This window comes from Chiloscyllium punctatum, chromosome 22 (genome assembly GCF_047496795.1).
Source record: "Chiloscyllium punctatum isolate Juve2018m chromosome 22, sChiPun1.3, whole genome shotgun sequence".
Classification (NCBI taxonomy): domain Eukaryota; kingdom Metazoa; phylum Chordata; class Chondrichthyes; order Orectolobiformes; family Hemiscylliidae; genus Chiloscyllium; species Chiloscyllium punctatum.
In genome coordinates, this window is record NC_092760.1 from 16,767,929 (window position 1) to 16,912,107 (window position 144,179).

At 41.3% G+C, this 144,179-nt stretch overlaps 1 protein-coding gene across 1 annotated transcript; it reads left to right on the top strand.

The window, feature by feature from the left end:
• Positions 1 to 20,923: 20,923 nt before the first annotated feature.
• Positions 20,924 to 117,845, top strand: LOC140493869 (low choriolytic enzyme-like). The gene is made up of 7 exons (XM_072592862.1): positions 20,924 to 20,995; positions 46,194 to 46,349; positions 63,599 to 63,719; positions 72,498 to 72,676; positions 84,358 to 84,439; positions 115,635 to 115,759; positions 117,814 to 117,845. The coding sequence occupies exons 1-7, from the start codon at positions 20,944 to 20,946 to the stop codon at positions 117,843 to 117,845; spliced, it is 747 nt and encodes a 248-aa protein (XP_072448963.1). The 5' UTR covers positions 20,924 to 20,943.
• Positions 117,846 to 144,179: the final 26,334 nt, after the last annotated feature.

Genomic DNA, 144,179 nt, shown 5'->3' on the forward strand with positions numbered 1-144,179 from the left:
TAATTATAAATCCTTCCTTGTTGGAAGTCTGCTTAGTCTGCACTTGGGATGTTCTCCTCATTTGACTTGATCCACAGCAGAAATTTGTAGAGTCGCAATGAATTAGCACCACAGTTGTACTTACAACGCTAATGCCAAGTAGGTAGTTAACACGGTGCCAGAATTAAATACGTAGATCTATCTGGTCAAGTGGGTTGCCTTGTGCCGTCAATGTGGAATCGTGCTTCTTACTTGGAGGAGACCCTGCAGGAAGGCATAATTGGATCATCAGGCTTTGCGTTGTCACTGTGAGCCATGCGTCACAGAGAAATGTAGTGCCTTATGACTAATTGGGGGATCTTATGGCTCTCTAGCAGCTCTACAGAACTGGTAGTGCTGGCTTATTAGCAATGGATGTATGCCCAGGTGTCACTTGAAATTAGCAAGAGATGTCCAACTCCATCCGTCTACAGACGGTTGGGCAACTTCCAGTCTGGTTCATGGGAACTGGCCAAGTCCTATGACTTTATATATCTAATTGACTTGTGCCTGTCATGGTTTGGTCACATTTCCTGCCATGACTGATAGGTCTACCTACCTTCTGTCAAAACTTATGGTCCCAGAGCAAAATTCCCCTCAAAGATTTACTGTACTGAACCCTGAGTTGAGATTATCATATGAAGCAAGATTGAATAGGTTAGGCCTCTAAACTCTGCAATTTAAAAGAATGAAATGGTCTAATTAAAATATAAAATTTTAATGTGCTTGGCAGGGTAGATGGTAGGAATTGTTTTTATGTGTGAGATTCACTTGCTCACTTAATGGGACTCTTTTTGCACTAATGACGAGGCATGGTTTATAATTGCTGATATATGATATCATGATAACATGATATATTACAGGATCGTAGGGATAAGGTTGGGGGGATGGGTTCAGGTGGGACATTCTTTAGAGGCAAGATTAGAGTGGTGCTAGAAAAGCACAGTAGGTCAGGCAGCATCTAAGAAGCAGGAAAATCGACATTTTGGGCATTCTTTAGAGGGTCAGTGCAGAATCACTGGGTTGAATGGCCTGCTTAGGCACTTTTCGGGGCTTTGTGAATCAATATACATGTAATTCTGTCTTTCCTGCTAAATTCCTGAGTAACCTTACCGTTCCCAAGTGACTGCATTCTCACTTTGGTTTAAAATCCACTTTCGGAGCGATAGATTGAAAAGAAGTTTATACTGCTGGCTGAACTGAAGTTGAAGCTGTACTTTTTGTCCCCAAGGTTACTGCTTCTTATGCTGACATTAGGACAGGAGAGTCAGCCCCTGTGATCAAAATGGCACCCTTTAAATGCAGCTGCCCAGATTATCCCCATGTATTGTGGCACACTATCACTTAATAACAGCAGTTTGATATAGCAATGTAATAACATAATCAGTTACTCCATGTAACTTGAGTTTCTGACCCAGGATAGATGTTATGAAACACAATATTAGAGCCCTAGGAGCCAGGCTGTTTCAAAACCAATCTGTTGTTTCACACGACACCTTGCATCATTGTCCTATCAACACCTATACAATATAGTCAATCAAGGTGAATAGCTTGAATCTCTGTCTGGCTTATTATCTCAGTTTCACTGTCTTATTAGCACCTATTCAATATAATCAATCAATGGCTTGCATATCTGTTTAGCTTGATCCAATTCAGTTGGTTAGTTTTCCCAGCATACTTTTCAGTTGACCAGTGTTGCTTTTAGTGTCCCTAAAGTGATGTTATTTTATTTGAAAGGAACATTCTACAACCCACAAGGTGCTCAGAAAATGTTTCCCCTAATGGGTAGTCTAAGGCATAATTCATAGCCTCCAAATAAAATAGAATCCCTACAGTACAGATAGAGGACATAGGGAAAGGCAAAATAGGCTGCGGCTATTTTCTATGGAGCCTTATAGAGAGTGACTTTTCAATCATTTGGTTAGTCCTGTTAGTTTATCCTATTTTGGTAATTTCTTTCCGAATTAGGTAAGGGGTAGATAGGATAGAATATATCATTTTGTCTTATATGACAGTGGGTTAGCCTTTCGGTTCTTACAGTTTAAATTTCAGATGAAGTAAAATGTCTTTGCTGACCTCCAAATAACCAACTTACTTGATACTTTTTTTTTCGGGGTTAGGACAAGTGCTTGGAGAAAATTTCAACTCTGTTGTAACTGATGAAGACGTTAAGATGGCAAAAGTCTAAAACTTGATCCCAACCAGCCGTGATGAACCTACTTCCCATTTAACTGAGACATGTTTTTTGTGTGACTGAGTAACCTGCTTGGAGAAACCTGCTTGATTTGAAATTAACATCTACATGAGTTATATTATGATGGAAGCATTTAGTAGATGGGGAGAGGTGAATAACAGTGATGTGGATCTGAAAGGCTGTCTGTGCCACCTCCCTTTTCCTGCTCAATTACAACTCTGACTCACTAGTCGGAGACCAAGTGTCTTGACCATCCAGACCCAGCAAGGTGTTTATATGTGTGTAGTTGTGTTTGACACATGTTTACTATGGTTATACACAATTGGAATGAATCAGTTGCTCCACTGAAAAGGTCTCCTCAAGGAACATTGGACCGGTGTTCTTAATCTGGTAGAGGAAAGAAGAAAGAGCCAATCCCTAATTGTCCCTGAACTGAATGAATGGTTTGCTGAGCCATTTGAAGGCAGTTAAGAGCTGAAAATGTGTTACTGGAAAAGTGCAGCAGGTCAGGCAGCGTCCAAGGAACAGGGGAATCGACGTTTCGGGCATGAGCCCTTCTTCAGGAATCAGAAACGTCGATTCTCCTGCTCCGTGGATGCTGCCTGACCTGCTGCGCTTTTCCAGCAACACATTTTCAGCTCTGATCTCCAGCATCTGCAGTCCTCACTTTCTCCTAGAAGGCAGTTAAGAGTCAATTGTGGGTCTGGGGTCACATGTAAGATCATAGATTTCCTCACTTACAAGGCATTAATAAATCAGGTATATTCACAATCACTACCTCTGAGACTAATAAATCTGGAATTGAAAACTAATCAAATTTAAATTCCACTAGCTGCAATGGTGATATTTGAAAGTACATTCCCAGAGCATTTTCCTGGGCCCCTGAAGCACTCTTGAAGTGACATTGGTACAAAGTTTTTCTTACCAGCACCAGCACCATCCCGCCCCAAAACACACACACATACACACACATACCTGCCTGCTGCCACACACCACCACATGGAGTTCATGTGATTCATTCGTATTTAAGTAATTAATGAAATAAACATTATGCAATGTATTGTCTGCAATATAACATTTAAAAAGCTCAATCTTTCTGTGTATTCAGGTATGCTAGAGTTTATCTAGCACTTAGAGTGGAAGATGGACTTCGCTATTACATTCCTGTTAATGTTATCCCTTATATGCAGCCATTTAATATTGGTAAGAGACCAGCAAAATTAAAAATTGTTACCTATCTGTATTTACTTACCCTTGTAACACGTTTTCTTTTCCCACAGGTAGATAATATGAATTCAACTGCACAAGGTTTGTTTCATGCAGAAATTTTCACTGGTGTATATTATTAAGTTCAAAAACAAATCCAGCACAATGTAGGAATGGATTGACAATTTGGTATTATTATGAACATGACACTTCAGAAAGTATGTCAAAACCTTTAAGACTATGCAGAACGATAATTGGGAATGAGAGATAAAGGACTTGAGTTATGTGCAAGAACTCGCACTGGATTGTTATTTCAGTAGAGACCATTAAGAAGAGATTTGATAGAAGTATCCAAAATCATGTGAGTTTATATAGAATATCTAAGGAGAAACTATTTCCTGTGACAGATGGTCTGGTAGTAAGAGAGAGTTGATTCTTTTGGCAATTGCTTTAAAGCTATGTTGTGTGGAAACGTTTTGTTACAATGTGAGACATAACCTGAATGCATTGCCTGCAAATGTAGTGAAAACATTTTCGTTATGAACATTGGAATACTTTACCAATGATAGAGTACGGTCATGATGCTGAATAGTGTTGTGTGTTGTGTCACAAATAATTCTTTTTAAAACTTTAATATGTGTTTATTAATTGATTGTTTGAAAAATACACAGACCTCCTGACAAATATAGTTGCTATAATCATGCCATAAAGACAGGATTCTGGGTAATCCAAGATGGAGGATAGGAAAAATTTCTGGGTGTAACAGTAGCACCTTTTTTGAGGTATTTTAGGTGTGGGAGGTGATTTCCTCGAATTCCAGGAGCAGCAATTGCTGTTTCATATGCTGTTGCATTGTTTTGGAACTTTGGAAAGCAGTTTTAAAAAGGGAGAGGTACAGACAAAGGAAGCACATGGTGAGGTCATTGCAGGAGAGAGAGCGAAAGAAACTGACACCACAGTGAACCTGTACAGTTACTGTCTTTACTGTTTGAATTCATGTATCGCTGGACATCGGAGTGCGTCTTGGAAAAAAAACAAATAGTGAAATTCACAACTAATCTTGGAGGAACTGTTTGGGTAAAATCACAGCACAGAAATAGATAAGTGAATAGTTTTAAGTGTGACCGACAGAGAGTCTGCAGTAGTGAGTAGAGTGGCTTCTTTCTTGATTATATGTTTTTTGAAATATGTCCCTTGATTAAACTTAAATATAAGCCTAAACTTCTGATTTAACCTGGAGCAGTGTTTTGTAGAGGAATTACAGTGTTATTTTCTGGGTCTGTAGATTGTGAAAGAGAAAAAATGGCTTTTAATGGAGTGATATGCACGTCTTGTCGGATGTGGGAGTTTAAGGAGAGTTTATGGGTTACTGCAGATTATACCTGCAATAAATGCTGTTGGTTGCAAATCCTATCAGATTGAATGGATCGGTTGGAGAGACAGTTAGAGGCAATGAGGAATTTGAACAGCAATGGTATGTTGTGGATGGCAGTTATAGGGGGAAAAGTCGCAGATACAGTCACATAGATGGGTTAACTCCAGGAAAGGTAAGACAGGTAGACAGTTAGTGCAAGAGTCTTCTGCGACCATCTTCATTTCAAACAGGTATGCTGTTTTGGAAAATGTAGGGGGTGATTGATTCACAGTGGAATGTAGCACAAACAGCCAAGTTTCTGGTATTGAGAGTGGCTTTAATGCAATGAGAGATACGCCGGGTTCCAAGAGATCAATTGTGTTATGGACTCTCTCTAGTCCAAGGTACAGACAGATGTTTCTGTGGCTAGCAGTGAGAAATAAGAATGGTGTGTTGCTTCCCTGGTTCCAGGATCAAGGATGTCTCTGAGAGGGTGCAGTATGTTCTCAAGGGAGAGAGGGGCCAGCAAGAGGTCATTGTCCACATTGGAACCAATGACATAGGAAGGGAAAAGGTTGAGATTCTGAAGGGAGATTACAGCGAGCCAGGCAGGAATTTAAAAAAGATATCCTCGAGAATAGTAATATCTGGATTACTCCCAGTGCTGCGAGCTAGTGAGAGCAGGAATAGAAGGATAGAGCAGATGAATGCATGGCTGAGGAACTGGTGTATGGGAGAAGGATTCACATTTTTGGATCATTGGAATCTCTTTTGGGGTAGAAGTGACCTGTACAAGAAGGACGGATTGCACCTAAATTGGAAGGAGATTAATATACTGGCAGAGAGATTTGCTAGAGCTGCTCGGGAGGATTTAAACTAGTAAGGTGGGGTGGTGAGACCCAGGGAGATAGTGCAGAAAGAGATCAATCTGAGACTGGTACAGTTGAGAACAGAAGCGAGTCAAACAGTCAGGGCAGGCAGGGAGACGGTAGTACAAATAAATTACACTGCATTTATTTCAATGCAAGGGGCCTAACAGGGAAGGCAGATGAACTCAGGGCATGGTTAGGAGCATGGGACTGGGAAATCATAGCAATTACAGAAATATGGCTCAGGGATGGACAGGACTGGTAGCTTAATGTTCCAGGATACAAATGCTACAGGAATGATCGAAAGAGAGGCAAGAGAGGATGGGGCGTGGCGTTTTTGATAAGGGATAGCATTACAGCTGTACTGAGGGAGGATATTCCCGGAAATACATCCAGGGAGGTTATTTGGGTGGAGCTGAGAAATAAGAAAGGGATGATAACCTTATTGGGATTGTATTATAGACCACCTAATAGTCAGAGGGAAATTGAGAAGCAAATTTGTAAGGAGATCTCAGCTATCTGTGAGAATAATAGGGTGGTTATGGTAGGGGATCTTAAACTTTCCAAACATCGACTGGGACTGCCATAGTGTTAAGGGTTTAGATGGAGAGAAATTTATTAAGTGTGTACAAGAAAATTTTCTGATTCAGTACGTGGATGTACCTACTAGAGAAGGTGCAAAACTTGACCTATTTTGGGAAATAAGGCAGGGCAGGTGACTGAGGTGTCAGTGGGGGAGCACCTTGGGGCCAGCGACCATAATTCTATTAGATTTAAAATAGCGATGGAAAAGGATAGACCAGATCTAAAAGTTGAAGTTCTAAATTGGAGAAAGACAATTTTGATGGTATTAGGCAAGAATTTTCAAAAGCTGATTGGGGACAAATGTTCTCCGGTAACGGGATGGCTGGAAAATCGGAAGCTATCAGCAATGAGATAACGAAAATCCAAAGAAAGTATATTCCTATTAGGGTGAAAGGAAAGGCTGGTAGGTATAAAGAATGCTGGATGACAATAGAAATTGAGGGTTTGGTTAAGAAAACGAAGGAAGCACTTGCAAGGTATAGACAGGATAGATTGAGTGAATCCTTAGAGTATAAATGCAGTAGGACTATGCTTAAGAGGAAAATCAGGAGGGCAAAAAGGGGACATGAGATAGCTTTGGCAAATAGAATTAAGGAGGATCCAAAGGGTTTTTACAAATACATTAAGGGCAAAAGAGTAACTAGGGAGAAAATAGGGCCCCTCAAGGATCAGCAAGGCAGCCTTTGTGTGGAGCCGCAGAAAGTGGGGGAGATACTAAACGTGTATTTTGCATCGGTATTTACTGTGAAAAAAGATATGGAAGATATAGACTGTAGGGAAATAGATGATGACACCTTGCAAAATGTCCATACTACAGAGGAGGAAGTATTGGATGTCTTGAAACACATAAAGTTGGATAAATCCCCAGGAACTGATCAGGTGTCCCCTAGAACTCTATGGGAAGCTAGAGAAGTGATTGCTGGGCCTCTTGATGAGATATTTGTATCAAAGATAGCCACAGGTGAGGTGCCGGAAGACTGGAGATTGTCAAATGTGGTGCCACTGTTTAAGAAGGGTGGTAAGGACAAGCCGGGGAATTATATAGCAGTGAGCCTGACATTGGTTGTTGGCAAGTTGTTCCAGGGAGTCCTGAGGGTCAGGATGTACATGTATTTGGAAAGGCAAGGACTGATTTGGGATAGTCAACTTGGCTTTGAAATCATGTCTCACAAACTTGATTGAGTTTTTTGAAGAAGTAACAAAGGGGATTGATGAGGGCAGAGCAGTAGATGTGATCTATATGGATTTCAGTAAGGCATTCGACAAGGTTCCCCATGGAAGACTGATTAGTAAGGTTCGATCTCACGGAATACAGGGAGAACTAGCCATTTGGATACAGAACTGGCTCAAAGGTAAAGACAGAGGATGGTGGTGGAGGGTTGTTTTTCAGAGTGGAGGCCTGTGACCAGTGGAGTGCCACAAGGTGCTGCATCCACTAATTTACATAAATGATTTGGATGTGAGCATAAGAGGTATAGTTAGTAAGTTTGCAGATGACACCAAAATTGGTGGTGTAGTGGACAGTGAAGAAGGTTACCTCCGATTACAACAGGATCTTGATCAAATGGGCCAATGGAGTTTAATTCAGATAAATGCGAGGTGTTGCATTTTGTGAAAGCAAATCTTAGCAGGACTTATACATTTAATGGTAAGGTCGTAGGGAATGTTGCTGAACAAAGAGATCTTGGAGTGCAGGTTCATTCCTTCTTGAAAGTAGAGTCGCAGGTAGATAGGATAGTAAAGAAGGCGTTTGGCATACGTTCCTTTATTGGTCAGAGTATTGAGTACAGGAGTTGGGAGGTCATATTGCGGCTGTACAGGACATTAGTTAGACCATTGTTGGAATATTGTGTGCAATTCTGGTCGCCTTCCTATCGGAAAGATGTTGTGAAACTTGAAAGGGTTCAGAAAAGATTTACAAGGATGTTGTCAGGATTGGAGGATTTGAGCTACAGGGAGAGGCTGAACAGGCTGGGGCTGTTTTCCCTGGAGCATCGGAGGCTGAGGGATGACCTTCTAGAGGTTTACAAAATTATGAGGGGCATGGATAGGATAAATAGACAAAGCCTTTTCTCTGGGGTCGGGGAATCCAGAACTAGAGGGCATAGATTTAGGGTGAGAGGCGAAAGATATAAAAGAGGCCTAAAGGGCAACTTTTTCACAAAGAGGGTGGTACGTGTATGGAACGAGCTGCCAGAGGGAGTGGTGGAGGCTGGTACAATTGCAACATTTAAAAGGCATTTGGATGGGTTTGGAGGGATATGGGCCAGGTGCTGGCAGGTGAGACTAGATTGGGTTGGGATATCTGGTTGGCATGGACAGGTTGTACCAAAGGGTCTGTTTCCATGCTGGACATCTCTATGACTCTAACCTTCCAGAAGATTCTTCAGAAATCAAAGTTAGGTTAGGATTCAGTATTTTGTGTACCTCCTGATAGGTCTGGAATGCTAGCTTTTATGTTATAAGTTGCCACACAGATTTGGGGCTGAATCTTTGACTGACAGGGATCTGGAGATCCTAGTGGATGGGTGGTGCAGACAAGGATTGTTCTCTTCCCAGAGGACCGCCAGAGGAGGCCATGTCAGCAAAGTCTATTCGCCTGATCTGAGGTTGCTTTCTGCATTAGTGCTGTCTCCAGGGTGCAGAGGAACAGCCAGCAGTGTTGCAACAGGACCGAAGACCTTCTCTCCTCTGACAGTGTGAATGTCAGGCTCTTCTTTCTGCCAGCTCACATGCATTGTATCAATACCAGCACACTATATATCCCATAAGGCACATCCTGTACCACTATCACTATTGCCCAACCATCTTCCCTCACTTGCACTTCTACTCAGCATTCCACACTACTAACCCTGCATGCTCTCTGTGCTAGCTCCTCAGTCATTAGCTGCATTTCACCATCCTTCCCCGATATGCACAGCACCAACAGTGCCACCACGCACTGTAATTTCACTCAGCTCCTTATTCTTCTTGCAGGAGAAAAAACCCATGACTGGGCACAGAAAGGCTGGTCAGTTGGAGCTGTGTCACATACCAGACAAATCACCTTCGAGGAGAGAATTTGGTGATTGTAGAAGTCCGGGACTGCTTCTGTGTGATGATGAAACATTAATGTTTTGCCAAATGTGAAAATAACACTCTAAACGCCACTCTTCCATTAATCCTATTATCATTCTCAATCCTTGAACATTACTTCAAACCAGTGGCCATGATATGTTTTCAGTTTCTTCTATCTTGCAGGTTCCACAAGCCTACCCTTGAGCTCAACATTGTCACACCTAGCTCTGCCAGAAGCCCCATTATTGACCTCTGAGGATGAGAATACAAAGGTCACAAAGGAACCATCATCAAAGCTATTTCCTGCATGCCCAGTAGACCAGATATTGGTATCTTATTGGGAACTGTTGTCATAAAGAGTGAGGGGTGCACAATCTGGCGAGCACCTTGATAAAAACTCACCAAAGCTGGCCATGAAAGAACATAAGAACTAAGAGCAGGAGAAGACTATCCAGCCACTTGAGCCTGCTTTGCCATTCAATAAAATCATGGCTGATTTTTTTCATGGACTCAGATTCACCTACCTGCACTCTCACTGTTTTCCTTAATTTCTTTATTTTTCAAAAAAAACTACCTTAGCTTTAAAAAAGTTCACTGAAGTAGCGTCAACTACTTTCCTGGGCAAGGAATTCCATGGATTAACAACCCTCTGGGTGAAGAAGTTCCTTCTCAATTCAGTTGTAAATTCAGTTGTAAATCTGCTCCCTCTAATCTTGTAGCTATGCCCGCTTGTCTTAGCTTCACCTGCCAGTGGAAGCATCCTCTCTACTTCTGTCTTATCCAATCCCTTCATAACTTTATATGTTTCTATAAGATTCCATTTGCCAGACCTTTGCCCACTCACTCAATGTATCTATGTTCCTCTGCAAAGTTTCACTTTCCTCTGCATACTTAGCTCTGACACTCAGTGTCATCTGCAAACTTTAACACAGTACACATGATCCCCAACTCCAAATCATCTATATAAATTGTAAATAATTGTGGTCCTAATGCCGATCCTTGAGGCACATCACTAGTCACTGATTGCTAGCCAGAATAGCACTCATTTATTCCCATTCTTTGCTTCCTGTTAGTCAACCAATTCTCTATCCATGCTAATACTTTACCCCTAATGCCATGCATCTTTACTTTCTGCAGCAGCCTCTTGTGTGGCACCTTGTCGAAGGCCTTTTGGAAATCTAGGTACACCACATCCACTGGGTCCCCGTGTCCATCTTGCTCTTAATGTCTTCGTAGAGTTCCAACAGATTTGTCAAGCATGACCTGCCCTTCATGAACCTATGCTGTGTCTGTCCAATGGGACAATTTCTATTGAGACGCCTTGCTATTTCTTCCTTGATAATAGACTCAAGCATCTTTCCCACTACAGAGGTTAAACTAACTGGTCTATAATTCCCAATCTTTTGTCTACCTCTCTTTTTAAACAGTGGCGTAACATTTGTTGTTTTCCAATCTGCTGGGACTGCCCAGGAGTCCAGCGAATTTTGGAAAATTACTGCCAGTGCACCTGCTGTTTCTCCCACCATTTCTTCTTGTACTCTGGGATGCATTCCATCAGGCCAGGAGACTTATCTATCCTTAGCTCCATTAGCTTGTCCAACACTTCCAGAACAATGATTATTTCTAAATCCTCACCTACATTGAACATTATAGCACACTACAGACCCTTTGGCCCTCTATGTTGCACCGACCTGTGGAACCAATCTGAAGCCCATCCATCCCACACTATTCCATTTTAATCTATACATTTATCCAATGACCATTTAAATGCACTTAAAGTCGACGAGGCTACTACTGTTGCAGGGAGGGTGTTGCACACCCCTACAACTCTCTGAGTAAGGAAACTACCTCTGACATGTGTCCTATATCCATCACGATTCAATTTGAAGTTATGACCCCTTGTGCTAGCCATTAGCATTTGAGGAAAAAGGCTCTCACTGCCTACCCTATCTAACCTTCTGCTTATCTTGAATGTCTCAGTTAAGTCACCTCCCAACCTTCTTCTCTCTAATGAAAACAGCCTCAAGTCCCTCAACCTTTCCTCATTAAGACCTTCCCTCCATGCCAGGCAACATCCTGGTAAATCTCCTCTGAATCCTTTCCAAAGCTTCCGCATCCTTCTTATAGTGCTGTGATCAGAATTGTACGCAATACTCCAAGTGCAGTCGCACCAGAGTTTTGTACAACTGCAACATGACCACATGGCTCAGAAACTCAATCCCTCTACCAATAAACAGGAACACACCGTATGCCTTCTTAACAACCCAATCAACCTGGGTGGGAGCTTTCAGGGATCTATGCACATGGACACTGAGATCTCTCTGCTCACCTACACTACCAAGAATTTTACCATTAGCCCAGTACTCATTATTAATGTCGCTCCTTCCAAAGTGAATCACCTGACACTTTCCTGCATTAAACTCCAGTTGCCACCAGCCCAGCTCTGCAGCTTATCTATGTCCCATTGTAACCTGCAGCATCCTTCAGCACTATCCGCAGCTCTTACCAATCTTAGTATCATCCGTAAATTTACTAACCCATCCTTTCACAACTTCACCTAGGCCATTTTAAAAAAAAGGCAAACAGCAGTGGCCCCAAAAAAGATTCTTGTGGTACACCACTAGTAACTGAACTCCAGGATGAACATTTCCCATCAACCACCACCCTCTGTCTTCTTTCAGCTAGCCAATTTCTGATTCAAACCACTAAATCACCCTCAATCCCATGCCTTCGTATTTTGTGCAAAAGCCTACCATGGGAACCTTATCAAATACCTTTTTGAAATCCATATACACCACATCAACCTTTACCCTCATCCACCTGTTTGGTCACCTTCTCAAAGAACTCAATAAGGTTTGTGAGGGTCGTCCTACCGTTCACAAAACCGTGTTGACTATTCCTAATCAACTTTATTCCCTTATAGATGATTATAAATCCTATCTCTTATAACTTTTTCCAATACTTTACCCACAACCAAAATAAGCCTCACTTTTTTATAATTACCCGGGTTGTCTCTACTCCCATTCTTGAACAAGGGGACAACATTTGTTATCCTCCAGTCTTCTGGCACTATTCCTGTAGACAATGACAACATAAAGATGAAAGCCAAAGGCTCTGCATCTCCTCCCTGGTTTCCCAGAGAATCCTAGGATAAACCCCTTCTAGCCTAGGGGACTTACCTACTTTCACACTTACCTGAATTGCTAACACCTCCTTGTGAACCTCAATCCCATCTGGTCCAGTAGCCTGTATCTCGTATTCTCCTTGACAATATTGTCTTTTTCTAGTGTGAATACTGACAAAAAATATTCATTTAGCACTTCCCCTATCTCCTCCTCTGACTCCATGCACATCTTCCCACTGCTATCCTTGACTCTAGGCATTCTTTATTCCTGCTATTAAAAGCCTTGGGGTTTTCCTTGATCCTGCCTGCCAACGACTTCTCATGTCCTCTCCTGGCTTTTCTTAGCTCTCTCTTTAGGTCTTTCCTGGCTAACCTGTAACTCTCAAGTGCCCTAACTGAGCCTCCAAATCTCATACTAACATAAGCCTCTTTCCTTGGACACCTATGCAGATTATCCCTTTTATTACAGTGCTTCCTTTTCACTGGAATATACTTCTGCTGAGCACTTTGAAAAATTTATTTGAAAGTCCTCCACTGCTCGTCAACTGTCCCACCATAAAATCTCTGTTTCCAGTCTATGTTTAGAGACATAGAAAATAATCAGAGGGTTAGATAGGGTGGACAGGGAGAGCCTTTTTCCAAGTATGGGGACGGCAAATACGAGGGGACACAACTTTAAAGTGAGGGGAGATGGGTATAAGACAGATGTCAGAGGTAGTTTCTTTACTCAGTAGTAAGGGTATGGAATGCTTTGCCTGCAACGGCAGTAGGTTCGCCAAGTTTAAGTGCATTTAAGTCATCATTGGACAGGCATATGGACGTACATGGAATAGTGTAGGTGGGATGGACTTCAGATTAGTATGACAGGGCGGCGCAACATCAAGGGCCGAGGGGCCTGTACTGCGCTGTAATGTTCTATGTTCTATGTACTTTAGCTAGGTTCTATTGCAGTCCCCCTTGTTCAAGCACAGGACCCTAGTATTGGATTTTATCTTCACGCTCTCCATCTGTATTCTAAAGTCAACCATACTGTGATCACTCCTTTCAAGCGGATCCCTAACTATGAGGTCATTAATTATTCCTGTCTCATTACACAGGACCAGCTCGAGGATAGCTTGCTCCCTCGTTGGGTCCATTACATATTGTTCAAGAAAACTATCAAAAATACATTCAACAAACTCCTCCTCAAGGCTAACCTGACCGAGTTGGTTCAACCAGTCTACATTTGGATTAAAATCCCCCAAAATAATAGCCATACCATTTTTACAGGCATTAGTTTTATTTTGTTTACTGCCCGCCCCAATGTGATGTTATTATTTGGTGGCCTATAGATTACGCTTATCAGTGACTTTTTTTCTTAGAATTTCTAATTTCCACCCAAATGGATTCAACCTCATTTTCCATAGAACCAATATCATCTCTCAGCACCACCCTAATGTAATTCTTGAATATCAGAGCTGCATCGCCTACCTCACTTTCTTGCCTGTCTTTCCAAAGAGTCTGGTATCCCTGGATATTTAACTCCCAGTCGTGACCATCCTGTAACCATGCCACCATAATGGCTACCAAATCATATTCATTCACAATGAATTGTGCCGTTAACTCATCAACCTTGTTATGAATGCTATGAGCGTTCAGGTAAAGTACCTTTTTGCTAGCTTTCTTACCTTCATGATTTCCAATATCTCTAATAATATCTCCTGAGTTATCCTTTCTTTTTCATTCTTTCATTGTCTGTCTTGAACTTATACCCTCCTGCACATCTGCTAACCTGCTGCTTACCTTTTTATTTATCATCATACTTCTGTTGTTTTCCCTTTCCTTTCCCCCCGACTCATAAATTTAAAGTCCTATTGACCAGCCCAAGTGCTGGTAATTTGGAGTGCTGTTGGACACCAGCCACCTGCTCAGGACTAGGCAGCAGATGACCCTATGGCAGCAATCAGAGACTTCATCCAATTGCATAGGAGGAATAACAGTGGTAGACATGCATATGGAAGGCCAGAGCCCTACTTGCACAGAGCTACATCAGTGGCGTGAATCACCTATTTGTCTCAGGACCAAAGGAGACAGTGCATCTTGAACCAAGTCCACGTGTCACCTTCCCACAAGGAGAATAGGACAGTACCAAGAGGTATACAGCCACAGGTGGAACACACATACCTCTCAACTGTTGTCACTCAGAACACTGTAGACTGTGGCCAGACCCTCCACTTCCATCCTGTCTATCCCTGTTTGAAGCTTGGGAGTTCAGGTTGAGGAGAGTCAGCTCTCTCCTGGCAAGAATACCCTCAGCATGTCATGCCTGTGCAGAGAAAAGTTCTCTGGGGTTGCTCTACCAAAGCTTCAAGTTCAAAAGCCTCCGCCCTAGCTGTAGAACTAAGGAGTGCACTTTGACGCAGTGGGAGTTTGAAAATGACTAAAAAAACTGTATAGAAGGCACTTTGATACCATGGATGAAGAAGGGTGTCTTGTTTTCGTAGATGGTTGATAGTAAGCCAGGGAAAGAGAAAAGCTGACCATAGGCCACAGCACAGAAAACCCCATCTCGTTGTCATCATTACCAGCTTTTCTCCTTCCCTGGCTTATATCGACTACTCCTTTGCCTGCCTAAATTTCCTTATCTTTCTGAGCTCTATCTGCTCACTCCTTTTGTCCCCCACTCCCTGTCATCAGTATAGATACCAACCATTCCGGCTGCTGTGAGTTCTGAAGAAGGGTCACTGGACTGAAAACATCAGCTCTGGTTCCTCTCCATAAAAGTTACCACTCCTGCTGAGTTTCTGTTTCAGATTTCCAACATCTGCAGTTCTTCATTTTATTATAGCTCCTTTCAGTCACTGCTCTAAAGAAAGCAATTCCACTCTATTCAGAATAAAAACCGCTAGAGAAACACAACATCTCTTGGAAGAAGGCAGAGTTGTTTCAAACCTGGTAACTCTTCAGCAAAACCAGCCAGACCTGCTGAGTTTCTCCAGCAAATTCTATCTGTAGTTCTTTGTTTTATTTATCCTAATCTACCCCCTCTAAAATCAATAGCTAATCTAACCCACCATCAAGAGTTGGATAGAGCTCTTAAGGATAGTGGAATCAAGGGTTATGGGGATAAGGCAGGAACAGGATACTGATTGAGGATGATCAGCCATGATCATAATAAATGATGGTGCTGGCTCAAAGGGCAGAATGGCCTACTCCTGCACCTATTGTCACCTCAAAAATAAGCCTCATCAGGGATTCCAACATTAGATTATTGATACAGATATGTGGTATCAGCCTTAAGAGTTAAACAGTTCATAGATTATTCCAAAAAGTAATCAGGGAAATTTACATAATAAAAGGTGTTCACCCTTTAGTAGCAATTAAAGTTTCTCCAGCCATCATGAATCGAGGAATGTTCCTTAACCTACACAATATTAAGCTATGTGTTTAATGCAAAGTCCAAGCTAGACACTAAATGAACCTGATTTTGCATCATTTAACCCAATGTATGTAATCTTTGATGTATATTGCAGAATGATTGAATGCTTATTCACCCCATTAAGTAGAACACAATAGAATGCATTTTTTCTCCTTCACTTTTTTGATCACGCAGCATTGCCCTTTGATGAGAAGGGCATTGCTTCTCACTAGCCATTCGGGTGTTTCCTTTCTTCCTGGTGGTGGAAATTGAATAAAGATTTGTATACCTTGTGTCTTTCACTGTGTCTCACACCTGCATGCACACAACATGGATGCCGGGGAAAATATAAGCACTACCGCAGAGAGAAATATAGAATGCATTTGTCCCCATCACTTTTTTGATCACGCAGCATTACCCTTTGATGAGAAGGGCACTGCTATTCACTGACCACTCCGGTGTTTCCTGTCTTCCTGGTGGTGGAATATGAATAAAAACTTAAGAAATTGTTTGTTCTTCACTGTGTCCTACACCTGCAAACACAGGACATTGGTGCTGGGGGGAAAAAATAAACGCTACTGCAGTTAGGCAGTAGTGTGAGGGAAGAGGGGAAAAAAAAACAGCAGAAACATCCTGTTCACTGAGAGAAAAAAAAACACATTTTTAGGTTTGGTCAGTCTGCAGGGAGGCCAAAAACCATTCGCAGGATAGCTCGCCAAGGATAGTCTGATCAGTATGCAGTATGGACCAGCGTCAGGGGGTGTGCAGCATCCCCAGGGACCAGAGGGAGTTGAGTTACGTAATCAGTGAGTTCATTGTTGAATGCAGTTTTTAGCTATGTTGTGTTTTGGAGACTGTTTTCTTTTCTGCCAGGGTGCAGGCAATGTGTAAAGTGTTTGCATTTGTATATTGTGGACCTTTGCCTGCTGTAAACATTTATCTTAAGGACTGAAATGGACTTATGGATTTCTGTTATTTTGGTAACTTAAAAGGACAGTGACATGTGAAAAACTCTCTCTATATGTTTTATGTAGTGTTTTTTGTTTTGAGAGATTTTGGGCACATTATGGTTGTGTCCCTGTTTCACTTGTCCCTGTTACTGTTGTATTGTGTTTTGTATAACTATTGAATTTTTTAAAAAGTGCATTTTTGCAGCCCCTGTTTCGTAAATGGATTCTGTCTTGGAATGGAATCTGTCCCTCGTGGTTTGCACTGTACTCTTGAGTGTATTGTGTTTGCATTGTATCATCGTGTAGGTTGTGATTGAATTCTGTTTCCATATGTGCATTGCGTTTTGTGTATCTCTGGGGAGAGTTAATTGCACTTGGGGTGCTGATGCGTGGACTAAACTGGTATCAGTTTGTTGTTTGGCCCTTTGTTTCTAATAAATACTTTATCTTTTTTTAATTTGTAACTCTCTTTGTATGGCTGCAAGTGGGCCTGTGTGCAAAGTATCAATCAAAAATCCATGTGTTTTATGAAGTGATGACCAAGTCTACATTAGAAGAGCCTGAATGTGACAGAAAGGTCAGAATCTGCCTGTATATTTCCTGAAACCATGGTTAGCTCACACACGCAAACATGTGAATGAACAAACATGAATTTGGAGCAGGAATAGATGGTTCAACCTCTTGAGCCAGCTTTGGCATTGAATAACTTCATGGCTGATGTTGTGATTCCAGCTGATGGTCATACTGGACAATGCAGATCCCAAAAATGAAATATGACTTGACCATTCAAATATTGAACTTTTGCAATTGGTTAATCATAATTATTGAAACATATTCATCAAAGACTGCAGATGTTCTTTAATGATGGACCATGTTTATTATAAAGAAAATAAATGTGTGTGTGTATATATATATATATATATGTATAATATATAATAAGACAATTAGATATATACAGGTATATGATGCTGATCTGATGGAGGCCTAAGATCCACTTTTCTACCCCTGACACCCTGGCTCCTTTGTTAAGAATCAAACAACCTCCACCTTAAATATAATAGTAACTGTACTTCTAGCCCTTCACCTCTCTGAAATATCTATGCTCCATCAGTTTTGTCTAGTTTATTCTCTTGCCTTCAGTTATTCCACACTTACGACTAAGTGTTTATTTGCCTAGACCCTAAACTACAATTCCCTCCATAAATCTGTCTATTTCTTATCCCCTGCAATATGTTTTTTTTTAATTTAACACCTTAGACCAAGCTTTTGGTCACCTAATATATATTTTATGTTGCTCTGCTAACATTCCTGAGAGATTATTTAGGACATTTTACCAATGAAAATCACTAACACTACTGAAGTAGGTAGGAATGTAGAATATTTGCTTGGAAATAAAGACGCATGGGTAAAGATGAGTTGAATTGGGATAGACAGATAATTTATCTGGGTGGAAGTAGTTAGTGTCTGTTGTGAACCATCTGGCCTATTCAGAAGCTCATCTCCAAGTCAGAGAAATGGTGACATTACATGACTTAGCAATATCAAAGCTCAGGATAATGAAAATTGTTAATATTATTAAATCCTGGATATTGTGAGGAACGCAGATGCTGGAGAGTCACTAAAATGATTGGAAAATGGATAGCAGGTCAAGCAGCATCAGAAGAGCAGGAGACTCGCTGTTTCGGGCAGGACCCTTCATCAGGACTGGGGAGGGGAAGGGGTGTAAGAAATAAATAGAGGGGAGTGGGGCTGGGGAAAGGTAGGTGGGATGGTAATAGGTGGATACAGATAGGAGGTGAATGACTTTGGTTACTGGGAAGAGTTGTACAGATATTTACAAGCTTCAATCTTGTCACAAATAGTTCACAGAGACCTCACCAACAGCCCTACGTATACACCATGTGAGCAGCAGCTGATCAAGAAGACAAGTCAGAATAACCGTGTCAAGGGTAATTACAGAGAGAAAACAAGTATCGGCCTAACCAGTGATGCCCACAACCTATGAAAGTTTCTTTTTAAAAGCAGTTGAATTATGCGAAATATACTATGTAGTTATCATCAATTAGCCCACTGAAACATAATTTAAAAATTGTCAAAATGTGCATGATCAGAGAGTTCATAATGCTATTGTCAAGAAAATGCATTGGTGGGATTCGAGAAAATTTAATAATTTTGTGACAACTGGAGAGATGTTGAGATTAACGTTGGGAATGAAGGATAGAATTAAATTGAATCTAAGCAGTGTGTTAGCAAATACAAAATTGACTTTTGGAATATGGATCTTTATGTTGTTTTAATATTCTAATTTGCAGAATTGAAATAAATTTGTGTCAAGCATATTGGAAAGAAGTGGCAACAGATAGAATCTGAACATCTGCTTAGAGAGTGTGACAAAATCAACCATATTCAACAGTTAAGATAGATTTTTGAACAGTAAAGTAATTAAAGGTTGCGGTAAGGAAAGTGGGTAAGTGGAGCTGAGTCCATGAAAAGATTAGCCATGATCTTATTGAATGGAGGAACAAGCTCGAGAGGGCAGATGGCCAACTCCTGCTCCTACTTCCTTTACTGTTCAAAACTCTTTCCCTTAAAAACATTCAATGAGGTAGCCTCAATTGCTTCACTAGGCATGGAATTCCACAGATTCACAAGCCTTTGGGTGAAGAAGTTCTTCCTCAATTCAGTCCTAAATCGGCTCCCTCTTATTTTGAGGCTATGCCCCCTAGTTCTAGTTTCACCCCCCAGAAGAAATGACCTCCCTGCTTCTATCTTATCTATTCCCTTCATAATTTTATGTTTCTGTAAGTTCCCTTCTCCATTCTTTAAATTCCAATGAGTATTGTGCAAGTCTGCTCAATCTCTCCTCATAAGTCAACCCTTTCAACTCTGCAATCAACTAGTGAACCTCCTCTGAACCCCTCCCAGTGCCAGTACATCCTTTCTCAAGTAAGGAGACTAAAACTTTACCTAATTCTCCAGGTGTGAACTCACCAATAACCTATACAGCTGCAGCATAACATGCCTGTTTTTAAACTCTACCTGCTGCACTTGCAAACAAACCATTTGTGATTCATGCAGGTCCCTCTTACAGCAGTATGCTGCAATTTTTCACCATTTAAATAATCATCCATTTTGCTGTTCCTACCAAACTGATATTACATTTACCAACATTGGAGAGTAGGTCGTACGAGGATAGGTTGAGAGTTCTCGGCCTTTTCTCGTTGGAACGGCGAAGGATGAGGGGTGACCTGATAGAGGTTTATAAGATGATCAGAGGAATAGATAGAGTAGACAGTCAGAAACTTTTTCCCCGGGTACATCAGAGTGTTACAAGGGGACATAAATTTAAGGTGAAGGGTGGAAGGTATAGGGGAGATGTCAGGGGTGGGTTCTTTACCCAGAGAGTGGTGGGGGCATGGAATGCGCTGCCCGTGGGAGTGGTAGAGTCAGAATCATTGGCGACCTTTAAGCGGCATTTGGATAGGTACATGGATGGGTGCTTAATCTAGGTTAGAAGTTCGGCACAACATCGTGGGCCGAAGGGCCTGTTCTGTGCTGTATTGTTCTATGTTCTATGTTCTAACATTGTACTCCATCCGTCAAACCTTTGCCCACTCACTTAACCCATCTACATCTCTCTGCAGACTTTGTTCTACCACTCATCTTAATGCCATTTGACATTAACTTTGACATGCTTCACTTGGTCCCCAACTCTAAATCATCTATTTAAGTTGCGAACAATTGTAGTCCCAACACTGATCCCTGAGGCACACCAATAGCCACTGATCACCAATTAGAAAAACATTTATCCCCACCATCAATCAATTCCCTATCCATTCTAATACTTTATCTGTACCCCCATGCACCGTGACAAAAAAACTAATTCAGTTTATCTTATGCAGCAGCCTTTTGTGCGGCACCTTTTTGAATGCCTTCTCGAAATCTAGATACGTCACTTCCACTGGTTTCCCATTGTCCACCACAATCATATCGTCCTCAAAGAATTCCAGTAAATTAGTTAAACATGATCTACCTTTCATGAAACCATGCTGCATCTGCCTGTTGGAGTATTTGAGGCTACCCATTGAATGTTTCTATGGTGAAGATAGATTGAAATTACCCTGTAATTAAAGAACTAAATTATATTTTTGATTCATTTTCAGATGGCTTGTGGAAAGAACAATGGGATATGAGTGAACCAGATGTGTTTAGTATAATTTCGGAAGCCAACAAAAAACTGTGTAAGAAAAGCTTTCCATTACATGTTTCAGCAATTTGTAATGTAGATATCTAAATTATGCTATTTCAATGATCCAATAATTTGAATTGTATTGTATTACTAGTTTAACTTTAGTATTAACATCAAGGCAATGTAGAGGTACAAGAGTAACTCAGTGAATGAACTGAAATTGGAGGAAAGGAGTTGTTCTCACTTCAGCGAAGAAGATCAAGAGGAAATCTGTAGTATTAAAATTTATGAAGAGACTTAAATAAAGTGGTTACTAGAAGGTTACTACCACAGGTTTATGAGCCAGCAATAATTGTATATATTTAACATTATCATTAAGGCGGAAGCCATGGCTAGTGGTATTACTATTGTTAATGCAGAGATCCAGGCAATGTTCTGAGAACCTAGGTTCAAATCTTGCCATGGCAGATGGTGAAATTTGAATTCTGTAATAAAAAGAATCTAATGATGACCATGAATCCATTGTTGATTGTCAGGAAATACCCACCAGGTTCACTAATGTCTTTTAGGGAAGGAAATTGCCATCCTTACCTGGCCTGGCCTACATGTGACTCCAGACCCACAGCAATGTGGTTGACTCTTAATTGCCTTCTGGGCAATAAGTGCTGGCCTAGCCAGCGATGCCCCCACCCTGTGAATGAATTTTTAAAAATTATTGTCAAAAAAATGAAAGGAGAGATGAGAGGAAAGAGAATTCCTGATTTTGATTGCTCACCTTGGGAAATGCCCATTCCAGAAGTCCGGATTTTCAGGGACACGTGCCAGCCACACTTGAATAAGCCAACTGCAAAGGAAATTTGGGCAAGGTCATAGTGGCTGCTTGCGATGGGTTGTTTATAAGGCTCACCTCATGCTGAAAGACTTTGTGATACTTCCAGCTAAAAATAACAGGCTCTTAATCAGACTTGGGCTTTGGTTTGTCAATTGTTGTCCACACACTTATCCTTGGCTGAGAATCCTGACAACTATGAGATTGTTGAAACTGCTATAATCCTCCAACTTGATTAATTAGTCTAGCTATCGGATCACTATCATTTCACTATCAATGCATGCAGTTATATTACTTAAAGTACCTTTCAGTTTCAAGGTACTGAAACTTTAAATGATTGATACTTTTATTGCTTTGAAATATGAAGTAATCTTTTAAAATCATGAAAAGTTACGAATGAATTCCTTTAAAAGCTTTCTTCTAAATAAACAACTACCACTACTGGGTGCAGTACAGTGTACAGTGGTTGAAACAGCATGGTATGTCATACCACGACTTGGGGGCATAAATTATTGGATATAGGAACATAATGTAGCATGGCAGCATATAGAGCCACTAAGGAATGAGAGTAGGAACACAGGGGCATGAGGGACTATGGGGAAGTTTTGGAGGTATACCTTGGCAGGAGAAGCATTCACATCATCTTTTGAATTTGTGTCAGAAGTTTACCTCAAGCAAACCATTTTTTTTAATGACTCTGAAGGGCTATTAACCACAACCAAACAAGAACTTGATCCAACTCCATGAAAATTGCTGAGGAATGCTTAACCAATGATGGCTACAGACAGGTTGGGAGCATTGAGTGTGAGTGCATAACTCAAACAGCCTGTTCCTGCACAAGACCCTTGTAAAAATTGAATAGCATGGGAAAGGATCTGGGAAACCCAAACCAGTTAGCAAGTCTTAGGTATTATTTTTAAAGGACTTGACTCAATTCTGACTTGGTGAAAATCAGGTAATACCATATACAATAAAGTATACAAATAGTCAATTAAATTGCAGAGACATGATAAATATTGAGAATGGGTCTAAATGATCAGCTTATCCGAGACACTATCAGCTTATCTTAGTATGAGACACTAGACAAAGTTTGCATCACATACAAATAGGATGGTTAAAAAGGCTTTTGGCACACTTGCCTTCATTGCTTGGTCCTTTGAGTACAGGAGTTGGGACATTATGTTGAGGTTGTACAGGACATTGGTGAGGTCTCTTATGGAATACTGTGTCCAGTTCTGGTCACCCAGGAAGGATATTATCAAGCTAGAGAGGGTTTAGAAGAGATTTACCAGGATGTTTCTGGGTATGAAAAGTTTGAGTAATGAAGAATGGCTGGGTTTTTTTTTCACTGGAATGTAGGAGATTGAGAGATGACCTGATAAAGCTCACAAAATAATCGGAGGTGTAGATAAAGTTGATGGTAGTTGTCTTTTCCCTAAAATAGGGAATTTCAAGATGAGGGAATATATTTTTAAGGTGAGAGGAGAGAGATTTAAAAAGACATAACTGGCGGTTTTTTTCTACAGAGGGTGGTTCGAGAGTGGAATGAACATCCTGAGGAAGTGGTGGAGTTGGGTACAATTAGAATATTTAAAAGACATTTGGATGGATACATGAATTGGAAAGGTTTGGAGGGATATGGGCCAGGAGCAGGCATGTGGGACAAGTTTAGTTTGAGATTATGTTCAGCATGGACTGGTTGGACCAAAGGGTCTGTTTCCGTGCTGTATGACTCTGTGACTCTAAATGGCTACTTTAAATGTTGTAATATTCAAGATATTGCATTCTATTATTCACAAGTTAAACAAAGATTGTTCAAAGTAAAAATACACAAATTAGTTTTAATCTACCAGAACTCTCTTGAAAGTTTTAGAAGATTATACATTGTATTCATGTGATCAGAGGTCCTGGTTCACCATCACCTGCTTTGATAATTGTTTTTATATAAGATGTAAAAGCCACAGTTGGTCATTTGACCCCCTTGAACTTGATCTGCCATTCAATATAATCATGGCTGATCTGATTATGGCCTTAACTCTCATTTCCTGCATGCTATCCATAATTTTTAACTTCGTCATAGATGCTGTGGTTGGAAGCAACAGTGTTCCAGGTCTTGATTAGCTACTGGTAAAAGACAGGCAATTCCTGAAAGAAGGATCAATGAACTGGGGCTGCATGGTGTTGTTGAGGCCAAATACCTGGCAGAAGAAATTTATTGCCAGTGCACACTAACTATCTTGGAGGCTCTACATAAAGGTATGTCTGCAGGGTTTGAGGATGGAAAGTTGTCACTTCACTCCAAAACTTTACTACTTTCCCTGAATGGAAGATCCAGCACTGTAGCAGAAACCCCATGCACCTGTTTGTCACAGAAGAAGTTAATTGACTTCTATAATTTGGGAAAGGACCAAAGTACACTACGATAGCCATTAATAGATTTATGACTAACAGGTAACTCCTGTAAAACACCACTCAGAGCAAATCCTGTCCTCCGTCTGAGTTGCAACTTTGGCCTCCAGCTCTTGCTAATTTGCTGGCCAGGATTCTTCAGTTTAGCTAAAATAGATTAACAAGTAGAGGAGGATGACTGCAAGATGACTGCACTTCCTCTAGTAGGGAGTCATCCAACAGAATAGACATCATTGCAAGTATTCTGACATCATTGTCAGTCAGTAACTTCTCTCCAGTTGATTAGATTTCTTTAAGGGCAGCCAATTCATCCTGGGTATCAATCTAGTGCATCTTGTATGGGCTACTTCCAATGCAAATAAACCCTTGCCTGAATAAGGAGACCAGGCCACATGCAATCCTTTAAGCATGGTTCCACTAAGTTCCAATATTGTAATGAAACTTCCATTATTCCATACTGAAAAATTCCATTGATCTCACAATGAAGGCTGACACTATATTTGTCTCCCTAATTATGGTATATATGGGAGACTCAGAACTGCCGCACATGTATGCTGTCTTTTTGTAATTCTTGTAGGAAAGTATACAGATCCTTCTCTACTGGAACATTTTATGTTTTTTTTCTGATTGCGGGAGAAGCAACAGCAAACACACCTAAAGCACAAGATTGAAGTATTTGCTGCTGTCTTCAGTTGTACTGAATAGCTGATTCATCTCCTCATATGCTTCACATCATAGATGCCAGTCTTCAGCTAATTTGAACTACTCCACATGACAGTAAGGAAGGCTGAAGCCACTGGATTCTGCAAAGGCTAGTTGCCCTGACCATAGCTTGGTAGCAGCACTGAAGACTCAACTTCCAGAACAAGCTCTCCCTGTACAGTTATAAAATTGGCATTTACCAGAAAAGTAGAAAATTGTCCAGATATGTTCAGATTCAAGCTGGTCAGTTATCATCCCACCTAATGTAGAACACAGCAGAATGATAGTAAGAGTAATTAATAGTGCTATAAAGCTACATTTAACCAGCAATAATCTGTTCATTGACACTTAATTTGGGACAACTCAACCTGTTTGCAGCCTTGGTTCAATCTTGCATTAAATAACTGAACTCTAGAAGTGCATCTAGTCAGTCTGTATGGATCTGCAAAGGAATGAATGTTGCAATGTTAACTTGTCTCATAGGAAATCCCACAAGAAAATTGCTGCCAATTGAGTTTGGGGACCACATGTGTTTGCTCTGAAGTTGAAGTAATAGGGAGTTTAGTTTTCAATTTGTCTTGAGTGTCTCAGAAAGATATACTAGCTGAAGAAGGGAAGAATAGAAACAGGAGTAGGTTGTTCATTCCATCAAGCCTGCTCCACCATTGAATTACATTATGGCAGGGGGTGGAGGCAAAGGGAGGGGACCTTCATTTGCAGGTTGAAGAGAAATATTACGAAGGGAGTTATCTAAGGACGTGCCAGGCTCTTGTTCCAATGAGGGGTCAATACAGGATCTGGTGCAGTGTGCTACAGGCTATATGACAGCTGAAGCAGAAGTAGGAGGTAGGATCGGGGGTGGGGGAGGGGCGGGGGGGGGCACGTTAAATCTCCCTCATCATTTGTATCACTTGAATCAGGAAAAATTGGCATGCCAGATGAACTTGGTGGATCCCCCTTTGATGTGTTTTTATTTTCCTGTTTTGTCTGCAGTTCACATTTAACTTTATTTTGCAGCTGCTTTGTCTAAGGTGTGAATTTTCAAATCCCATCGTGCACACTCAAATTTCAAAGTTTTCCAATCTTTCAGTTTACCATTTGAGTACTCTACAATATTTCTTTTTTGAGCATTATCCCTCCAACTCATCAATCGTGAGTTCTCATGGCACCTAATGGATTCCTGAGCCCAGTGTGAGATAATAGTTTTCCATTTAGGGCTAGTGCTTTTCAACCAAATGTGTTTTTTGACATATTTGCAACTTTCTAAGTCCAGTAGCAAGATTTCTTTACCACATTTATTATGCAATGCTATCAACAGCCGACACAGGTTCCGCTCATACTCTGGAAATTTAGAACACGTTAAGGATGAATTATTCTCCGTTTTATCTAAGGCCTCCCCCATACTATAACACACAGTACTTTGTTATTCCTGATACTAAAAACAATCAGAGATACGGGCCCAATTTGAAAAATAAAAATCTCTCTGATTTCTTAAAAACCCCAAATTAAAACTTAAACAACAAATCCCAGTGTGGATTTCCGGATCCCTGATTCACTCCATTCAATCACAGTACACTGAAAAAATTTAGATTCAGAAACCATCTGCTAGTGTCATCTGCAAAGAATGAGGGGTCTCAGCGGTCAGCCAAGGGAGAGAGATGAACCAAGGTTAAAAAAAAGTTCACCTTGTGGTGCCCTCTGTCTCTTAGCTCTTGGCTGCAGCTGAATCGCTTCTTCCGTGCCAGACAGAATTCACCCAGATTATTTGGTTTTTGCTCATACCGCCAAATATTGAAGCAGAATTTAATTAGCAGGGATCTGTGAGAGCAAAAGAAATCAGCAATATTCAAAAACATCAATTGAAATGACAATAATCAGCCTTTATTGTAAATACTGTAGCAGTTTGGCAGAAACTTGGCAAGAGGGGGGATCCAGATCATTCACTATTTCCTTCTAAGTATTGCGCCCTTACAAAAGAAAAGGAATACTTTAAAATATGCTGAGCAATTACAGATTATCATGAAATGTGTATCACCTGTAACACTGAACCTTGGTCTTAAAAAAATTAATCACTTGTGTCATTCCATAACTTTGTTTCTGTTATACGGACCTTTCGTTTAGGCTAAGATCTGCAGTTCAAAATATACAAGGAGCCGTTGCAGGGTTAAAAATGCAGCTTGTGTTATGTTTACTATTTCCAATTGTTTTTCACAGTCTTTTAATTTATTGAATTATAACTCGAGAATTGACCATATTTTTCCCATCATGCAATGTTAAATGTTCCCCACAATACCACATTTCGATGTAGCTGACAAAGAGACAGGAGTAGCTAGGGCCCATCTGAGTGACCAAGGCCACCCTCTCGATTTGGAGGAAATGGGAAGAGTTAAAGGAAAGGTTATAGGGGTGAGGATTAGTTCAGCAAGGCAGAGGAGGTTATTGGTTGAGGAGGACAGGATAGGTCTGTTGGAGAGGAAGAAGCTGAGGGCCTGAAGACCGTCCTTGTGGGGTATGAACATGTATAAGGACTGGACGTCCATAGTGAAGATAAAGTGCTGAAGAGGTGGAGGGTATAGTTAGTGTTGTGGATATAGGTGGGAAGTGTCTGAACTATGGGGGAGAGGATGGTGTTGAGAGAAGAAGAAATTAGTTTGGTGGGGCAGGAGAATGCGGACATGATGGATCGGCCGAAGTATTAGGCTTGTGGATCTTGGGGAGCAGGTAGACCAGGCAGTGCAGGGCTGGGGGACAATAAGGTTGGAGGGTAGATCATTGGAGGCAATGAGGTCACGGACAGTGCGAGTAATCTTGGCCTGTTGGGTCAGGGTGGTGTCGTGATCAAGGGGAAGATGGGACATGGTGTCGGAGAGCTGGCATTCGGCCTCTGTGATATAGAGGTCCTTCCTCCAGACTATCATCTTTGTCAGCAGGTTTAATGGTGAAATGGGGGTTTGTGCAGAGAGAATGGAGAGCTGCACATTCATAGGGGGTGATGTTGGATTGGGTAAGAGGGGTGGAGAAATTAAGGCGGCTGATGTCACATCGACAATCAGCAATGAAGAGGTCTGGGGCAGGTATTAGGCCGGTGTGGGTGATCAAGTGGAAGAGGAAGGTTGGAAGTGGAAGAAGGGATCCTTAGAAGGCGGTTGGGGATTTTTGTTCATGAAGAAAGCACAGAGGCGGAGATGGCGGAAGAAGAGCTCCATGTTGTGACAGGTATGGAATTTGTTGAGGCAGGGAGTGGAGGGGCACGAATGTGATCACTTTACTGGGGAACGGACTGTTCGCCCTCAGAGTTTGAGGTCCGGGGGAATAGTGAATATGTGGCAAGGCTCAGGGGTGAGGTTTTGGGAAGGTGCCAAGGAGGCTAAAGGAGGGAGGGGTGGGTAAGGTGATAGCATGTGGTGGGTGAGGTTTGGATGTGGTGTGATGAGGGTGAGTAGGTGTAGGGAAGGTTGCAGGGGAAATGAGGTGGAGAGGGAGAGGTGGAGGGATAGGGTGCATTGTGGGGTGGCTGGGTGAGGAGGGAAAGCTGGTGTGCTGGCCGACTTCACCTGCCTCACTTCCAACCTAGTTTACTGTATCTGGTCCTCCCAATATGATCTACATCGGTGGGACCAAATGTAAACTCAGGACGCAATTTGCCGAACATCTCAGCTAGGCCTGCAGGGGCTGATCTGACCTCCTAGTCACCGCCCTTTTTAATTCCCCTTCCCACTCCCTTTCCAACATGACCATCCTTGGACTCCTCCCTTGCTCCAGTGAACCAGGCCACAAATTAGAGGAACAACCTCATCTTCTGCCTGGGCAGCCAACAACCCAGAGAGCTTAATATTGAATTCTCCAATTTCAAAAAAACCTCTCTTCCCATTCCCCAACTCCTTCTCCAGCCCTTCCCCCTCCCTTCCATTCCTCTGATCAACCCTTCCCACCTGCTACCAACTGGATTCTTTCCTCCCATCAACCAACCAGATCGTACCCTCTACCTGTGTTCACCTATGCTTACCTCATTATCCTGCCCATCTCCCCCACCCAAAACCACCCCCCACCCCTTTATCTGCAGCTCCTCTTACATTCACCCCTAACTCCTGATGCTGCTTGGCTTGCTGTGTTCTTCTAGCTTCCTATTGTCTACTTTGGATTCCATCATCTGCAGTTTTTTTGTCTCTCACAAAGTCAGGGCACATCATGTAGGGAGTAACATAATAGACTGGATAAAGAATTGGTTAGCTTACGAATAAAGTCATCATAGTCCATGGCAGTGGACTGCTCATTAGAGAGATGATTTTGAGAGAGAGAGAGACAACTAGTAGTCATTTTAACCTGATGATCACCATGCTTCCAGCGAGATGTGAGGTTGAGAAGCAGGATCTTCATGGTAACCTCAACCAGTACAGAAATTGTTCGCATCGCAAACCAGCCTTTAAGCCAACTGCTTTGAAAGCAGTTCCGAGAAGGTTCACTTGACTCATTCCTGGGGTGCTGGACTATGTTACGAAGTAAGTCTATATCAGTTGAAGCTTGCAAAAATGGAAAGTGATTTTCTTGTTTCATCTTGTGGGAGTGACCAGAACTAGGGTACAATTTAACATTAAGAGATCTCCCTGTTCAGATCAATATGAGGATTCTTTTTCCTTAAGAGCATTGTTAGAATGTGGAATTTTCTTTCCCTGAAGGCAGCGGAGGCTGGTTTTTAAAATTTATTCAAATTTGTATTAGATGAATTTTTGATATACTGGGGTCATAATGGGTTATGGGGCACAGACAGGAAAGTGAAGCTGAGACTACAGAATGGACGCACTAGAAGATCTGAACACTTGCTCTGGTTGTTCCTTGTGGAGGATGCCGCACAGTAGATCTCCTGGCACTTGTACATCCTCTGCAGGTTAACTGGATCTGTAAACATGAAGAGCACGTCATCAGCATACTCCAAAAGAACCACCTCCAGCCCTGGCCCTCTTAGAGTGAAACCTGACAGCTGCTGCACAAGAAATGCAGGAATGGCTCCATGCAGACTGAATGAAGCTAGCTGCATGGGGGTAGCACTGATGCACTCTTCTCCCAAAGCATAATGATGCCATCAGGGACCCGTTAACCTTCATTGGACACTATGTGGTGGCATACAGAATTTGGATCTGGGCAACAAAATATGCAACTCGTGATCCACTCTATCGAATGCCTTTTCCTGATCAAGAGAGAGAAAGACACTCAACAGGCCAACCGTCTGGCAGTAATGGATAATGTTCTGGACTAAGTGAATGTTGTTATGGCTGCTCCAGTCCGGGATGGTATAGGATTGGTCTGGGTGGATTCTGTGATTCAGCAAGGTGTTGAGGTCAGTTGAAAATGCCCTGGCAAAGATTTTGCAGTCCGTGCTGAGAAGAGAGACTGGACGCTAATTCTTTAACAAATGGAGATCCCCCTTCAGAGGCAACAGAATGATGACTGCCCTATGCCAAGAAATAGATGTCTGTCTGATGGAAATATATTCCTCTAGGACCTGTGCATAGCTGTCCTCCTAGAATGCCCTGAAGAATTCCACTATCAGTTAATCCAGCTACAGGGACTTGCCCCTGGATGGCTGGCTGAGGGCACTGGTCAGCTCCTACAAGCTCAGAGGGGCAGGTCCTCCCACTGATCTTTGCAAGCTTCCTCACTGAATGGATCTTGAAAGAAAAGAACTGTACAATAGTCCCTCACTTGGGTTCTGATATCATCCGGATCCAGGACGAACGATCTATTGTCGGCTAGCACAAGGAGTCCAAGCTTTTTTTCCGGTGAGTAGAAGAAGAGGGAGCTGCAGACAAGATCCTGAGGAACTGGATCCATGATCTCATGTATGCATCCCGGTACCCAACAAGATGCAGGTATTGGAGGTGGCTTTCTACTCTTCTACATCTCCTGCAGGGTTGGGTCCAAATCAGGCTGACTCCAGGTTAAGCACCTCCTCTTCCATCCCTTCAATCCTGGATTTCCACCTTTTTGTCAACCACCACACGTACAGCTGTCAGAAAATACAGATGTGAGTCTTGCCCACATAACCACCATCATCTCAAGGAGGGGAAGCATCCCTGCTTCCTTCTCCAGCTAGTTCAGAAATGACAAAATAAATCCTGGAAGTGCTTGTCTTCTAGCAGCAGATTGTTAAACTGCTTGTACGCTGACCTCGCACTGGCGCTGAACAGAACAAGCCCCATGCACACCAGGAGGCTAGGCTCAATGTCAACGGCAGGAAGGCCCAGTGCAGATTTCATATCACCTCGCTCCTCAGTAAACAGAATTACATGGTGAGCTTCCTGAAAAAACCCATACCATTTCAGGAGACAAAGCTACGTTGCTTCTGCAATGGCAGGGACAGAACTTCATGAGCCTCCTGACCTCCAATTCTGGTGGACTAGCTATCTTTTTGGCTCCTTTTATTCAACCTAAGATCTTAAGAGTCAAGGAGCATGTGCCAGGCCGTGTACCCCAATTCACAGTTCATTTCAGAAGCATGATACTTCATGAACATAAACTTGCCTTAGGACCTGAGCAGACATGCTTCTTCAAGGATGTGTCTACTCTTCTTAGCTCCATCAGTGTGGGTGAACTCACCCTTCTCAAAGGAATTCTCAATTGCACTCTCAAGAAGCCGGACCTTGGTGATACCTAGAAGAGCTCAGGATTGGCCTTCAGAATGCAGGAGATGAATGCCCTAGAAAAGTAGAGTCGATCAATTCTGGACACTCCGATCCCAGGTCTCCCAAAGATAAAAGCAATGGATTTGGAATGGAGGTTTGCCAGATGTCTACCAAGTCAAAGGTCTTAGCCAAGTCCCTCAACTTCCCCACCAATGCTGAGCTTTCTGTGAAGCACCGTGCCTCTGAAACAAATCTTGAGTGAGTTGGAGTAGACAGCCTTGACACATGCTTTTTTTCGGTCAAGATCTCAGGCTGTAAAAAAAGAGGCCAACAAGATAGCCACCTGTGCTAGAATCAGAGGCGAGGTTTTTACCAGTGTATCACCTGTTCACTTGCATTTTTATCATTGACACGCCCTGGGCTGGACTCTAAAATTAGTGCTTTCTCAATGGGTTGGGGTTGCGATCTTCCAGAAGGGGACTCTCACCAGTCTGGAGACCAAAGATCTCAGGGCTAATCGGCAAATCCACTTGTGAGGCTAGCCCCCAAACACTTAGTTTTCTTCCAGACTTCTTCCCCTTTGGATGCTCTTCTCTCAACCCACTGGATCCTGGTCTGAGGTAGCGCTCTCCTTTGTGGTGAAGGGGCAACAGTGCCAGCTGTGGCTGCACGGATGCTGCTTGAAGCCTTAGAGGCAGGGCAGTTCCTCCAGAGTTGCTCCATCTTCTTACAGGCATGACACCGCACACCGTCCGCTGACCAGAACATCTGGTAAACATCTCCCCTCATCTTCCACTGAAAATTCACCATCTTGGGCCTCCTCCTGTGCTAGGCAGATGAAAACTTGGCACTGGAAGAAATAAATGTGTCTCAGGCGGGCATCCTTGAGATCAAGCAGCAGCATCACCATTGCCTGGCGGATGTGGGGATAGGGAAAAGAGCTCAGAGGGTACAAAGGGTAGGACATTCAGTAAAATTACCTCCTTGAGCAACTACTTCCAAAGGGTTGACAGGCAGAAACATCCCACCAATGGTGAGCCCCTTCTCCAGGGCGAGGTGTATCGCGAGGTGGTATTCTGTCTTCAGGAAGAACACCACCTTCCCATACAGTTTTGATGTAGCCACAATGATGGAGGTGCTGACAACCCCCATCAAGGCCGCTGCGCATGCTTCAATGGTCATCTCAGGATGAATGCAATATTTCACCCTGAGCTTTTTAGTCAAATGAGTAAAGGAGACAGTGATGTTCATGAGGGTACAGGGGACACAAAAGATGCAGCCAGACCTGCATAGCAATGACCTGTGTCCCATCCCAGGTGTTACTTTTGTAGGTCCAGCAGTCACTATCGCGTTTCTCACCAGGACCACCAAAATCACTTACACAGATAACAGAAAGAAATGGTAAACAAAAAAACAAATCTTATTAGGCTGTGCCAGCCAGCTCAGTCCCTTAGGCTGCTCCAGTACGACCATCTACTCAACCCACAGATCCAAACAATAGTTCTCTAAAAGCCCAAAGGCAGCAGTACCTGGCAGCAAAATGTGATTGTATAGGCCATAGCTATGGAGTTGTAACAAGGAGAGGGTCAAGGCCTTGAACTGTCACAGGGCCCAGGCTCCATACCATGGTCATTCACAGGCAACAACTCAGGCCTTAAACCATTATTGTGCAGGCCTGAATTCCTCCAACTAAGAAAGGGTCCAGGCTCCAGAAACAAGCCTCTTTGGCAGAAAACAAAACAGAAAAGTCCAGGCTCCAGCAACCAGCTCTCCTAGGCAATGGCTGGAGAGAAATACAGGCCATCAAATTTCTCACAGCAGCATCAGCAAGTCCCAAGCTCGAGTCCTTCCAGACAGGCATGCAGACTGCAGTAGCTGAGGTCCCAGGCTCTAGACCTCAAGCAGCAGCAGCAGTTCTCCCCAGATGCATCTGAGGTTATTACAGCAATAATGCAAGCCACCAGGCTTCCAAAGGTTGCAGCAGCAACACAGAATTCCAGGCTCAACGCCCACCAGAGGCTTTAGGCCTCAAACAGCTCCAACTGCTCTCAGTTGCCACTTCAGCCTCCATTTCCAATTACAGCAACAGCAGAGTTCCAATACATCACCACCCTCTAAGTCGAAAGCCAATTTTGTATCCAACTGGTTAGATCCCCCTGGATTCCATGTGATCTAAATAGTGTACCATGCAGAACCTTGTAGAAAGCCTTCCTGAAGTCCATATGGACAATGTCTAACACCCTGACTTCGTCAGTCTGCTTTGTCACTTCCACGGGAAATTCAATCAAGTTGTTGTGGTTCTGTTCACCGAGCTGGGAGTTTGTGTTGCAGACGTTTTGTCCCCTGTCTAGGTGACATCCTCAGTGCTTGGGAGCCTCCTGTGAAGCGCTTCTGTGATCTTTCCTCCGGCATTTGTAGTGGTTTGAATCTGCCGCTTCTGGTTGTCAGTTCCAGCTATCCATTGCAGTGGCCAGACAGGGGACGAAACGTCTGCAATACAAATTCCCAGCTCAGCGAACAGAACCACAACAACGAGCACCTGAGTTACAAATCTTTTCACAAATTCAATCAAGTTACTCATATACGATTTCCCACGCACAAAGCATATTGACTATCTCTAACCAGTCCTTGCTTTTCCAAATGCATGTAAATCCTGTTCCTCAAAATTCCCTCCAACAAATTGCCCACATCAATGTTAGGCTTACCAGTCTACAGTTCCCTGACTTTTCCTTATCAGCTTTCTCAAATAATGGCACATCAATGGCCTTGCTGATTTTTAAGAAGCCCTGATCTCTCCTTAGTTACTCTTTAGCCTTTCATTCATTTGTAGAATCTCTTTGGATTCTTCTTAACCATACTTGTTAAAGCTATCTCGTGTCCCCTTTTTGAACTCCTACTGCCCTTATACTCCTCTGGGGATTCATTTGATCCCAGCCTGTCTATACCTAACATAAGCCTCCTATTTCAAAGAACAAAACAAATTTCAGCACAGGAACTGGTCCTTCAGCTTTCCAAGCCTGCACTGATCCAGATCATTTATCTAAACCTGTTGTCTATTTTCTAAGGGTCTATCCCTTTGCTCCCTGCCCATTCATATATCTGTCTAGGTACATCTTAAATGACACTATTGTGCCTGCCACTACCACCTCTGCTGGCAATGTGTTCCAGGCACCCATTCTCTGCATAAAGAACTTTCTATGCTTATCTCCCCTAAACTTGTCCCTCTCACTTTGAACTTATGACCCCTAGTAATTGCGTCCCCTTTTCTGGGAAAAAGCTTCTTGCTATCCATCCTTTCTGTACCTCAGTTAGGTCACCCCTCTTGACCAGAATCTCAATTTCTCTCATTATCCAGCATTCCATGACCTACCAGCCTTGCCCTTTGCAATAACTGGAACATATTACCTCTGAACTCTTGTTATCTCATTTTAGAAAGCCTCACACTTTCCAACTGTCCCTTTACCTGCAAATGCCCTCTCCCAATCAATTTTTGAAAGTTCTTGCCTACTACTGTCAAAATTGGCCTTACTCTAATTTAGTACATCAACATTTAAAATCAGTTCTACCCTTTTCCATAACTATTTTACAATCAATAGAATTATGATCACTGGCCCCAAAGTGCTTACCCACTAACATCTTTCAGTCAATTGCACTGTCTTATTTCCCAAGGGAAGTCAAGTTTTGCTCCTTCTCTAGTAGAGAATATCCACATATTGAATAAGAAAATTTTCTTGTCCACATTTAAGAAATTCCTGTCTATCCAAGCCCTAACACGATGGTTGTCCCAGTCTTTGTTTGGTGAGTGGAAGCAGCACCACGCAAATCTAAAAAGAGGTGTCAACTGAGTGAAGCTACAACAAAGGACAACTTGATTGCCAAGCAACGCATGCGGTATGTGATAGAACCAGGTGATCCTACACCAAAGAATCAGTTCTAATCTCTGCAGTCCCAGTACATCTAGTTGTGAATGATGATGGACATTTAAATAACTATTTGTACAAAGAGGAGATTTCACAAGTTATCCCATTCTCAATAATGTGGGAGCACAGAATATCAATAGAAAAGCAAAGGCTGATGCATTTGTATCTAGCTTCAAGGAGAAGTGTTAAGTGGATCATCCATATTTTTAATTCTTTAAAGTTTGCATTACATTTAGATAAAGTGATTAACGAGGCATTTAGCATGCTTGTCTTCATTGCTCACACTTTTGAGTGTAGGAGTTGGGATGTTCTGTTGAGGTTGTACAGAATTAGAATTTAGAATTGGCTTTATTGTCACATGCACTCAATTGAGTACAGTGAAAAGATTTCAATGTCCCCGCTTATGGCACCATCTTAGTGTAGGACACATATGTGTAGATACTTAGGTAATTTTTATAGAATTGAAAGAGTAATAAATAGAAGTCCAGCATAGAAATAAAATGTTTTTAAAAAGTACTTGAATTACAGTCCTTTTCATTAACTTGCTGCTAGCACCTAGCCTCCAACTGCACTGGGACAAATCTCCAGACCACGCTGGGGGCTTCAAACTTCTGGCCGAGCTTGCAGTCCACAATTGCCTCGCCTACCCAGCGGCAGCCTCTAGTCTGGGATTCACTTCCCCATGTTGGCCTCTGTTCTGGACTCACCTCCCCACTGCAGCCTCCAGAATGGGACTCACCTTCCCGCAATGGTGTCCAGTCTGGGACTTGCTCCCAGGACTCACCTCTCACTCCAACCTGGTCTGAGACTTACCTCCCACATCAGCCTAGTCTTGGACTTGCCTCTAAGATTTGCCAGAGATGGCTTCCAGTCTGGGAGTTGCCTCCTCCATTCCCTCTAGGAAAATTTAAGAAGTTAAAAGTGTGGGAGAAAATATTTTAAAAACTGCAGAAAAGAGAAAAAAAAGAATGGGTGGAGCAGAGGAGCTCTGGCTGGAGTGTCCTACTTTACTGCCATCTTGCTACCAGGACATTGGTGAGGCCTCTTCTGGAGTACTATGAGCCGTTCTGATTTCTCTGTTATAGGAAGAACATTATTAAGCTGGTGAGGGTTCAGAAGAGATTTACCAGGATGTTGCTGGAAGTGGAGGGTTTAAGTTATAAGGAGAGGCTGAATAGGCTGGGACACTTTTCACTGGAGAATAGGAGGTTGAGGGGTGACCTTAGAAAGGTTTATAAAATCATGAGGGGTATAGATAAAGTCAATGACAGGGTGGGAATTTCAAGGCTACAGGGCATATTTTTAAGGTGAGAGGAGAAATTTTTAGAAAAGGCATGAGGGCAGTTTATTTTTTACCCAGTGTGTTTCATGTGTGGAATGAACTTCCAGAGGAAGTAGTGGATGAAGGTATAGTTACAAAGTTTAAAACATATTTTGATAATTACATAAATAAGAAATGTTTGGAGGGATATGGACCATGTGCAGGCTGGTGGAACTAGTTTAGTTTGGGATTATTGGTGGCTTGAACTGGTTGGAGTGAAGAGTCATATTGTCATGCAGTATGACTCAAAATTTGTATCCTTCTGAGGTCCCCAGTATCACCAATGCCAGTATTCAGCCAATCTAATTCATTCTATGTGATATCAAGAAATAGCTGAAGGCATTGGATACTGCAAAGTGTATATGTTCTCTCAGCATTCCGGTAATAATATCAAAGCTAGCTGTCTAGAACTAGCTGCGCCCCCACACAAGTTGTTCCAGTTCACATACAACATTGGCTTTTACCTGGCAATGTCCTGTCCACAAAATGCAGAACCACGTGGAAATCTTTCCTGTGGAATAAGTTTTATGTTAAACTGTTAATTTCAGATTCCACTGCAAACCCACCTCCCTTGAAGATCAATAATCAGGCCTGTTGACTTTCTCAGGACCATAAAGTTTATTGCCAGGATTCCTGAGTATTATGCAGTGATACCAGACAGTGGAGATAACAGACAGCGCTGGTGATTGTAGGATTGATTTGGCTGCTTGCTTCAATCATCTCAGTTTATATCTGATGTAAACGGATTCTAAATGTTGTTTGTGAAAATAAATCTCAAGTTGTGTAAGGTAATTTTTATGAAATTAGCCATGGATGGAGTTGACAGACTGCTAGGAAATGATTTAGCTGGAGTGAAAGTTATAGCTTTGTCTGTAATCCCTGCAGGTCTGAGGAATGGTACAGAGATGAAACATTTATGAGAATAAGTTCCAGGTATATTCCATCACGTCTAGTGACAAAAGCAATGGATAAACAAGGACCAACATCAGAGGTAGAAGTAATACCAGATATAAGGAGATGTCAGAGTATCCCAAACCAAAAAACCTCTATTGAATTCCATGACTTAAAAAACTGACCACATGCGTCTGTTTCCCATTTTTCTTCATTATCTCCTGCCTTTCCATCCACAGCCATATCTGGTTTATGTCCTGTTTGCCTTGTTCTCAATAAAAAGGTTCCCAAATGTCCTTTAGGGAAGGAAACTGCCATCCTTACCTGGTCTGGCCGATATGTGATTCAAGACCCACAGTAATATGGTTGACTCTTAACTGCCCTCTGAGCAATTAGGGATGAGCAATAAATACTGCCCTCGTGAGCGATGAAAAAAATTTTAAAAATCCATTCACATCCTTATTTACTCCAATTTATATGTCTTTTTCTCTTTCATTATCATTGTTTTCACCACCCTTTGTTTTTTCCACTGGGTCTCTATACAATATTCCCCATTGTTCCTCCTCCGTCGCTGGTAAAAGTATAAAAATAAATTTCCAAACTCTTTGACTTCTCAAGAAGCCATACTGACCTCAACACATTAACTACAACAAATACATTTCTCTACAGATGTTGCCAGAGCTGCTGAGTTTCTCCAGCATTCTCTGTGCGGCATATACCTGCTGGAGTTTCTCAGATTTGTGTACTATCCACAGTGATTTTATTTACAAACTTTTTTAATAGATATTTTTTATTAGAAATTTCGCATTTTTACAAATTTACAAAAATAAATAAGACTCTCAAGTACAAACATTGATATACAATTAAATCTTAAATAAATAATAACCAAAATTTAACAAAAGAAAAATACTGAGAAAAAAACAAAACTCAACTAACTACTAATCTAACCTACAACGAACCAGACTGTATAATTAAGTCTCTTACATTATTCAAATAAGAGAAAGAAAAAAAAACCAACGGATAACACAGAAATTGGGTAGTGAGATACATGCTCGGAATGTGTTAACATCAAATGTAACAAAACCCGTATTCGTGAGGAATTCCTCTCCCAAGGGGCCCCGGACCAGCCAGGTTCGTAATCTCAATGAAATAAAAGCCCTTGTTAGGATAGCCTAAATATCTGTATTTATATAATTCAAGAAGGGCTGCCATATTTTATGAAATAATTCGGTCTTTCGGTGCACCATATTTGTAAGGAAGTCAAAGGGAATACATTCCATAATTAATCTGTGCCAATTTGAAAGTCCGGGGCGGGGGGGCCCTCAGCCACCCAGTTTACCAAAATATATTTCCTTGCACAGAAAGAGAGAATAGAAAATAATCTCTTCCTGTGCATATCCAGGGAGGGTAAGTTCGAAAAGCCCAAAAGGAGAGATACAGGGTCCACTTTAATTTCCGTTCCTAAACTTTCTGTCAGGGTACTTGCTTCTTTAGTCCAATATCTACGGATCTTATGACAGGCCCATAGGCAATGTACAAGAGTGCCCACCTCTATTTTACATTTGGGACACATTGGAGATGCTCCTGCGTTAAATTTTGCCAATCGATCCAGTGCTATATGAGCCCTATGAAGTATCTTCAGCTGGATAGCCTGAGTTCTGTTGCAGATGGTGATTCTTCTGGCGTTTTCCCAAATCTCATTCCACGTTTCTATAGAGATTTCTAGTCCTAAATCCTGATCCCATGTTTTAAGCAGATTGTCCATAGCTCCCAATACTTCATCTTGTAGTAAATGATAAATAGTACTGATGGAAAATACCCCTATTGGTCGTAGCACTCTACATTCTCTTTCTGATTTACAAAGACTATCTAATAATGTAGTCTTCTGTATATAATCTCGAATTTGGAAGTATCAATAGAGGTCTCCATTAGGTAATCCGAATTTCTGATGCAGCTGTTCAAAAGACATCAGGACCCCTTCTTTAAATAGGTCCCCTAGACATAAGATACCCCTGGATCTCCAGAGTTTAAAAGTGACATCTGTAAAGCCTGGTTGAAATCCCCATGCTCCCACTATCGGCGCATAGGGGGATGTTTTATGGCTTTAATTGTGTTTAGTATTGTTCAGCTATGTAACTTAATAGGGAACTTAACTGATATTTCCTAAAATCTGGGAAGTCCAATCCTCCCCTTGCCTGTGGAAGCTGTAGCTTCTTCAGCTTAATAAGGGGCTGTCTATGATTCCAGATAAAGGATCCCAACCAGCCATATAATTTATGTAGTGCCAGCCTCGGCAGCATCACTGGAAGCATTCTCATAGGGTATAGGAGACAGGGCAGGACATTCATTTTAATGAGTGCTGTTCTTCCCAGCCAGGAAATTGGAAGGTCTCCCCATTGCTGGAGGTCCTGCCTTATCCTTTCCAGTAAATGCACAAAGTTAGCCTTGTATAACTGACCAAATACTGAGGTAATAAAAATGCCTAAATATAAGAAACCTTCCAGGGACTACTGAAAGGGAAAGTGGGATCCGTCCACTAAGTGGGGTATCATAGCAAGGCCACCCATTGGCATAGCCTCCGATTTTGAGAAATTTATTGTATAGCCTGAGAATGCGCTAAATGTATTAATAACTTGGATTAAGCGAGGTACAGACCTCAGAGGATTACTGAGGAATAGAAGAACATCATCTGCATAAAGTGTAATTTTATGTTTACCTGTACCAATCCTCGGGGCCGTTATACTAGGATCAGTCTGTATAGCTTCTGCTCGTGGTTCAATTATTAGCGTAAATAACAATGGCGAGAGAGGACATCCCTGATGGCAGCCCCTACCCACACTGAAGCTATCCGAACCTAATCCATTGGTAACCACAACTGGTTTGGGATCATTATACAGTGTTGAGACCCATTTTGTAAACACCTTTCCAACGCCAAACCTTTCCAATGTGTAAAACAAATATGACCATTCAACCCTATCAAATGCCTTTTCCGCGTCTAATGAGACTACTACTCCTGGTATCTTTCCCTGATGGCAGGCTTGAATCATATTCAAAACCCTTCTAATATTATTGGATGATCTACGGTCTTTAATAAACCCAGTCTGATCCTCTTTTATGATATATGACAGTACCCTTTCTAGTCTCAATGCTAACGTTTTAGAAAGGATTTTAAAATCTACATTTAGCAAGGATATTGGTCTGTATGATGCACAATCTTCTGGATCCTTTCCTTTTTTAAGGATAAGAGAGATAATTGCCTCTTTCAACGAAGGCAGGATGCAGCCTTGACTTTATGCGTAGTTATACATGCCCATAAGTGGACCAGCCAATATTCCTGTGAATTCTTTATAGAATTCAGCTTGAAAACCATCTGGGCCAGGTGCCTTACCGCTCTGAAGTTGCCTGATTGCGTCAAGTATTTCTTGGACTGTTAGGGGAGCATTTAAGACCGATACCTGTTCCGGAGTTAGGTCCAGAAAGGTCAAATTTTGAAAAAATGATTGCATCCTCCTAGTCCTGTCTTCACAATCCTGCGATTTATATAAATCAGAATAAAATTTTCTAAAGATTGCATTAATCCTTTTATGATCATGAGTCAGAATACCCGTACTTTGCTTGATAGACGTGATAGTTTGAGGGGCCTTTTTTTTTCTTTGCAAGAAATGCTAAGTATCTACCCGGTTTGTCGCCAAATTCATATAACCTTTCTTTTGCAAATAATATTTCCCTCTTGGCTGTTTGGGTAAGCGTGGTGTTTAGAGCTGTCCTTAGGGCCGTAATCCTTTGAAATTTGATAATAGAAGGTCTATCAGCATATGCTGTTTCAGCTGCTTTTTAGTGAGCTTCGAGCAGACACTGTTGTTCTCCCTTTAATTTTTTCTAGGTCGCTGAGTAGGAGATGATCAAACCTCACGCGTAAGCTTTAATGGTCTTCCACATCATTGATGGGTTGCTAGCCGTACCGAAATTAATTTCTAAAAAAGTTTTAAAGTCTTGAGAGAAGTACTTTACAAATTTACTATCTTTCATCAGGAAGGGATCCATACGCCAATGCCGAGGGGATGTCCCGTTGTTCCTTACCTTGATTTCCATATATACAGCAGCCTGATCGGAAATTGCTATACTACCTATTTTACAGGATGATATGAAATTTAATAAAATCGAGGGGGCAAAAAACATATCAATTCTGGTATGACATTTATGTGGATTGGAGTAAAAAGAAAAATCTCTGCCCTGTGGATGGAAACATCTCCATGCATCTACTAATCCTAATTCTTTGTTCAGATCCACCAATTGTCTAGATCTGAGAGATACTCCTGCAGTGCCCTTGGGAATCCTATCTATTTCCGGATCCATAATACAATTGAAGTCTCCCCCTATAACTGTATGACGGGCACCGAGAGCCATCAATTTTGAGAAGGCTTCCATTATAAGTTTAAAGGCGTGTGCCGGGAGGCAGTACAAATTTAAAATCTCATATTCCTCTCCATTTATAAGGGCTTTAATCAGAATATATCATCCAGATTCGTTTTTTATCTGATTTAGGATTTTGAAAGGGAAATTCTTCCAAACAAGAATAACAACTCCCCTGCTTTTTGAGCTAAAAGAAAAAAAAGGGCCTGATCAAATCCACCCTGTCGTAATTTCAAGTGTTCTTTACCAACAGGTGTGTCTCCTGTAGGAGAGCTATATCAACTCTTTCTTTCTTGAGGTTTGATAATATTTTCTTCCTTTTGACTGGCAAATTACTCCCCTTGACATTCAAGGTGCACCACTTAACCGACTAATCAACCATAATCATCCAGGCAAATCAGAGACCCCTCGGGAGGGGAAACCCTATCCAGAACATCCCGAGCATAGAGCATATAAAATTCACAAAAATAAAGACTCTCTAATACACTCACAACAGTATAATAAAAAACTATTTCTAAATAATTTTAAAAAACGTATTTAAATGGAGATTTACCCCCTTGTTCCCAGGGGGTGTCACTTCCTTTCCAAAGGTCCATTGTGTCCTCTCCCAACCAGTGCCCCTCCCTTGACCCAGGAGCTCCTCAATAGGATGAGGAGAATTCAAATATACGACAGAGCTAGAGTTAACAGTGAGCACCCTACCCCCACCCACACCAACACCTGGATATATTTGGTAATGTTAATGCCATGTATAAACATATATAACTATAAAATTACAACCTCAACAAGTGATAATTAAATATAATAATACAAAATAACAAGGGAAAACAACCCCGCTCTTTGAGACAGAGGTAAAATAGAATAAGGTAACCACCTCCCCCCACCAACATTAACTAGACCCCCCGGCTTATATATATAGAATAATAATAAAAAAATAAAAACCAAGGCGGGGGGGGGGGAGAAAATCGTTAAGTAGAGAACAAATAAATAAATCCGTCTCCCCACTCCCCCAAGATAATATTAAAACAGTAAGGTAAAAAAAAGGAAAAGGGGGGTGTAAACCAGAGTGGGGGGAAGGCAAACCAACATCCATTATCTCTTACAATTTATCTAAGAGAGTCCAAAAATTCCTTAGCCTTTTCCGGCGATCCGAAGTTATACACGGATCCTTCATGGTTAAAGCGTAGCGTCGCTGGGTAGTGTAAGGAGTACGGAATATTTAAGTCCCTTAAACACTTCTTCGCCTCACCGAATGCCTTCCTCTTTCAGACCAGAGCTGGGGAAAAGTCCTGGAATAACATGATCTTGGATCCTTTATAAATCATGGCTTGGGAATCTTTTCCAAGATTTCTAGAGGCTTCTAGGAGTATCTGCCTCTCCTTATAGCTCTGCAGCGGAATAGGACCGGGCGGGGGCGCTGGTTTGAGCCGGGCCCGCGTATTGCAACCCGGTAGGCCCATTCTACCCTTACCTGGCCTGATCCAGCCTCCAGATTTAACAGCTGTGGAAGCCACCGTTCGAGGAACGCTGTAAGCAGGCCTTCCTCTTCCCATTTGGGAAGGCCCAGCAAACGAATATTTTTTCACGTCAGTGTGGTTCTCTAGGTCCAGACTCGCTGTTCGAGAGTCCAGACCCGATCCATGGCCAATTGTGCTGTAGTTTCGGAGGTTGCGGCCTTAAGCTCCGCCCCTCTGACTCGGCGCTCAATTTCCTTAATGTCTCAGTCGTGCTTTTGCAGCACGGCCAAGAGTGAGTCCCATCGCCTTTGGGACTCTTCAATAAAAGCATCGATCTTTGCATCCAGTTTGGAGATGATTTCCACGAGGCTTGCCACTGTAGATAAGTCCCCCGGGCGGCTGCGGACGCCTCTGCTGTGGCTGGAGAGGGTGGGGGAGGGGTTCCTGCTTGCTGAGAGCTGCAGGCTCCCTTCCCTTTAGTCATTTTTACTGAAGATTAGATTGTTTAAATTTAATACTAAGCAACTAATTAAATTAAACAGCTATTTTAAACGATTTGGTGAGTGTGGTGGGGGTGGGTGACCCACTTTGCCCAAGTCTTGGGAGGAGCACTGTAGACTCAGAATTGCTGGGCCACTGCCATCTTGGATCCCCCAACAAACTTTCTTAAAGTAAGAAGTGGAGATGATTGCTGATGAGTGCATGGAGATCAGTAGTATTCAAAACTGCTCAATTACCGTAGCAATCCATGCCCAAACACAAAATGTTTTGGATAACAATCACGATTGAACTGGTAAGTGGAAGGTCACGCTCAAGTATCATCAACAATAGGGATTCTAACCATTTTCCTCATCTTCAGTAGCAATACCATGTCTGAATACCTCACTACTAACATCTTAAAAGTTACCATCAACCAGAAATTTAACTGGATTAGCCATATAAATGCTGTGGCTGCAAAAGAAAGTCAGAGGTCAGGAATTCTCTTGCTTTCAGAATATTTGATTTTACATTGCAAGGCCAAAATCTGCATCAACTTTACAATGCATTTACTTATTAGTAAAATTTGCAGTTATTGGGTTATATCTTTGGCAACGCAGTTGATACAAACTAACAGTATGTATGATTTCCTCAACAGTGCTGTGGAGTGAAAAATAGCTAATAACTAAGGATTATTGGTATTATAAATAACAAAAAACAGAAATTACTGGAAAAACTTAACAGTTCTGTCACCATCTATGGAGAGAAATCGGAGTTAATATTTTGGATTCGGTGACCCTTCTTCAGAATAGACAGTAGCAAGGAAAAGTTGCTTTTTAATGCAGAAGTTAGGTTAGAAGAGGGGGTAAGGAGTAAATGAAGGGTGGAGATAGAGCTCAAAGAGAGAGGATAACAGTTGGATAAAGGAGTGGATAGTGGTCAGCCTAGAAGAATGAATACCTGCTACTGGGAACTATTCGTGTCTCACAATGAGTTGTGTGTAATAGCAGAGCATGTGATAACAAGGCTTAATATATGGAGATGGGGGGAAACATGGGGCAATTGTTCAAGCCCTGAATTTGTTGAACTTGATATTGAGTCCAGAAGGCTGTAGAGTTCCCAAGCAGACAATGAGGTTTTGTTATTCCAGCTTGTGCTGAGCTTCACTGAAACACTGCAGCAAGTTTGACACAAAGATGTTGGCCAGGGAACAGGTTGTGTGTGGAAGTGGCAGGCAACAGGAATCTCACGGTCATTTTTGTGGACAGAATGTAGGAGATTCCCCAATGTAGAGGTGGGAGCAGTGAATGCAGTAGGATAGATTGAGTGAAATGCAGGTAAAGCACTGCTTCACCTCGAAGCTATGTTTGGTCCCTTGAATACTGAGGAGGGAGGAAGTAAACAGCAGGTGTTACAGCTTCTGCAGTTGCAGGGGAAGGTGTTATGGAGAGCTGATGGTAGTGAAGGAGGAGTGGACAAGTACAGCCCGGAGGGAATGGTCTTTGTGGAATGCTGACAGGGGAGGGGGGAGGAGAATGCGTGTCTGGTGATGGCATCTTGATGGAGGTGGCAGCTAATGAGTGTCTGACTGTCGATATTGATGAGATGATAGATGAGGACAAGGGCAGGTACCTTATCGCTGGTGTGGAAGGGGCGAGAGGGGATGACGGTTGATCTGTGGGAGATGGGTTGGTTCCTGTCAACTATAGTGGGAATTATATTTGAATAAATTCTATATGCGTTCAAACTGAAGAAAGGGAGCCGTTGACCTGGATTTCAGATAGTTAATATGTAATTTTTCATTTGCATTTTAACTGTGATGAATCCTATTTTAGCATAACAACTTGATTTTGAAAATGAAAATAAAATGCGGGTTGTATGGCACTGAATTGGTCTTATGCAGAGCCAGCACAAAAATGGGCTGAATGACATCTTTCTGTCCTGTAACCATTTTATGATTCAATGATTTTAAACTGGAAACAAACTAGCTCTATCATGTAACCTCTTTTGATTTCAAAGAAATGTCAAGCACATTTTTGCCTTATTTAGATGGACATGCTTAGAAAGTCATATGCCTGCGAATTAGATGGTGAAATTGAAAACATAGCTGATTACCGCTTTTTGCTATGGTTAAGAAAAATTGAATGTTTAATATCAACTTATTAGAAGTAGATATTTTCAACTTGAGATTTTGTATATCTTGTTTTGCAGTAAAACGTACAGGAAATAAAATAATTCAATATGGTGACATTCTCGTAGATAGCACCAGAAATGCTGTTACGTGTTCAAATGATCCAAAAAGCTGCTTATGGCCTTCTTCACAAGATGGGAATGTCTATGTACCATATGTGATTGATAAGATATATAGTAAGTTGCTTTCATTAATAGCAAATCTTGATGTGTTCATAGGTTTTTGTGTATCTTAATTAACAAGCTGAATAAAGTGCTCATTGACAATACAGGAACATTAATAAGTGATTAAACCATGCAGACAAGAAAAATTGCAGATTCAACCTCCAATCTATATGATTTAGATAATTTCAGCTGGAACAGTGGCAGAGGGTTTACACATTCCCTCTGTAGCCCTGATTCAAGTCAGTTAAAAAAATAACAGCAACACTTTTCCTGAACTTCTGATAACTTTTGCTTAAAGTATAGATGTTAAATGAGAGGTTATCAATTTTGGCTGTGATGTCCTTTTCACCAGAGACAAATAGCCTACAGTTCACAATTGACAGAAGGTCACTAATGGTGACCATTGACTGTGGATCTATTTCTGGGGATGGGGTAGGGGATATTGCATTTTTTCTTTGACTTAGGGAGTTTGGTGAGCAAATTTCAGAAAGGTAAGACTTGCCACAACAATAAATATGAATTGAAAAAAAAATTATTCCAAGAGAATAATTGATTATTTTAATGAGCAGCAATTAAAATGAACATTAAAAGAATCAAGCAGCAGTGTTAAGTAATATACCTTTTTCTTGCCTTTTCTGTTATGAAGCAGAGTTTGAGGAAACAGGTGAGGACAATCAATCTTCATCCACCCACACACCTGCCTCCCACAACTCATTCACTCACATTCACCCAAGTGCTCATTCTTTCATACAGGTGTACTCATTTACTCACATAACCAAGCACTTGGAAGGGACCTTGCAGTGGTCTGCTATCCTTGTTCTTCTAAAAGGTAGAGGTTATGTGTTTGAAGATTGTGTCAGAGGAGTGTCAGTGAGCCACTACAGTGCATCTTGTCAATAGTACACAATGTTACCACAATGCGTTAGCGGTGATAGGAATGAATACTGAGGTGGAGGATGATCAGTTAAGTGGCACCTGGGTGATCATAGAATCCCTACAGGGTGGAAACAGGCCATTCAGCCCAACAAGTCCACACTGACCATCCGAAAAATAACCCACCCAGACCCAGTCCCCCTACCTTATATTTACCCCTGACTAATGCACCTAACCTATACATCCCTGAACACTATGGACAATTTAGTATGGCCAATTCACCTAGCCTGCACATTTTTGGACAGTGGGAAGAAACCGGAGCACCCAAAGGAAATCCACGCAAACATGGGGAGCATGTGCATACTCTACACAGTCACCCAAGGCTGGAATTGAACCTGAGTCCCTGAAATTGTGAGGCAGCAGGGCTAACCACCGAGCCACCATGCCGCCCAATATAGGTGATTGTTGACCTTCTTGAATGTTGTTGGAGCTGCATTCATCCAGGCAACTGGGGACTATTCTAGGGGTTAGAGAGACAGATGGTGATTTACATCCACAGTATTCCTAAACTCTGAGCTCCTCTGGTAGCCACAGTATTTATATAGCCAATCTTCAATTTCTAGTCAGTAGTAACCTCGACTGTTGATTGTGGTAACCCCATTGAATGTCAGGAGGTGATGGTTAGATTTTTTTATAGTGGAGATAGTCATTGCCTGGCACTTGTGTGATGTAAATGTTACATGCTACATATCAGCCCAAGTCTGGATGGTTTTCAAGTTTTGCTCATTGTGCAGAAAACAGCTTCAGTACCTAAGTGTTGCAAATGATGCTGAATATGATCATGGCTAATCTTGGGACTTTAATTCTACCTTCTTGCCATTTCCACATATCCACTGAGAACACGAAAAACTGTACATCCCATGTATAAATATCATCAATGATGGGGACTCAACAAGCAGCTGGGATAAAAATTTTCAGAAGTCCCTAGTCTTTAGAATGAATAACTTTCTCCTCATCATGGCCCTAAGTGATTTCCCTCCTCATGTTGAAATTGTGGTCACATGTTTGAGGTTCCCCAGACAATTTAAATGCTGTCTCAATATCTGTCCTGCCCTTTCAGAACCCTTAATTCTTCTAAATTCTAGAATATACAGCTACAATTAACTCAGCCTTTCATCACAGGCCAACCCATTCATCTGTTTCTTCACTGTAATGGCTCCAATGTAAATCCTTCTGCATGCAGTTAAAAATCACACAGCACCAGGTTATAGTCCAACAGGTTTAATTGGACGCACTAGCTTTCGGAGTGCTGCTCCTTCAACAGGTGGTTGTGCAGTACACGATAGTAAGACACAGAATTTTTTTGCTATAAATTCTATGTCTTACAATCGTGTACTCCACAAGCACTGATGAAGGAGCAGCTCTCTGAAAGCTAGTGCTTCCAGTTAAACTTGTTGGACCGTAACCTGTTGTTGTGTGAGTTTTAGCTTTGTACACCCCAGTCCAACACTGGCATCTCCAAATCACTTCTGCACGCAGTATTCCAGGCTTGGTCTTACCAAAGTTTAATTGTAAGATTTCTCCAATCACTGCACAAAAAGGCAAGCCTTGTCTTCTAATTTGTCTTCTAATATCTTTCTGATCTTACTTGCTAACTTCCTGATCTCCTTATACAAGCACACGAGACTTTCTTGAAATGTCATGTATTATGATTAAAAACATCTTTTCTATTACAGCCAGAGAGAATAACATGACTTTTCCACAGATTATATTCCATTTACCATCTTGCTTCCCAAATGGCTGTGGAGTATGCAGCATCTGGGCTGAGCCTGGAGCGAGTCCTTTCTGTCCACTTCACCTTTTCATTCCACTTCTCGTTGTTCTCTTTTTGTAATTCTATAGTTTTATTGTTAACTTGAAAACCATCCAGACTTGGGCTGATATGTAGCATGTAACATTTACATCTCACAAGTGCCAGGCAATAACTATCTCCACTATAAGAAAACCTAATCATCACTCCCTGACATTCAATGGGGTTACCACCATCAATAGTCGGAGAGGTTACTACTGACCAGAAATTGATGATTGGCTGTATAAATACTGTGGCTACTGGAGGAGCTCAGAGGTTAGGAATACTATGGAAAGAGCAGTGATGATGATATAGGAGAATTGAAGCAGCTGAAGGTCTGAAGCAGAATGTGGGCAGTGAGTCAGGGCATAGGGGAATGGCCAGCAGGCTGGAGCGGAGCAGGACAGCTAGCGTTCAGTGTGCCAGGGCAGAGATGGATGGCCAGCAGTTGGCAGGCTATGGAAGAGTAGTTGGTGGGCCTGAAGTGGAATGGAGCAGTTAGCAAGCTGGGGCCCAGAGCGGGATGGCTGGCAGCTGTTGCACTCAGCCAGTCACAAATGATAGTGAGTAGCTTCCAATTCTGGTTAGGGTTGGCCCAGTGTGTGGAAAGCCCCCAGCATGGAGCAACTGCACGTCATTGAAGGAATGTAATGTCGATATTTTTAACTTTATTTTCCTAATTTGTACTATGTAGAACTGTAACATAGAACTTGAATAAGCATGACAGTAGAGTCGCAAGTCAATAGGATAGTGAAGGAGGCATTTGGTATGCTTTCCTTTATTGGTCACAGCATTGAATACAGGAATTGAGAGGTCATGTTGCGAGTGTACGGAACATTGGTTAGGCCACTTTTGGAAAGTTGTGTGTAATTCTGGTCTCCTTCCTATCAGAAGGATATTGTGAAATTTGAGAGAGTTCAGAGGAGATTTACAAGGAAGTTGCCAGGGTTGGAGGATTTGAGCTATAGGGAGAGGTTGAATAGGCTGGGGCTGTTTTCCCTGGAGTGTCAGAGGCTGAGGGGTGACCTTACAGAGCTTTATAAAATCATGAGGGGCATGAATAGGATAAATAGACAAAGTCTCTTCCCTGGGGTGGGGGTGTCCAGAACTAGAGGGCATAAGTTTAGGTGAGAAGGGAAAGATATAAAAGAGACCTAACAACATTTTCACGCAGAGGGTCGTAAGTGTATGGAATACGCTGCCAGAGGAAGTGGTGGAGGCTAGTACAATTGCAGTAGTTAAAAGGCATCTGGATGGGTATGTGAATAGGAAGAGTTTGGAGGGATATAGGCCGGGTGCTGGCGGGTAGGACTAGATTGGGTTGGGATATCTGGTTGGCATGGACAAGTTGGACTGAAGAGTCTGTTTCCGTGCTGTATATCTGTATGACTCTATGACAATAAACCTTCATTCTATTTCTAATTCTGCCTACTCACTTAAAACTTTCTAGGTCTTTTGACAGCATCTTTCTGTACTCATAATTTACATTTCCATCCCACTTTAGTTTGTTAGAAAACTTCGATGCAATTGCCTCCGTCTCTTTGTCCTAATCATTAATATAGATCGTAAAGAACTGATCCTTGTGCCACTGCACTGGTCACAGCCTGCCAACTTGAAAAATGGCTAATTTATGCCTTATCTTTTCTTACTCATTGAGTTATGGAATCAGACAACATAGAAACAGGCCCATCAGCATACCATATCTATGCCGATCAACAAACACCAAACTACATTAATCCCATTTATCTGCACTTGTTCTGTAGCATTTTAAGTACTCATCCAGATGGGACCTACCAATCATTTCTGTTCACTTACCAATCCTGCATCTGTGATAATATATTATCCCAACTCCACAAGCCTTTCTCTTGCCTTCTCTTCTGCATGATAACCTTATCCACAGTCTTTTGGAAATCCAATTTTACCACAACTGTTGATTCCACTTTATGTACCCTACTTGTCACAGCCCAAAGAGCTCAAGTAGATTACTCAAACATAATTTCCCTTTCATAAAACTGTGTTGCCTTTGATCATTTCTTTTTGAGAAGATGTAACATTTGCTAAATTCTAATCTGATGAGACTATTTCAAAATCTAGTGAATTTGACAGCCTTTATCTTTAAAGCTGTCTCTTTTAAAATTCTAGGATGCAGGCCATTAAGTCTTAGGATTTGCTGGGTTTTAGTCCCTCAGGTTGCTTCAGTCATTTCTTGCCTGCAGATATCAATTGCCTTAATTTCTTCATATTTTAACAGATATATTACCTTCCATTGCTGGTATTTAACTTTTATCTTCACTATGAAAACAGTCAAACACATGAGAATGTGGCAAGTTACGTAAAATGCAGGCAGAAGTAGGCCATTCAGCCCACCGAGCACCATTCATTTGTTTTTGCAAGGTCTGGTTCCTCCAACCCGGATATTGATGACGTGTACCAACTGTAGCCTGTCTTTTGTGACCGGAATGTCTTGGCTAAAACACATCTTCAAGTGATACTGGCATTGAGGGTGTGCCATCTTTGTGTCCATCTCCTCCTCATAGGTTTCTTTGATGCTAGATGGAGGGGGAAACCCACAGGTTTTTACGGCCTTGTCAGATGTTCTGAGGGGTTGGGTATGTTTTACTCCTGTACTATTTGTGCTTCACTTACACTTACTTAGTATGTCACAGGACCTGACCTCATTTACCCATGCAGGGCCATTCCTGTGGTGTCGACACCAAACTTCATTTCCTGAAGTAAACTTTCTCTCTTGCTTAGAAGAGTCTTGTGTCCGACATTCCTGATGCTGTTTCACACCTTCCCACCACTACCAGGTCTGGGAAAATCAGACTTAACTTGGTGTGGAGTGTTCCAGCAACTTGCTGGAACCATCCCTTTAGTTGCGTGAGGGATGGTCCTAGAATCAAACAAGAACTGGAACAGGTTTGGTATCTAGTAAAGCTGAAGACTATTTGTTCAAGCCTGCCTTCAAAATTTAGACTGCTCTTTCCCTGGCTGCTGAATGGTATGAAGCTGTCCTTATGTGCCTAGTGCCATTTGACTTTGGGAAATTCTCAAATTCCCTGCTGGTAAATGATGACCCATTGTCTGTGACCAACACCTCTGGGTTTCCCTGCCACTTTTCGTTTGTCATCCCATGTTTGTTGAATGAACACATGCATGTCCAACCATTTTGAATGGGCTAAAAACTTAGAGCCCGTGAAAGAACCGGCACAGTTGATGTGTAACCAAGTCTAGGGTTTTCCCGGCCATTCCCAAGAATGTGAAGGAGCAGTCAACAGTAATTTTTGTCCTTGTTGGCACCATGGGCACTGTCTCACCAACATGGCTATGTCAGCATCCAGTCCTAGCCACCAGATATAACTTCTCACCAACATCTTCAGTTTGGAAACTCCTGGTGGAGTTCAGCTAGTATCTGACAGTACCCTTTGCTTGGAACAATCACTCTTGTTCCCCAGAGTAATATACCTCCTATATGGTGATCTGGTCTCGCAAGGTCCAGAAAGTTTCATTTCTGATTGTGAAGACCCTTTTGTTCCCCACCCCCATCACCACCAGCTGTTTTAGTTTTGCCAGGTTAGGATCATTTTGTGTCCACAGTCTGAGATTGTCCACAGTGGCCAGAAGGGTTTCCAGAAACTTTAAAACCAGAATGGACATTTCCAGTGGCAGCAGTAGCAGTGATGTATTCACCAGTGGAAAGTGGTTCAGTGCATCCGCATTTGCAACTTGGCATCGCAGAGAGTGTTCGAACTTGTATTTTTAAACACTCAGAATAAAAGCTCATCACTGAACTGGAACTGAAGCATGGGTGGCACGGCTCTGTCTTAAGCAGGGGTTTGTGGTCTGTTATTATCATAAATTTCTGTCCATAAAGGTATTGATGGAACACCAAAAATGACTGCCAAATCTTCCTTCTCTTTCTGGGCATGTCTTCATTTGGCATCAGTTAAAGTCCAGCAAGCTTACGCTATCAGGCATTCCGCTACCCTGGGCCACTGGGGAGCCAACACTACCCCGATATTATATGGAGAGGCATCTCAAGTCATTTCACTTGGGATGGTAGAGTGCTAACACCTTAGGTGATGATAGCTGCTTCTTCACTTCACTGAAGGCTAATTCTTGGCTACAAGAACATTTCCAAGGCTGACTCTTTGTCAATAGGAAATGTACAGGTGCCAGGATGGAGGCCAAATTACACATGAATTGTCTGTAATAACTTACCAACCCAAGGAACGACCCGAGGCACCTTTGATCACCTTCACTTTTCTTCCAACAGATGCAACACAGTCTTGTTGAATCTGTAGCCCAGGTAGGTCACTTAGAACACATATTTTTCCCTTCTAAGGCATACTCCAGCCTTGGAGAAATGTTTAAGCACTTAGTCCAAATTCTCTATATGCTCTTTATTGGCCTTCCCAGTTGTTACCACGTAATTCAGATAAACGGCGACCAGAGATTGGCCTAATAAAATGTCCATCGCTCACTGGAAAATGGCTCAAGTTGATGATAACCCAAGAGGCAGTTTTGTATATTGATACAAGCCGTTATGGGTATTAATTACAGCATAACTTGGGAATTCTCATGTAATTGAAATTCCAGGTATGCATGACTCATGTCTGGCTTCATGAAGGACAGCGCCCCCAACAGTTTTGTGTGTATGTCCTCTATGTATGGGATTGGGTATTTATCCAGCTGCAAAAAGGGTTTCACTGTTTGAAATCCCTACAAAGGTGAACTGACCCACCAGGCTTCACAATCAGTATGACTGGTGCTGCGGATTCCGCAAAATGATTCTTTTGCTTTCCAGCCTCCTCATTTTTGCCTCTGCATTTGCATGTAAGGCAAATGGCACTGGGCTCGCTTTGCAGAATTATGGAATTTTTTTTGGTCAACATTTAAGGTGACCTTAGCTCCTTTGGTAGTCCATAGACACCTCTGAAAAACCTCTGGGTATATAATTAGGGTTTCACTCAGGTAGCCATTTGCTAATTGGAAAATGTTGACCCAATCAAGTTGAATCTTTCTGAATCAATTTTGTCCCATCATGCTTGGACCCAAGTCTTTTACTGCAATCAATGTTAACTGAACCAGTTGCTTCTCACAAGAGCCCAGAAATGAAGTTGTATCCTTAATTTGTTATGGTTCCCTGGTATAGGTTCTCAGCTTGGTCAAGGTCTTATGCAATCTTCATGGTTGGAGTCCAGAGCAAATTTTGGTAAAGATTGGTTCTATAATCATTGATACAGCTGTGCCAGTATCAGCCTCCATTGAAACTGGGTGACCACTTAAGATTAGATTAGATTCCCTACAGTGTGAAAACAGGCCCTTCAGCCCAACCATTCCACGCTGACCCTCCAAAGAGTAACTCACCCAGACCCATTTCCCTCTGACTAATGCACCTAGCACTAAGGGCAATTTAGCATAGCCAATTCACCTAACCTGCACATCTTTGGATTGTGGAAGGAAACCAGAGCACCCGGAGGAAACCCACACAGATATGGGGAGAATGTGCAAACTCCACACAGACAATTGCCTGAGGCTGGAATCAAAGCTGGGACCCTGGTGCTGTGAGGCAGCAGTGCTAACCCACTGAGCCACAATGCCACCCAATACAGATGATGTTGACCTTCTTGAATGTTATTGGAGCTGCATTCATCTGGGGAACTGGGGACGATTCCAGGGATTACAGAGAGAGATGGTGATTTACCAGTCACAGTATTCCTAACCTCTGAGCTCCTCTAGTAGCCGCAGTATTTATATAGGAGAAAGTGAGGACTGCAGATGCTGGAGTACCAGAGTTGAAAAATGTGGTGCTAGAAAAACAAAGCAGGCCAGGCAGCATTCGAGGAGCAGGAGAATTGACGTTTCGGGCATAAGCCCTTCTTCAGGAATGAAGCTGGTGTGCCAAGCAGGCTGAGATAAAAGGTAGAGGGGAGGGAATTTGGGGGAGGGGCGCTGGGATTACGATAGGTGGAAGGAGGTGAGGGTGAGGGTGATAGGCCAGAGAGGGGGTGGGGGCAGAGAGGTTAGGAAGAAGATTGCAACCAACCCAACCGCCCCGTGGCTGAACACTTTAGCTCCCCCTCCCACTCCATTAATGACATGCAGGTCCTTGGCCTCCTCCATCACCAGACCCTGGCCACATGACGCCTGGAGGAAGAGCGCCTCATCTTCCGCCTAGGAACCCTCCAACCACACGGGATGAATGTATATTTCTCCAGCTTCCTCATTTCCCTTCCCCCCCACCTTATCTCCGTCCCAACCCCCGGATTCAGCACCGCCCTCTTGACCTGCAATCTGCTTCCCGACCTCTCTGCCCCCACCCCCTCTCCGGCCCTCATCCTCACCTCCTTCCACCTATCGTATTCCCAGCGCCCCTCCCCCAAATTCCCTCCCCCCCTACCTTTTATCTAAGCCCGCTTGGCACACCAGCCTCATTCCTGAAGAAGGGCTTAAGCCCAAAACGTTGATCCTCCTGCTCCTTGGATGCTGCCTGGCCTGCTGTGTTTTTCCAGCACCACATTTTTCAATAGTATTTATATAGCCAATCTTTAATTTCTGCTCAGTGGTAAACTCCCCGACTGTTGATGGTGGTAACCCCATTGAATGTCAGGAGGTGATGGTTAGATTTTTTATAGTGGAGATAGTAATTGCCTGGCACTTGTGTGATGTAAACAACTGCCAAACCTTAAATGGGCCATCATTCACAGCAAACCACCCAGCCTTCAGGATAATATCGATCACTACACTGCATAACCATGCCACAGTAACCTCTGTAAGACATGCCAGATTGTAGACTTGGATACTAGCATCACATGTGGGAACACCACTCTCATGTACACAGCAAATACTCATGTAACTCGGCCAACGTTGCCTGCCTTATACAGTGCAGGAAAGGATACCCTGAGGCATGGTATATTGGTAGAGACCATGCAGATGCTGTGGCAATGGATGAATGGACATTGTACAAAAATACCAGAGAGAAATGATCCCTCCCAGTTGGGGAACACTTCAGTAGTCAAGGACATTCAGCTCTAACCTTTAGATAAGTATTCTCCAAGGCAGCCTTCAAGATACACAACAACACAGAGTCATCAAGCAGAAACTGATAGCCAAGTTCCGTACCCATGAAGACAGCTTCAACCGTACCTTGGATTTATGTCACCTACCTTGAACCCCACCGTATGATCTGTACCTCTAAAATCTTCCTTATAGTTTTGACACCATCATCTAGATAATTTGTTATGATCTCTCGTCCTTAATTAGTTTGTATAGTTTTGGATTACTTATTACTTTGGTTAGACCTCGGATGCAACTCTTATACCTATCATGTTATTCCAGCCATTTGTTTTGTCTCCAGCATCATCTTATTTTAATTTTTCTGTAATTATCTCTCTGCCTCAATTGATCGGATCATAAACCATCCGGTGACTTGCTATTCAGCTGTTGACATTTTACTCACACCATCTGACATTCTTGATCTCCTGTGGAGATTCATTCAGCCTGTCAACCCTCGACTCACAATATTTTTGTGATCTTTTGATCTCTCTGCCTATAAATTTTGTACCTGAGTGCCTCTCTTCGTTTCACCTGATGAAGGAGTAACGCCCCAAAAGCTTGTGATTTCAAATAAACCTGTTGAATGATAACCCGCGTCATGTGATTTCTTGTCCAACTCAGTCCAACTCCTGCACTTCCACATCATGACATTGTTCCAATCACAACATAATCCATTTATATTACTTGTAAATTAATGGAGGTCCCAGCACCAACCCTAGTGCCACTATATGCTGCCCCAAACAATTTGAACTTTCATTGCAACAACGTTTGATGTTGCATCTTGTCTGGTGTTATCTTGAAATTTGGGAACAATACATCTACCAATTCTCCTTTATTTACAATGTATCTAACTTGTCAAAGTGTCCACAAGGTTGGTCAAACATGATATCCCTTTCACAAATCCATGTTGACAATGTATGATTACCTCAAGCATATCAAAGTACTCTGCTATAACTTCTTTAGACCATAAGACATAGGAGCAGAAATTAGGCCATTCACCTGCTCTGCCATTTGATCATGGTGATATATTTTTAAACCCTATTTTCCTGCTTTCTCCCCATAACCTTCAATCCCCTTGGCAATCAATAACTTATCTATCTTTGTTTGAAACATACTCAGTGACCTGGCTTCCACAGCCTTCTATGGTAATGAATTCCACAGCTTCTCCTTATCTACATTCTAAAGGGTCTTCCCGTTATTCCAAGGCTGTGCCTTTGGGTGCTTGTTTCTTCTGCCAATGGAAATATCTTACCAATGTCCACTCTGTCCAGACTGTTCAGTATTCTGTAAGTTTCAATCAGATTTGTCCCCCTCATCCTTCTCAACTTCATTGAATGTAATTCCAGAGTCATCAAATGTTCCTCATATGGTAAACCTTTCATTTCTGGGATCATTCTTGTTAACCTCCTGTAAATCCGCTCCAAAGTTAATACATCCTTCCAATTTTGGGGCCCAAAATTGCTGATAATACTCTAAATGTGATCTGACCAGAGCCTTATAAAGTCTCAGAAGTAGGTCCCTGCTTTTATTTTCTAGTTTTCTCAAGACAAATGACAACATTTATTTGCCTTCCTAACTACCGACTCAACCTGCAAGAGTACCTTAAGAGAATCCTAGACTAGGACTCCCAAGTCCTTTTGCACTTCAGATTTCTGAATTTTCTCCCTATTTAGAAAATAGTCCAGTCCACTTCCTATCAAAGTGCATGATCTCACACTTTCCACATTGTATTTCATCTGCCACTCCTTTGCCCACACTCCTAACCTGTCTAAATCTTTCTGAAGCCTCCCCATCTCCTCAATACAACCTGTGCCTACTGAGCTTTGTATCATCTGCAAACTTAGCCAGAATGCCTTCAGTTCTTTCAGCTAGATCATTAATGTATATAGTGAGAAGTTGTGGTCCCAACATTGACTCTTGTGGAAAACCACTAGTTATCAGCTTCCATCCTAAGAGGGACTCTTTTATTCCCTACTCTCTGCCTTCTGCCAGACAGCCAATCTTCCATCCATGCTAGTACCTTGTGTCGAACACCATCAGCCATTATCTTACCAATCTCTTATGCGGCACCTTATCAAAGGCCTTCTGGAACTCCAGATAGATAATATCCATTGGCTTTCCTTGGTCTAACCTGCTTGTTACTTCCTCAAAGAATTCTAGCAGATTTGTCAGGCATGACCTCCCCTTGATGAAACCATGCTAACTTTGCTGTATTTTACCATGCACTTACAAATATTCAGAAATCTCATCCTTCACAATGGACTCTAAAATCTTACCAATGACTGAGGTCAGGCTAATCAACCTATGATTTCCCATCTTTTGCCTTACTCCCTTCTTGACTCTTACCCTCCCTGACCCTAGTGATACCTGAAAGATCACTACTAACGCCTCCACTATCTCTTCAGCTATTTCCTTCAGAGTTCTAGGATGTAGCCCATCTGGTTCAGGTCATTTATCCACTTTCAGACCTTTCAATTTTTCTAGCACCTTCTCCTTGGTGATTGCCCCTGTACTCATCTCTGCGCCCCAACTCTTGAATTTTTGGGGTATTACTTGTGTCTTCCATAGTGAAGACTGACACAAAGTACTTATCCAGTTCTTCAGCCATTTACGATAGCTACTAACATTTTCTACTATGTCAGATATGAAAGTAACTTGCCTGTATTTTTCTGCTTTTCATCTTGCTCCAATTTTGAAAAGAGTCCCATTTCCTAACTCTTGTCAATCTGCAGTTCCAACAATTTACTCACTGCCACTTCTCTGATGATAGATCCTCAGTTCTTCTCTCACTTCCATTTCCTGATTTATCACAGCATCCATTAGACCAGAGACTCTTGTAGTTGCAACATCTAGCAAAGCCCATCTCCAGGAGTGCTGTATTTTGAAAGCCATGCAGCTTGGCTATGAAAGTTATGAGGAGAGATGGCAGAGAAGGGGAGGCTGGCACCAGGCTTCTCACAGAGCTAGAGGTTTTTGTGGATGGTTTGGTGAACAGGAGAGGCCTCCTTTTCCCGGAGGACTGACAGAGGAAGCCACACTTCCATACCATGCCAGCAGAGTCGGAGATAACCACCAAGATAAGTGTCATCTCAAGGGTGAAGAGTACCGGACAGCCATATAAAGAAGTCAATTATCTTATCTACCTTGCCAGGATAAATGCAATACTCTGCAGTCTGACATCCTCTCTGTTGCATGAACTTTTGTAACCCCCATACTTTCACACTATTAACCCCACATGCACTCAATGCTACCTCCTCACTCTCTCAGAACACTTCACCATCTTTCTCCCGACATGCATCAGCTCTAATAGTCATGCCACTTACTTGTGCTATATTCATCAGGCTCTAATCAGGCCCCTTATATCATTACAGGGTATGTGTCCCATAACAGGATGGGTAATATCCAGCTGGTGATGGGATACTGGATATCTCTGCCCTCAAGCACTCTGATCGGAGAAGACAGGCTGTGCTCCGGCAGGGGTACAGAGATATCCATGTCCTGACAGCCAAGTAAATAACACTTATCATGTAAATACAATGATCATGTTAAACAAACATCAAGCCCTACTATTAACCAGTGATTGCAATGCCTTCTGCCTCTTATGCCTTATAGGTGTATCCATCTTCCTGAGGAATGGCTTTTCACCTGCAGAGAAGAGTACCTCGATTTCCCCAGAAATTATTGTGAATGCAATGATTAGAGGGACCATCATCCACACTGCTTGCAGGACTGCAGAGCAGCATGGATGAAAACATATCTATAGGCCCTATAGGGGGATGCAGTGCATTACAGACACTGGAAGCTGTGCAGGTGAATGAAGGAAAATACTGCTCAGAGAGGAACAACAGCAACAGTCAGGCGTACAGGAAACACTAACCTTCATAGTAGAGATGCTGGTGATTCAGCCAGTCCAGCGACAGCCTGCTTGACATAGCTGCAATGTTACAACAGTGTATCTAGTTCTGTGACCATCTTTCTGCCTCCACAGACAGATTGGTGGCAGCCATGTGAAGAGATAGGCCCAGCACGTTCCGGTTCTGCAGGACAATCCACCATTGGTCCTCAGAATAAAAGGCAGGGATAATGTAGGCTTGGGAGGCTTGACCATAGCCGAAGTGCCTCCTTCTCATAAAGAGAGAGCACAGTGCCACAAGTCGGCCAGCCCAAGGAAGAGCAACACAGAGACCTCTCTGAAGTCAACAGTGAAGACTGCAGAGATAAGTCAGACTCTGCTTGCTCCTCTCCCAGTCCCAGGTGCCACACCACCCTGACCAGATGACTGACTGTGGACAAAACCCTGGACTGATATAGGAGACTTCCCTTGAACATTTTGGGACCCGTAACTGACAGGTGGCCCTGTGGATTTTGCCACAGACTACTCCCCTAGGACATGTTGCATGGTTTGCTGCAAATGCCCAAATGTTTGGCGTAAGCACTGAGGTCTCATGTTACAGGTTCTAGTCAGATGTGCCTGATGCAAGGCAACACGCATGCAACCTTGACTGGGGACATCTGAACAACACAGTCATCTGCCTGATAATGTGGCTACACCAACTTGCAAAGCAAGTCACAGCAGGGAAAGGCATGCATACTGCGGGCATGCTGGTGGGCATCAGGTGAATATATGCTGAGAGACCAAAGGAGCAGCCTTGATAGGCAACATTGTCCATGGCATGTAATGGATTCTTTTCCCCGTGCAGGACCTGTACCTGATGCAATAGTACACAGCTTGTTACCAGTATGCCTTGTTGGATCAGTCAGCTTGGAGGATACAGTGCCTGTGCACTGGTAATGACTCCTTGAAAGTGCAGTGTCAATATCCATGGTAGGAGGGTGTGAATGAAGCTGGTGCTGGTGGATCATGCCCTGTTTTGCAGTTTGTCCACAGGCAAAATGAAGGTCTTTTGGAGCAAATGATAAGTTGAAGCTGCCATGAACCCTTTCTGGTTTCCATGTTGAATTTTCCTAATGGCTAAATTGTATGGTTAAGTTTGGTAAAATTGCAACCCATAGTAAGTTGAGCTGTCAACAAGTAATGATGAGTGTCATTTGGGAACTCATTGCTGTTTAACGAGAATCTTCCCATGCCACTTGAGAAAAAACAAGAAGATGTGGTGAGATGATTGGTCTCACTGAACATTTTGACAGATACTACCACTGATCTCACAATAGCCTATGCTATTCAAGCCTATATTTTGGGATATCTTTGTCTCAGACACTAATGTTTCCCTCCTTACATTTTTGATTTTTAAATATTATGTCCAGTCTTCTGATCTGCCATCTATTGTTGTTAAATTAAATGCATTTACTTTACTTTTGTTACTATAGAGTCAAAGAGTTATACAGCATGGAAAGAAAATTTGGTCCAACATGACCAAATATCCTAAACTGATCAAGTCCCATTTGCCAGCATTTGGCTCATATCCCTCTCAACCCTTCCTAATCATGTATCTACCCAGATGAATTTTAAATGTTGTAATTGTACCTGCCTCTACCATCTCCTCTGGCAGTTCTGTATACACACCACCTTTTGTATAAAAAGACAACACCTCAGATCTCTTTTGAATCTTTCCCCTCTCACCTTAAGCCTATGCCCTCTAGTTTTGGACTCCCCTACTCTGGGAAAAAAGACCTTGGCTATTCACCCTATCATCCCCCTCATGATTTTATAAATCTCTATAAGGTCATCCCATAGCCTCCAATGCTCCAGGGAGAACTCCCAGCCTATTCAGCCCCCTATATCTCAAATGCACAAATTCTAGCAATATTCTTTTAAATCTTTTCTGAACCCTTTCACATTTAACAACATCTTATATCAGGGAGACCAGAATTGAATGCAGCATTCTAAAAGTGCCCTCACCAATGTCCTATACAGCTTCCTTGTAAATTTTCTTACTTGTTGTCATGTATCTATTCTGCATATTCTGAAATATCCTCTTAAATGTCTGCCACTATATCTCCATTTACCAATCCTTTAACCTTAATCTACTTCAACCTACTCTGCTTTTATGCCCTCATAATTACCCACATTTAAATTTTAAAAAATAATAGTCCTGGATCCACTCCAAATTCCCCTCAAACTGAATGTAAAATCCAATCATGTTATTGTTGCTGCTCCTAAGAGTTGCCTTCAGAATTAGATCATTGATTAATCTTCTGAAGAAGAGTTGTTACCAATCTCAAAACATTAACTCTCTAACTTGCTCCTCAAATGTTGCCATTTCTACTGACTTTCTCCAGAGTTTCTTTGTTTTTATTGCAGATTTCCAATATCATCAGAATTTTGTCTTTATTACGTTAATTGACCTTATCTCATTGCACAATGCCTGGTCTAGCATACCTACTCTCTGGTCATCTCCAGAACGTATTTTTCTAAGAAACTATTTCATTCTATGAGCTCCTTATCTAGGCTATCTCTGTACATCTGGCCTTTCCAATCATATGTAAATTGAAATCTCCCAATATTATCATCATACCTTTCTGAAAAGCTCTCATTATTTTTTTCTTTTATAGCTCACATTACCATGGTTACTGTTAGGGAGTCTGTATACCACCCCACAGTGACTTATTGACTTTATCATTTCTACACAAACTGTTTACGGGTCTGGCTTTTTTGAAATTAGATCATCCCTCTCTCTTGTGCTAATAGCATCACTTCATAACAGAATCACACCTCCACCTGTTCCTACTTTACTGTCATTCCCAAGTGTCTGTCCACTTTAATATTCAAATCTCAATCCAGGTCATCCTGCAGTCATGTGTCTGTAATGGCTACTAGACCATACTTACTCATTTCTATTTGCACTTCGAGTTCACCTGAGTTGAGGCAAATTGTACATACTTGGAGTTTTCAACTGATGACTACCAATTTTTCCTTCTGGGATCTCTCCCCCTCGATTTTCTGATTGCTGCCTCATCCCACTCCTGACTGCTGATACCCCTACTCTTGGTCTTTCCACCCTTCTCACCTTCCTGATCACATACCTGCTTTGTTTGATTGGATAACTCTACTGTGGTTACACCATCTCCAGAATGTATCTCATTCTTCTTTGATCACACACCATTTCTCGTATTCAAATTTTAAAAAATCCTTTTTCAACAGCTTTTCCTGGTCACACATCCAACCTTACAGAAGCTGGGTTTCCCAACTGCTGTCAGTGACTCACTCGTTATATTTAAAGTAGATATGTTCAGTAGAATACTGGGAGAACTCACCTGTTCTTTACTTGAACAGTATTGTGGATGTTTCTAGGGCTTGCATTTAAAGTGTCATTGGAAGCCTCTGAAAGTACAGCACTCCATTAATAATTCCATAAAGGCTTCAAAAGCTCTGTATTTCCTCATAGATTATTCAGTTATAGTTCGTTCAGCTTACTTCTGATAATTATTTTTCATATTGTAATATGTCAATTTAATCACATTACTATCATGCTGCCAAGTTTAACGTACTCTATTTCTTTATTTTTGTCTTTTATTGTAGCTGAAGATCAGACAAAACTAATATGGAAATCTCTGAATGAGATTAGTTCCCTTACTTGTGTGAAGTTTTATTATAGGCGACAAAATGAACCTGGTTATATTTCTGTTCAGTCAGAAAGTGGGTGAGTTGAAAGATGCAGGAATGTTTTTTTTTCAGATTACTTACAGTGTGGAAACAGGCCCTTCGGCCCAACAAGTCCACACCGCCCCGCCGAAGCGCAACCCACCCATATCCCTACATCTACCCCTTACCTAACACTACGGGCAATTTAGCATGGCCAATTCACCTGACCTGCACATCTTTGGAGTGTGGGAGGAAACCGGAGCACCTGGTGAATGTTGTGAAGTTGTTTATGTATTCACTGAAATAACACATATGAATGATAGTTTAAGATTTTATAAATGTTACGATTTCTTGTAATCTAACCACAAAACATGCTTAGGCTACATCAGGTGAAAATAAAACTGTGTAAAGCCAATTTTTTTGTGTATATCCAATGAATCAGTGTCTCTTTAAAAAGGTGTATCAAATACCAAATTATTTTGTTATATTGGAAGAATGAATCATTGATCAACACAAATATTTACAAATACAAAGTAATGAGACTATGGAAGGGAAAGAAATAGTGGAAGTCTAAACTAAATTATATAGGCTGCAAGGCACAGTATGTTAAGGCAATTTGAGAATATTAATACAATACTCACTAAGACTAGGAACTCATTATGTGAATGCATTAAGAAATTCATTAAGGTTTTGAGATGTCTAACCAGAGAGGTACAGCAGAATCTAAGGATATGATCAAGGAAGTAAATTCAACATCTGCTAGTAATATAAAACAGTGAGAGCAAACTGCAAACCTATTTTATATTTCATGCCACTATTCTTAAATGGATAGTCAAACATAGTCAACAATTCAACAAAACCATAAATTATCAATGAGAAAACATCAATTGAGAGAGAAACTCTTATTATCTGCCAATGAGACCACATTTTAAATGCTGCGTATAATTTTGATTGCCATTCTTACCTTATCACCGATAATGATAATATCATAGAGTTTCACTTTAAGCTTGAATGTAATGAAGCTAGGGTCTTAATTCTGAACAAGGGAAACTTAGAAGATATGAAGGGCAAATTGAGGGCTATGGTAAAAGTTTTGACAGTACACAGACAATTACTAGTATTTAAAGAATTCCTATATAATCTCCTTTGTGGCACAGACATCTAATGAGAAGGGTGAATTAATGTGACTAACAAAAGAAGTTACAGAGTACATTAGATCAAAAGAATTTTTTTTATGAGGCTGACAGGAAAAAAAATGAAGATGGTGGATTGGGAGCAGTTTAGATCCAAACAAAGGATGAACAAAAAATTTGATAAGTAAAAGCAAAAGATAAATTGAGTGCAAACTGATAACAAACATAAAGGAAGATATCAAATCATCTTTAGGTTTGTAGAAAGACAAGGAGATATGTAGGACCATTACAGATGGGATAGAATAATTTACAGTGAAGAACAAAAAAAATTGGTGGAGAAACTAAACAATATATGTCTGACTTCACAGAAGAAGATACATAAAAACTTTCAGAAATACTGGACAATGAAAGTTGTTGTGAAACTGAGTGCACCTGAAGGCTGTGGAGGCCATGTCATAAAGTCATACAGCACAGAAACAGACCCTTCAGTCTATCCAGTCCATGCCAAACATTATTCCAAACTAAACCAGTCCCACCTGCTTGCTCCCGGCCCATATCCCTGCAAATCTTTCCATTTCATGTACCTATCTAAATGTCTTTTAAACATTGTAATTATAATTGTACCACCACTTCCTCAAGAAGTTCATTCCACACACAAACCACCCTCTGTGTGAAACATTTGCCTCTCATATCTTTCTAAAACCTCTTTCTTTTCACTTTAAAATGGGTCACCTGGTCTCATTGAGTATATTTATGATAGAGGTAGATAGGTTATTGATTAGTAAGGGGCTTGAAGATTAAGGAGAGAATGTAGGAGAATGAGATCGAACAACGTAGCCATTATCGAATGGTGGAGCAGATTCGAAGGACGAAATATCCTAATTCTGCTCCTATATCTTACAGTATTATCAAAGGTCTAGTACTTGAAAAGTGAATTACATTAAAGGTTGATAAATCCCCTACATGAGTTACATTCTAGAGAATTGAAAGAGGTAACTGTAAAGATAATGAATGCATTGCTGGTTCTCTTGCAAAATTCTAGACTCTGGAGAGGTTCCTGCAGACTGTAAGTAGTAAATGTCACTCCATTATTAAAACATAGGGAGGAGGAAATGGTGAACTACTGACATGTTAGATTGACATCAGTAACAGAAAAGAATATTAGAATCTATGATAAAGAATTTGGTGATTGGACACTTAGAAAATAATAGGAAAGTTAAACAGAGCCAACTTGGATTAATAAATGGGAAATAATATTTCACAAAACTTTTGAAGCATTTTAAGGATGTTGTTGGCACATTATTATTATTTGGAAATTTGTATTCTAAAGTTGGAAAAACACTGTATAGCTTTAAATTTGATTTGCATTTTTATATTGTGTGTTAAGAAGAGGCATCATTTAATTTCATTTGTAAGTTGTATGGGTGATGCCAGAAAATCTAACGTTGTTCATATGCGCCTAATGAGACTTTTAAAGCACCCTTAAGATGAATACTTCAGTGCTAGAAACAAAGGGTAGAAGAGACAACTTAAATTGGCCTGTTGCCTAGCAACAAGGTTTTCTGTGATATAAGGAGTTAGAGACATAAGTTATTTAAGAGAAAGACAGAATTACTTAGGCAGTTATGGAACGTGCAGTTTCTTTTCAGAAAGAAGCAGTACGATACAGTCTATAGAATGGTCAAGGCCAAAGAAAGACAAGTCTTGCATTGCTTGACGTCATCAATAGAATAACTTCAAAAACAATTCCCCCCCAAGAAGGAAATTGAGTTATAGTTTAAGGAGCCCATGTTAAGAGACAATGAGATGTGTTAGACTAACTAAAAGGACAGCATTGAGTGAATGCAGATATTTGCTGGCAAGAAAATAAGTACAGACATGTTGACCGAGCAAAGATAAGTGGAAATAGGCTGATCTTCCAGTGAAGTTTGAGTATCAACATGGTTGTTGTTGAGGGTAAAAGGGTTGAATCTATATTTCCAATATTTCTAATAAGACTGTTTCAATTAGATCTTATATTTTTTCATGTAATAACTTTTTATGTTCTTTTGTCAGAAGTATTTTGTCAACCTTTTGTAAATATGTCCGGTGACTGAACATTAGAGTAAGTGCACTGCCAAAATAAAACTTATGAGTTAGATTTCACTCTGGAATCTGACTTGTGCAGTATTGCCATTTGATGAGCAATATTCTTTCCAAGTTGCATGGCTGTATAACTGCTCGGAGATTCTGTTCATGTCAATCAACATGTCAACGCTTTTCCCAGCATTAACTTATGATTTTTGAAGTCAGTGCCAAAGATCCACATGATCAAAAAAAAAATTCAAGGGTACATTGCTGTTGGAATCATAACAAATTGTGTGATCTTTGCGGGATCAAAATCCATTGAATTTGGGAATGCTCTGTTAATTTATAAAATATGAGCTAGTGGAGGTACTGATCATTAAAGCAGGAGAAATGTTATGAAGCTTTGTATAAGGGTTGTACTGGTCAAAATGGCTTTACGGTTGGGCGGCACGGTGGCACAGTGGTTAGCACTGCTGCCTCACAGCACCAGAGACCCGGGTTCAATTCCCGCCTCAGGCGACTGACTGTGTGGTGTTTGCACGTTCTCCCCGTGTCTGCGTGGGTTTGCTCCGGTTTCCTCCCACAGTCCAAAGATGTGCAGGTCAGGTGAATTGGCCATGCTAAATTGCCCGTAGTGTTAGGTAAGGGGTAGATGTAGGGGTATGGGTGGGTTGTGCTTCGGCGGGGCGGTGTGGACTTGTTGGGCCGAAGGGCCTGTTTCCACACTGTAAGTAATCTAATCTACTGCTACTAAAACTTTTCTGGGAATGGATGGTATAATAATGAATTATTTGAATTCCTTGGCAATGGCTTAACTGAGAAAGTTAACAGATAAATTAAAAGTATAGATGAAGCAGAACATTTTAATGGTTGGTATGGACAAGAAAAAGTAGATGATTTTGCTGAGGACAAAGCTAACAAAATTCAACAAAACATGGGCAAAATGGAGGACAATGTTCATGCTATGAAATAATTAGATTCAATATTGAGTCCGAAAGGTGGAAAATAAAGTGTTGTTGCTCTAGCCTGAATTGAACTTCTCTGGAACACTGCAGCAGGCCTTGGATGGAAATGTTAGCATGGGAGCAAGATGATTACTGAAATATCAAGAAACTGGAAGGCTAGTCATTCTTGTGGATAGTGGGTGGTGGGGGGAGTGTTCTGCAAAGTGGATGTGGTCTTACCAATGTAAAGAAGACCACAATGTGAGTAGAGAATACAGTAGACTAGATTGACATAAATACAAATGAATTGCTTGTTACCTGAAGGTTCTGTTTGGGACTTTGAGCAGTGAGAAGAGAGAAGGTGAAAGGACAAGTGTTACACCTTCTGTGGTTCTGGGGGAGAGGGTTGTGGTGGTTGTGGAGGGAAGGGGGAAATGTTAGGACTGATGGAGAAACAAACAATGCTGTCACAAAGGGAATGATCACAATGGAATGTTGAGACTGGAGGGGAGGGGAAGCTGCGTATAGTGGTGGTATCCTTCTGGACGTGGCAGAAATGGCGGAGGCGAGTTCACAAGTCTCTTGTAAATATTGACTAACTATCACAGTAAATAAACTGCCAAAATAAAACTTCTGGTTTATCAAGCTCAGTTTCACTTAGGATTTTGATTTCTCTAGTATTATAACTAATTGGAATCATGACAAGTCAGGAAAATGACTGAACCGACCCATCTCCAGCACTTCGGCCCTCACGCCTTCTTTTCCCTCCAACAACAGCAATTAAGTTCCACATGTCCTTATCTATTATCCCGTCAGCATCTACATCCAGAGGATCGTTAGCTGCCATTTCCACCAGATACATGTTCTCCTCCCCTTCCTTGTCAGCGTTCTACAGAGTCTGTTCCCTCTGAACACTCTGGTCACTCCACTCCCGACAACAGCCTCCACCCCCACCCCCCCCCCACCCCGCCCCAAAAGACACCTTCCCCTAAAACTGCAGAAAGTGTAATACATGTCTGTTTACTTCCTCCCTCCTCAGTATCCAAGGGCCCAAACACACCTTCCAGGTGAAGCAGCGCTTTACCTATGTTTCACTCAATCTAGCCTACTTCATTCACTGCTCACAATATGGTCTCCTCTACATTGGGGACACAAAGCATAAACTGGGTGACCACTGCACAGAACACCTTTGTTCTATTCACAAAAAGACCCTGAGCCTTCAGTTGCCTGCTACTTCAAAACACCACTTTGTTCCCTCGCCATCATCTCGGTCTCACACTTGCTGCAGTGCTTCAGTAATGCTCAGCGCAAGCTGGAAGTACAGCACCTCATTTTTCACTTGGACACTCTGCAGCCTTCTGGTCTCAATATCGAGTTCAGCAACTTGTGGGCTTAAAGTTTTCCCATGTCCGTACCCCAACCCCTACAAGCCAGGCTTTGTTGTTACATAGTCTGCTATTACACACAACTCATTGTTAGCCACTAACAGTCCCCATTAATAGCTATTCATCCTCCTAACTTGATCGTTATTCAGTCCCATGTCTCTCCAACTGCACTTCTTTCTGTCTCTATCTCCACCAATCGGTTACATCTTATCTTTTCCCCCACCCTATCTTCTGCATAAAAAATATTTTCCTAGTTTCCTTTTCATCAGTTCTGGGGAGGGTCACTGGATCCGAAATGTTAACTCTGATTTCTCTTCATCAATGTTGCCAGACCTGCTGAGCTTTCTGTTTTTATTTCTGATTTCCGCCATCCACAGTTTTTTGGTTTTTTTATCTCTTGCGTATTATTGTGGCTCAGAAATATAATGCTGATTCTTTCCTCGAATCATAGAATCTCTACAATGTAGAAGCAGGCCATTCAACCCATCATTCCACATCGAACTTCTGAAGGGCATCCCACCCAGATCCACCCTCTTGTAACCCTGCATTTCCCATGGTCAATCCACCAAACTATTAGATCATTGAACTTTGGGAGAAAACTGGAGCACCAGGAGGAAATCCACACAGCCATGGGGAGAATGTGCAAACTCTCAGGGTGGAATCAAACCCAGATCCTGGCATTGTGAGACAGCAGTGCTAACCACCAAGCCATTGCGCTGCCCAATTATTGTCATTCTTTGAAAATCCTGAAGAACGAGAATCTCAGCTCAAAATATAAAAAGAAGAGTCATTTTGGGTGTAAAAGGAGGGGCTGAAAACTTTAGTGGGAGTTGTTTTTGGATAATTAATGCTAATTGCTGTGTAGAGCCATGTATTATTTAAGGAAATATAATTATGGGGGGCTTTAACCTTTTGTAGAAAAGGTAAACCAAATTCAAAGTAGTAATGAACGATGAGTTCATTGATTAAATACAAGATAGTTTTCTCAATCAGTGTAAATGCTTCACAGGTATTCATTCATAAGATAGCAGCATCATTTTTGATGTTGCAACTTTGGACTTCAAAAAATGTTTTCACATCCTAAAAGTAAGAAGAAAGTTCTTACTTTTTTGCCCACTTCTTAAATGCCCTTGAAGCGGTGGTGATAAATTGGCTTCTGGAATTGCATCCTCTGGGTTGTCGGTACTGTCAGTGCTGATAGGGAAGGCTTCACAGGAATTTGACTCAATGACAATGAAGAATGAAAATATTGTTCTGATTGAGAATGGTACAGACCATGCAGGAGATTGTGTTCTTATACTTCTAATACTTCTCGTGGTTTTCCAATAATGTATGTTAAACAACCTATACTTTCTGCACATGCTGCACTTGCACATTTGTATTCTACTGGGATATTTCCCATTCTGTACACTACCTATTTGCTGCTGAAACAGCTGAGGGTAAAGTGGAATGTTGGGATCCACGTACAAGAAACAGAGCAGGAGTTCTTGATTGTGCCCTGAGCAGTGTGACAACTGATACTAAAGTTGAAGGTTTGCCTTCTATTTCTGCTTTGAAGTTTAAAGGAGCATTGCATATGGTTTTGGGCACTACAACAGGCAAGTTTTGTTATATGATTTTATATATGATCAGAGAAATTTGGAAAATTATAACCAATCCATCTACTATCTCTAGTTACTTTGATTAACATCCTAGGATGCAGCTATCAGCCTATAGTTCCATTTGTACTTTTTAAAAATCATTCATATGATGTGGGCTAGGCTGCAATTTATTCCCGAACTGGACAATAAATGCTGACCTAGCCAACAATCCCCACATGGAGAAAGTGAGGACTGCAGATGCTGGAGGTCAGAGTTGAGAGTGTGGTGCTGGACAAGCACAGCAGGTCAGGCAGCATCCAAAGGGCAGGAGGATTGACATTTTGGGCATAAGCCCTTCATCATCCTGCACCACACTCTCGACAACAATCCCCACATCCCATGAATAAATTAAAAGCATTGTGGACAGATATGGCAGACTTGAGTTTGTATTCTAAAATACTCTGCACCAGATGTAACTTGAGGCTTGAGCCAGTTCATGCAGAAAAGCTTTGCAAGTTTTCAGAGAATGTGTCTCAGGGGACATTAGCTATTCATAGGGCTGCACCATTTCTCTATGTTGGATAATGTGCAAAATAATTCAAACTTTGATTTGCTGCATTGTAGAGAAATATAGAGAAACACAAGGTGCTGTGAATATTTAGAATGTTCTGCCACTGAGTACATATAAGAGTTTGGGTATTTGGGCATTAAAAGAATTAAGGGATTTATCGTACATGTACCTGGCTTTTAACAAACTTGCCCTGTAAGGAATACATGTGCTCTGTGTGTTCCTTTTTGTGACTTTCCCCAAAGTTAGTCTGCTATGGGTATGCAAACAGCATATACATAGATGAATGCTATGAAAAGTAGAATGGTTGAGGTATGACTGGGATGGAAGGGGGTCAGAGTAAAGCAGGCATTCAGAGCTGGAGAAATGGGAGCAGTCTTCCAAGGAGAAAGATGAGGATGTGAAAGAAGAAGCTGTCCTTGTGGATAGGAAAACTCAGTTGCATTGGTCCCTTAGCCTGATTGACATGCAGTTCCAGTAAACAAAGTAAACGGACTGTCATGGTCATGATGCCAACATTTAATTCATATTATGAGCATGAACTTCTATATTTGTCTATATTTGTTTCCTTTGTATTTCTTTTGCTGGCTGGCAATAAAAGCTCATGTTTGGAATGAGTCATATTCAGATTCTGGACAATGACATTGTTGGTGATTGGGCAGTGGGGAAAGAGTTTGGAGGACCCAGTATTGGTCTTCAGACAGATGTGGAAAAGAGCCATTAAGTTGTGTGGAGTTTAACTAGCATCTAGGGCGAGCGATGAGGGTTCTATATGGTGGAATCATGGCTTTGCAGCTTTTACGCAATGCTCTGTCATTGATAGCCAACGTTTGTCTGAGTGCACAACATACTTCCTAGGATAGCACGATGGCAAGGGATGCCCAGTCCTTTGTCAGATATCAATTAAGTTGTGAATTATTTTGAGAAATGCACATGGTTACATTTGTCAGGAATTGAATGTGACAGATGTCCCATTAATGGACAATGTAGGTAATGAGCCAAGTTTTTCCCATTCTGGCTAACAGTGTAAAATCCTGCAAAAAAATCTTGACACAGCTCATAACTTAGCCAAAAATAAAATTCATTCCATTGTATATATTGTTAATGTTTTGATGGTGTAGAAGAATCCATTTTTATTTTTAACTCCTTACTTTCTTAGATGCTATTCATATGTTGGATACAAACCCACCAAAAGAAAATTATCACTGAAAGTTCCAGGTTGTGTGCAGTTTGGTTTGGTCGCACATGAATTTCTACATGCCATTGGTTTTCAGCATGAGCACTCCAGGAGTGACCGTGATAAACATATCAAGATCATGTGGGAAAATGTTCCAAAGAGTAAGAACATTGAAAATATCCATTTTGGTTACTGATTCATAATTGCTGAAATATGCATTAATTTATTTTATTTATGTTGAGTTAAATTTCCATTGAATCACTTCCAGCTGTTGAAAAGTGGGAATTATAGAGTCATAGAGATGTACAAGTAGAGATGCATAAGGCCTTCATTCCTGGTGAAGGGCTTATGCCCAAAACATTCTCCTGCTCCTCGGATGCTGCCTGACCTGCTGTGCTTTTCCAGCACCAGACTCTTGACATGAGATGTACAGCATGGAAACAGACCCTTCTGCCCAACTCATCCATGCCAATCAGATATCCCAAACTAATCCAGTTCCATTTGCCAGCACTTGGCCCATATCCCTCAAAATTCTTCATATTCATATACCCATCCAGATGCCTTTTAAATATTGTAATTGTACCAGGCTCCACCACTTCCTCTGGCAGCTCATTCCATACATACGCCACCCTCTGTGTGGAAAGGTTGTCCCTTAGATCCCTTTTAAATGGGACAGCACAGTGGCTCATTGCTGGCTCACAGCGCCAGGGACCCGGGTTCGATTCCAGCCTCAGGTGGCTGCCTATGTAGACATTCTCCTTGTCTCTGTGTGGGTTTCCTCTGAGTGCTCCGGTTTCTTCCCACAGTCCAAAGATGTGCAGATTAGGTGAATTAGCCATGCTAAATTGCCCATAGTGTTCAAGGATGTATCGGCTAGATGCATTTGTTAGGAGAAATGTAGAGTAATAGGGTAGGGGAATGGGTCTGGGTGGGATAGACTTCGGAGGGTCGATGTGGACTTGTTGGGCTAAATGATCTATTTCCACACTGTAGGGATTCTATGATTCTATGAAATCTTTTCCCTCTCACCCTAACCCTATGCCCTATAGTATCACTTCATACTAAGGAAAAGACCTTGTCTATTTACCCTATTCGTGCCCCTCGTGATTTTATATACCTCTATAAGGTCACCCCTCAGCTTCCAACGCTCCAGCGAAAACAGCCCCTCTCTATTTAGCCTCTCCCTAAAGTACAAAATTTCCAACCTTTACAAAGCATCCGTGTAAATCTTTTCTGAACCCTTTCAAGTATCACAACGTCCTTCTGATGGAAGGAGACAGAATGGCACACAGTATTCCAAAAGTGGCCTAACCAATGTCCTGTACAGCTGCAACAAGACCTCCCAACTCCCATACTTGATGGTCTGACTAATAAAGTATCCCAAATGTCTTCTTCACTATCAGAGTAAAAAGGGGTCTTGATCAGATAGTCCAGTACACCTCCAATTTTGGTGTCATCTGCAAACTTCCAAACTATACTTCCTATGTACACATCCAAATAATTTATATAAATGATGAAAAGCACTGATCTTTATGGAACACCACTGGTCACAAGCCTCCAGTCTGAAAAGCAACCCTTCACTACCACCCTCTGTCTTCTACCTTCGAGCCAGTTCTGTATCCAAATGGTTAGTTTTCCCTGTATTCTGTGTGATCTAACCGTGCTAACCGATCTATCATGAGGAACCTTGTTGAACGCCTTACTGAAGTCCATATAGATCAGGTCCACTGCTCTGCCCTCATCAATCCTCTTTATTACTTGTTCAAAAAACTCAATCAAGTTTGTAAGACATGATTTCCCATACACAAAGCCATGTTGACTGTCTTTTATCAGTCCTTGCCTTTCCAAATACATGTAAATCCTATCCCTCAGAATTCCCTCCAACAACTTGCCCACCACAGATGTCAAGCTCACCAGTCTATAGTTCTCTGGCTTTTCCTTACCACCATTCTTAAATAATGGCACAACGACAGCCAGCCTCCAGGTTTCGAGCACCTCACCTGTGACTATCGATGATACAAATGTCTCAACAAGAGGCCCAGCAATCACTTCCCTAAGCTCCCACACAGTTCTAGAAAACACCTGATCAGGTCCTGGGGATTTATTCACCTTTATGCATTTCAAGACATTCAGCACCTCCTCCTCTGTAATATAGGCATTTTTCAAGATGTCACTATCTAGTTCCCCATATTCTATATTTTCCATGTCCTTCTCCATAGTAAACCTTGATGCAAAATATTCATTTAGTATCTCCCCCATCTCCTGCAGTTCCACACAAAGGCTGTCTTTCTGATCTTTGAGGGGCACTAACTCTCTCCCTAATTACCCTTTTGTTTTAATATGTATTTATAAAATCCTTTTGGATTCTCCTGAACCCTATTTGCCAAAATTATTTCACGTCCCTTTTTGCTGTCCTGATTTCCATCTTAGGTATACACCTACTGTCTTTATACTCTTAGAAGGATTCACTTGATCTCTGTTGTCTATACCTGACATATGCTTCCTTCTTTTCCTTAACCAAACCCTCAATTTCTCTAGTCATCCAGCATTCCCTTCACCTACCAGCCTTTCACCCTAACAGGAACGTACTGTCTCTGGACTGTCTTTATCTCATTTGAAGGTTTCCCATTTTCCAGCTGTCCCTTCACCTGCAAATATCTGTTCCCAATCAACCTTTGAAAATTCTTGTCTCATGCTGTCAAAGTTGGGCTTCCTCCAATTTAGAACTTTAACTTTGAGATTGGGTCTATCCTTTCCTATCACCATTTTAAAATTAATAGAATTATAGTTGCTGGCCTAAAGTGCTTCCCCACTAACACCTCAGTCACTTGTCCTGCCTTATTTCCCAAGAGTAGGTCAAGTTCTGCACCTTCTCTAGTAGGTATGTTCACACACCGAATCATAAAATCTTCTTGTTCACACTTAACAAATTCCTCTCCATCTAAACCCTTAACACTATGGCAATCACAGTCCATGTTTGGAAAGTTAAAATCCCCTACCATAACCACCCTATATTCTTACTGATAACTGAGATCTTCTTACAATTTTTTTCTAAATTTCCTGCTGACTATATGGGGTGTCTATAGTATAATCCCAATAACATGATTTTATTTCTCAATTCCACCCTAGGAATATCCTCCCTATGTATAGACATAATGTTATTCCTTACCAAAAATTGCCACTCTCACTCCTCTCTTGCCCTCCTTTCTATTCTTCCTATAGCATTTGTATCTTGGAACATTAAGCTGCCTGTCCTTCCATCCCTGAGCCACATCTCTGTAATTGCTATGATATCCCAGTCCCATTTTCCTAAGCATGCTCTGAGTTCATCTGCCTTCCCTGTTAGGCAAAATGCATTGAAATAAATGCAATATAATTGATCAGTCCTATCTCATTGTCTGCTTTGTTTCTGCCTGCCCTGACTGTTTGACTTGCTTCTTTTCTTGACCGTACCAGTTTCAGACTGATCTCTTTGCTTACTATCTCCCTTGGTCCCACATCTCCATCTTACTGGTTTAAATCGTCCTGAACAGCTCTTGCAAATCTCTCTGCCAACATATTAATTCCCTTCTAATTCCAGTGCAATCCACCCTTGTTATATAGATCTCTTCTACCCCAGAGGAAATTTCAATAATCTAAAATGTGAACCCTTCTCCTCTGCAACAGCTCCTCATCTGTTGTATCCTCCTATTCCTACTCTCACTAGCTCGTAACACCAAAGTCATACAGTTATGACTACCCTCGAGATCCTTCTTTTTATATTCCTGTCCAACTTTCTATATTCTCCCCTCAAAATCTCATCATTTTGCATTCCTATGTCATTAGTTCCAATGTGCACAGTGATCTCCTGATGGTCCCTTTCCCCTTAGAGAATATTCTGTGCTGTCTCCGGGTACCCTTGATCCTGGCACCAGGGAGGCAACACATCATTCTGATTTCTCGCTGCCGGCTGCAGATATGTCTGTCTGACTAGAGAGCCCCCTAACACAATCAATCGCTGGGAACCTGACGTACTCCATGTTACCATAGAGCCAGTCTCAGTACCAGAAACTTTGCTACATTCCCCTGATAGTTCATTACCTCCTACATTTTCCAAAACTGTTTTGCTGCATTTTAGGGCTGGAACGGTGCTTAGCACTGCTGCCTCACAGCGCCAGGGACCCAGGTTCAGTTCCAGCCTTGGGCTGCATGGAGTTTGCACATTCTCCCCGTGTCTGCGTGGGTTTCCTCTGGGTGCTCCGGTTTCTTCCCACAATCCAAAGATATGGAGATTAGGTGAATTGGCCAGGCTGGGTTGCCCATTGTGTTCAGGGATGTGTAGGTTAGGTGCATTAGTCAGGAGTAATTATAGGATAATAGTGTAGGGGAATGGGTCTGGGTGGGTTCCTCTTCAGAGCATCGGTATGAACTTGTTGGGCTGAATGGCCTGTTTCCACACTGTAGGGATTCTATGAAAACAGCATACTTGAGTGAGATGGGGATAACCACAGGAGACTCTTGCACTACCTGCATCCCTCTCCTACCTTTCCTGGAGGTAACCCATCTACCTGACTGTCTCTATGGTTTTTCTCCCTTCCTGTGACTGCCATCCATCACACACTCCAGCTCCTGTAAATGCCTCATTGCCTAAGGCTGACTGCTGTTTTCTTGTCATTATGCTTTATAAATTTTTACTGAGTAAAGAGATAGTTGTGTGGAAGAATTTACTCTTGATGATAGTTCAGAATTATAAGGTGTTCAGGCTTAAAGTGCAATTATAGTTTTCTATATTTAATTTCATTATGGAGTTAATGAGCAGAATGCAATGCTTTTGAGATTTTGAAATGAGACATCTGGTTAGTACTATATACAATTTTAATTGCAGTATGTAGAAATTTACATTACAGGAAATCCTCTTAACTTGTATTATGACTGATATGTAGACTGTAATGTACTCTCAGTTCACCCAGAATCTTTGTACTTCAGAAGCAAATAGCTGCTCTGCGTGGCATTAGAGAAAATAGAGTTTCTGTACTAATTTTCAAGAATATTATTACTCCAGATTAAATGCTACATCGTTCAGAATATGAATACTATCACAAGAGAATGCTAGATGACAATCTGGAAGGGCAGCAGAAGGAAACATGATTAATTGATGTAGGGAACTGTTTAGTTACTGAAGTAGTTCAATAGATGGGTTTGACAAGCTTCATTGGATGTGCTCTTGAACAATACTGTTGCGTGGTGAAGCAAGGAACTTCCCAGAGAACAGACAATTATGGGCCATGCTGTCACCACTCCAGCTGCTTGCAATGGAGATCACTGATTCATGAGATAAATATTTAACAGGAAAATTTATCTTCCCGGCATCCCCATGGGCCATGCTCTCACCACGTCAACTGCTGCAATGGAGGCCACTGATTCATGAGGTAAATATTTAACAGGAAAATTTACCTTCCTGGCAAACCCCTGGTCCATGCTTTCGTCCCTCCCACTGCTGCAATGGAGGCTGCTAATTCCAGATGAAACTCAGCATGCTATTCTTTGCACAAATCTGCAATCTACCTTTATCCTGCTGTATCCTTTGGCAATCCTCCTCACTATCTGCAAGCCTGCCAATTTTGGTGTCATCTGCAAACTTACTAATCATACTGACTCTACTTATACCTATATTTGGAGCAAAGTTGTAATGGATTAGGAGCTGAATATTCCTGATATGTCTCAAATTAAGTATCCATAGATGGGGCATTGCCGTGTAAGTGCTTCATAACCAAGTGTCAGTAATACTTTTCATCTCTCAGCTGATGTTCGAGAATAGACAAATTGAGCAGTAATTGGTCTGATTGGATTTAATTTGTATTTTTCAGACAGGGGATGCCTGGGCAATCTTGATAGTATAAAAAATCAATTGAATTAGTTAGAGATTATCATCTACTCAATATTTCTGACTGAACATTTTTACAAATGCTTTTTACCTTTTGCACTGAAGTTTGCTACTTATTATAAAAACAGTTTTTCTGTAATTTTGATTTTGAGCTGAAATTGAAAATAGCTTTTTTTAAAAAAAATAGGACTTTTGAAAGATTGCCGCATGTTTTGGAAAGCATGTAATCTGACACTCGTTATAAGTGCTGTTTATGCAGCTGCTGGTTCAAGCAGTGGAAGCAAGTTGGTAAATGAGCTGGAGAGGAGGGATATGTAAATAGGGATTCTGCTGGGAACAAGTTGCTGATTAGCTGTGGACGAGTGACCAGTTGTCATGTTGAAGATCTTCTGCCTGCTAAAAACTGTGATTGGTTCCCATATAGGCAGTGTTTTGTAGAGGAATAAGACAGTGTTATTTTCTGGGTCTGTAGATTGTGAAGAAGAAAAATGGCCTTTAGTAGAGTGATTTGTGCTTCTTGTCAGATGTGGGAGTTTAAAGAGAGTTTAAGGGTTACTGTGGATTATATCTGCAATAAATGCTCTTGGTTGTGAATCTTATCAGATCAAATGGACCGGTTGGAGAGACAATTAGAAGAAATGAGGAATTTGCAACAGCAACAGCAACAGTATGTGATGGATGGCAGTTATAGGAAGGGGGGAAGTCTCAGATACAGTCACATAGATGGATTAACTCCAGGAAAGGTAAGAGAAGTAGGCACCTAGTGCAGGTGTGTTCTGTGGCTATACCCATTTCAAACAAGTATGCTGTTTTGGAAAATATAGGGGTAATGGATTCTCAGGGGAACGTAGCACGAACAGCCAAGTTTCTGGTATTGACACTGGCTCTAATGCAACGAGGGGTACGTCAGGTTCCAAGAGATCAATTGTGTCAGGGGATTCTCTAGTCCGAGGTACAGACAGATGTTTCTGTGGCCAGCAGTGAAACATCAGAATGGTGTGTAGCTTCCCTGGTGGCAGGAACAAGGATGTCTCAGAAAGGGTGCAGAATGTTCTCAAGGGGGAGAGGGGCCAGCAAGAGGTCATTGTCCACATTGGGACCTATGACATAGGAAGGGAAAAGGTTGAGATTCCGAAGGGCGAATACAGAGAGTTAGGCGGCAATTTAAAAAGAAGGTCCTCGAGAGTAGTAGTATCTGGAATACTCCCGGTGCTACGAGCTAGTGAGGGCAGGAATAGGAAGATAGAGAAGATGAATGCATGGCTGAGGAGCTGGTGTATGGGAGAAGGATTCACATTTTTGGTCATTGAAATCTCTTTTGGGGAGAAGTAACCTGTACAAGAAGGACGGATTGCACCTAAATTGGAAGGGGACTAATATGCTGGCAGGGAAATTTAAACTAATATGTTGGGGGGGAGGGAGACCCAGTGAGATAGTGAGGAAAGAGATCAATCTGAGACTGGTACAGTTAAGAGAACAGAAGAGAGTCAAACAGTCAGGGCAGGCAGGGACAAGATAGGACTAATAAATTAAACTGCATTTATTTCAATGCAAGGGGCCTAACGGAGAAGGCAGATGAACTCAGGGCATGATTAGGAACATGGGTCTGGGATATCATAGCAATTACAGAAACATGGCTCAGGGATGGGCAGGACAGGCAGCTTAGTGTTCCAGGATACAAATGCTACAGAAAGGATAGAAAGGAAGGCAAGAGAGGAGGGGGAGTGGTGTTTTTGATAAGGGATAGCATTACAGCTGTGCTGAGGGAGGATATTCCTTGAAATACATCCAGGGAAGTTATTTGGGTGGAACTGAGAAATAATAAAGGGATGATCACCTAATTGGGATTGTATGATAGACCCCCTAATAGTCAGAGGGAAATTGAGAAACCATCTTGTAAGGAGATCTCAGCTCTCTGTAAGAATAATAGGGTGGTTATGGTAGGGGATTCTAACTTTCCAAACATATACTGAGACTGCCATAGTGTTAAGGGTTTAGATGGAGAGGAATTTGTTAAGTGTGTACAAGAAAACTTGCTGATTCAATATGTGGATGTACCTATACTAGAGAAGGTGCAAAACTTGACCTACTCTTGGGAAATAAGGCAGGGCAGGTGACTGAGGTGTCAGTGGGGGAGCACTTTGGGGGCAACGACCCCCATTAGATTTAAAGTAATCATGGAAAAGAATAGACCAGATCTAAAAGTTGAAGTTCTAAATTGGAGAAAGGCTAATTTTGACAGTATTAGGCAAGAACTATTAAAATCTGAATGGGGGCAGATGTTCACAGGTAAAGGGACAGCTCGAAAATGGGAAGCCTTCAGGAATGAGACAACGAAAATCCAGAGAAAGTATATTCCTGTTAGGGTGAAAGGAAAGGCTGGTAGGTATAAGGAATGCTGGATGACAAAAGAAATTGAGGGTTTGGTTAAGAAAAAGAAGGAAGCATTTGTAAGGTATAGACAGGATAGATTGAGTGAATCCTTAGAAGAGTATAAAGGCAGTAGGACTAGACTTAAGAGGAAAATCAGGAGAGCAAAAAGGGGACATGAGATAGCTTTGGCAAATAGAATTAAGGATAATCCAAAGGGTTTTTACAAATACATTAAGGACAAAAGGATAAAAGGGAGAGAATAGGGCCCCTCAAAGATCAGCAAGGCGGCCTTTGTGTGGAGCTGTTGAAAATGGGGGAGATACTAGTTGAGTATTTTGCATCAGTATTTACTGTGCAAAAGGATATGGAAGATATAGACTGTAGGGAAATAGATGGTGACACCTTGCAAAATGTCCAGATTACAGAGGAGGAAGTGCTGGATGTCTTGAAACGCATAAAGGTGGATAAATCCCCAGGAACTGTTCAGGTGTACCCTAGAACTCTGTGGGGAGCTAGAGAAGTGATTGCTGGACCTCTTGCTGAGATATTTGTATCATCGATACTCATAGTTGAGGTGCCAGAAGACTGGAGGTTGGTTAATGTGTTGCCACTGTTTAAGAAGCACGGTAAGAACAAGCCAGGGAACTATAGACCAGCGAGCCTGATGTCGGTGGTTGGCAAGTTTTTGGAGGGAATCCTGAGGGACAGGATGTACACGTACTTGGAAAAGCAAGGACTGCTTTGGGATAGTCAACATGGTTTTGTGTGTGGGAGATCATGTCTCCACAAACTTGATTGAGTTTTTTTCAAGAAGTAACAAAGAGGATTGATGAGGGCAGAGCGATGCATGTGATTTATATGGACTTCAGCAAGGCGTTTGACAAGGTTCCCCAGGGAGCCTGGTTAGTAAGGTTAGATCTCACGGATTACAGGGAGAATTAGCCATTTGGATACAGAACTGGCTCAAAGGTAGAAGACATAGGGTGGTGGTGGAGGGTTGTTTTTCAGACTGGAGGCCTATGACCAGTGGAGTGCCACAAGGATTGGTGCTGGGTTCACTACTTTTTGTCATTTACATAAATGATTTGGATGTGAGCATAAGAGGTACAGTTAGTAAGTTTGTAGATGACACCAAAATTGAAGGTGTAGTGGACAGCGAAGAAGGTTTCCTCAGATTACAATAGGATCATGACCAGATAGGCCAATGGGCTAAGAAGTGGCAGTTGGAGTTTAATTCAAATAAATGTGAAGTGCTGCATTTTGGGAAAGCAAATCTTAGCAGGACTTATACATTTAATGGTAAGGTCCTAGGAAGTGTTGCTGAACAAAGAGACCTTGGAGTACAGGTTCATAACTCCTTAAAAGTGGAGTCGCACATAGATAGGAAGAAGGTGTTTGGTATGTTTTCTTTTATTGGTCAGAGTATTGAGTACAGGAATTGGGAGATCGTGTTTCTGTTGTACAGGACATTAGTTAGTCCATTATTGGAATATTGCATGCAATTCTGGTCTCCTTCTTATCGGAAAGGTGTTGTGAAACTTGAAAGGGTTCAGAAAAGATTTGCAAGGATGTTGCCAGGGTTAGAGGATTTGAGTTATAAGAAGAGGTTGAACAGGCTGGGGCTGTTTTCACTGGAGCATTGGAGGTTAAGGGGTGGCCTTACAGAGATTTACAAAATAATGAGGGGCATGGATAGAATAAATAGACAAAGTCTTTTCCCTGGGGTTGGAGAGTCCAGAACTAGAGGGCATAGGTTTAGGGTGAGAGGGGAAAGATATAAAAGAGACCTAAGGGGCAACCTTTTCACACAAGGGGTGATACGTGTATGGAATGAGCTGCCAGAGGAAGTGGTGGAGGCTGGTACAATTGTAACATTTAAGAGACATTTGGATGTGTGTATGAATAGGAAAGGTTTGGAGGGATATGGGCCGGATGCTGGCAGGTGGGACTAGATTAGGTTGGGATATCTGGTCGGAATGGACAGGTTGGACCGAAGGGTCTGTTTCCATGCTGTACGTCTCTATGACTCTATATCTTCAAGCTTAGAACAAAAGGCAGATAGTGATCAAATCTTTGCACACTCAAGAGCTATCTCTGTTCTTTGCAGCAATAAAAACACGTTAAGTCTGATGAAAACCAATTTATTTTTTCTTTAGCAGTTACTGTAAGCTGAGACTTTTAAGTACTAAGCTAGGGACCTTTGTAAGTTTGAAGCAATCACCCTGTGTCTTTTGCAAACAAGTGAAAGTATCCAGAACAGGAAGATTAAGAAGCCGTATTCTGATTAGTACAAGAATTATCTCTGCAAATCCTGTGAACAGGAACCACTGAACTGTATAGGATGGGGAAAAAAGGCTGTGAAATTTAATGAGGATGCTCAACAGCTGCATTACCTTGAATGAGTCCTGTGAACGTTCCTTTATGAACCAAAGATGGCACCAGCAGCTTCTTTTTCTGTAGCTGTTTCTGTCCTGCTGTTTGTTATACTGTACAAGAGAGAGAGATACTTTCATTCAGAGATTTTGGACTTCACCTTGGGCCAGGATCACACATAAGTCTCCCAGACCTGCTGTTGAGCGAAGGGTCTCCAACAGGCGGAAGGATGTGAGACATGTTGCTTTTTCTCTTTTCTTTTCTATTTATTACTCTTATTGTCATTATTGCTACTTAATAAACACATACATTTAAACAAATTGCTGTTGTCGAGTCTTCTCTTAACTATATTTAACCAAATCCAAAAAACCACTTGGATACACATGGTGATCCAAGACATGAACTGCCTTCCCAGTCTTTACCTCTGCCTATAATACCCATTTCTTGTTGTCTCTGTGTCGAAGGCTTTTAGAGTTTTAAACAGCGAAGTTACATGTCAGTGGTTTATTTTTGTTTACCTGTAGCTAAGATATATTTATTTGTAATAAATTGTTGTTAAGTGCAGAAACTTGGTCTATGCTTTCTGTCAACCTGGGTTTAAAAATCAGGCAACTTGGGGAATTCTGTGTACTTTTCAATCTTTAATTTTTGTGATGACTCTAGAAATAGGAGGGCTTGATTTTCAGCACACTACCTCAGCAAGGTATAGCATTTTTTTAAATTCATGCATGAGATGTGGGCTTCACTAGCTAAACCAGCATTTATTGACCATCTCTAGTGTCCCACAAGGCAATAAAGCGACAACCATATTGCTGTGGGGTTGGAGTCACATTTCAATCAGATTTCCTTCCCTTCAGGCCATTAGTGAACCAGGTAAGCTTTTAATCATGATGGTGACATGGTCACCATTAAACTAATTTGTTTTTTAAATTTGAGAATTTTATGAAACTTAAATTCCACCACTGCTATTTTGTGACTTGAATCTATCTCTCTAGACTATGAGCCTAGGGCTCTGGATGGCTAGTCCAATGACATTACCACTGCACCATCCTCCCCTTATCTTAATCTGTCATCAGTCTGAAAACCAACACTATTTTTAATGTTACATAGTTTAGAGTGATACCAACCTTTTAACAATTCTTCAGTAGCTTTTGCCAGTTTTGTCAGTTGACATTTCTAGATCAATGAAAATTATTTTGTTTGAATTAATGCTCAATGTATTTTTTTTAACAGAACGAGAACATAATTTTAATCTACTGAAGACAAATAACCTAGGCGTAGTGTATGATTATGGCTCAATCATGCACTATGGCAGGTGAGTCTGAGACTAGCTGTTATAGCTTTTTTATACAGTGGATTCAATGAGTGAAGCTGCATAGTAGCTGAATCATGAATAGATGTTGGGGGAATCAGTTTAGAACCAAGGTTTCTTTTCTTAAGGAAATGCCAAAAACATTTCTAGACACTGTATTTATATGGCTAGTCCAGTTCAGTTTATGGTCAATGGTAAACTCCAGGATGTTGGTCATGAGGGATTCAGGTAATGCCATTGAAGGTGAAAGGGCAATTGTTAGATCCTCCCTTGTTCATACTGGTCATTGCCTGGGATCTGTCTGGTGTGAATGTTACTGGATGTGTTCAGGTCTTGCTGCAAATGGATATGGATTGCTTCAATACCTGAGGAGTTGCTTTTTTTTTGCTGAGTTTTAAGGCTATCATGCTAGTTGAGATTTGGAAACCGCAAAAATTGCTTGTTTGAATTTTAATTAGACAAATCTGCACTGACTTAATGAGAGACTTTTAACTTTCCTTGTACTACGTTTATTCTTTCTCGTGGCTTTCCCTGTTCTGTCCCATGTTCTCTGGAACTTTAGTATTTTAGCCTCATCTATGTCTTAAACTACTTGAGGCACGTCACTTGCTTTCTTCTTCTTAACCCAGAACTTTGCCCATCCCTACTTTAGATGCTTAAACAAGGTATCTGACAAGGATACTATTCCCTTTGTCTGTGACTTTAATAATTTTACTTGAAGAAGTTTCCTTTTTTTGCCTTCTTTCAGCCTACATGAAATCTGATGGCTTTATCCACACGTTTTGGATGTTTGCAGAAAATTCCTCAGATCTTGAGCCTCAGTAGCATTTTGCTTTTAAGTTTTTGGGTTTTTTCCCATGAACAGTTTTGGAACTCAGTGAATAATACCTTAAGTCTGTCTAGAACATGACCTTGTAAAAGATCCACATTCTGTATGATAGGTTTGGGCAATGTTTAGATGACAATGATCTCAAGATTTAGCTGATGGAACATGTCAATGATCAATCTAGGGTAAGAAAATAAATTGGCAGAGTGCTGTCTTCAATGGAACACAAACAGAGCTGGGCCAGAAAATGAATGGGTACCCAATGAACCCAGTCCGCTGATTTCTCAGCAACAAACTCAAACAAGCAGACAAAACACATCCAGAAATCCTAGCCACTCTCCCCTACATCAAAGACATCTCAGAAATGACTGCCAGACTACTCAGATCCCTTGGCATCATGGTGCCCACAAACACGCCAACACATTAAAACAGCAGCTAATGAACTTGAAAGACCCTACACAGACAACAAGCAAAACTAATGACATTTACAAAACACTGTGCAAGAACTGTAACAAACATTACATTGGACAAACAGGCAGAAAACTAGCCACCAGGGTACATGAACATAATCTAGTCACAATACAACATGACCCTCTCTCACTATTATCCTTACATACAGATAAGGAAGGACACCACTTCAACTGGGACAACACATCCATCTTAGGACAAGCCAAACAGAGACACACACAAGAACTCCTAGAAGCATGTCATTCCAAACGGAACTCTATGAACAAACACATCAAGTTAGACCCCATTTACCACCCCCTGAGAGAAAGAACAGACAGTGACGTCACCACAGGAAATGACATCACCAACCCAAAGAAACCCATTATACAAATAGAAAGCAGGAATGCTATACACTGCTTCGGCTGAGGCCTGCTGAAGATGTTACCTAGTAGGTGACGAAACATCTGGAAATGAACCTCCCTGCTCAGCGAGCAAACCTACATCTAGACTGAAGAATTGTAAACTTTACATATTTATTTTTTAAACTTGGAAGAATAAGTCCAGCAATTACAGACTAGTAATAAGAATGAAATGCAGTGCATGAGAGAGATTCATCATTTTGAGCAGGAAACAGCAAAACTGAAAGTGATTAACATTGAGATTGTTATAAATACTACAAAGGAACTTGCTGAAGTAAAATTATTAAAGTCACAGACAGAGAGGTCTGGAATGCAAGGCCTGGGAGGGTAGTTGAGGCGAGAAACCTCACAACCTTTAAAAAGTACTAGAATGAGCACTTGAAGTGTCTTATAGGTTCATTTGGAAGCACTAACTTTTGAAGCGCTACTTCTTCATCAGGTGGTTGTCACTTTGAACGCTAGTGTTTCCAAATAAACCTGTTGGACCATAACCTGATGTTGTGTGATTTTTAGCTTTGTCCATCCCAGCCACACCAGCTCCTCCAAATCTTGAAGTGTCTTAAAATTCAATGCTATTTACCTAGTGGAGAAAAATGGTATTATTATAGGCGTTTTATTTTTAACTATACAGTAGGCCAAAGGGCTTCTTTTGTACTGTATGATTCTATAAACCCCTCAGCTCCAGTTCATCTGCATATTGCTGAAACCCACATTTGGCAAATAGGTTTCACAGTAGGTAACAGATTCCTAACTTTAAAAATATGCACCCATCCTTGTAAATGATGGTTTAGAACAATTATTTCTCATTTCAGTCCACAGTTTTTTAAAAACCGAAAAATAAAAAGACATAGTGTTTACATTTTTTAGCATTTTAATCTCTTATCAAATTTCTCAAATGAAATACAACTTTGTTACTAACCATAAAATTTTCATACAAAAGTCTGCTCAAAATCTGACTCTCATTTTCAACCACTTTAATCTCAGCAATCTTCTCAAATAAAACATGACTTACTCATCATTAAACTCTGATACTAACCATAAATTTTTCATTCAAAAGTCTGCTCAGAATCTGACTCAAAATTTGTAGCAACCCTAATGTTAATCACTTTCAGTTTTGCTATTTCTTGCTCAAAATGATGAATCTCTCTCATGCACTGCATTTGCACTTCATCCACATGTTTTTATTAATTCTCTTTTCCTTTCTCATTCTCTTTCTTTCATTGGCTCTTTGTTTTTATTTGCAATTGTAATTCCCTTTTCACATAGCAATTGTGCGTTCCGACTTGAAAGAACAGGCACAAGATTTTTTTTGTCAGCTTACATCGAAGGAAAGAATAATGGATTTTAACCACACCCAAAATATAATTGAATGATATTGCCATCATTGAACCTACCAATATAAATAAACTGGATGCCAGATTTGACCAGAAACTAAAGTGGACAATCCCTTGAATACTATGACTTCAAGAACAGGTCAGAAGCTCGGAATCCTGCAGTGATTAACTCACCTCCTGGCATGGTGGCTCAGTGGTTAGCACTGTAGCCTCACAGCACCAGGGTCCGAGGTTCAATCCCAGCCTTGGGTGACTGTGTGGAGTTTGCACATTCTCCCCATGTCTGCGTGGGTTTCCTTTAGTTGCTCCAGTTTCCTCCCACAGTCCAAAGATGTGCAGGTCAGGTGAATTGGCCATGCTAAATTGCCCATAATGTTAGGTGCATTAGTCAAGGGGAAATGGGTCTGGGTGGGTTACTCTTCGGAGGTTCGGTGTGGACTGGTTGTGGGCGGCACGATGGCACAGTGGTTAGCACTGCTGCCTCACAGGCCATAGACCCGGGTTCAATTCCCGCTTCAGGCGACTGGCTGTGTGGAGTTTGCACATTCTCCCCGTGTCTGCATGGGTTTCCTCTGGGTGCTCCAGTTACCTCCCACAGTCCAGAAACGTGCAGGTTAGGTGAATTGGCCATGCTAAATTGCCCGTACTGTTAGGTGCAGGGGTAAATGTAGGGGAATGGGTCTGGGTTGGTACGCTTCGGCGGGTCGGTGTGGACTTGTTGGGCCAAAGGGCCTGTTTCCACACTGTAAGTAATCTAATCTCCTTACTCCCCAAAGCCTGAGCACCATTTACAAGGCACAAGTCAGAATGTGATGGAATACTTTCCTCCTGTCTTGATGAATGCTGCTCCAACAACACCCAAAAAGCTTAGCACCATCTAAGACAAACAGCCTGCTTGACGAGCACCCCTTTCATCACCTTCAGCATTCACTCCCTTCAAATAGCAACAATGTGTACCATCTACAAGTTGCAGTACTCAAAATGGTCAAAATCTTGGAAAGTGTGCCTTGCAGCTGCCTACCATCTCTCAAGATCAATTAGGAATGGACAATAAATGCTGACCCACAAGTCCACACCGACCCGCCGAAGCGCATCCATGAATGAACTTAAAAATTGTAAGTGCAACAACACACATACCCCAAAATCAGATGTAAATACAAACATAAAGATGATTCCAGGAGATGTAATTTGCACTCAAAGTGTTACAAATGCAAAACAAAATAGGCAGCTTTCTAAAATGGTGTCAAAAAGTGTGGCGCTGGAAAAGCACAGCTGGTCAGGCAGCATTTAAGGAGCAGGAGAATCAATGTTTCGAACATGAGGTCTTCATCAGGAATGCAGCTTCTTCAAACACTCTGTCAGATGGATTGTTTTTAAAAATGTGATTAAAAAATAACAGGATAAGAGACTACTCAAGGAAAAGTGAGACAATAGGAAGCTAAGAGGAACAAAGGGATCTTAGAGCAGTTGTCCACAGATCACTGAAGGTGCTGGACAGTTTAGTAAGATAATAAAGAAGGCATAAGGGACAGATGCCTTTGTAAGTTCAGGGATAGATTTATAAGAATAAGAAGGTTATGTTGGAGTGGTACAAAATCTTGGTTAGGCTGCGTGCACTTCTGGTCACAACACCAGAGAAAGGATGTGATTGCATGCAGAAGATATTGCCTGGGATAAAGCAGTTCAGCTATGAAGAAAGGCTGGATAAGCTTGGACACTTTTCTTTGGAGCAGAGATGGTTAAATGGAGACCTGGTTGCGACTTTTAAGATTATGAGGGGCTTGGACATGGTGAATAGAAAGCAGCTGTTCTCTTCAGCCAATGGGTCAAAAACAAGGGACAGGAGGTCCAGAGGGGATTTGAGAAAAAGATTTTTCAGCCAGAGGGTGGTGGGGATCTGGAATGGCGACTGCCTTAGAGGACAATGAGGCAGGTAAACTGACAACCTTTAAAAAGCATTTGGATAAAGACATGGAAGTCTCATAATGTTCAACACTGTGGCACTACTGTGGGTCAGTGAGACTACTGCAAGCAGTTGTATATTTTTGGTGGTACAGACTCAATGGGCTAGAGGGCCTTTTCTTACAGTATGATTCAATGAAACTGAGAGGCTTGCAAGGATCATATCAGAGATGTGAGCCTGTTTCCTCCCACAATCCAAAGTTAGGTGAATTGGCCATGCTAAATTGCCCGTAGTGTTAGGTGGATTAGTCAGGGGTAAATATAGAGGGGTTGGTTTCTCTTTGGAGGGTCGGTGTGGACTTGTTGGGCTGAAGGGCCTGTTTCCACACTGTAGGTAATCAAGGTATATGTAGACCAGATTTTCTTCCCTGAATGACACCAATTGAAAGATTTTCCTTTCAATTCTTGAAGACAAATGGTGATTGGAAGTTTCCAGAATTTCTATTTAAAATATGGCTTGTAGCAAAGATGTATAACCTTATGAGTAAAATTATTTGTCCCCAACACTACTTGATATCACTGTCGTTTTGAAGCAGGGTTCTTTCCTTTCACTATGTGATCTCTTCCTTTGAAGTGCTAATCCCAGACTGCCTTGCTCGGTGTCCTTAAGGATTCATAAGGCATCAGCTTTCTTCTCAAGCCAGTTTCAGTCATGTTAATGCAGCACCAGTGTGTACCATTATACACACAATGGATTAAAGCAGATGTAAGTGACAACCAATGTAAACTGTTTGAAATCCCATCAACACTACAGCTGTGGTCATCTCACTGAAGGCCTATATGTGAAATCCTATCTTCATGTGATTAGCAAATCTAGCAATTATTGCCAAGCTAAAGCTCTCATTTAAATTGTGAAGGGTTGTCAGTCAAACTTTCATGGTCTTTTGCATCTTAAATAATTTCCCAAATGGTATTTTGTCATATCTGTCTCAGTCTGTTCAGAAATGATAAAGGGGGTCACCTAACTTTCAGGAGTCCAACCTGTGGACACCAAGTGTCACAATTCCATTTGCTAAGTCTGCCTTATTTTAAATAAGTAGTGCCAATTTTCTAATTTTCTTTACCATGATATAAATGTCACAACTATTTTTAAAAGCAATCCCTACTGGACTGTTGAATAATTGTGGAAGGGTTTATGCCCGAAACATTGATTCTCTTGCTCCTCAGACACTGCCTGACCTGTTGTGCGTTTACAGTGCTACACGTTTTGACTCTGATCTCCAGCATCTGAGTCCTCACTTTCTTCCTGTTGAATAATTATTTTCAATATTGATTTTTTTAATATTGATAATAATACAAGAAGAAGGTCTGCCTAAAGCTTTTGATTTAATTGTTTGTAGACATACTCAATGAGTGGCCTGTCTGGTTTTTGGATGGAACATTATATCCTGTTCAGGTGGATGCTGGCTTGGTGGGATGCTATACCTGATGCCTACCTGCCGCTTCTAGGATTTTAACACTGGAAGGTTATTGATCAAAAAATCTGCCAGCTCTTGTGCAATTTGTGACCTTAAGTGATCAGTTAATGGAGATGTAAAGACCTCCTGCCACCCTTTTACTTTGTCAGTAACAGGTTATGCCTATGCCACATGGTGATGGTAAACTTTGCCAGCCTAGCTGCAACTCAGAGAGAGGGATCTGTCATAGTTGGAACAATGTCACCATGATTGGTGCTGTCAATTTGGTCCAAACAGGGAGTCCTGGCTGACAGATATAAACATGAATATCACCTGCACACACACAAAATGGGTGCTAGGGAAAAGAAAAAAAAATTAAGAGGAAAAAAACCAAAAACAAAACATGAATATCAGGAGTTCTGTTCACTCTAGGAGCCAGCTCCATGCTAGTTGGGTCAGTGTCATGTACGATGAATGCATAAATAAAGGGTGACTTGGTAAAGGGATATCGGCCTTCATGAAGTTAATTCTATGGTGATGAGAGAAAAACATGCCCTTTAAGAGATTTACTCATCATTGAATTTCGGTAAGCATTTCTGCTGCTGTTTGCGAAGCTTAACTCATTCAATCCTGCCATTAAAGACTGGTCCAGTATCTGGAAAGAATGTGTTTTTTTCCCAGGCAAGTTACATTGGGACAGTTGAAAAGCAACGAGTAATTCTTCTGGTAGCGTATGAGCACGCAACTTTCTTGGATATTTGGAGCCTGACCTTTCTGGCGGCACCAGACACTAAAACCTTTCAAGAGGTGAAAGATTTAGCTGAGGAATATTACAACCTGAATCCCCCTCTAATTCTGAGACTCTATCAGTTTCATTCGACAATTTGAGAACCAGGAGGATCCATATGGGGATTTTTGATGATGTTAAGACAACTGGCAGAGACATGAAATTTTAGTTTAATGCTAAGTAAGATACTGAAAGAACATTTGGTATGTTAGACTGATGATGTGACCCTGTAAAACACCTACTAGCTGAAGGCTAACTGGACTTTAAACAAACACTACAATTGACATTGTCATTAGAAAATGTGGCAGGCAGACCTTATGAGTTACGGGGTGTGCCGATGGAAGTCCCGACATCCTCGCCAGTCCAGTTGAGCTTGGGGAACACCATTTGAGTGAAAGCAGTTGCATAGCCTCACTCAGGACATATCCTGAATTGAGGGACCCTAGTCAGCCCAGAGCAAAACCCCAAAACAAAGCTGAGCCTTGGCCAATCGGTTAAAATTTTCTTGAGGATTTAGGCCAGCGAAAGAGTCTCATTTGATCTGAACTGAGTACGCGAAGTCATAGGCCAGTATCCAGGAGAGTGCACACCCTGGAAAGTCCACTTACATCTGGTTTGGAACAGTTCAATTGCTTTGCAACATCTAAGTCAGACCGAATTACAACAAACGTCTAGTTAAATAGTCATCCAGTTCTAATGGAGGTTGATACTGGCACAGCTATATCAGTGATTGGACCAGACTTTACAAAAATTCATTCTAGACTCCAACCCTTAAGTTTGCATAAGACCTCAGCCAAGTTGAGAACACTTACCAGGGAACTTGTACAGCTTAAGGATACAACTTTGGTTCCAGTCTCTGGAAAGGCACAGCTGGTTTAGTTACCACTAATTGTAGTCAAAGGTTCAAGTCCAAGCTTGATGGGGTGACTTGATTGAAAAAGATTAAACTTGACTGGTTCAACATTTAGAAAATGGCTGCCTGTGTGAAGTCTTAATTAAATATCTGGAATATTTTCAGAGGGTCTAAGGACTATCAGAGGAGCCAAGGCCATCTTGCATGTTGACCAAGAAGCAATTCCACAATTCTGCAAGGACAACCCAGTGCCATTTGCCTACATGGAAAAATAGATGCAGAAACCAAGGGGCTGGAATGTGAAGGAATCGTTAAACTAGTACAGTTTGTAGAGTGGGCAGCACTGGTTGTACTGATTGTGAAACCCAATGGGTCAGTTCACCTTTGTGGGGATTTGAAAAAAATGATAAACTGCTTTTCACAATTGGATAAATACCCCAACCTCACAAAGAGGATTTATACACAAAACTAGCAGGGAAGGGTTGGTGGTAGTGGTTGTCCTTCACGAAGCTGGACATGAGCCATGTGTACCTGCAGTTGCAATTAGATGAGGATTCCCAGAAGTATGCTACAAATAATACCCATAAAGGTTTGTACCAATATACAAGACTGCCTTTTGAGGTATCATCAGCCTGTACCATTTTCCAGCAGATGAAGGAGAACATTTTATAAAGTCTACCTCAGGTCAGCATTTATGAAGAGCTAATAATGGGAAGATCAATAAAGAGCATTTAGAGAATTGGACATAGTGCTTAAACATATCTCCAAGGCTGTGTACGCCTTAGGAGGGTAAAAAAACATATTCCAGGCACCGCAGTGATCCACTTGGGCTGCAGACTTGACAAGAATGGGTTATACCCATTGGAAGATAAAGTGAGGACAATCAAAGATACCCCGGCTCCCATGTCTGTACTGAAGCTTAGGTCTTTCCTTGGGTTGATGAATTCTTGTGGCATAAAATAAAAAAGAATAAAAAGATATAAAAAGAAGAAAAGATAAAGTAAAAAAGAAGAAAAGATATAACCAGGAGAAAGCATATCATAGAATAATTATTGTATTGTCACTCCTTGAAACGTGTAATAACACATTTATTCTAGGCCTATTACAGACTTCATAAAATGGACTGTTATAGAGTATGCCTCCGACTCAGCCAGGCAGGATCTAAGAAATCTGATGATTCACTTTCTCTTTTGCTTCATCAGTGTTAGCAATGCTTTTGACTGAGCAATGAAGTGGAACTTTTTGTATGGTTATTAATTTAAAGATTTTTGTACATATCAGAATTAGTGTATGCCAATGATTTGTGTAACTTGACCAGTTCTACAATAAATGTAATGAAAAATAGAAAAAAACAGGAGATGAGAATCTCCTCAGGTCAGGTGACTGACTTCGAGCTAGCTGGCTACACAGCCAGTGTACTGTAAGGAGGAAGAGAGTTCCCTTGGTTAGGAAGACACTTGTCTTCTATTTTTCTTCTTTAAAAAAAATATATAATCAGGAGAGACTTGGTAATGGGAAAAAAATACGACCAGGAGATCAGAACCTCCTCAGTTGTGAATTGACTCCAAGGTAGCTGGCTACCGCCAGTGTATTGTGCACTAGTGAATAAAGGGTGACTTAGTGACAGGATCTGGCCTCTGTGCAGTCATTTCAGTACACTTGCCTATATTGTTCAGTGCATTGAACACAGGAGTTGAGAGGTCTGTACAGGATGTCGGTTAGGCCACTTTTGGAATACTGTGTTAAATTCTGGTCTCACTGCTATAGGAAAGATGCTGTTAAACTTGAAAGGGTTCAGAAAAGGTTTATAAGGATGTTGCCAGATTGGAGGTTTTGCGTTATCAGGAGAGGCTGATTAGGTTGGGACTATTTTCTCTGGAGCATTGGAGGCTGAGTGGTAACCGTTTAGAAGTTTATTAAATAATGAGGGGCATGGATAAGATCAATAGCCAAAGTCTTTTCCCATGGCAGAAGAGTCTAAGATTAGAAGGCACGGGTTTAAGGTGAGAAGGGAAAGGTTTAAAATGGACCTAAGGGGCAACTTGTTTCACGCAGAGGGTGGTGCATGTATGGTATGAACTGCCAAAGGAAGTGGTGGAGGTTGGTACAATTACAACATTTAAAAGTCATCTGGATGGGCACAATGATAGGAAGAGTTTAGAGGGATATGGGCCAAACACTGACGAATGGGACTAGACCAGTTTAGGATATCTGGTCAGCATGGATGAGTTGCACGTGTTGGATGACAAAAGTCTTTCCATGCTGTACATTTCTGTCACTCTATGAATCTGCTCTGGTTTTAAACTTTCTGGACTCCACTGACAACAACAGACGAAAAGGTCTCATCCTGGCAAAACTAAAGCAGCTGTTGGTTTTAGCAACTATTGGGGGAAACAAGAGGGCCACCACAACCAGAATTGAAACTTTTCTGGACCTGGTGAGACCAGATCACAGTAGAGAATGGCATATTGTGATAGGAAGCAAGAGTTATTGTCCCAAGCAAGGGTTACTGCCACATACAGGCTGAACTCCACCAGAGTCATCCAGGGGGTCCAAAATAAAGATATTGGTGAGAAGTTATGGCTGGTGGCCAGGTTTGGATGCCAGCATATTAGCGCCACATAAACTCTGACCTCGTTTACACATATTTCGTGGGCTGTATGTTTTTAGTCATTGTGGACCCCCATTCAAAGTGGTTGACCATGCATAGAGTTCAGTTGTCAAACGTGTGGATGATAATTGAAAAGTTTTGAGCATCTTTTGCAAAACATGGACTCTTGGTGGTATTGATCACAGACAACGAGCTATCCTGGCCATCCCAGGACTCAGAGGGGAAGGGATGTAGTGGTTGGAACAATATCAGCCAGGTGGATCTCATAGAATACAAGTTCCTTTCGTGGGGCTGTTAATCTGATCTAATCAAGGATCCCTGGTTGACAGGTATAAACATGAGTGAGCAGGGGTTCTGTTCGCTCTTAAGAGTTGGCTCTGTGCTGGCTGGGTCAGTGTCATGTATATGAACATGTAAATAAGGGATGACTTGGTGACAGGATACTGTCCATCGTGGAGTATTTCAGGATCCTTCTAATCTGGGCACCCTGTGCCTAATGGTTGCATTCCAACAAGCTATTACAGGCTATTCTATAATTCCTTTCATTGACCACTGTCCTGTGCTGTACCTAGCCTTAATGGCTCGTATTCCAAATTCCATGCTGCTCCTGCTCTGGAGCCATCTGCAGACCAAACTGTGGCTGTCATTCTCAGTAGCACTGCTGTATCTTGAGGTTAGGTGAAAGTGAGAACTGCAAGTGCTGGAGATTAGGGTCAAAAGGGTGGTGCTGGAATAGCACAGTAGGTCAGGAAGCATCTGAGGAGCAGCAGACATTCCTGATGAAGGACTTTTGCCCGAAACGTCGATTTTCCTGCTCCTCAAGTGCTGCCTGACCTGCTGTGCTTTTCCAGCACCACACTCTGTATCTAGAGATTGCCAGGCACCTAATTAGCCTGAAACTCTTAGAGGCTGAATGCCCTTATGAAGAAGAGGCCACAACCTCAGGCAATTATACATGTGGCTATTCTAAAATCTGTGACTTCCCAAGCTAGTGGAGATATCTCAGATCTGACTTTTCAGCCACTGGGTGGAATCCCCACACCCGCTTAAGTGTCAGTCCTTTGACTGGATTGTCCCTTGCTTGGTTTGATGCAAGTCTGCTCCCGATTCCAAGTGATACCTTCTGATTTTAGCAATCCCCCCATCAAGGCATGAAGATCATTTTCAACTCTTGAGTCCATGTCAGTATTCTGAAGCAATCCAGTTCAGTTCTATTTTCACTGCTCTATGTTGCCATACAAAGTTATTTCCATTAAAAGTCCAGCCACCTTTCTGAGAAATCAGTGATTATCTCCACTTCCACCTTCCTCACAAGCATCATAAAATACATCTTTCTCCAACCCTGTGTAATGTGCCTAAAGCCTTATATGCATATGTTCCATAATCAATACACCATCAGCTATTGAGAATAGCTTAGCTTTGTCCATCTTATCCACACTTGTCAAATCTTTCTTGAATCTCTCTGCTACAAGATGAACATCCTCAACAGTTTTTCTCATGTAACCTTGTAGCTGAAGTCCCTCATTTCTGGAATCACTCAGCTAAGTCTCCTTGTATCCTTCTTAATATATGATGAACAGGCTCGATAAAATGTTTTTACCTTGCCAGAGATTCATAAGAGTTCAGAACAAGCTTCCATGCCTTTATACTCAATACCATTATTTTGAAAGCCAATTTATGTTTCACTCAGTACTGTCTTTATGATATGCCACCTTCAAAAGTCTTGCACATTCTTTAAAACTGTGTCATGAAGTCTCTATTTTCTGTGTCTTTCTTTCCATCTCTGTCTTCTCTTTAGACTTTTCCCATGCAACATGGGGTTGCCACAATGCTGATTCATTACTTTTATATCAACTAGCAGTTTTAAAAAAAAAATTAAGTTTTTTATAGCCAAATGCATTGCTGGAACTATATAGTGCCTGTAGGTTGCAAAGACAATTGCTGGAATTACAGGCAATTTTACTGCATCAAGAAGATCAGGGAAGTGCGATATTGGGTTCTCAGCAAGGGGGTGCAAGGAAAGTTCGGGCAACATTCAGAACGCATAGGAGAAGGATTATACTACAATAACTTTGAAGAGGATTGCCTCTGATCAGCTCAGGAGCCTGCAAAATATGCATCTGGACGACGAGAACTACCGGGCTTTCTACAATACAAACCTAAACAGTCACAATTAAAGGATTGATGATAGCTGGATGTGGCCCTCAAAAGGTGCAATTTACATGTTTTTGGTTCACAGTTTGCAAGGTCCTTAAAAACAGAAATTGAGTCTCAGGATTCAAAGGCTCAGCACAAAACAGAGGGTAATCAAAAGAAAACCAAACCTTTATTGGTTAGTATGTGGCAGCTGGTTTGAATATCCATTCTAAGTTGCATTCAAATTAAAGGTAAATTGAGAAATATTTTACTGATTAAAAAGATAACAACTGTAGGAGGAATCAGGCATGATGTTGGAGTTGCTGGATATCATTGCTGTTTATAGTGACCACACCTGTAGCAAGTGTTGGTTGCTTGAGAACTCCAGCTCAGAGATACTGAGCAAGAACCTGAGCTTCAGACCATGTCTAAGGTCTTTCTGCTGGAGTTAAATTGGGTCTGTTCAGTTATCTGACTCACTGATACTTCTAATATATGTGAGTATAATTTTGTACAAGAAAGAAATGCCTTTGGATTGTTTGTTGGATAGAGCCAAACTTCAATGTGTGTTTCTTCATATGCTACTGTACAAAACTGAACAGCTTCAGTGACTTTGTACATATGAGGTTTTTTTTAATGAAGGTTGTATGCTTTTGAAATAAAAAAGGGAGGCTTGGGAAAGTTTGCTCACCTCATTTACAAGCAGAAAGGGGAAAGGGAGGAAACTAGAAATTGGGGGCTAATTTCACTGCTAAATGCAGATTACAAAATTCTGTCTAAGGTCAGCAGCAACCAGGTCAGGTCTGTTTTGGGATTAGTGATTGATCCCAACCACACTTGTGCTCCTCAGGGATATGATCGCCTATGTGCAAGGGGAGATGGATGACTTCTTCATCTGGATGGACTAAAAGAAGGCCGTTGACAGTATATCACACACCTATATGTGGGATGTGACCTTCAAAATGGGTTTGGAGAGTGAATAGGTGTTTGGACCCAACTTCTCTACACCAGCATAAGTACTACCATTTCCATCAACAGATGGGAATCGGAAAGCTTCCTGGTCATATCCAGAGTCAGGCAGGGCTGTCCACTCTCTCCTGCCTTGCTCACGTGCTGTATAAAGTCTTTTTATAAGTCTGTTTGGAAGTATGCAAGCATGAGAGAGCTGATTATTCCAGGCAGTGGAGGCCTGCAAATCAAAGTCTGTACATGGATGATGTTGCCTTTTTCCATTTGGATCCACTGTTAGTACGTGGACTCATGAGCATCTGTGAGCAGTTCAATCTGACCTTGAGAGCCAAGGTAAGTTGAGGCAAAAGCAAGGCCGTGATTGTTGGGAACTGGCCCAACAGATCCTTTATCACATTCACCATCAAAGTAGATTACCTGAAGAGTACTGGGAATATAGTTTGGAGGAATTGATGCGTGTGCAAAACTTTGGGAGGAGCATATCGCTAAGGTGAGACAGAAACTGGGCTTTTGGGAGCATTGTTTTCTTTCCATTATGGATAAAAATCTGGTCATTAGGTGTGAGTACAGTCCGGTTTATTGTAGGTAGTGCAGGTCTGGCCCGTTCCCAGAACCTGCGTTGTTGCAGTCACCCTAGCTACCTTCCTTAGAACTCCAAATGAAATGGAAGGCAATGTCCACAAAGACATTATGTACAAAGCTCTAGATAAGGGGGGGCAAGAACATACCCAATGCTGCCCTCATCCTGATGGCTACTTTTGTGTGTGCTGCATCTAGCTATGCACCAAACCTCGGTATAAAAACACCAAGTGTTATTTGGTAAAGTATGTACTGAAGTTCTTCCTGTCCCTGGTGTTTTGAAGGATGGGACTGGCCTCAATGCTATGGAATGCTCCAAGTAGTTGGACCATTTCGTGGAGAAATTTGCAAAGAAAAATACCTTTGACCGTAAGCCTATGTGAAGGTGGACCCTGTTGGCTTGTTCCCTCAGATTGTCAAAAGTCATTTGGCAGAATGCCTCCTCATCAGAAGATGACATTTGCCTGGTGGTGGGAAAGGCACTGCCTGTCAGATCCTTCATGTACACTTAGACTCTCTGCACTACAGCTGCAGGAGGAAGTGTGGGGGGAGGGGGGGGGGGTAGGGGAAGAGACTATTACACATTACCTGCTAGAATGTTCCTTTTCAAAAGAAATCTGGAGAGAGATGCTGTGGTATTTGTCTATCATCCCGAGCAGCCCTATGATGCAGGAATCTGTGCTATACAGTCTGTTGCCGCAGACGCACACTGAGTCGAGCATAGATTATGCCTGGAGGACTTTCAACTTGGTGAAAGATGCTCTTTAGTCTGCCCAAAATTTGTTGGTCTTCTAGAGCAAGGAGTTTACCTCAACTGAGTGTTGCAGACTGGCACATTTCAAGGTACAGGACAACATGCTGCAGGGTGACTGAAATCTTGGGACAGCTGCCACTAAGGTGCAGTGGGGAAAGACCATTATCTAAGGTCATTTTGTCCAAAGTACAATGGGAGTCCATTCAGTTATCAGACCCAACCGGTGCCTCAAATATATGTAACTAATATGTTGCATAAGCAAGAAATACCTTGGATTGTTGGATCAATCAGGAGTGTCAAACTCCAATGTTGCTTGTTCTCAATATGCTAAAACTATATAAAACCAAACTACTGTAGTTACAATATATGAAGATATTTTTAATGAATAAAATGTATTGTTGGGATGAGACTTAATTGGACACTGTTTCAGGAAAGAGTCACACCTCTTACATTAAATTTGGTCAGTAGTCAAGGACAGGAGGGTGTGACTGAGTGAAGTGAGTAGAGGGATCCAGGAGACAATGCTGCAGGAACCTCAGCCTTTGTCCTTGTTCAGCAGAATCAAGATTCTTGCTTCCTGTGTGGACAAGAGTGAGGACTGTAGAGGAGATGAGCAAACTGATTGTAATATACTGATGCAGGGAGCTATTCTAGAGGGGCAGAAACAGCAATGTAGTTGTATTTGGGGATATAAAAATCAGGGGAATTGACATTGTTCTCTGTGACCAGGATTGACAGTCCTGAAGGCTGTGTTGCCTGCCTGGTACCAGGGTTTAATATCTCATCTGGGCTACAGAGGAAGTTGGAATGGGAGGAGAAAGATCCAGTTGTAGTCTGCATAATAAGTACCAACAGCTAAATTAAGAACCAAGAAAACCAGTTGCATGGAAAATTAGAAAATCAAAGTTAAAGGAAATGTCAGTATTGCATGTTAGTGATGAAACTGATTGTTAGCAGAAAATGGAAGGGACAGAATGTGTGAATATCATATTGCACCAAGGAATTCCATAAGATTTAAGAAAATTTGATAATAGAACTTAAAAACTTTGTGAAATGTGTGAAGCATTCAGAATATCATAGAATCTCTATACTGTGGAAGCAAGCCATTCAGCCCTTCAAGACCACACTAATCCTCCAAAAAGCATCTCACACAGACCCCCACCCAATAACCCTGCAATTCCCATGGCTAACCCACCTAGCCTGTACCTCCCTGGACACTGTGGGCAATTTAGCATGGCCAATCAATCTTACCTGCGCATCTTTGGACAATGGGAGGAAACTCTTGCAGACATGGCGAGAACATGCAAACTCCACACAGACAATCACCCTAGGGTGGAATTGAACCAGGGTCCCTGGCACTGAGGTAGCAGTGCTAACTACTGGTCCACTATTTATGAGAAAGAGCAATCATCATGACTAGGGGAAAAGTACTGAGCAAACTAATAGGATTGAAGGCAGACAAAATCCTTAGAACCTGATAACCTACATTCGAGGGTCTTAAAGGAAGTGGCAGCAGGGATAGTAGATCCATTAGTTATAATATTCTGAAGTTCCCTGGATGCTGGAATGATTCCAATTGATTAGAAAAATGCTCTTATTCAAAAAGGGAGGGAGGCAGAATGTAGGAAACTATAGACAAATTAATTTAATATGTGTCATTAGGATATTGCTAGAAGCCATTATTAAGTGAGTAATAATGGAACATTTGGAAAGTCCAAAAACAAACCAGCAGAGTCCACATTTTTTTTTAAAAAGTAAATTTAAATTTGACAAATTTTCTAGTTCTTCAAAGATGTGACAGTAAGATGAATAATGAGAATCCTGTAGATGTGGTATATCTGCACTTCTAGGAGGCATTTGATAAGGTGGTACACAAAAAATTTTAATACATAAGGTAAGATCATAGTGATTAAGTGTATTTTCTTAGCTTGGATTGGGTGACCAATAGAAAACAGAGTTGGGATAAAAGGGTCTTTTTCTGTTTAGTAAAATGTATTTAGTAGGAGAAAGTGAGGACTACAGATGCTGGAGATCAGAGTTAAGAGTGTGGTGCTGGAAAAGCAAAGCAGGTCAGGCAGCATCCAAGGAGCAGGAGAATCAATGATTCGGGCATAACCCCTTGATGCAGGGCTTATGCTCAATGTCAATTCTCCTGCTCCCCAGATGCTGCCTGACCTGCTGTGCTTTTCCAGCACTACGGTCTCAACTGTATTTAGTGGAGTGCTGCAGAGTTTGGTTCTTGGGCCCCAACTATTTGCAGTCTGTTAATGACTTGGATGCAGATGACACAAAGTTAGGTGGGAAAGTATGTTGCAATCAAAAATGGAAAATTATTAATGGATATGAATGGGCCAGAATTTGGCAGATAATATTTAAGGTGAATAATTGAGGCAATCCATTTTGGTTGGAGGAATAGAAAGTCAACTTATTATCTAAATGAAGAGAAACTTCAGAGTGCTTTGGTACAGAAGGATCTGGGTGACCTTGTGAACAAATGGCAGAAAGCTGATGTACAGGTACAACAGGTAATAAGGTATGCAAATGAAATTTTGGCATTTACTGCTAAAGGAATAGAATATAAAGGTAGAGTTTAGAAGAATGAGGCAATTTAATTGAGATGTATAAGATGCTAAAGGGAATTGACAGAGTAGAGGTGGAGTGGATGTTTCCTCATGGGGGACAGTCTAGAACAAGAGGTCATAGCTTTAGGATAAGGGATAGTAGATTTAAAACAGATGAGGAGAAATACTTTTCTCTTAAAGGTTTGTGAATCTGTATAATTTACTTCCCCATAGTACAGTGGCTGCTGGGACACTGAGAACATTTAAGGAAATGATAGACTGATTTATAGTTATCAATTGGTTGAAGAGTTGTGGAGCTGAAAAATGTGTTGCTGGAAAAGTGCAGCAGGTCAGGCAGCATCCAAGGACCAGGAGAATAGACATTTTGGGCATAAGCCCTTCAGGAATGAAGATTCTCCTGCTCCTTGGATGCTGCCTGACCTGTGCTTTTCCAGCAACTCATTTTTCAGCTCTGATCTCCAGCATCTGCAGTCCTCACTTTCTCCTGAAGAGTTGTGGAGAATGGGTAGGAAAGTGGATTTGAGGCCAAGATTAAATCAATCATGATGTATTAGATGGTGCAGCAGAATCAAGGGTCTGAATTGTCGTCTCCTCTCTTTCATCTTATGTTATAAAATTGAGGGGCTGAATTGCCTACTCCTTTCTTTTGGAGCAGGTTTGTATGTTGCAGAAAGGCAAACTGCTGAATCTTACACCATCTCTAGAAAGACCATTACTTTTTTCCTTTTTATTGATTGTGGTCTAAAATGGGAATATTGTTTTGAGACAGGAGGTTGAAGGATTGCTGCACTTCTTAAAATCACGTTGCTGCTATTCACTGTAACAGGTTCAAGCAGTGGGGGAAGTCTGTAACAAGGTGAAGCCATTATGCCCTTACAAATGGACATTTGGCGAGCACCACATAACTGATTTGTGAAATGGTGACAGTTTTTGATGACAAAGGCCTTCTGTCTGCTGATAACCTTATGACTGGCTTACAGGTAGCTGAATATCACGTAGGTATGAATGTTAGTGGAGAAACTATTGGAACTCTGAAAGGGAAGAAGCTATCCACTTTCACTTCAACAATATATCAAGCCTGAAGAAATCAGGTTTATTTTTCCCTCGTGTTTTGCTGTAAGGTTTGACTTCTTAACAAGTCAAGAGACAAAGTCAAATAAGTGGGAACTAGCCATCCTGTGACCCTGCGAGCATCTGAAAGAACCTGGAGAAGCATGATCAAGGAGCAGCACTTGCTGACAAGCCAAAAGGCTCATCTCCACAAACTTATGAACAAGGACCATTCAGCTGCCTCCTTGTCTTTCCATCCACTCATAACTTCATTTTTTTTTTGGCTGTCTATATGTATAAGAAGGGGGAGATTTAAGAGGATTAGTGTTTTAACTAGTGAGGTGTATGCTGACGGTTCATAATTGTTTACTTGTAGTGAGAATTTTTGTTTGTAATGAATAGTCATTCTTCTTAAGTAGGTAAACCCAGTTTTTGTTTTCTGTCAACCTGTATCTAAGAGGGGTAAACTCTGGAATATTGTGTACTTTTGCAACATCTTTAACTTTTATAACAACTCTGTAAATAGGTTGATTTCCACCACATAGCCCAGTGAGGCATAACAACTTCCCTCTCCAGCCTGTCAGAGGAGTGCTATTGACCTGCATGTGGTGATCTTGGCTATGTATAAACTTAGTTCCACTGTGAAGGGAGTGAATACTGAAGGTGGGAGATGGAGTGCCAACCAAGCGGTGCTCCTATATCCTGGGTTGCATAAAATTTGTGTTGCAGCTGCATTCATCCAGGAAAGGAGAGAGGTTTCCTTCACACTCCTAGCTTGTGTCTTTTAGAAGGTGAAAAGGCAAGAGAGGACAGGAGCTGAGTTACTCACTTTAGAATTTCTAGCCTCTGACCTGCTTTTGTCATTACAGTATTTATATAGCTTGTGCTGTTAAATTTGTTGTGAACAATAACCTCTAGGATTATAATAGTGGGAGAATCAGCCATGGTAATGTCATTGAACATAAAGGGTATTGAACGGATAACCTCTTATGGAGATGGCTATTGCCTAGCACATGTATGGTATGAATTTTACTTCTAGATATTTTTTCTGATCAACCTGTGGATTATGTTAGTATATGTTTAACACCTCTGGAGCAAGTTTTACTTGAACCAGGATCTCTTGGTTGAGAGGTATGAACACTACCACTGCTTCACAAGAGTCCTTGAATTTTACTTGCAATTGGGTGCAGTGTTTATCTCCTGGTCAATAGGAAATTAACAATAGAGCATAATATTGCCAGAGTAACTCAGTTGAGGTCCAGAGTTCATTCTATTGTCAGCTTCTGAACCCTGATTTGAAAACCTAATCAGTCAGTGTAATGGAAATGGTCCATCAGTGAATGTGATTTATAGAAAGAACAGTCATACAAGTTGGAGGCTTTTTTACTGAAACATGAAAATCATTCACAGTAAAGTCAATGAACTAGGGACAGAAGTACAGATATAATTTGGTTCTAATCATTGTGACAAAGATATTGTTACACGGTGACCAAGATTGGTAAATAATGATTCCAGTATACTCAATATTTCAAAAACAGAATCAGAATGGAAAAGGAGGAATGCAGCCCTCAAAGTATGACATATAGACAGTAATGAGAAAGGATCTTGGTTCACAAAAGCAGGAAGCAGATTTGGCACGAATGGGAATTAAAGGATCATAACTAACTTGTGAGAATAACTTGTAGGCTGCCAGCAATAGTTATACTGTTAAATAGAGCATTAAGCAGGATATAGTTGTTTTTGCTTCAGGCTCCAATGTGATAATTGTGAGTAATGTTGGTATAATCTAGTCAAATTGACTTGGGTGCAAGGTGAATTTTTACCCTGGAAATTTTCTGGAGAAATGTATTATGGGACAATTGAAGCCAAAAGGTATTGTGAAATAAAGCTAATTTCACTAGTAATATCCCAGTATTTGTTGGATAAATAATTCCTTATTAGACTTGGAAGTAAGTAGGCCTGAAGGGAAATAACCTTGTAAAATAGACTAAAATGAGTGGTGGCAAACAAACTGAGGGCAACATTTAAAGAAACAAATCAAAAATATATGCTAATGAAAAACTAAAAAATCATCCCTGACTTACTCATGAAATTATATTTGGCATTCTTCTGAAAGAAAAAGCTTATACTGCAAAGAATCATAGTTTTCCTGAGTATTGGGAACATTTTAGAAACCAGATAAGTGTGACAAAGTTGATTGAAAAGGATATGTAATAAGAACATAAACTAGAAAGCGATATGTAAACAAATGGAAGACCTTATATGCGTTAATAAAAAGGAGGACTCTAGCTAAAATAAGGATTGGTATTGGAAAGATAGATAGAAAAACTGAATAAATGTTTTGCATCTATCTTCACATAGAAGATGCATATCAAAAGTAGAGGTGAACCAAGACAGCAATATTAGTGAGAAATCGAAGGTAAATAACAAAAACAAACAGAAACCATAGGAGAACTTAGATCCCAGGAACCTGATGACCTTCATCCTAAAATAAGGTAGTGTAGATAGAGTTGAATTGCTGATCCAAAATTCCCTAAATTCTAAAATTCTTAGTGGATTGAAACATAGAAAGGTAATGCCACTATTCAAGGAAGGAAAAAAGAACTAAAATGGGAATGACAAGCCACTTAGAGTCATTGTGAAAATACTGGAGTATGTTGTCAAGGAACTTTTAGAAAATTTAAAAGTCAGTGTTATCAGACAAAATTAGCATTTTTATGAACAGTAAATTAATTTTGACAAATTTGAGCTTTTTTTAAGTAATAGGGCGGATAAAGGGGGACCAACATATGTAGTTGGATTTCCAAAACACCTTTGATAGAATGCCACTTCAAGCTCACAGCAAAGATATTTGTGCTTGCATGCAGATAGGTTTTGTCTATATTAATATAGACTAATTAATGGGCAGGAAGCAGATAGTAAGGATAGGTTGGGCACTTTCAGGTTTGCAGGCTGAAATGAATAGGGTGCCTTAAGGACGGGTTCAGGAGCTATGGTTATTTACAGTATACAGTAGACAACAAGAATGAATGCTGACAGTAGAAAGTTAGGTGGAGTTGAAAGCTGTGAGGAGGATACAAAGAAACTGGTTGAAAAATGGGAAGTAAGATGGTAAATGAAATATAATATGCAGATATATGAAATTTTTTATTTTGATACATTTTGAACTGAAAAATAAGCTTTTAGAAAAAATCAGGCTTTTAAACATTGGTCCATGAACATACTTACACAAGGAATATGGTAGGTCAGCATACAGGTACAATGGTTAGATCACATGGATGTTTGGTGATGCCGAGTGCTGTTTCAACTCCTGTATTGATGAAGCCACCATGAAGGTCTTTGACCTTACTCCTTGCCTAGGGATTGGTAACCCTTAGGTTAAACTACTACGCATCATCTCTCTCCAATGAGAAAATTGGTGATTTTACCTTTCTTTACTTTCTTATTTTTACTTTCACTTTTACAACAAGCAATTAGGAAGATAAATTGCAAGTTAGTCCTTTTTAGAAAGAGCTTGGAGTACAAGAATCAGAAAGCCTTGCTTCAATTGTACAGAAATATAATAAAACCACACCTACAGTATACTTGTAATTTTGATCTCCATATTTAAGGAAGGATATTCTTCCAGTAGAGAAAATACAGCAAAGGCTGTATTTCAATCTAGGTTGAGAGGGTTGACCTACACTAAGTAAATTGGGCCTAAATTGAATTGGAACCGGTGAAGAGTGAGTTGGAATTGGTCAGTTACAATGGTGGAGGGAGGAAGAGAAATTTGAAAATCAGGAGTGGTATGGAGAGTGAGAGACCCAGCCAGTTAGAGCAGCTATACAAGGAGATCCAATGCCTGAAATGTAACATCAGGAATTAAAAGGACATTGGCACAGAAGTAAGATTCAATTGGTCATTAGATTAGATTACTTAGTGTGGAAACAGGCCCTTCGACCCAACAAGTCCACACCGACCCGCCTAGATCCATTCCCCTACATTTACCCCTTCACCTAACACTACAGGCAATTTAGCATGGCCAATTCACCGAACTTGTCAATTTTTGGACTGTGGGAGGAAACCAGAGCACCTGGAGGAAACCCATGCAGACACTGGGAGAATGACTGTGGGGAGTTCGCACAGTCGCCTGAGGCAGAATTGAACCCGGGTCTCTGGTGTTGTGAGGCAGCAGTGCTAACTACTGTGCCGCCCATTTGGGAAGCATGCAGACCCATGTTGCAGAAAGATGATATTGCTGATCATTCTAAGAAACTACACACAGGCATTCTCCATTTCATCAAAATTAAGCTAGAGACCTGGAATATCAGGACCTGCATTGACAAATATAACAGCAATAGACATGACTATCATATCACTAAAATAGACCAAGAAATTTGGCACCATGACACTGACATTTGTACTTTATTCAGGAGGTGATGGGGCTTCTTGGTTAAGACAGCATTTATTACCATAGTTGACCTTAAGAAGGTGATAGTTAGTCGACTCCTTGAACCGCTGCAGTACATTTTGTCTTTGCATACTCACAATGCTCTTGAGGGAGATCTAGGATATTGACCCTGGAACAGTGATGGAACAGTGATATATTCCAAATCAAAGGTAAATGGCTTGGAGGGAAACTTGCAGGAAATGGAGATCCCATGTATCTGCTATTCTTGTCCTTTTTTTTAGATGGTAGTAGTCGTTGATTTGGAAGAAACTGCCTAAGGAGCCTTGGTGAATTTCTTCAGTGCATCTTACTTAGATTTACTTAGATTACTTACAGTGCGGAAACAGGCCCTTCGGCCCAACATGTCCACACCGACCCACCGAAGCGTGACCCCCCCGACCCATTACCCTACATTTACTCTTGCCTCTAACACTATGGGCAATTTAGCATGGCCAATTCACCTAACCTGCACACTTTTGGACTGTGGGAGGAAACTGGAGGAAATCCACGCAGACATGGGGAGAATGTGCAAATGCCACACAGTCAGTCACCTGAGGCGGGAATTGAACCCGGGTCTCTTGCGCTGTGAGGCAATAGTGCTAACCACTGTGCCACCGTGTCGCCCAAACTTGCCCACCACTGACATTAGGCTCACTGGTCTATAATTCTCTGGCTTCTCCGTACCACCCTTCTTAAACAGTAGCACCACGTTAGCCAACTTCCAGTCTTCCAGCACCTCCCCTGTGACTATTGATGATACAAATGTCTCAGCAAGAGGCCCAGCAATCACTTCTCTAACTTCCCACAGAGTTCTAGGGTACACCTGATCGGGTCCTGGGGATTTATCCACCTTTACCCATTTCAAGACATCCAGCACTTCCTCTGTGTAATATGGACACTTTGCAAGATGTCACCATCTATTTCCCTCCAGTCTATATCTTCCATATCCTTTTCCATCAGTAAATACTGATGCAAAATAATCATTTAGTATCTCCCCCATTTTCTGCGGCTCCACTCAAAGGCTGCCTTGGTGATCTTTGAGGGTGATACACAATGATACTGAGTGTCAGTGGTGAAGAGAGTAAATGGTTAATGAAGTCAAATGGGTTGCATGTTCTGGATGGTGTCAAGTTTCTTGAGCATTTTTGAGCTGTACTCATCCAAGTGCATGAAGAATATTCCATCACATGGTTTGTCTCACTCAGAGGCACAAATCAAACAGGAAAAAGCCAAAACAGATAAAAGGGAAACAATTAATGTATTATATTTAGATTTTCAGAAGCATTTGATAAGGTACCATATCAAAGGTTATTGTGGAAAATAAAAGCTCATGGTTTTGGGGTAACATATTGGCATGGACAGAAGATTAGTTGGCTAACATGAAGCAGAGAGTAAGACTAAATAGGTCTTTTTCACTGTGGCAGGATGTCATCAGTAGTGTGTCAAAGGAATTGCTGGTGGGGCCTCAACCGTTTACAATTTATATGTACATGGTTTGGATGAAGTGACTGAAGAGAATTGCTAAATTCTTTGATACAAAGATAGGTAGAAAAATGAATTGTGAAGAGAACATTAGACACCTACAAAGAGTTATAGATAGGTTAAGTGATTTGGGTAAAGATCTGGCAAATGGAGTACAATGTGCAAAAATGTGAAGGTATCCATTTTGGCAGAATAATAAAAAATACATATCTATAAGGTGAGAGGTTGCAGACTTCTGAGACACATTGAGATCTGGGTGTCCTACTGCATGAATCACAGAAGACTATAATGCAGGTACAGCAAACTAGTTTTGCTCATAGCTCAAAGGCCAAGATCCATCAAAAATAACATGAATTTAAGAAACAGTGTGTGGAACAAGCACAGGGATTCCAGCAATTCACTGACAGCCATGACATGCATGGATTTTTCAATGCAGTCAAGACCATTCAAAGCCCAAGTATCTAAGGACCTACCCAATAGCAGTTACGAATGAACTACCAATCATCAAGAATAGACTGTACTCATTGGAAGGACTACTTTGAGGATCTCTTCAACCAAGACTTCAATGTAGGTGACATCAAACACATCCAACATCATGCTACCTGCCATCCACCACAACAATGCCAGCCTGACATGAGGTTGAAGAAGCCATCTGATGGCTAACAATCAACCAGACTGCCATGCAGACATAATTCCCACCAAAATACTGAGATGGAGTGTAAACCCACTCTTAGCTTGGATACATAACTTCATTTCGTTTCTATGAAAGGAGAAGAGATCTCTAAATCGCCATAATTGCAAACATCTTAAAGAGCAGAGATAAGACTGATTGTAGTTCCGACAGACAGGTCATCTTGCTGTCTGCCACAGAAGGTCATTGCAAAAATCCTCCTCAATCACCACCTCCCAGTGGTTGAAGATTTCTTACCAGAATCACAATGTTGATTGTCCTGTCCAAAGAAAGTACAGGGATCAGCAGCAATATTTATATATGGCCTTTTTCGACCTTACTGGGGTTAGTATATAAAGCCCCAAAATGTACTGGTAATGTTGGGAATTGCATCAAATAAAGAGTGACTTTAATCTGCACGTAGTTTGGGCGAATTAATTCCGTAACAAAACCATAGAGGCATTATTAAAGTGTATACAGGATGGTTTTCTGGCCCAATAGTTGGTTCCCCAATGTAAAGAACAGACCATCTCCGGGTATTGTGTAATGAGAAAGGAATAAGTCAGAATGTGTGACGCCCCTTAAGGATCAGCGACCGTAATATGACAGATTTCTGTCAAGGTGGAGAATGACTTAGTTTATTCTGAGACTAAGGTGCTGAATCTAAATAGAGGAATCTATGATAGTACGAGGTGTGCATTGGCTATGATTGATTGGGGAATCAAACTTAAACGGACGACAGTGGAAAGACAATGGCAAACATCCAAAGAACACATGAATGACCTGCAACAATTGCTCATTCCTGCCTGGTGCAAAATTAAACAAAATGTGGCCAAACCATGGCTTACAAGGTAAATTAGAGATATTAGGTCCAGAGAAGAGGCATGTAAGTTGGCCACAAAAAGCAACAGACTCAAGAAATGGTAGCAATTTAAAACTTCAGTAAAGGAGGACAAAGGGATTGATTTAAGAAAGATAAAATAGAGGATGAGCGTGAGCTTGCAGGGAACATAAAAACTGAAAGGAAACGTTTCTGTAAGCACTGAAGAGAAAAAGATTGTGAAGACAATGTCTGTCAGTCTCTTCGCCAGAGCTCAAACTTGTAATGGTGTTCAATAAAAGTGGCTGACCAACAAAATACATACTTTGGTTCTGTTCAGAATTTAAGATTTAAATAACAACATACCAGAAATACTGGGGAGCACAGGATTTAGGGACAATGGGGAACTGAGGGAAATCACTATTAATAGAGAAATGGTATTGGGAAAATTGATGGGATTGAAGGCCAATAAATCCCTAGAGTCTGATAATCCATATCCCAAAAGTACTTCAGGAAGTGGACTAAGAAATAACAGATGCATTGGTCATTTTCCAAGGTTCTATAGACTGTGGAATGCGTCCTACATATTGGAAGGTTGCAAATGTAATCCCTCTATTTAAAAAGCAAAGTAGAGATAAAACCAGGAATTTGATGTTGTAATGGGGAAAATGCTGGAATCCATTACAAAACACTTAGAAAACAGTGTAGGATCGGACAGAGTCAACTTGGATTCACAAGAGGGAAATCATGCTTGGTAATCTACTAGAATTCTTTCAGGATGTAAACTAGTATAGTTGATGTGGTTTATTTGGACTTTCAGAAGATTTTTGACAAATTCCCATAAGAGATTAGGATGGAAGATTAAAGTGGATGGGATTATGGAGAGTGCTTTGAGATGGATAGGATATTAGTTGGCAGACAGGAAACCAAGAATAGAGGTAAATGGCCCTCCTTTTTTTTTCTTAATGGCAGGCAGTGACTAAGGATACATAGTAATTGTTACTAAGATCCTAGCAATTCACAATGTATTAAGAATTTAGATGAGGGAACTAAATGCAATATCTCCAAATTTGTAGATGATACAAAGTTGGGTGGGAGGCACAGCTGTGAGGAAGATACAGATTTGCCACAATGTGATTTGTTCAGAGTGAGTGGGCATATCATCCTCAGTCCCTTGCAGATGAGGATGACACTCTTCCACTCAGGGCAAGTCCATAGGTGGCTGTACAAACTGATGCGGCTACCATAAGCTCTGTTACACTTTAGCCAGGTGGTGGTCACAGGAAGAGGTGCATTGGGTATTGGGGTGGCAGAATGCTCTTTTTACAGTTCTGCCTGGTTTCCAAGTTTTCCTGACAGCAAGTCCTTGATGTGCTCGACACCTTCCTGAGTGCTCCTTCCTCCACGGTGATGGTCTTGGGCCCATGATTCCCAGGTGTCTGTGGAATTTCTGCACTTCGCCAGTGAGGCTTTGAGGGTATTACTGAAATGCTTCCTTAGTCCACCTAAGGCTTGCCTGCCAATTTGAAGCTGGGAGTAGAGCAGCTTGGGGAGTCTTGTCGGCCATATGGATGACGTGCCCAAACCATCGTAGCCAATCAAGGGAGGTCAGTGCCTCAATGCTGGGGATGTTGGCCTGGTTGAGGATGCTGGTGCACAAATGCAATATAATCTGGATAAATGTGAGTTTACTCACTTTGGTTGCAAAAACAAGAAGGCACATTATTATCTGAATGGCTTCAGTTGAGAGATGGGAATGTGTCTTTGTACATCAGTCGTTGAAGGTGAGCATGTAAGTGCAGCAGGTGATAAAGAAGACTAATGGTCTATGGCCTTCATAGCAAGAGGATTCAAGTACAGAAGCAGGAATATCTTGCTACAATAATATACAGCCTTGCTGAGGCAATACTGGAATATTGTGTGCAGTTTTGGTCTCCTTTTCTGAGGAAGAGTGTTCTTGTTATAGGAGAAAGTGAGGACTGCAGATGCTAGAGATCAGAGTGCGGTGCTGGATAATTCCTGGTGAAGGGCTTATGCCTGAAACATCGATTCTCCTTTTTCTTCAGATGCTGCCTGACTAGCTTTGCTCTTCCAGCACCCCACCCTTCCACTCTTCTTGCTATAGGAAGAGTACAGTAAAGGTTTACCAGAGAACCCTGGGATGGCAGACTGATGTATGAAGAGAGATTAAACTGTTTAGAATGATGTTTGCTGGAGTTCAAATGAATCAAGGCGATCGCATAGAAACCTCTAAAATCCCAACAGGACTGGATAGGGTAAATGCAAGAAAGTTTCTGATGGACAGTCCAGAATTTGAAATCCCAATCGAAGAATATGGGATTAACCATTTAGGACTGAGATGAGAGATTTCTTTACCTAGAGAGTGGTGAGCCTGTGGAATTCGTTACCACAAAGCAGTTGAAGCTAAAATACTGCATGATTTGAAGAAGGATTCAGATATAACATTGGAGCTAAAGGGATCAAAGGATACGTGGGAAAACTGGAACAAGCTATGGATGAACAGATATGGATGAGATCATAATGAATGATGGAGCAGGCTCAAAGAGCCAAATGGTCTACTCCTACTCTTATTTTCTGTTTCCAGGTAATAAGAGCTGCTTGTTTTCAGTCCAGGAGATCACATTTCATCTGAATCAGTTCTGGTGATGGCAATGCTCAAACCAAATCATCTTGACACAGATGTCTTGTAGTGCTGAGTTTATTTGATCTCACTTTCCCATTATTGAGACAAAAAACAGTAGGTATAGGCCAGGAAATTACAGGCTTGTCAGTCTGACCTCAGTGGTGGGAAAGTTCTAAGAATTCTGAGGGGCAGAATTTATCTGCACTTGGAGAGAGACAGATTAATCAGATCATTACATAGATTTGGTAAGGGATGGTCATGTTGTGACAAACTTAATTGAATTTTTTTCAGGAGGTAACCAAGAGTGTTGATGGGAATAATACCTTTTGTGATCGACATGATGTTAGCAAGGCTTTTAAGTTCCTCAGAGCAAAATAGTCATTATGAAAGTAAAATTATAGGAAATCTAAGGCAAAGTGGTACATAGGATCCAAAATTAATTGAGAGATGGGAAGCAGAAGGTGATGATTTAAGGGGTGTTTCTATGATTGGAAGCCTGTTTTCAGTGGGGGTTTTGCAGCGCTCATTTCTGAGGCCCTTCCTCTTTGTCATGTAGATTAATGATGTTAGACTTAAGTGAAGGGGAATGATCAATATGTTGTCGGATGACATGACAGTCAGTTGGATGGTATCTGTTGACGATAGCTGTAAACTGCAAGAGGATATCAAGAGATTGAAATCCATTTAGCACTGCTCTGTCCAGCTGACCAATCTGGAAAAGTGGGAAGTAATGGACTCAGGAAAGATTAACAAGGCAAGAATTTCCCAATAAATGGTAGGACCCTGCAAAGTACTGAAGATCTGAGGACCTTGGTGTTCATATCCACAGATCTCTGATCGCTAGCACATCCTGTTTTTGTTTCAGACTTCTGGCACCCACAGTATTTGTATTTTAATTCAGTGGATAGGAAGGCACTATTTCATTAGTACAGAAGTCATTGACCGGGGCATAAGTTTTTAAGGTAAGAGATAGAGGCTAAGAGGAGACTTGAGATCTTTTTGCACCCAATGTTGATGGGAATCTGAAAAGTCAGTGCTCAAAAGTGTGTTGAGTCAGAAACACTCAAATTTTGAGATAGCAACACAAATGAATTTGTCGCTATAGCTTCCAGGACTGAGTCAAGAGCTAGAAAATGAGTATATTGTAGTCAGATCCATGTTGTTTGGCATGGACAAGTTGGGCTGAATATTCTCCTTTGCTGTTAACCACTATGAATTTAGGAAATTTAAGTCAAATATATTAAGATTGTCTGTCTGTCTGTCTGTCTAGGTAAGTATATGCTGCATTGATAATTCCTCTCTTTGGTCTGCTTTAGGGCTTAGACACTGATCATCTTTCTCTTTGACTTTTGGATTTAGGGATGTTTTAGTGTGAATGAGCTACCTTTTTATCTCAGCCTGCTTGGCACACCAGCCTCATTCCTGAAGAAGGGCTTATGCCCAAAATGTTTTTTTTTTCCTCTCCTGCTCCTCGGATGCTGCCTGGCCTGCTGCACTTTTCTAGCACCAACTTTTCAATTCTGGTCTCCAGCATCTGCAGTCCTCACCTTTTTTTTTCTCCTGAGCTAATGATCTGTCCATCAGAAAGCAGACCCCTACTGGATTGTGTAATACCATCTGCACTTAGATGTTTGATTCAAAGAATAACAAGGTTCAGTGCATAAATACTGATAACTATAATAAGTATTGCTGAGCCCTAGGTCATGAAACCTGTCCCTATTGCCAAAGTATCAAGAGTCTTTCATTTATACAATTGCGAGTTCTGGCAGTGCTTTTAATACCCTAGAAAAGGGAAAGAAACTATGGTGGCCAATAACACCACTAGGTGGAAGACTGAGTTTGAATATGCAAAATTGGATTGACTCTGGTAACAATTAGTGTGATACCATTCAAACAAAAGATTGCTAACATTTAAAAGTTTTAGGTTGATCCAAGAGATTGCATAAAAAAGTTTTCTCTGCTCCAGATACAACCACATGGTAAAACTTTAGGACTTGGTTTCATAGAGAAATCCATGTTCATTTTAGCTTCACACCCGACAGATCAATCCAAATTACCATCAATCTGGATGCTGTTAATGTATATACCTTGCACTAAATGGTGAAGTGAAAATTGTTTCAGGGCAATGTAAAATGTGCAACAGATGTCATGTGTGCATTCTACCTTCTCTGCTTTACCAGATGTTTGTTTAAAAAAATGTTGCTAATTTTCTCTCATCAATGGCATGACATCATGATTATAACTACATGTGTGCAGATGGATCATGACCACCATTTTCAATGGTAACACCTCTTTTCTGCATTAGGATCATTTTTATTTCATTCAAAAATGTTCGGATTTATCAATGTTTTGTCGAGTGAATTTCATCCAACTTGCCTATTCTAAACTCTATATATCCATTAAATATCATTATTTATAAAAAAACATGTTATTCTTTATTACAGATATGCTTTTAGCAAGAATAAACGGCCTACAATGGTACCAATACCAAATCCAAACGTTGAAATTGGACAATCACGAGGACTTTCCACCAAAGATGTTATAAAGATAAACAAGTTGTATGAGTGTGGTAGGTGTAAAATATGTAAGAATAAAATATTAAAAGATAAAGGCAGAATTAGTCCATTTAGCAGTTGATGTGGAGTGGAGTATGTGAACTTCCAAGGAGTAGGCAATAAAATGCCACAGACTTGAGAAAAGCTACAGGTCATAGGATAAAAAGGACAGCATTGTGGGCACAAAATTGGCTGGGTGATAGGTCAGAGAGTAATGGTTAATTGACATTTTTCAGGCTAGAAGAAGTTCTGTTTTGATAATGGGACATTTGCTTTTCTTGATAAATGTAAATTGTATGGATCTTGGTCTGCAGGAGGTAAGTGCAATTGTTTATTAATGATACAATTCTTGTAATTTTGTAAAGTGCAAGGGGGACACTGAAACACTTTTCAAGAGGCGTTGACATATTAGGGCAGTGAGCAGACAGGCACGTGGGGTAGGCAGGTATGTGATAGATGAAAGCCATTGTGAAGTAATGCACTTTTTAGTACAAAGAATATGGAGAGACAGGACAAAATGAAGGGTACGATTCTAAAGGACGGGAAGGAGCAGAAACGTGGATAGATCAGACAGGGTTATGATGAATTTATGTAAGACATTGGTCATACCTCATCTGGGACATTGAGAACGGTTTTGGGTTCCATACTATAGAAGCGATTTGAGAGAGTGTAGAAGAGGTCTACAAGAATTGTTTTAGAGAAAAAACACTTCACAAATGAAGATGGATTGGAGGAATTGGAACTGTTTCCCTTGAAGAGGAGAGGACTAGGGAGATATGATCAAAGTTTTCAAAATTATGATATAGTCTGGATAGAATGGATAAAGAGAAACTATTCTCAAATTGAGAACCAGAGGACAGTCATATAGTGATTATGGAAAAAGCAATGCAAGGTGAGAATTTTTTTTTTACTTATTCACAAGTAAAAAATATTTCTTCCAATTCTGCCAGATTTTGTGTACAACTTGATCTCCCAGTTTTGTCTACTATCCAGTTTACTTTATTACGGTTAAAACAACAGTTGATGGAGGTCTCATTGTCAGGCAAGAACCTGATAAGACAGCAGTTTAGACTGGATACTGGGGGGAAAAAAGTAAAAGAATCTTATCAAGATCCATGTTGATGCTAAAAAGAAACAAAAACTTAGGTCTATTTCAAGGTCTCCAGATAATTATCTTTTCATCCCTCCTAAAAATATTACTAGGAAATTGAATGGCTTTGAGGCTACCAAGGATTCAGCTGGACTGGATCTATAAGCTCACTTCCTATATCAGTTTGAGATATCCTGCCTCTTTCTCTCATGATTTGCAAGGAACCATTTCCTAAAACATAGGCCTAGATCTTCAGTCTTTTGGATAGTCAGCAAACAGATGTCTGATCTAAAAAAATGCAAAGGAATTGCCCAGGAAGTTAGAACAGCTAACAGGCAACACTGCTTCTGGAAAGTGACTTGAACACAGAGTCAGAGACAGAGATTTAGAACAGTTCCAACTTACTTAACTGAATAGTTAACGAGAGAGTCAGATGGAGATCTCGCCACCTAACCCTCTGGATACCTGGCCCCTGTGACTCCCTCCTTGGCCTGGTAAGTCAACCTTTTGACTTGTGAACCCCCAGCTCCCAACCCCAATTTCCCCTAATTCCTCCAAATTAACCCTCTTGAAGTACCTCTGACTAGCACCCAACTCTATCCTGACCCCCTAACTATTGGGATGACTCCCTCAACTCTTCTTTGCCCTCTGTGTCCTGACCTGACTTCCTTCTGATTTGTTTGATTCCTCCCTTGACACCTCCAAATCCCCTGACACCCAACTTACCAACTGCAACTTTTCTGGACCATCCTCCAACTCTCCATCCTGATTCCCTTGCCACTCTCTTAAGTAAGCTCCATCCATGACCTAACCTGATTAGTCATTGCTGTATAATTTCTGAGTGAGGTCCCTTTAAGAAACTCAAGATATGCATGAGCCATGTTGCTGAATGTCCTCACATGACCAGGAACCATGACTATTCTCCATTGTGGATCCCTAAACAAAAAATGTGATACTCTGCTGTTTGTTTATTCACAGCTAAGCTTAGACAAACTACACTTGTTAAATAAACAAAATCCTTGTTCCTCATTTTACCAATATATGGATAACATACGCAATGTCATGTCAGAAGGGAGGGAAAGTGATGACACAACAGTAATATTGCTGAACTAGTCCAGATATCCCAGCTAATGTCTGGGGACATGGATTAAAATCTCACCATGATAGATAGCAAAATCTGAATTCAATAAAACTCTGCAATTAAAAATTATTCTGACAGTAACCATGTAAGTATTGTTAGGTGTTACAAAGGCCCATCTGGTTCACTAATTTCAGACCCACAATAATGTGGTTGACTCTTAACTGCCCTCTGAAATGTCCTGGATAGCCCATTATTTCATCAAATGCTGGCTTGACCAATAATTCTTCCGTTCCATAAAAGAATTGAGAAATGTGTGGTTACCTTTTTAAACTAAAAGATAGTCAAAGGAGGTGATGATACAACTTGAAGACCACAGGAATAAACTGCAAGAAAGACTCAAAAATCACTCCAGAAGTCAGAAGTTCCCACATTGTGGAAAGCAGAAGAAAATAAGTCAAGAAAACAAAAAAAAATCGGTTATTTTCACAAACGGAGATATGTTTGACATAGACAAAGCTGGACAAGCAGGAGAAAGTGAGGACCAAAAAAATACAAAATGCATTCTTTTGTAATGACCCACTTGGGAAAGTGCGCTGATACTTGAGTAACACTACAACTGGGGTTATGAACACAGGTTAGCAGAAATCACTGACCAGGTTTCTGTACTTTACCTTTAGTTTCTTGTAAAGTTGCATATTACTATTGAACCATAGGTCTGCTCTGAGTGTGATGACTGTTGATGGTTTAACCTGAGGGGAGGAGGAGTGTTCTTCACAATAACCTCAGCTCACGTAGGAATTGAACCCATAGTGTTGGCATTACAAACCAGCTGTCCAGCCAACTGAGCCAAGCAACGTCCTTCAAGGTTATGTTTCCATGGTCCCTGAGGATTTTAGGGCTGCTCTGTCATTAGAAAGAGAAGACTGGTGGCAAATTTAGCTTGAGGATCACCACTATAATGTTCATGGTAACCTTCATCAGTGCAGGAATTAAAACTGTACTGTTGGTGTCATCTGGGTCGAGAGTGTGGTGCTGGAAAAACACACGTCCGGCAGCATCCGAGGAGCAGGAGAATGGATGTTTCCGGCATAAGCCCTTCATAAGAAATGTTGGTGTCATCTGCACCGTAAATTAGCTGCTCAATACCATCTGTTAGAAATAAATCAATATTTATCATCAATTCAGTTGAATTATCAATATGTAATTCTATTAGCTGATATTCTAAGACCATTCTTCTCCCCGTCCCCCTTTTGTAAACCTTACAAACAAATACAGATAGAAAGATAAGAAAACCGACATTGATGTTATGAGTGGATGGAAAATTACAGGGGAAACTCATTCAATAACACCAATCCACAGGTTACAATGAAGTGTCCCTTTTTACTTTTTCTGAGACCTTCTGTTCTCCAATCTTCGTACTTTCAAGTATTTTTCAATTGGTGGTTGCACTAATTGCAGAATCTTTTAGTCACTGGCTAGAGGAAACAGTCCACAGCAACTTGTGGGAGACAATAACTAGCTTTCTTCCAGAATTTGGTTACTTCACAGACTAGTCAAAAAGCAGCCTGACATTGTTGCGCTTACAGAATCATATCTTACAGACAATATCCCAGACCATCACCATTCCAGGATACGTCCAGTCCCAGCTGCAAGACCATTATTGGTATAATGTTTGGGAGGAAGTTTCCCTGAAAGTCCTCAGCATTGACTCCTCTATCGCCACTCCCTAATCACCTGATGCCTGGAGGAAGACCGCCTCATCTTCTGCCTTGGGACCCTCCAATCCCCATGGCATCAATGTGGATTTCATTATTTTCCTCATTTTCACACCCCACCCCCCCCACTTATCCCACATCCAAACTTCCAACTTGGTACCACTCTCGTGATCTGTCCTATCTGTCCATGTTCCTTCCCACCTATCCGCTCCACCCTCCTCTCTAACCTATCACTATTACCCCAACCTCCATCTAGCTTTCACACTCTCACTACCTTTTCACCCCTCCCCACCCCCCCTCCCATTTATCTCACCATCACCTTGGCTCACAGTTTCATTCCTGATGAAGGGCTTTTGCCCAAAACGTCGACTCTCCTCTTCGGATGCTGCCTGACCTGCTGTGCTTTTTCAGCATCACACTCTTGCCTATATAAGGAATAAACCCTTGGTATCTAAGGCAAAACTAGAAATTGCTAGAAAAGCTCAACATCTATGAAGAGTTAATGTCTCGGGTCCAGTGACCCTTCCTCAAAATCGCAATTCTTTCTGTTTTTATTTAGCATCTAATGCAGTTTGGATCCAAATTTGGTTTTGAGGCAAGATGCAGAACCTAATGGTTGAAGATTGTTTTTGTGACTGGGAGCCTGTGTCCAGTGGCATAGCAAAGAATTAGGTGCTGGATCCTTTGCAGCTTCTTATATGCATGAATGTAGGAATAATGATCAGTAAATCCATTGGACCTAATCAAATGCATCTTAGCATGTTAAGGAAAGTAGCGACAAAGATAATGGATCTTTTGATTCTGGAAAATCCTAGAGGATTGGGAACTGCCATTTAACGTTTCAAAAGGGAAGGAGGCAAAAAAAAATAGGCCAGTTAGTTTAGAATCTATTAGAAGGGATGTAATAACAGAGCATTTTAGAAATACATAATTTGACGTAACAGACTGAGAATGGCTTCATGCATAGAAAATTATACCCAATAAGTTGACTAGAATGGTTTAAGGAGGTAACAGGTGCACAGTGGTTTGCATTTCTGACCACACCCCCCCCCCCCCCGCCCCCCCACCTCCCATCCAAGGGACCCAGGTTCCATTCCAGCTTTGGGTGACTGAATTAATGGATTTTTCATGTTCTCTTCAAGTCTTTGTGTGTTTCTGCCAGTTGCTCTGGTTTCTTTTTACAGTCCCAAAATGTGCTTGGTGAATTAGACATGGTAATTGTAGGGTGACGAGGGGGTAAGATGGGGCAGAGCTCTTTAGAAAGTTGGGCCTTCCTGCACTGAAGGGATTCTATAATTCTAACAAGCAAGAGAGATAAAGGGGAAGTAATGAATAGAATATATTTGGATTTCTATGAGGTGTTTAATAAGGTACCTCATTTTAGTCTCCAGATTAGAGCCCATGGTGTTGGAGATATTGTATTAGCATGGATAGAGGATGGCTAACTAATAATTGACTGGAGTTGGGAAAGGGGGGGCATTTTTGGCATGGCAACCTATGGTGTGTACCACCATGATCCGTGCTGGGCGCACAATTAGTCATAACATGTATTAATGACTTGAATGAAGAAAATGAATGATTATAGCCAAGTTTGTGGATGAATCAAAAATAGGTGGGAAGGCAAGTAGTAAGGATACAGAGTTTGCAGAGGATAGAAAAAGGTTCAGTGAGCAAGCAAAAATCTTAGTAAGTGGAAAATAATTTGGGGAGATATGAGATTGTAACCTTTATCAGGAGGATTAGAGCAGTTAATTATTATGTTAATAGAGAAAAAAATTGTGGAAAGCTATGGAGCAGCTGGATTTGGCAGTCCTTGTCCATGAATCACAAAAGGTCAATGGAAATAGGGAAGGCAAATGGCATGTTGACCTTTCCTATTTGATAGGAAATTAAGTATAAAAGCTAGGAGGTCTTTATAAAACTATACAAAGCACTCAACAGATCATAGTTTGAATACTGTGAACAGTTTGGGGCCCCTTATCTAAGAAAAATATACTGACATTGGAGCTTTTGCCCGAAACGTTGATTTTCCTGCTCCTCCGATGCTGCCTGACCTGTGCTTTTCCAGCACCACTCTAATCTAGACCCTGACATTGGAGACAGTCCAGAGAATTTTCATTAAGCTGACACCAAGTATGGAGGGACTGTCTTTTGAGGAAATATTGAGTAGGTTAGATTTGGAATATAGAAGAACAAGAGGCAACCTTTATTGAAGCGTATAGAATTCGTCGGGATCTTGATAAGGTAGATGGGAAAGCTTGTTTTCCCTGTTTGGGAGAGTTTAGGATTAGAGACTATAACCTCAGAATAAAGAGTCATCTGTTTACTCTCGGGTGAAGAAGAATTTCTTCTCTCCGAGAGTAGTGAATCTGTTCTTTACCACCAAGGCCTTTTGAAGCTGCTTTACTAAGTATATAATCAAGGCTGAGATAGAAAAGAGTTTTAACCAGTAAGGGAACCAAGGTTTAAGGGAAAAAACCAGGAAAATGGAGTTGAGGATTATCAGATCAGCCATTATTTTAAATAATTATGAGCAGACTTGGCGGGCTAAATGGCCTACTTCTGATCTGATGTCTTATAGTCTAAGTTGGCAGATAACTTAAATTGATGGCATGGTACATAGTGAGGAGGAAATACTTTGCCTACACGACAGGCTGGTCAGATGTGTTGAATGGAATTGAATCCTGAAAAGTGTAGGGTGATACATTTTGGGAGAACTAACACAAGGCAAAGGAGTACATGTTGAATGGAGGACTTTATGACTGCCTGACAAAGACCTGTGTGCATGTCCATAGATCCTTGAGGACAGCAGAGCCGCTAGATAAAGTAATTAAGAAGGCATATGGGATAATTTAACCTATATTAGTCAGTGGAAGGGAGGTTAGTATGGAGCAATATATATGTAAATAAGGTCACAGCTGAAGTACTCTGTGCAGTTCTAGTCACCAGCATGTTACCTGGGCTGGAGCAATTCAGCTGTACAAAGACCTAATCGACTGGTATTCATTTACTTAGAGCAAAGAAAGCTGAGAAGGGTACCTGACTGAGCTGTACAAACCTATGACAGAGATAGATCAGTCAGGTAAGGAGAAGCCTTTCTCCTTAGCAGAGGAATCAATAACCAGTGGGCAAAGTTTTAACATAAGGAGCTTTAGATGGGATTTGAGAAAAACATTCTCGCCCAGCATGTGGTTGATATCTGGAATTCACTGCTTAAAATGATGAGAGGCAAGACCCTCCAGACATTTAAGAAGTATTTAGATGATGATTTTGTAGTGCTAGCATATAAAGTTATGAGCCATGACAAGCACCTCATCTCTGGAATCAATCAAATAAGCTGCCTCTGACACAACTACATCCTTTCTCAAGTAAATGGGACCAAAACTGTATGCAATACTCCAAGTGTGGTCTCATTAATGCCTTGTACAGTTGCAGCAACACTTCCCTAGTGTTATGCTCTATTCCTTTAACAGTAAATGCCAAAATTCTATTTGTCTTCCTCATTACCTGCTGTACCAGCATGCTACATTTCTGATTCATGCATAACATGAGGTTGAATAAGAGTTCACAAAGGCGAACTTTGAACACCCATAATCTGCACTTTATCTTGATTTTATTTGTCAAATAGAGTCCACCTAGCTGCTAGTGACACAGTGGGTCACAAATTCTATTTCCTTCATGGGAGATTCTAATCCTTCACTTCCAAAGACCGATCTTTGGAATCCCCTCAAAGCCTTTCCAACTGAGACTGCCTCATTGTAGTTTGTGTTTGGGTGGTTAAACCTCTTGAATGTGAGGTCATTTACTTTGGCAGGAAGAATAAAAAAGGGCATTTTTAAACATGCAGAGGTATTCTAGTGCATGACTCACATGGTTAGTGTGCAGGTACACGAAGTGATTAAGAAGGCAAATGGACTGCTATCCTTTGTTACAGATGGAATTGAACATAAAAGTAAGGGATGTTATGCTTCTTGAGCAGAAAAAATTCACTTATGTGACACTGACCATGGCTGAATAAGTTAGGTTAATTAATTATTTTTCATGGTTAAGGTCACTCGAATATTTTAGGAGATAGTAGCACTTCTGCAGGCATAATGAATTTTGATGGGTATCCATTTTTAATTATTCCTTTCTATTAACCAGCCAATTTTCTATGCATGCCAACATGTTGCCATTTAAACAATGAGCATTTATTTTCCATAATGATCTTTTGAGGTATATTATTGAACACCTTTTGGAAATCCAAGTACAGGACGTCCACTAGTTTCCAGAATATGTTCCTTCCTCAAAGAACTCCCAACAGATTGGTTAAACATTATTTCCCTTTTGCAAAATGATCTTGACACTGCCTTATTGCCTTGAACTTATCTAGTGCCCTGCCATAACATTTTTATGACAGTTTCTAACATTTGTACTGTGACAGATATTAGCAGAGGAGATGACGGCCAATAGTATCATTGCTGGACTGTTAATCCAGAGACTCAGCTAATGTTTTGGGGACCTGGGTTCAAATCCCACCACTGCAGATAGTGGAATTGAATTCAGATAAAAATTAAATCTGCAATTAGGAGTCTAATGATGACCATGAAAGCATTGTCAAATGTCATTTTCCGATTGTCGGAAAATTCCATCTGATTCATTAATGCCCTTTAGGGAAGGAAACTGCCAACCTTTACCTGTTCTCACCCAAATGTGACTCTATATCCACAGTTATGTGACTGACTCTTAATTGCCCTACAATTAAGGCTGGGCAATGAATGTTGGCCTAGCTAGCGACGTTCTCATCCTGCAATGAATTTTTAAAGATTGATCTAGATATCCAAAGCAGGATTGGAAGCCCTGTTTCCAACCCAATTGGATTAAAACTTAACTTTAAATGGCTTCTGCACTGGAAATTCTGGACGGAGCCTCCTGTTATAAACCTGTCCTGGAATTGACAAATCCAGCACCAAACAAAATTGGTGTGGAAATCATGCCTCATTTTGCAGCAGTCATTGTGCCCTGTTCTGTGATTTAAATGTCCAGTGGCACAACTGGATGCTGACAGTTGCTGTGAAAGGATAAGTATATAATGTATGTGTGCTGTTCTGGTAGATGTTTGCTAAACTATTAGAGTGCACCTCGGTGGGTACCAATTATGTCTGGTGCCAGGTAGACAAGGTGCTAGTTATGTAGGTTGCCAGGTAAATACAATGCCAAATAAGCAGGATGCCAGTTAAGTAGGATGCCAGGTTGGTAGAGTGCCTAATCAGTGATGACATGCTTAGGGTAGTCAGGCCAGAGGGTTTGGGACTATGCCTTGTCCAGAGTTCAAGGTGTTGAGATTTGAGTTGGAGAGTTGTTTTCCAGGAAATGTCAGGCTATCAGCTGTGTTGTGTGTCAGGTTTGGGCGTCAGGCCAACAGCCAGGTCTGGAGGTTGTCAGGTCAGTGGTGGAGGTTACATGGTCTGAGGTGTCAAGTCCGCAGGTTTATATAGTGTTTAGTGGGTTGTTAGCTCCAGAGGATTGTGGAATCAAGTCTAGGGATTTAGGCTAGAACCTGAGATAGGTCACACAGCTTATGCCAGTGGCTGGGTGTTGGGTATCGGATCTGGTCAGGAAGGCCAGTGGTCAGGGGTATTAAGGTGTATTAGATTAAGGGAGCTCAGTGAATCTGGCATTTAGTTGATTTTTTTTTAGATTTTCAATCCTCTAACATTTCCTACAATGGAACCCTCCAAATTCTTCTCTTTTTTTTGTACTAAATAAGGTGCAGAGCAATTGTCCATTATAATCTTCCATTTCCTGGGTAATTCTCATGAAATCAGCTGTGTATAGAATTCTCCATGGCCCTAAACGCATAACTCCATTACACATTGGAAAATTGCTCTCTGGCTATTTGAATATTTGGGTATTAAGTTACCTGTCCAAAAACAGAGATTGCTGGAATAAACTCGGCAAGTCCTGATGGAGGACTTTTGCCTGAAACGTCGATTTTCCTGCTGTTTGGATGCTGCCTGACCAGCTACTTTTCCAGCGTCACTCTAATCTTGACTGAGAGTAGTGTGGATCTTGTAGATGCTCCTGAAATTCAGGCTTACTTCAAGATTTACTTCTAGGTTTCTTAGTTTATTACATTTCAGTAACATAAGATTTTTGCTGTGATTAATTTTTGATTCATTTATTGTCAAATTGCAAACAAAAAGGTAATTTTGTTCAAACAGTTGTGTTAACAGAATTTTTGGAAAGGCCAATACAAATCCTATTTCTAGTTTTCTTACAGTTATTATATTTCAGTAATAAGATTTTTATTTTGATTCATTTTTGGTTCTTTTATAGTCAAAAAATAAAAATAACCATGCATGATTTTTCCCAAATGCAGCTTTATTAGAGAGGCATCACATGGATGGCTTCTTTTTACTTTCTATAGAATTATACATGTAGAAGTGAGTTTTTTTACAATCTCAGAGATGAGGCCTACATGTGGATGACTCTGGAATGAGTTTTTTTTATTGAAAATTGAAAGTTATCTGCTGAATCATTTGAGGAGTTTTTTAATTTGATTCATCAGCTAAGTGATTTTATTGAAGATTTATATATTTCATTTTTTTAAATTTCTTTCTTTTTGCACACTTAATATTACTTGGGTAAAGAAAGGTAGTTGAGTTTATATATAAGATGCTGTTGTAAGCTGTTTTTTAGGCTTAATGTCGTTGAGGATATGTGAGACAGAGTTAAATGGCTTGTAGATTTAGAGAAGCGATACACAGAAGAATCAGTCAGGATGACTGTCAGGAAAGGTAAGAATGTAGTTCAAAAGTCGTCTTTGGCTATTCCTCTCTCAAACTGATACTCAGTTTTGGGTACTGTTGAAAGGATGGTCTCTCAGGGGAAATAGAGACAGTCAGATCTTGGGTACTAAGAATGAATCTTTATGTTTGACAAAATTTTAAAAAATAATTGTAATAGGGACTCTCTTGTCAAAGCCAGAGACAGGAGATTTTGTGGCTGTGAGCGTGAATCTAAGACCGTATGTTGCTTTTCTGGTGCCAGGATTAAGGATGTCTCAAAATGTTTCAAGCATATCGTTAAAGAGGAGGGGAGAAACCAGAAGCTATTGTACACATTGGTAGGAACAACATAGTTAGGGAAAAGATTTAAGGCTTTACAATGTGAATGTACGAGATTTAGGTAGAAGATTAAAAGACCAGAACCTCAAAAGTAATCATCTCTGGTTTACTCTCAGTGCAAAGCTGTAATGGGGGAAAGAGTAAAAGAGATAAACCAATGGCTGAACAGATGGTGTAATATTCAGGATTCGATTTCTTGGCTCATTGGGATCTCTTCTGGGACAGAAAAAAACTTTTTTGAAAAGGATGGGTTTTACCTGAAGTGGAAAGGGACCAGCATCCTAGTGGGAAGAGTTGCTAATTCTATTCAGAGAAACTCTAAACTATTAGAGAGGGGGATGGAGGGCTCCAGAGTAAATACAAAGATAGATGAGCATGTTTTGAATCTGAAAAGAACAAGTTAATTAGTCATGACAGACAAGAGCCAGTCAGAGCACCATATATTCTGAGTGAAGAAGGTTATTTAAGATTACAAAGAGATCTTGATCAATGTGCTGAAAATTGGCAGAGAGAGTTTACTTTGGATAAGTGTGAAATATTGCACTTTAGTAAAGCAAACAAAGGCAGGACTTACACAATTGAAATTTATGCCTTGCTTAGTGTTGTAAAATAGAGAGACTGAGGGGTTTCTTAATTCTTTAAAATTTGCATCATATTTAGATAGGGTAGTTAAGAAGGCAAGGTAAAAACAATGACTGCAGATGCTGAAAATCAAACACTGGATTAGTGGTGCTGGAAGAGCACAGCAGTTCAGGCAGCATCCAACGAGCAGCGAAATCAACGTTTCGGGCAAAAGCCCTTCATCAGGAATAAAGGCAGTGAGCCTGAAGCATGGAGAGATAAGCTAGAGGAGGGTGGGGGTGGGGAGAGAGTAGCATAGAGTACAATGGGTGAGTGGGGGAGGAGATGAAGGTGATAGGTCAAGGAGGAGAGGGTGGAGTGGATAGGTGGAAAAGAAGATAGGCAGGTCGGACAAGTCAAGGAGACAGTAACTGAGCTGGAAGCTTGAAACTAGGATGAGGTGGGGGAAGGGGAGATGAGGAAGCTGTTGAAGTCCACATTGATGCCCTGGGGTTGAAGTGTTCCGAGGCGGAAGATGAGGCGTTCTTCCTCCAGGCGTCTGGTGGTGAGGGAGCGGCGGTGAAGGAGGCCCAGGACCTCCATGTCCTCGGCAGAGTGGGAGGGGGAGTTGAAATGTTGGGCCACGGGGCGGTTTGGTTGATTGGTGCGGGTGTCTCGGAGATGTTCCCTAAAGCGCTCTGCTAGGAGGCGCCCAGTCTCCCCAATGTAGAGGAGACCGCATCGGGAGCAACGGATACAATAAATGATATTGGTGGATGTGCAGGTGAAACTTTGATGGATGTGGAAGGCTCCTTTAGGGCCTTGGATAGAGGTGAGGGAGGAGGTGTGGGCACAGGTTTTACAGTTCCTGCGGTGGCAGGGGAAAGTGCCAGAATGGGAGGGTGGGTTGTGGGGGGGCGTGGACCTGACCAGGTAGTCACGGAGGGAACAGTCTTTGCGCACCGTTAAGAAGGCATTTAACATGCTTGCCTTCATTGTTCAGACCTTTTGAGTATAGGAATTGGGGTTTTATGTTATGTTATGGTGGTTTAGGAATTGATGATGAGGCCTCTTCTGGAGTACTGAGTCCAGCTCTGGTCACCCTATTTTAGGAAGTTAAAAATCACTCTACACCAGGTTATAGTCCAACAGGTTTAATTGGAAGCACACTAGCTTTCGGAGCGACGCTCCTTCATCAGGTGATAGTGGAGGGCTCAATCGTAACACCATTTATAGCAAAAATTTACAGTGTGATGTAACTGAAATTATACATTGAAAATTGATTGTCTGTTAAGCCTTTCATCTGTTAGAATACAGTGATAGTTTCACGTGTAAGTCACAAAACCTTTTTTTCAAAGTTGCATTCTCCGGTTAGCTGTTAACAATGGTGATAGCTAGACAATATGTTGAAGGTGTTAACCCCCTGTGTTCTCTGTCTATGCCATGATGTTTAGATTGAATCTAATCTAAAAAGTGAGATAACGGAGTTTTACATGCAGTTTTTGAGCAAAGTGCAATGTAACTCTGCAAGTACAAATTCACCCCACAAAATATGTGTACATGTGGGTCTTTTTCTGTGTGTGTAGTGAGTGCAGAGTGTCTTAAGTCTGTGAGGGTGTGTGTGTGTGTGTGTGTGTGTGTGTGTGTGTGTGTGTGTGTGTGTGTGTGTGTGTGTGTGTGTGTGTGTGTGTGTGTGTGTGAATATTTGTGTGGGTGTAGTGCAATGGTGATCACCTGTAATGTGATATGAACCCAAGGTCCTGGTTGAGGCCCTCCCTTTGGGTACCGCCTCTGCTCGCCCACTTTTCTCTGCTGCCTGTCCCGAAGTCCACCTTGGAGGATGGTCACCCGAAGGTCTGAGGCTGAATGTCCTGGACCACTGAAGTGTTCCCCAACTGGGAGGGAACCCTCCTGTCTGTTGATTGTTGTGCGGTGCCCATTCATCCGTTGTCGTAGCCCTTGTTCGGTTTCCCCAATGTACCATGCCTCCGGGCAACCTTGCCTGCAACATACAAGATAGACAACGTTGGCTGAGTCACATGAGTACCCGCCATGTACAAGGTGGGAGGTGTTCCCACGCGTAATAGTGGTATCTATGTCCACACTCTGACACGTCTTGCAGCGTCCACCGTGACAGGGTTGTATGGAGTTGTCCGGAGAGCCGGGCAGTTTGCTACGAACAATGATCTGTTTGAGGTTTGGCGGTTGTTTAAAGGCAAGTAGTGGAGGTGTGGGGAAGGTCTTGGTGAGGTGCTCATCCTCATTGATAATGTGTTGCAGGACACGAAGAACATGGCGTAATTTTTCAGCTCCTGGGAAGTACTGAACAACGAAGGGTACCCTGTCAGTTGCAGCACGTGTCTGTCAGTCTCCTGAGGAGGTCATTATGGTTCCTTGCTGTGGCATGTCGAAACTGGCGGTCGAGGAGTTGAGCATCGTACCCCGTTCTTGTGAGGGCATCCTTGAGTACTTCCAGGTGATTGTCACGTTCCTCCTCATCTGAGCAGATCCGGTGTATGCATAGGGCTTGTCCATAGGGAATGGCTGTTTTAATATGTTTTGGGTGGAAGTGTAGCATTGTGAGGTTGTCTGTGGGTTTGCGGTAGAGTATGGTGCGGAGGTGTCCATCCTTGATGGAGACGCATGTATCCAAGAATGAGACAGATAGTCGAGAGTAGTCCATGGTGAGTTTGATGGTGGGATAAGACTACACTGTGACATCAACAAGTTTCATCAGTGACTCCTCGCCATGGGTCCAGAGGAAGAAAATGTCATCAATGTACCTGGTGTACAATGTTGGTTGGAGATGCTGCATAGAGAAGAAGTCTTGTTCGAACCTGTGCATAAAAATGTTGGCATATTGGGGTGCACATTTGGTCCCCATGTCTGTTCCATGTGTCTGGATGAAGAACTGGTTGTCAAAGGTGAAGACGTGATCGAGGATAAAGCGGATGAGTTGTAGGATGGTGTTTGGAGACTGGCAGTTGTTGGTGTTGAGTACTGAGGCTGTTGCCGCGATGCCATCATTGTGGGGGATGCTGGTGTAGAGTGCGGAAACGTCCATTGTGACAAGGAATGTTCCGTGTTCGACTGGTGAGGAGTCACCGATAAAACTACACAGTGATATCAAGTTTCATCCCACCATCAAACTCACCATGGACTACTCTCTCTTCTATCTCTCTCATTCTTGGATACATGCGTCTCCATCAAGGATGGACACCTCCGCACCATACTCTACTGCAAACCCACAGACAACCTCACAATGCTACACTTCTCCAGCTTCCACCCAAAACATATTAAAACAGCCATTCCCTATGGACAAGCCCTACGCATACACCGGATCTGCTCAGATGAGGAGGAACGTGACAATCACCAGGAAGTACTCAAGGATGCCCTCACAAGAACAGGGTACGATGCTCAACTCCTCGACCGCCAGTTCCGACATGCCACAGCAAGGAACCATAATGACCTCCTCAGGAGACAGACAGACACATGCTGCAACTGACAGGGTACCCTTCGTTGTTCAGTACTTCCCAGGAGCTGAAAAATTACGCCATGTTCCTCGTGACCTGCAACACAGTAACAATGAGGATGAGCACCTCACCAAGACCTTCCCCACACCTCCACTACTTGCCTTTAAACAACCGCCAAACCTCAAACAGATCATTGTTTGTAGCAAACTGCCCGGCTCTCCGGACAACTCCATACAACCCTGTCATGGTGGACGCTGCAAGACGTGTCAGAGTGTGGACATAGATACCACTATTACGCGTGGGAACACCTCCCACCTTGTACATGGCGGGTACTCATGTGACTCAGCCAACGTTGTCTATCTTGTATGTTGCAGGCAAGGATGCCTGGAGGCATGGTACATTAGTGAAACCGAGCAAAGGCTACAACAACGGGTACCGCACAACAATCAACAGACAGGAGGGTTCCCTCCCAGTTGGGGAACACTTCAGTGGTCCAGGACGTTCAGCCTCGGATCTTTTCGGGTGACCATCCTCCAAGGTGGACTTCGGGACAGGGAGCAGAGGCTGAGAGCTAAGTTCGGTACCCAAAGGGAGGGCCTCAACCAGGACCTTGGGTTCATGTCACATTACAGGTGATCACTATTGCACTACACACATGGACACACACGGACTCTCACACCCACATGGACACAGGTACACACAGACCCACACACCCCCTCACAGACTTAAGACACTCTGCACTCACTACACACACTTCTCTCACACTTCTCTCACACTTCTCTCACACTCTCTCACACTTTGTGGGGTGAATTTGTACTTGCAGAGTTACATTGTACTTTGCTCATAAACTGGTTGAATTTATGTAAAACTCTGTTATCTCACTTTTTAGATTAGAATCAATCTAAACATCAGGTCATAGACAGAGAACACAGGGGCTAACACGTTCAACATATTGTCTAGCTATCACCATTGTTAACAGCTAACCCGAGAATGCAACTTTGAAAAAAAGGTTTTGTGACTTACACGTGAAACTATCACTGTATTCTAACAGATGAAAGGCTTAACAGACAATCAATTTTCAATGTATAATTTCAGTTACATCACACTGTAAATTTTTGCTATAAATGGTGTTACGATTGAGCCCTCCACTATCACCTGATGAAGGAGCGTCGCTCCGAAAGCTAGTGTGCTTCCAATTAAACCTGTTGGACTATAACCTGGTGTTGTGATTTTTAACTTTGTACACCCCAGTCCAACACTGGCACCTCCAAATCATGACTATTTTAGGAAGGATGTGATAAAGCTGGAGAGGGTTCAGAAAAGATTTACCAGTATGTTGGTGGGAATAGGCTGGGGTGTTTTTTTTACTAGAGCATAGGAGGTTGAGGGGTGACCTTAGAGGTTTTTAAAATCATGAGAGGTATAGATAAAGTGAATGGCAGATGTCTTTTCCCTCGGGTGGGGGATTTCAAGACATCCTGGCTTATTTTTAAGGTGAGAGGATAAAGGTTTTAAAAAGACACGGGGGGCAATTTTTTTTTAGAGAATCATTCATGTGTGGAATAAACTTCCTGATGAACTGGTGGATTCAGGCACCGTTTCAATGGTTAAAAGACATTTAGATAAATAATCGATTAAGAAATGTTTGGAGGAATTTGAGTCAAGAGCAACTGGTGGGTCTGGTTTAGTTTGGGATTATGGTCGACGCAGACTGTTTGGACCAATGTGTCTAGTTCCATGCTGTATGATTCCAATTGTCCTCTAGTTTCTTGCCATCTGCATCCCTCCCTTTTTGAATAAAGAAGTTGCTTTTACAATCTAATGGAGCATTCATTGATTCAGGAGACTTTTGGAAAATTAAACCAATTCATCAACTATTTTAACTTGCCACTTGTTTTCATACTTGAGGATAAAATCTATCAGGACACAGCGACTTGTCAGCAGCTCTATAAACCAAGTCCGTATCATTTCTCTGCTAATTGTGATGTTCCTCAGTTCCTGTCTCCTTTCCATTTCTTGATTTATAGTTATATTTGGGACTTACCTTGTATCTTCTATAATGAAAGATTGTTGCAAATTATCTGTTGAATTCATGTTGCACTTCTTTATTTTCATGAACAGTTCTGCAGATTCACTTTCTATAAGACTAATGCAAACATTGTTAATTATTTTTCTTTTTAAAATGTTAATAGAAATTCTTATCACCTCTTTATATTTCTGACTAGCTTTTTAAATTTTTAACGTGTTTTCTTGCTTCAGTCATAAAGTCATACAGCATGGAAACAGAGCCTTCTGTCCATCTAGTCCATGCCAACCATGTTCCCAAATCAATCTCGTCCCACTTGTCTGTACTTGACCCATATCCCTCCAAATCTTTCCTATTCATTGATTTATCCAAATGTCTTTTAAATGTTGTAACTGTACCTGCATCCACCACTTCCTCTGGCAGTTCATTTCACACACGAACTACCCTTGATGTAAACAAATTGCCCCTCATGTCCTTTTTTAAAATCTTTCTCCTCTCTCTCTCACCTTAAAAATATGCCCCCTAGTTTTGAAGTGTCTCCCACCCTAGGGAAAAGACCCTTGCTATTCACCTTATCTATGACCCTTATGATTTAAAAAGCTCAATAACGTCACTCCTCAACCTCCTTACAGTCTAGTGAAAAAAGTCCAAGCTTCTCTGTATAAGTCAAACTTTATATTACCCAGCAAAAACCTGGTAAATCTTATCTGAACCCTCTCCATTTTAATATTATCCTTCCTATAGCAGGGCAACCAGAATTGTTCATGGTACTCCAGAAGAAGCATCATTGGTGTTTTGCACAACCTCAATATAGCGTCCCAACTCCTGTACTGAAAAGTCTGAGAAAGTCAAGCATGCTAAACACATTCTTATACACCCTGTCTGTTTTTTCAAAGAATTTTGAAGAACTATGTGTCTGAACACCTAGGTCTCTCCGTTCTACAACAAAATGCTTTTGGCAAGGTTCTACTTAGTAGCCTAGATAACAAGGTTAGATTGCATGGAATACTGGGAGAATCAGTCACTTGTAAAATTGCCTGGAAGGTGGCGGAGGATTGATTTTTGGACTGTAGGCCTGTGACCAGTGGTGTGCCACGGGGATCAGTGCTGGGTCCACTGCTTTGTGTCATTTATATAAATGATTATAGATGTGAATATAGGAGGCATGGTTAGTAAGTTTGCAGATGACACCAAAATTGTTGTAAAGAAAGCTACCTCAGAGTACAGCAGGATCTTGATGAGATGGGCCAATGGGCCAAGGTGAGGCAGATGAAGTTTAATTTGGATAAATGTGAGGTGCTTTATTTTGGTAGGGCAAATCAGGGCAGGAGGTATCCATAATGACAAGGTCACAGGGAGTGTTGTCAAACAAACGGACCCTGGAGTGCATGCTCATATTTCCTTGAAAGGGGAGTCTCAGGTAGACAGGCATAATGAAGAAGGCATTTGGCACACTTGCCATTATTGGTCAGGGCATTGAATATAGGAGTGTTGTGGCTGAATAGTCAAGGTCTTTTTCCCAGGGTAGGTGAATCAAAAACTAGGGGGCATAAGTTTAAAGTGAGGAGAAAGATTTAAAAGGGACCTAAGGGGCAAATGTTTCATGTGGAGGGTGGTGTCAGAGGAAATGGTGGAGGCTGGTACAGTTATAGTATTTAAAATGCATCTGGATAGGTATAATTCCCGATGAAGGGCTCTTGCCTGAAACGTCAATTCTCCTGCTTCTTGGATGCTGCCTAACCTGCTGTGCTATTCCAGCACCCCACTCTTGATATGAATAGGAGAGGTTTATAGAGGGATATGGGGCCACATGCTGACAAATGGGGCTAATTAGTCCAAATTAAACACCATCTGCCACTCCTCATCCTATCCTTCTGTTAACTAAGGGATGGAAACACCATCTATAGACTTTTTCTTACTCAGTGGAATGTATCTATTTTGTATGTATCTGAAACATATGCCACTATCTGTGTTGAGCTACCCTCAATCTAATTTGCCAATATATCAGTTCTGCTTTCATGCCCTCATAACTGTCCTTAAATTAAAAGTTTTATCTAAAACTCTCCCTTCTCTAACTCATATTGAATAAAAATTTTAAACATGCTGTGGTTGCTACTACCTAGTGACCTTTTCATCATCTTCATTTCTCACCTTTGCCAAATTATTTCCATGCCGTAAAGTATGGTGCTGGAAAAGCACAGCAGCATGCAAGGAGCAAAAGAGTCAACGTTTCAGGCAGAAGCCCTTCATTAGGAATCTGCTGTGCTTTTCCAGTGCCACACTTTTCGACACTGATTTCCAGCATCTGCAGTCCTCACTTTCTCCTAAATTATTTCCATGTCCTGGTTTCCTGAACTTTTATCATGCCTCCCTATTGTACTAGTGCTGTCATAAACTAACAGAGGCATCCCTGCACATTTTGCCTCCGCTTCATTTCTTCTAAAGATCCTGTTTCCTTAACTAATCAGGTATGAAACCGTGTCAACCAACAGCCATGTCCTTGTAATGACCACCAGATCATATTTACTTATTTCAGCAAAAAAACATTTTGGTGAAGTTTTTCATCTTGTATTCATCAGCATAATTTGCAAGAATACCAATTCAAGGGGAAAACCAACATTCATATTTGGATGGGTATATGAATAGGGAGTGCTTAAAGGAATATGGTCAAAATGCTGGCAAGGTGGGAATAGATTAATTTAGGATATCTGGTCAGCACAGATGAATTGGACCAAAGGGTCTGTTTCTGTGCTGAATAACAATGAAAGGAGAGTGCTGATTAGTTGGCAGGTGCATTTTAATTTCTAGAATGCACTCAATGTTAATTTACAGATAACTTGTAGGTTCAGCTTACACTCAAACTGCCTGATTTAAAGTTTAATTGGTCATTACTCAGGGCAATGCCCTGACTAATGAACTAGTGAATGGCTGTCACCTATTTTGTTAAGCTGAAAAGACTCAGAACATGTGCATCTTTTTGTCTGCAAAGAACAGGACCCTATGTATTAATATGTATTTAAGTACATGTAGTTCCAATGCAATGCCAAATTGGTCGATAGCTATTTCTTCATGTATTTATTCCCATCAATTTTTAAGCCAAACTTTTTGGTCTCTATTCTGAATGCCTTGTACCAATTTAGTTGTAGCTTAAGTAATAATTCATATGTTATGAATTGAGGTTCTGCTTCTTCACATGGGGCCTGCTCGTACTGACAATGCAGAGCCTCATTTCTTTTGTCCTGCCTATGTTGTTGGGACTCACATGGACCACAATGACTGTATCCTACCTTTGTTCCCACTGCAGGTTTTTCTCCAAACCTCAGCAAATTTCCTGAACCCTGCCACCAGGCAGGCAACAGAGACATCTGGGCTCATGTTCTTTGCTGCAGAGAACATTGTAATTCCCACTGTCTATACTACTATTACTACTACTACTACATTCCTTTCGCTTCTCCTGTTTGGATGGCTTCCCATACCACAGTGTCACAGTTATAAGTTTATCCAATCTGCAGACCCACTTTCATCCAAACAAGTTAAAAGAATCTTCAATTTATTTGGACAGTTGTGAAGGCTGAGCCCCTAGCCCTCTGGGTCCCCTTCTCTGCCTTGCTTCTAATCACAATCTCTTGTGCATGAACCCTACCAAATCAGAAGTCTAGCAGGTGTGATTGTCTCCTGTTACAAAGAATCCAAAAAGTATATGCCCCTCTCCTTGATGCGTCCATGTCTGAGTGCGTCCATGTCATATACTCAAGGCTACACAAACTTCACCCACCATAAATATGTTTGTGCTGAATAAACTGGCATCCAGGAGCTCCATGCTGAAGCTATAATACATGGCCTATCTTGCCATCTATAATGTGTTCTTCTGAATCTTTTCTAAGGTTAGCATCATCTCAATTATGAAGGGACTATAACTTGGTTCATTACCACACATGCAACTGAACCAATAGTATGAAAGTGTGTACTGAATGATTTATATTCATACTGAACAATATCCTGTTTGATTTTAGTTATTCCTTCTTGGCTTTGTTGGCAGTCTGCAGTGATCTGTGTACATTAAAGCTAGAATCCTTTCTCAATAATTTTCTTACTGTTACTTGTAAATAGTGATAATATCGTATTTTGTGTATTGTGTGGTAATTTCCCTTTTAAATTGCAATTTAATAGACATATGTGGAGGCATGTTGGTAGCTGCATCTGGGAACATTACCTCTCCAAATTACCCTGGATTGTATCCAAACAATGCTGACTGCAGGTGGCTAATTCGGGCACCTCATCGTTTCAAGGTGTGTAAGAGCTCAGTAATGTTCATAAAATTCAAAAGTGTGTGAGTAGAAACAGCAATATTTGTTAAGGTAGTAAAGAAAAATGAAAGCGGAAGGAAGAAGAACTGTTCAGAGATGTTGAAGTTGACTTTTATTGAATTTTTTTTGTGCATTTCACATCCGTGCTATCAGTACTGGTAAGTTGTATTTTCCCTTCACAAATTGAACTGGATGACTTGAATAATCATTTCCAGTTTGCATTTACCATCAAATGAATGTAAGGTAAACATTCCATCACACTGGGAGTTTCCAAATGGCAGAAGAGTCCAATATTGAACCATGATATTCCTTTGCTTTAAAAACATTATAGAATGCAGAAAAAGGAGATGCATTAGATAGCTGATGAAATACAATAATTTAGATTACCCTTGCATTTCTTTTCCTTTAACAGTATTTTCATTGGGCTATTTTTTTTGAGATTCTGGAAAATTCAGAAACAGAATGAGTATGTATGTAACTAATGGCAGCATTGAGAGATCACTTCAAGAAAAAAATGTCCTAGAATGATCTGAAAGCACTGAAAAGTTTTTTTTTAAGAGAGGCCAACCTGGATAGAAAGAACAAAGAGACTGAAGGGAAGAGTATCAGGAAGAAAAAAAACAAGGATGAAAGTAGGGAGTACAATTCCTTCATGCTGCACAAGAATAGTTATAACTCCGGTGACACCATTCTAAAATCTCCTGGATATGTCATTGGGTGGTAGTTAATTGTTATGCTGTGTCTGCTTTCTGCCGTTTCAAAGTGGGTGATATTTTAAATGGAAAGCAAAGCAAGTTATAAATCTAGTAATCTAGCCGATCAAGAGCAGTAACAGAAGCCTTTTGATGAGTCAGAAATATTATGAAGCATAGTCATAGAGATGTACAGACGGAAACAGACCTTTTTCAGTCCAACTTGTCCATGCCGACCAGATATCTCAACCCAATCTAGCCCCACCTGCCAGTATCTGGCCCGTATCCCTCCAAACCCTTCCTATTCATATAGTCATCCAGATGCCTTTTAAATGTTGCAATCGTACTAGCCTCCACCACTTGCTCTGGCAGCTCTTTCCATGCACATTACCACCCTTTTGTGTGAAAAGAGTTGCCCCTCAGTTCTCTTTTTATATCTGTCTCCTCTCACCCTAAACCTATGCCCTCCAGTTCTGCACTCCCCCACCCCAGGGAGGAGATTTTGTCTATTTATTCTATCCATGCCCCTCATGATTTTGTATTCAGTTGGCTAGCTCTCCATGGATCCTGAGAGATTTAACATTACTCAACAACCTTGTACCTTGTCAAAGGCCTTGCTAAAGTCCACCTAGACAACACCTACCACACTTCCCTCATCTACTTTCTTGGTCACTCTTTCAAAAAACTCAAATTCATGGGACATGATTTCCCATACACAAAACCATACTGACTATCCCAAATGAGTCCTTGCACATGCCTGTAGATCCTGTTTCAGAATCCAGTCCAACAACTTACCTACCAAGGGTGTTAGGCTCACTGGTCTATAATTCCCAGGCTTTTCTCTACAGCCTCTCTTAAATAATGGCACAACATTAGCCACCCTCCAATCTTCAGGCACTTCACCCATGACTATTGATGATACAAATATCTCTGCTTGGACTCCTAGAATTTCCTCCCCCAAAATCCTGGGATAGACTTCATAAGGTCCAGGGGATTTATTTACCTTGATGCATTTTAAGACTTCCAGCAGCTCCTCCCCAATGCAGACTCTCTTCAAGACATCACTATTTATTTCCATACTTTTCCCAATGGACAATACTGATGAGAAATATTTATTTAAGGACCTCACCCGTCTCTTGTGGTTACACACATGGATGACTTTGTTGATTTTTAAGAGGCCCATTCTCTCCCTAGTTACTCTTTTGCCCTTCATGTACTTGTAGAATTTCTTTGGATTCTCCTTTACCTTATATGGCAAAGCCATCTCATGTCCCCATTTAGCTGTCTTGATTTCTCTCTCAAGTGTACTTCAGCTACCTCCTATATTCCTCAAGGGATTCACTTCATCCCAGCTGCTTATCATGTCATATGCTTCTTTTTCCAAGATCAGGGCCTTAATTGTAATTATCCAGGATTCTCTACTCCTGCCAGCCCAACTCTTCACTCTAATAGGAACATGCTAGCTCCAAACCCTCCTTAACTGTTACAACACGAGATAAATCCCTCTGCTAATTTAAACCCGACACAGAAAAGCTCACCTTGCACCATAATCTGTTAAAGTTTGAGGCAAAGAGCCATCCCAGATCTCAATTTTTTTTTTCTTTAAATACTTTTTTTTTAAACTCCTCCATAAGAGAACATCAAACAACAACTATTTATAACACCTTTCTCTTAAACCTATTTCTACCTCCCATTTGACAATAGTGGTCAGATAAATTCCCTCTTAAATTTATGACAAAATTAATTTCAAACCCAGTTATCATCTTTTTGGATGTTGAACTTTGTAGATATCTTTCGGTGTTCTGCACAAATTTCTTATGGACAGGTACCTGGCAATTGTTGCTTGCTTGGCAGCTGTCTGCTGTTCTCCCCCTAACTGTTCAAAATGTCTGATTTTATATCCCAAACATCAGATCGCTTCATTAGCTTGATGTCATCCAGAAATTAAAATTCAAAGGGTCAGTTAGACTCTAAATCAGCTCTTTTCTCTCCTTACAGATGCTGCCAGACCTGTTGAAATTTTCCAGCATTCTCTCATTTGGTGATTAACATTCAAAATGGATTAGATTTAGTGTCTTGGGGCATAATTTAAATTAATTGGCTGAATTTGAATTTGTTCTGTACATGGCAACACAGCTCCAGTTATTTGATTCACAACCAAATATTATATTTTTAATTTGTTCAACACTGTGCTTTCAGTCAGTCCTTGCTAGCTTTCACTCTTAAAGGTACAGTAACATCTACACCATCAGAACATAACTCACTTTTGATAGCCTTCACTTATGAGGTCCCTTTTCCTGCAAATAGCCACTCTCAACCAACTTTTGACAGTCAATTGCTTCCTGAACAACATTCAAAGTGGCCCTAGCTCCTCTGATAGTCCCTGGAAAATATCAAGGTACTTAATTTGGACTTTATTCAGGCAGCCATTTGCTAATTGTAAAATGTTGACTCAATCTAGTTCAATCACTTGCAACTTATTTCACTCCATTAACCTTGGACCCAAGCCTTTTACTACAAATAGTGGTAACTGAACTAGCTATTTTCAAAGAGGCCAGATCAAACATTATAACATAATCTGTAAGGGTTTCCTGCTATAAATTCTCAGCCCAGCTAAAATCTTGCACAAAGTTGAGGGCTGGGGTCCAGAGCAAATTGTTTAAAAACTGGGTCTAGGATCATTGATACAGTCATTAGAGCTAGATGACAATTTAACTATACATTTATCTTGATTGGTTCTGATTTTGATGCTGCTCAACAATTTAACTTTCCAGAGCATGAACTCTACTGGATACCAGCCATCTAAGTGGATTATTTTGCTGACTCAAGTTCACACTCCAGCAACAACTACAATGGCTTGCTGGCCAAGGTCCTGAAGGAAATTTTAACCATTTGGCCAAAGATTGGCTTTGTTTTGGGTTGACCCAGAGAGCCTCTGATCAGGACATGTCCTGAGTGAGGGCATGCAATTACCTTCATTCAAGCTCAGTCAGACTGGCAAGAATGTCCACTTCCATCTGAATACCCTGCAATCCATACTACACTTACCACATTTTCCGATAAAGCCAGTTGTTGTCTGTTAACTCCAATTGGGCTTCAGCTGGTAGGCAATTTTTTTTTTTCATTGTTACATCATTAATTCCACATTCCAGACAGTCTCTAAGCATTTCATTTAAGGGTTAAGTGAAAGTCACAGGGTTCTGCCAGTCATCTTAATCTAGTCAAAAATCCTGATATAGATTCCCCTGGTTCTCAAATTAGAGTAAAAACAATAGCATCCTAGAATTCGAGGCAGTTTGATGGTTCTACTATTCCTTAGCAATATTTGTCAATTCTTGAAAAGTTTTAGTATCTGGTGTCTCAGTGAATGTTAGGCTCCTAATAACGGGGGGGAAAAAAAACTGTTGCTCCACAGGCTATCAGGAGAATTACTCATTGTGCCAGAATAAAAGCAATGTCATTTGCCCAAAAAGGATATGTTCTTTCCTCACACTGGGCAGACTCCTCCAATGGCAGGGTCAAACAAGTTAAGCTTCCCAAACAAAGGCATGATATAGGAAATGCTTACTCCAAGTCAAAGATTGTGGTGAATGAAACCTTTTGAGGAGCAGGTAAGCATGCTGGAACAGATAGAGATTGAGGAAGCTGGTGTGCTGAAGATTTTGTCAAACATTAAGATTGACAAGTCGCCAGGGCCAGACCAGATTTGTCCTCGGCTGCTTTGGGAAGCGAGAAATGTGATTGCTTCGCCGCTTGCGAAGATCTTTGCATCCTCTCTCTCCACCAGAGTCGTACCTGAGGACTGGAGGGGGGCAAATGTAATTCCTCTCTTCAAGAAAGGAAATAGGGAAATCCCAGGCAATTACAGACCAGTCAGTCTCACGTCTGTTGTCTACAAGGTGTTAGAAAGGATTCTGAGGGATAGGATTTATGACCATCTGGAAGAGCATGGCTTGATTAAATGCAGTCAGCATGGCTTTGTGAGGGGCAGGTCATGCCTCACAACCCTTATCGAGTTCTTTGAGAATGTAACTAGAAAAGTTGATGAGGGTCGAGCAGTGGATGTGCTGTATATGGACTTCGGCAAGGCATTTGATAAGGTTCCCCATGGTAGGCTCATTCAGAAGGTCAGGAAGAATGGGATACAAGGAAATTTTAGCTGTCTGGATACAGAATTGGCTGGTTGACAGAAGACAGCGAGTGGTAGTGGAAGGAAAGTATTCTGCCTGGAAGTCAGTGGTGAGTGGTGTTCCACAGGGCTCTATTCTTGGGCCTCAATTCTTTGTAATTTTTATTAATGACTTGGATGAGGAGATTGAAGGATGGGTTAGCAACTTTGCAGACGACACAAAGGTTAGAGGTGTCGTTGACAGTATCGAGGACTGTTGTAGGTTCCAGCGTGACATTGACAGGATGCAGAGATGGGCTGAGAGGTGGCAGATGGAGTTCAACCTGGATAAATGCAAGGTGATGCATTTTGGAAGGTCGAACTTGAAAGTTGAGTACAGGATTAAACACAGGATTCTTGGCAGTGTGGAGGAATCAGCGGGATCTTGGTGTGCAGGTACATAGATCCCTTAAAATGGCCACCCAAGTGGACAGGGTTGTTAAGAAAGCATATGGTGTTTTGGCTTTCATTAACAGGGGGATTGAGTTTGAGCCATGAAATCTTGTAGCTCTATATAACTTTGGTTAGACCACACTTGGAATACTGCGTCCAGTTCTGGTCGCCCTATTATAGGAAAGATGTGGATGCTTTGGAGAGGGTTCAGAGGAGGTTTACCAGGATGCTGCCTGGACTGGAGGGCTTATCTTATGAAGAGAGGTTGACTGAGCTCTGACATTTTTCATTGGAAAAAAGAAGGAAGAGAGGGGACCTAATTGAGGTGTACAAGATAATGAAAGGCATTGATAGGCAGAGACTTTTCCCAGGGCAGAAATTGTTAAAACGAGGGGTCATAGTTTTAAGCTGTTTGGTGGAAAGTATAGAGGGGATGTCAGAGGCGGGTTCTTTACGCAGAGTGTTGTGGGAGCATGGAATGCGTTGCCAGCAGCAGTTGTGGAAGCAAGGTCATTGGGGACATTTAAGAGACTGCTGGACATGCATATGGTCACAGAAATTTGAGGGTTCGTACATTTTAGATTTACCTTTCATGAGGATCAATGGTCGGCACAACATTGTAGGCTGAAGGGCCTGTTCTGTGCTGTACTGTTTTTTATGTTCTATGACTGTTGCAACCAAGTTTCTTCATGATCATGCTTTATTCACTGAATTAACTCCACAGAGGCAAGAATCCATTACCAAGTCACCCTTTTTATTTGCACATGAACAGTCCTTGTCTTTAGTACTACCTCATTCAGAGTCTGCCACCAAACTGTCAACATTTCTAACACCTCCTTTTTTATGTTAGCCAGAGCTCCCTGATTGGACCAGATTAATAGCCCTAATCAGGAAATTTATATTCTGTGATGTCCACCTGGCTGACTTTGTTACAATTACTACAACTACACTTAATCTTTTTAAATAAATGTAGATTAAAAATCACGCAATGAAACCTGTAGTCCAACAGTTTTATTTGAAAGTACAAGCTTTCGGAGGGCTGCTCCTTTATCAGTAGCTACTGAGGCAGGATCATGGGACACAATTTACAGTAATAGATCAAAGTGTCATGCAACTGATGTGATGTATTGGACTGACCTAGATTATTAAGTCTTTAATAACTTAAAATGGGGATGCAGGTTTCAATTGATTTTGTGTAAATCCCAGAATTTCTTTCAAGTCACAGTCCTGAGATAATTTACGGTATAAAATAAAGTTGACATCTCAGCTCAGACAAAGCATTAAAGGTGTGAGGTTAGAGTCTATGTATATACAAACCTTGAGCCAGACTGGTTCTATTTTCAAAGTAGGAATTTATAAAATGTCGCATTGTCTCTGTCTCTGTCTCTGTCTCTGTCTCTCTCCCTCCCCAGGGTCGCCGAGCAGAGGCTGATAGTCAAGTTCAGTATCCATGAAGATGGCCTCAACTGGGATCTTGGATTCATGTCACACTACAGGTAACCCTACTACACTATACACACTCTCTCTCTCTCACTCAGTTTTACACATGATCACACTCACATAGTCACTCACTCATACTTTGTGTCACACACACGCAGGCACTCTATCATGCGTGCACACAAGTCTATGGGGTGAACTTGTATTTGCAGATACATTCTATTTTGTTCAAAAAACGCACAATCTGTAGGCAGTCAATCAATTGACATTTTAGAAATTCCTATTTTGGAAATAGAACCAGTCTGACTCCAGGTTGGGATATAGACAGACTCTAACCTCAAGTTTTAATGCTTTGTCTGAGCGGAGATGTCACCTTTTTTTT

Coding starts and splice junctions, on each gene's coding strand:
- LOC140493869 (XM_072592862.1), top strand. CDS start 20,944: ATGAGTGAACCAGATGTGTTTAGTATAATTTCGGAAGCCAACAAAAAA. Junction 20,996..46,193: donor GGAAGCCAACAAAAAACTGT/GTAAGAAAAGCT, acceptor CTTGTTTTGCAG/TAAAACGTACAGGAAATAAA. Junction 115,760..117,813: donor AAACAAGTTGTATGAGTGTG/GTAGGTGTAAAA, acceptor GTTTATTCACAG/CTAAGCTTAGACAAACTACA.